The sequence below is a fragment of the Sus scrofa genome, chromosome 1 (genome assembly GCF_054392235.1).
Source record: "Sus scrofa isolate SSC_HxYL_T2T_F1_AM1 chromosome 1, Sscrofa_HxYL_maternal_Yorkshire_Landrace_v2.0, whole genome shotgun sequence".
NCBI lineage: Eukaryota > Metazoa > Chordata > Mammalia > Artiodactyla > Suidae > Sus > Sus scrofa.
The window spans coordinates 234,410,953-234,555,131 of record NC_139383.1 but is presented as its reverse complement, the minus strand read 5'-3'; the positions used below and the strand labels follow the sequence as shown (position 1 = coordinate 234,555,131).

The 144,179-nt window shown below is 36.5% G+C and overlaps 1 protein-coding gene across 9 annotated transcripts; it reads right to left on the bottom strand.

The window, feature by feature from the left end:
* Window positions 1-48,184: 48,184 nt before the first annotated feature.
* SMC5 (structural maintenance of chromosomes 5) lies at window positions 48,185-141,555 on the bottom strand. 9 transcript variants are annotated; one of them, XR_014822603.1, is made up of 25 exons: window positions 141,298-141,555; window positions 136,706-136,847; window positions 129,436-129,488; window positions 116,230-116,392; window positions 109,496-109,630; window positions 107,849-107,989; window positions 106,311-106,472; window positions 105,431-105,502; window positions 93,147-93,402; window positions 90,663-90,817; window positions 84,831-84,944; window positions 75,804-75,898; window positions 74,533-74,665; window positions 71,962-72,135; window positions 71,685-71,854; window positions 69,133-69,256; window positions 68,653-68,775; window positions 57,614-57,739; window positions 55,344-55,414; window positions 54,810-54,905; window positions 54,233-54,337; window positions 53,888-54,007; window positions 52,167-52,346; window positions 51,991-52,086; window positions 48,185-50,565 (listed from the first exon to the last, which is right to left on the bottom strand). XR_014822603.1 is itself a non-coding variant. In XM_021064741.2 (25 exons), the coding sequence occupies exons 1-25, from the start codon at window positions 141,492-141,494 to the stop codon at window positions 50,422-50,424; spliced, it is 3,321 nt and encodes a 1,106-aa protein (XP_020920400.1). In that variant the 5' UTR covers window positions 141,495-141,555; the 3' UTR covers window positions 48,185-50,421. The 9 variants fall into 9 exon arrangements, 4 of the variants coding, with proteins under 4 accessions (XP_020920400.1, XP_020920403.1, XP_084843621.1 ...); XM_021064741.2 differs by having other exon boundaries at window positions 55,344-55,388; XM_021064744.2 differs by lacking the exon at window positions 55,344-55,414.
* Between the last annotated feature and the right edge of the window lie 2,624 nt (window positions 141,556-144,179).

Below are 144,179 nucleotides of genomic sequence, written 5' to 3'. Positions count from 1 at the left end.
GTTTTGATCCCTGGCCCTGCTCAGCGTGTTAAGATCTGGCGTTGCTATGAGTTGTGGTATAGGTTGCAGACCCTACTCAAATCTGGTGTGGCTGTGGCTCTGATTGGACTCCCAGCCTGGGAACTTCCATACAGCGCTCCTACAGCCCTAAAAAACAAACAAAAAAAAAAAAACCCACAAAACAAACAGAAAAAAACAATAGATAAGGCAAAAAAAAAAAAAAAAAAAAAACCCAACAAACAGGTAAGCAAAACTTTGCAAGAAATAGCCTTCATGGTATGATTTGCTCTGGAATGAGAATCTCTTTATTAATTATCAAAGTCTCTTTTTCTCTGTTAATAGGGATGGTCAGGTTGATTTTTTTTTTAAGTTCTCAATATCTTATCAAATCAATGGTTTTAATGTTTTTAACAGCTTTGGTGAGATATGACTGACATACAAGAAACTGCATATATTTAAAGTGCACAGTTTATTTTGACATGTGTATACCCCTCATGAAAACAATCACAATCAAGGTAATGAACTTATCTACCAGCAGCCTCAAAATTTTCTCGTGCCCCTTTATAATTGCTCCATCTCATTCCTTTCTACTCACCTCTGCCACCTACCCAGGCAACCACTGATTGTTTTCTGACGCTATAAATTGGTTTATATTTTTAAGAATTTTGTATAAATAAAAGAATATAGTTCTATTTATTTTGGGGAGGGGGGGGTCTGTCTTCCCTTGCTCAGTATAATTATTTTGATCTCTATCCATATAATATTCCATTGCATGGATATACCATACCTTGTTTATCCATTCATCTATTGATGGGTACTTGGATATTACAAAGAAAGCTTCTATAAACATTTATGTAAAAATCTCTCTATGGACATAGGCTTTCAATTCTCTCGAAATACCGAGGAATAGAATAGTTGTATTTTATGGCACATGTATATTTAACTGCTTAAGAAACTGGCAAATTGTTTTCCAAAGTGGTTATATCATTCTACTTTCCCACCAGACTTGTAGGAGAGTCTCAGTTCCTCCATGTCTTTGTCACTAGTTGGTACTGAATATCTTTTTAACTTCAACCAATTCAGTGAGTGTGTAGTTGTTGAATTATGGTTTTATTTTTTGTCTTTTTGCCATTTCTTGGGCCACTCCTGTGGCATATGGAGTTCCCAGGCTAGGGGTCAAATCGGAGCTGTAGCTGCCAGCCTACGCCAGAGCCACAGCAACGCGGGATCCGAGCCACATCTGCAAGCTATGCCACATCTCACGGCAATGCCAGATCCTTAACCCACTGAGAAAGGCCAGCAATCAGACCCACAACCTCATGGTTCCTAGTTGGATTCGTTAACCACTGAGCCACGACAAGAACTCCTGAATTATGGTTTTAATTTACACTTCCCTAATGACAAATGCTGTTGAGTACTTTATAATGTGCTTTTTTATTTGCATATCTTCTTCAGTGGTTTTTCTGTTGTAACTTTTGCCCATTTAAAACTTTAGGGTATGTTCTCTCTTTTTCTTTGTTTTCTTTTTCTTTTTTTTTTTCCTTTTTGCTTTTTAGGGCCACACCAGCAGCATAAGGAAGTTCCCAGGCTAGGGGTCGAACAAGAGCTACAACTGCAAGCCTACACCACAGCCACAGCAAATCAGGACCAGAGCCATGTCTCCGACCTACACCACAGTTCACAGCAACACCAGATCCCCAATGCACTGAGTGATGCCAGGGATCAAACCTGCAACCCGCAACTAGTATCCACATCCTCGTGGACACTAGTCAGATTCATTATGGATTCATTATGAATCCTAAAAATTTAGGGTATTTTCTAATTTGAAAGTATTTTGTATACTCTGGATACAAGCTCTTTATCAGATATAAATTATTTTGTACCAGTTCGTGAGTTGTTTTCTTTTGTTTTTTATTTTGTTTGTTTGGTTGATCCCTTGGCATATGGAAATCCCCAGGCCTGGGATCATACCCGTGCCACAGTTGCAACCCAAGCTGCAGCAGTGACAATGCCAAATTTTTAACCCACTGCACTGCAAGAGAACTCCCGTGACCTGTCTTTTTGTTTTTTATTCTTTTACCGGTCCTTTCAATGAGCAAAAGTTTTAAAATTCGATGAAGTCTAATTGAACAATTTCTTATTTTATGAATTGTGCTTTTGGTGTCATGTCAGAGAAACAATTATCTAACCCAAGATCTCAAAAATTTTCCCATTTCCCTTTAGAAGTTTTACAGTTTAGGGTCTTATGTTTAATTCTATAATCATTTTGAGTTAATTTTGTGTATATTGAAACTATGGATCAAAGGTGGTTTGTTTTTTTAAATGTGACTATCCAGTTGTTCCAAATGAAAAGGATATCATTTCTCCACTAAATTGTCACAGCAGTTTTGTTGAAAAATTAGTTGTTTGTATATGTGTGTCTATTTATAAACTCTTTATTCTGTTCCATTGATCTATTTATCTATTTTTATGTCCATGGCACACTGCATTGATTAGTTTACAATACCTTTTGAAATCTTCTAGTGTTAACCATCAAACCTTGCTTTCTTTTTCAAAGTTGCTTTGAGTATTCTCAGTCTTTCAAATGTCCATACAAATTCTAGAATCAGCTTGTCAGTTTCTACAAAAGGGCCTGCTAGGGTTTCGATTGGGGTTGTGCTGAATCTAGCGATCAATTTGGGAAAAAGCTATCTTAACAGTATTGAGTTTCAGCTTCTGAACAAAGAGTATTTCTCCATTTAATAGGATCTGCTTTAGTTTCTCTCAGCAATGTTTTGTAGTTTTCAGTGTGCATCTTTCATATATTTTACTGGATTTATTACTAAGAATTCTGGGGTTTGATGACATTATAAACTTTTATTTTCAATTTCTGATTCTTCATTTCTAGAATATGGTAATACAGTGACTTATTTAATAAGTTCTTTTACATTTAAAGTAATTATTGATAGGTAGAGACTTACTGTCACTTGTTCATTGTTTTCTGGTCGTCTTAGAGTTCCTCTCTGTTGTTATCTCCTCTTCCTTTTTTCCTTTTTGGTTTGAAGCCTTTCTTTGCTGGTATATGTAAATTCATCTCTCTTTATCTTTTATGTATATATACTGTAAGATTTTACTTTTTGTTACTTACGAGGCTTACATATAACAACTTAAGTCAATAGCAACTTAAGATTGATCTCATTTTAAAGTTCTACAATTTTACTCTATCCCACCCAAATGTTGGGTTTTTGTTATTATATTTATATGTAATATATTTATATCTGTTTATCTTATGTATCACTTTGATTATTATAAGTTGTTTTTATCACTTTTGTCTTTTAACCTTCATACTAGCTTATTAGTGATTAATCTACCACTTTACCCTATATCTTTCTGGTGAAATTTAGTCTTTTGTATGTTTTCTTATTTTTATTTATATATATATATATATATATATATATATATTTTACTGTACAGCATGGTGACCCAGTTAGACTTACATGTATACATTATTTTTTCTCACATGTTCCATCATAAGTAACTAGACAGAGTTCCCAGTGCTAAACAGCAGAATCTCATTGCTAACCCATCCTGAAGGCAATATTCTGCATCTATTTACCCCAAGCTCCCAGTCCCTCTCACTTCCTCTCCTTCCGCCTTGGCAACTACAAGTCTATTTTCCAAGTCCATGATTTTCTTTTCTGTGGAAAGTTTCATTTGTGCTGGATATTAGATTCCAATTATAAGTGATATCAAATGGTATTTGTCTTTCTCTTTCTGACTCATTTCACTCAGTATGAGAGTCTCTAGTTACATCCATGTTGCTGCAAACGGCATTATGTCATTCTTTTTATGGCTGAGTAGTATTCCATTGTGTATATATACCACATCTTCCTAATCCAATCATCCGTCAATGGACATTTGGGTTGATTCCATGTCTTGGCTATTGTGAATAGCGCTGCAATGATCATGTGGGTGCATGTGTCTCTTTTAAGTAGAGTTTTGTCTGGATAGATGCCCAAGAGTGGGATTGTGGGGTCATATGGTAGTTCTATGTATAGTTTTCTAAGGTACCTCCATACTATTCTCCACAGTGGTTGTGCCAGCTTACATTCCCACCAACAGTGCAGGAGGGTTCCTTTTCTCCACACCCCCTCCAGCACTTGTTATTTGTGGACTTATTAACGATGGCCATTCTGACTGGTGTGAGGTGGTATCTCATGGTAGTTTTGATTTGCATTGCCCTAATAATCAGTGATGTTGAGCATTTTTTCATGTGTTTGTTGGCCATCTGTATATCTTCCTTGGAGAACAGTCTATTCAGGTCTTTTGCCCATTTTTCAATAGGGTTGTTGGCTTTTTTGCTGTTGAGTTGTATAAGTTGCTTACATATTCTAGAGATTAAGCCCTTGTCCATTGCATCATTTGAAACTGTTTTCTCCCATTCTGTAAGTCGTCTTTTTGTTCTCTTTTGGGTTTCCTTTGCTGTGCAAAAGCTTGCAAGTTTGATTAGGCCCCACTGGTTTATTTTTGCTGTTATTTCTGTTGCTTTGGGAGACTGACCTGAGAAAATATTCATGAGGTTGATGTCAGAGAGTGTTTTGCCTATGTTCTCTTCTAGGAGTTTGGTGGTGTCTTGTCTTATATTTAAGTCTTTCAGCCATTTTGAGTTTATTGTTGTGCATGATGTGAGGGTGTGTTCTAATTTCATTGCTTTGCATGCAGCTGTCCAGGTTTCCCAGCAATGCTTGCTGAAAAGACTTTCTTTTTCCCATTTTATGTTCTTGCCTCCCTTGTCAAAGATTAATTGAGCATAGGTGTCAGGGGTTATCTCTGGGTTCTCTATTCTGGTCCATTGGTCTGTCTGTCTGCTTTGGTACCAGTACCACACTGTCTTGATGACTGTGGCTTTGTAATATTGCTTGAAGTCTGGGAGAGTTATGCTCCCTGCTTGTTTTTTGTTTCTCAGGATTGCTTTGGCAATCCTGGGTCTTTTGTGGTTTGATATAAATTTTTGGATTGTTTGTTCTAGTTCTGTGGAAAATGTCATGGGTAATTTGATAGGGATTGCATTGAATCTGTAGATTGCTTTGGGTAACATGGCCATTTTTACAATATTAATTTTTCCAACCCAGGAACATGGAATATCTTTCCATTTCTTTACATCTTCTTTGATTTCTTTGATTAAAGTTTTATAGTTCTCAGCACATAAGTCCCTTACCTCCTTGGCCAGGTGTATTCCAAGGTATTTTATTTTGGGGGGTACAATTTTAAAAGGTATTTTCTTTTTGTATCCCTTTTCTAATATTTCACTGTTGGTATACAGAAATGCAACTGATTTCTGAATGTTAATCTTATATCCTGCTATTTTGCTGAATTTGTTGATCGGTTCAAGTAGTTTTTGGGTTGAGTCCTTAGGGTTTTCTATGTATAGTATCATGTCATCTGCATACAGTAATGGTTTTAACTCTTCTCTTCCTATTTGGATACTTTTTATTTCTTTTGTTTGTCTAATTGCTATGGCTAGGACTTCTAAAACTATGTTGAATAGCAGTGGTGAGAGTGGGCATCCCTGTCTTGTTCCAGATTTGAGTGAGAAGGCTTTCAGTTTTTCTCCTTTGAGTATTATATTTGCTGTGGGTTTGTCATAAAAGCTTTGATCATGTTCAGGTATGTCCCCTCTATACCCACTTTGGTGAGAGTTTTGATCATGAAAGGATGTTGGACCTTGTCAAATGCTTTTTCTGCATCTATTGAGATGGTCATATGGTTTTTGACTTTTCTTAGGTTAATGTGGTCTATGCCGTTAATTGATTTGCATATGTTGAACCATCCTTGTGAACCTGGGATGAACACTACCTGGTCATTGTGTATGGTCTATTTTATATGTTGTTGGATTCGGTTGGCTAAGATTTTGTTGAGAATTTTTGCATCTATATTCATCAGCAATATTGGCCTTTAGTTTTCTTTTTTGGTGGTATCTTTGTCTGGTTTTGGAATTAGGGTGATGGTGGCATCATAGAATGTCTTTGGGAGTGTTCCTTCTTCTTCAACCTTTTGAAAAAGTTTAAGGAGGATGGGCACCAAATCCTCTTTATATGTTTGGTAGAATTCACCTATGTAGCCATGTGGTCCTGGACTTTTATTTGTAGGGAGTGTTTTTATGACATCTTCAATTTCATTTCTAGTGATTGGTCTGTTCAGTCGGTCTGTTTCTTCTTGATTCAGTTTTGGCAGGCTGTGAGATTCTAGGAAATTGTCCATTTCTTCCAGATTGTCAAATTTGTTGGCATATAGTTGTTCATTGTATTCTCTTACGGTTTTTTGTATTTCTGCAGTATCTGTTGTGATTTCTCCTTTTTCATTTATAATTTTGTTTATTTGGGTTCCTTCTCTTCTGTTCTTAGTGAGTCTAGCCAGGGGTTTGTCAATTTTGTTTACCTTTTCAAAGAACCAGCTCTTGGTTTTATTAATTTTCTCTATTGTTTTTTGAATCTCTATTTTATTGATTTCTTCTTTGATCTTTATGATTTCCTTCCTTCTGCTGACTTTAGGTCTTTTTTGTTCTTCTTTTTCTAATTCATTTAGGTGGAGGGTTAAGTTGTCAATGTGAGATTTTTCTTCTTTTTTGAGGAAAGTCTGTATTGCTATGAATTTGCCTCTGAGCACTGCTTTTGTGGCCTCCCATAGATTTTGAGAGGTTGTGTCTTCATTATCGTTTGTCTCAAGGTAGTTTTTAATTTCCTTCTTGATTTCCTCATTGACCTATTGGTTTTTTAGTAGCGTGTTGTTTAGTCTCCATGTAGTAAGTTTTTTCTCATTTCTTTTCCTGTGGTTGATTTCTAGTTTCATACCATTGTGGTCAGAGAAGATACTTGAATAATTTCTATGCTCCTAAGTTTGTTAATGTTAGCTTTGTGTCCCAATATGTGTTTCATTTTTGAGAATGTTCCATGTGCACTTGAGAAGAATGTGTATTCTGATTTTTTTGCATGTAGTGTCCTGAAGATGTCAATTAAGTCTAACTTTTCTATTGTTTCCTTTAGGATCTCTGTTGCTTTATTGGTTTTCTGTCTAGAGGATCTGTCCATTAATGTGAGTGGGGTATTAAAGTCTCCTACTATGATTGTATTCCCATCAATTTCTCACTTTATGTCTGTTAATATTTGTTGTATTTATCTGGGTGCTCCTGTATTTGGGGCATATATGCTGATGATAGTAATATCCTCTTCTTGGATGGATCCCTTAACCATTAAATATTGTCCTTCTTTGTCTTTCTTTATGTCTTTTGTTTTAAAGTCTATTTTGTCTGATATGAGTATTGCAACTCCTGCTTTCCTGTCATGTCTATTGGCATGAAATATTTTTTCCCACCCTTTCACTTTCAATCTATATGTGTCCTTTGTCCTAAGGTGAGTTTCTTGTAGGCAGCAGATTGAAGGTTTTTGCTTTTTCATCCACTCAGCCACTCTGTATCTTTTGATTGGAGCATTCAGTCCATTGACATTTAAGGTGATAATTGATAGATGATTATTCATTACCATTTTAAACCTCGTGTTCCAGTTGATTTTATGGTTCTCCATTCTGCCTTTCTTTTTTTGGTTGGATGGTCTCCGATTATTTTCTGCTTGAGTGTTTTGGGTTTTTTGTTGTTTTTTTTTTCATTTTTTGCAAATGCAATGTTTGGTTTTGGTTTGTGGTTGCCCTGTTTTTAAAGTATGCTAACCTGGAGTTCCCGTCGTGGCGCAGTGGTTAACGAATCCGACTAGGAACCATGAGGTTGCGGGTTCAGTCCCTGCCCTTTGCTCAGTGGGTTAACGATCTGGCGTTGCCGTGAGCCGTGGTGTAGGTTGCAGACGAGGCTCGGATCCCGCATTGCTGTGGCTCTGGCGTAGGCCGGTGGCTACAGCTCCGATTCAACCCCTAGCCTGGGAACTTCCATATGCCGCGGGAGCGGCCCAAGAAATAGCAACAACAACAACAACAACAAAAAATAAAAATAAAAAAAAAATAAAGTATGCTAACCCCTTCCTATAATTGTGTGTTTTAGACTAATGGTCCTGTAGGTTCAAACACTTCATTACTATACTAAAATTAAGAAGAGAAACAAAAAAAATTTTTTTAAGAATCTATTAATTTCCTTACTTCTCCTGCCCACATTTTATGATTTTGATGACTCTTTTTTTCTTTTTGATTTTATTTTGTTTTAAACATGTTCATGATTAAATCTGTATGCTGGCTTATTTGAGTGACTGCTCTCTGATTGTGGTTTCCTCAATCACCCTAGTTCTTCCTCTTTTTTTTCCCTCCTTTTCCTTCCTTTCTTTTTGGTTTTGAGAAGCCCTTTCAATATTTCTTTAAGTCTGGGTTTTGTATTGCTGTATTCTTTTAGCTTTTGTTTGTTTGAAAAAAAATTCATTTCCCCTTCTGTTTTAAATGATATTCTTGCTGGATAGAGTATTCTAGGTTGCAGATTTTTTCCTTTGAGCACTTTAAATATCTCTTGCCATTCTCTCTTGGCCTGTAGAGTTTCTGTAGAGAAATCAGCTGATGACCTTATGGGGGTTCACTTACAGGTAACATTCTGCTTTTCTCTTGATGCCTTTAGGATCTTCTCTTTATCATTAACTTTTGTCATTTTTATTATAATGTGACTTGGTGTGGGTCTATTTGGGTTCAACTTGTTTGGGGCCCTCTTGGCTTCCATTATCTTGATATCAGTATCCTTTAGATTTGGGAAGTTTCCAGTGCTAATTTCTTCAAATATATTTTCCATTCCCTTATCTTTTTCTACTCCTTCTGGAATTCCTATTATGTGTAGATTGGCCTGGTTTGTATTATCTCATAGGTCTCTTATATTGCTTTTATGGTTTTTCATTTGGTTTTCTGTCTGCTGTCCTGATTGGGTGATTTCCATTATTCTATCTTCCACATCACTAATTCGTTCTTCTGCGTTATTCATTCTGGTTTTTACTGCCCTTAGTTCAGTTTGTATCTCTGCCAATGAATTTTCTAGTTTTTCTTGGCTCCTCCTTATATTTTCTAGTTCCTTTCTGAGGGTGTTTGCATTACTGTTCATATCTTCTCTTAATTCCTTCAGTATTTTCACTATTTCCCTTTTGTTTTTTTGTGTTTTTTTGTGTGTGTGTTTTTTTTTTTTTACTATTTCCCTTTTGAACTCCAAGTCTGTCAGACTGCAGAGGTCTGTTTCATTGTTGACTGTTTTAGGTGAGTTCTCCTGTTGGTTTAACTGGGGGTGGTTTCTCAGCTTCTTCATCTTGCTTGTTGTTTTCTTTTTCTTGGTGGAGTTGTACTCCCCATTGCTGGGCTGGGTTTGCCTTGGCACTGCTATGGAATGTTTCCTGAGGGCTGGCATTGTTGGTCAGTCTTCTTTGAGGCAGTGTGGCTTTTCCTGAGGGTGGGCAGGCTGACAGGGTCTCTCCGAAGCAAAGGAGGACTTCCTGAGAGCAGACAGGACTGGGAGGTTTGCACCAAGATGGAAGCAGATTTCACACAGCTGGGTAGAGCTTGCTCTGGTGTTTTGGGGGCTGTGAGGCTCTTCCAGGCAGCTGGCAGTGCTGGGCAGCTGTTCCACAGGAGTGCTGCACGCCCCAAGGGCGGGAGCAGCTCGCTGGGCCACTGAGAAACCAAGGGGCTCTTCCCCAGGGCAGCTGGATTGGCAGGACTGCCTCAGGATGGAGGCAGATATTGCAAGGCCAGGCTGAGTTTGTTCTAGCTTTTCTGGGCTGTGGTCCTTTTCCAGGGGACTGGCAGTGCTGGGTGCTGCTCCGTGGGGGTGTAGCCCTGCCAGAGGGCAGGCAGGCCAAGGCAGAGAAAGCCCTTGCAGCTTCCCGCAAATGGTGAAGTCAGCCCTCTGGGATGGCAGACAGTCTCAGGTCCTGTGCGGGAGCATGGGGTAGTGGGAGGGGGGATGCACTGGGAAGCACAGCTTTCTGATAACTGGCAGGCAAGTGAGCCCACTGTGGTGTGGGGAGTATTCTATGGTGGCCCACCCCTTCTCCTCTACCCTCCCCAACACTGGCGCCTTATTTTTCCTGCAGATCCAGCTCTTCTGCCAGGTTCCTTCTGATGTGACTTTCTGCTCCACAGCCCTTGGCGTATTGCTCCCTCCACCTGCGAGACTCTGCTTTCTAGACTACCAGGCTGTCTCTGCCCTGCCAATCCAATAGACTGCTTCCTAGACCCCCTGGGGGGTCTCTTCCCTGCCACCCCGACTGACCAGTTCCTAGTTCCCCAAGCAGTCTCCGCACCACCCTTCCCAGCCCGTTCCCGGGGACTAACCTCAGGAGCTGAGGTCTCGGTGCCCAGCCCCCACCCAAGCGTCTCCATTTTTGGTGACTGTGCTAGTAGTTCAGGTGATCTGTTCCATTCTCACTCTGTTCTTCCGAACTCAGACTTACTGCTGCCCTCTTCTCTGCATCTGGAGGTCCCTCTGATTCAGTTGATCTTTTCGTGGAGTACGTGACTCTCCAGGCTGCAGGACCCCTTTCTCCTCCACAGTTCCCTTTCCGGAGTGCTCATCCAGCCCCGATTCCCCTTCTCTCACTCTCCTCTTTTCTCTTGTTTTACCCAGTTATGTCGCGAGATTCTTGCTGTTATTGGAGTTTAGGTTCTTCTGCCAGTGATTATTGCTGTTCTGTGCGAGTCGTTTAACCTGTAAATGTGTTTTTGTTGTTGTTGTGTTTGTGGGAGAGGGCGAGTGTGTCCCCCTACTCTTCTGCCATCTCGCCTCCAGGATCACTTTCAGTCTGTAAGTGTCCTTTGCCCTAAGGTGAGTCTCTTGTAGGCAGCAGATTGAATGTTTTTGCTTTTTTATCCAATCTGCCACTCTGTGTTTTTTGATTGGAGCATTGAGTCCATTGACATTTAAGGTGATTATTGATAGACATGTATTTATTGCCATTTTAAACCTTGTTTTCCACTTGACTCTTATGTTTCTGTTTTCTTCCTTTCTTTTTTTTGGTTGGATAATTTCCATTTATTTTATGCTTGAATACTTTTCTTTTCAGTTTTTGTGAATGTAATATTTGGTTTTGGTTTGTGGTTGCCCTATTTTTTAAGTATGTTAACCCCTTCCTATATCTGCTTACTTTAGCCTGGTAGTCATATAGGCTCAAACACATTATTAAAAAAATAAAAAGAAATCTATTTTTTCTTACTTCCCTTGACCACATTGTATGGTTTTTATGCTTTTTTTTTTTTTTTTTTTTAACATCTTCATGTTTAGATCTGTATGCTGGCTTATTTAAATCACTGGTTTCCAATTGTGGTTTCCACTATCCTACATCTTCCTCTTTTTTTTTTTTTTAATTTAGAGAAGCCCTTTCAGTATTTCTTTTAGAATGTGTTTTGTATTGCTATACTCTTAAAGCTTTTGTTTATTGGAGAAATTCTTTATTTCCTCATCTATTTTAAATGATATTCTTGCTGGATAGAGTATTCTAGGTTGCAGATTTTTTCCTTTCAGCACTTTAAATATATCTTACCACTCCCTCCTGGCCTGTAGTATTTCTGTAGAGAAATCACTGATAGCCTTATTGGGGTTCCCTTATAATTAACACTTTGCTTTTCTCTTGCTGCCTTTAGAATCCTTTCTTTTACCTTTGCCATTTTTATTTTGTCTTGGTGTGGACCTGTTTGGGTTTAACTTGTTTGGGGCCTTCTGTGCTTCCATTATCTTGATATCAGTATCCTTTAGATTTGGAAAGTTTTCAGCCATAATTTCTTCAAATATATTTTCCATCCCCTTTTTCTTCTCCTTCTGGAATTCCTATTATGTATAGATTGGCCTGCTTTATATTATCCTATAGGTCTCTTATATTGCTTTCATGGTATTTCATTTGGTTTTCTGTCTGCTGTCCTGATTGGGTGATTTCCATTATTCTATCTTCCATGTCACTAATTCATTCCTCTACATAATTCATTCTGGTCTTTATTGCCTTTAGCTCAGTTTGTATCTCTGCCAATGAATTTTCTAGTTTTTCTTGGCTCCTCCTTATATTTTCTAGTTCCTTTCTGAGGGAATTTGCATTAGTGTTCATATCTTCTCTTAATTCCTTCAGTATTTTCACTGTCTCCCTTTTGAACTCAAAGTCTATCAGACTGTAGAGGTCTGTTTCATTGTTGACTGCTTTAGGTGAATTTTCCTGTTGTTTTAACTGGGAATGATTTCTGAACTTCATCTTGCTTATGTTTTCTTTTTCTGTGAACATAGGGAATCTGAACTATAGTCGTGTAAGTATTTCTATGCAAGAATACCCCTTTGTATTTTTCGGGGTGGGTACCATTTATTTTTGGTGTGGGGGTTTGGATCTTTGCTGTCTCTTTCTTTGGTATGAGCAGTATGTTATCTCCAGGATGCTCAGTGTGTTTTAAGGGAGAAAAGGGCAATGGGTAGGGCCAGCATTCAGAGCCTGGTCATTGGGCTCTCAACAGAAGCAAAGACCTGCAGGAAGGTGGCACAAATTACTCCTATTTGCAGGGCCCTGGGAAGTGGTAATGAGCTCTAGAAGGATATGAAAGGTGACCAGAGAATTTGGCTCTAGCTGCAGCAGGGTGCATGAGTTTCCAGCAGGATGAGAGCAGCAACAGCTTGTGTTTGATTGCAATGCCTTCCTCTGTGGTGATTGGAACCGCAGGTGGTGCCTGTTCAGGGACCCCTAGTGGGAGTGGGCCATGACCATCCCTGGCTTCAGTGATAACTGCTGTGGTTTGCAACCCCCCCCCCCACCTGTAAATCATGCAAGAAGCACCTGGTCCTGCTTAGCTCCCACAGGATGTGTTGAACAAGGCACTCTTATTTGCAAGTTCCTAGGAAGGGACAGTGATCAAGTATATGAGTACCTCCCAGGAGGTTTGGCAGTGGTTGCTGCAGGAAGGGTGTGCTCCCAGGGGAGTGAGAGCAACATCAAGTGGTATTCCGTTGTAGTGTCCTCTGTGATGCCCTCTGAAGTGGTTGGGGCTACAAGTGATTTTTGTTCAAATATCCCCAGCTGTGGTAGGCCACGCCTACCTCTGGAGTCAGGGATAATTGTGGTGGTTTGCTCCCACCACCTGCAGGTTTGGTTCACCATGGGCTAGAAAGCGGCTTCCCACTGCTGGAGACACCAGGTCTACGGTGTGCTAGCAAGTGACTTCTGGTCGCAAGGAGCTGCTCTTGAGATGCACAGTCTTGGGCGTGCATCTTCCCATGGGGCCAGGGCAGCCGGGGGCACCGCGGAGCAGCTTCCTGCTGGGGCAGGGCAGCCCAAGGTGTGGTGCAGTGGCGCAGGGCTTCCCACAGGGATGGGGCGGCCTGGGGCATAGAGGGCCGGGGTAGGCGCACACGCTGGGGTGCAAGGAATTTTCTATGTGGTGGCCTGCCCCTTTTCTCCCCTCCCCAACTATGATGCTTTATCTCTTCTGCGGGTCTGGAACTTCTCCTGGGATCCCTCTGCCATGGATTTCCACTCCCCAGTCCTTAGCATACCACTTCTCCTGCCAATGGCACACTGCTTAGTCCCTTAGGCTGTCTCCACACTGCCAAACCTAGCCTGCTCCTATGGACTGACCTCCTGAGCCTAAGTCTCAGCACCCAGCCACCACCCAAGCTTCTCAGTCTGTGGTGTCTGTGCCAGTGGTTCAGATGATGTGTGCTTCTCTCACTCTGCTTTTAGGTTCTTGGACCCGCTGCTGTGCTTTCCTCAGCATCTTGAAGATCCCTCTGACTTGGCTGATCTTTCTATTGGTTAGGTGGCTTCCCAGGGTGTGGGTTCCTTTTCTCTTTCACAGCTCCCTCTTGGGAATGCTGTCCTGTCCTGATTCCTTTTCTATCTCTTCTTTTGTTCTACCCAGTTATGTCAAGAGTTTCTTGCCTTTTTTGGAGGTTTAAGTTCTTCTGCCAGCATTCAGTTGATGTTCTATATGAGTCATTTTACATGTAGATGTGGTTTTTTGATGTGTTTTTGGGAGAGGGTGAGAGCATCCTCTTACTCTTCTGCCATCTTGCCTTTTCCTCCCCTGTTTTCTTATTACCTACTAATTAATAGCCTTTCTTTTCATCTTAAATAAGTTCCATTAACATTTCTTTTGAGACCAGTTTAGTGGTGATTAACTCCTTTAGCTTTAGATTATCTGTAAAACTCCTTATCTCTCTTCAATTCTGAATGATAACTTTGTCAGAATATTCTTGGATGGAAGTTTTGGGGGTTTTTTTTCCTTTAAGTATTTCAAATATATAGTGACATTCCATTCTGGCCTAAGTTTCTGCTGAAAAACCTGCTGATAGTTTTATGGGGATTCTCTTGTATGTAACAAGGGGTTTTTCACTTTTTGTTTTTAAGATTCTGTCCTTGTCTTAAGCTTTTTACATTTTAACAAAATATGTCTTGATGTAGATCTCTTTGGGTTTGGAATTTTCTGGGCTTCCTGGATCTGGATTCTGCTTCCTTTTCCACGTTAATGAAATTTTCAGCCATTATTTCTTCACATAATTTTTCCTGGGAGCATTTTAGACCACTTGACAGTTTCCCATAAGCCCCTTATGCTATCTTCTCTTTTTCATTTTTTTTTTCCTTTTGCTCCTCTGGGTGAATTCCACTGCCTGATCTGCAAGTTGATTTATCCTTTCTTCTCTTCCATTTACTCTCCTGTTGAACCTCTCTGGGTATTTTTTCAGTTCAATTGTATTCTTTAGCTCTCTGGCTTCTATTTGGTACTTTCTTAGGTTTTTCATCTCATTGTTTAAGTTCTCATTGTGTTCATTTATTCTACTCCCCTGTTTGGTGAGCATTTTTATAACCATTAATTTGAATTCTTTATGAGATAAATTACTTACCTTCATTTTATTAAGTTTTTTCTCTGAACTTTTATCTTGTTCTTTTGTTTGGAACACGTTCTTCTGTTTATTCATTCTGCCTGGTTCTGTGTTGGTTTCTATGCAGTAGATGAAATTTCCCTCAGTCTTAAGGGAATGGCCTTGCATAGGAGATTCACCCCTAACCTGGCCCCTGGTTGTCTCTCAAACCTTTGTGACCATCCAAGCACCTATTACATTTTTAATAGTTCCCAGTAGTTAAAAGTGTGCCAAGACCTATCCATATTCCAAAAAAGGATTCAGGTGATTGGAAACCAAACCCTTACATAGCAGCTTTTTCTTTTTTTTCTTTTTCTTTTTTTTTTTTTTTTTTTTTTTTTTTTTTTTGGTCTTTTCTAGGGCTGCACCTGTGGCATATGGAGATTTCCAGGCTAGGGGTCAAATTGGAGCTGCAGCTGCTGGCCTACACCACAGCCACAGCAACACAGGATCTGAGCTGCATCTGCGACCTACACCACAGCTCATGGCATGCCTGATCCTTAACCCACTGAGTGAGGCCAGGGATCGAACCTGCAACCTCATGGTTCCTAGTTGGATTTGTTAACTACTGAGCCACGATGGGAACTCCAACAGCAGCAGCTTTTAACCTATGGAAATATCTGTAGTTCTATGGGACCACAGGTATAAGTCCCACTGAACACCAGAGCCAGGTGATTTGGAAGTGTCCCCTCAGCAGAAGTCAAAGTATCTGGACTCTAGACATGTATATAAGCTCTTTTCTGGGATGTACTAGTGAGCCTTGGTGAGACAAAAGGAAAGCACAAGGATGATGTCCACTTGCCTATGTTCCCTGAAAACAGCTCCATAGACCCCTAGATGTTCATCAAACCTGAAGCCTGATCTTTAGGCCAGAGATCCAGGAGATGCAAATAGGTTTATGACACAGTAAGACCGAGGGTGTGTTTCAGTCTATTGTCTATGCAGGGCCCTGGATTTAGTAACCTGCCAATTAACTACGTCTCCAATTCTTTCTTTCTTTTGTTTTTTTATGGCTTCTTCTGTGGCATATGGAATTTCCCAGCGAGGGCTTGAATTGGAGTTCCAGCTGCTGTCCTACCCCACAGCCACAGCAATACCATATGCAAGACACATCGGCAACATACCTCATAGCTCTCGGCATTGCTGAGATCCTTAACCCACTAAGCAAGGCCAGAGATCAAACCCACATCCTTATGGACACTATATCAGGTTTTTAACCTGGTGAGCCACAACGGGAACTCCTCCAATTCCTACAGTCCTTTGGGACCCAGGAACACAAGCCCCTCTGGCCGATAGAGCCAGGAAGTCAGGTATGTCACCTGGTTGATAGCTGCAAAAACCAGAACATCGTATGTAAAAGCCCCAGGGCACCTGATACATGTAAGAGCTCCCCTCTGGGAGATGCTGGTGCTCTAGATAAAGGCAGAACCCCCACCTCTGAGGTCTGTGGAAAAGATTACAGTCTGTCTTTAGATGTGTGTTTAATTAGAAACTCGCCCCCCTCCCCAGGGTTGCATATATGATGGTTAGTTAATAGGCCTCTATCGCAGAGAGACTGAACTCCTGGGTCTGTTGCTTCTTGCTGTTTAGGATGCTAGCTATTTAAGAATTCTTCTTCTTTGGATGTAATTCCACTATCCCCCAAGCCAGACCATGTAGAAGTAAGTGTCCCTTGGATCCAGCTAAAAAAATTACGGTGCCGCACAAGTGTATAAGCTCCTTTCTGGGAGATACTTGGGGACAGATGAGGCAGAGGGAGACTGCAAAGACTGTGTCTAACAGACTTTGTTCCCTGAGAGAACTTCCTTAGGCCACTAGTTGTGTAACAAACCAGAAGCCTTTCCCTCAAGCCAAAGCTCCTGGACCAGCAATAGTCTTCCTTCACAGAAAGACTAGGAGGGTGTTTCAGTCAGCTGCCTGTGTAGTGTCTTGGGGGTGGTAGCCTGCCAAGTGTCTCTGATGGTTACAGTCCCATAGGACCCAGCAATGCATACTCTCCTGGCCTCCAGAGCCAGGTGATCAGGGGACATCCCCTGGGAAGTGGCTGTGAAAATCAGGGCATCAAACATATGTAAACACTCCGTTCTGAGAGATAATGGTATTCTGAATCATGGCAGAATGAGAGCATGAAGGTACCCACTGACTGTAGTGAATAAGATGGGGAGCAGAAAGCTGATGACTATAGGAATTTAAAAGAAAAAAAGAAAAGAAAAAATTGGTACCTGTTGGTTGAGCAAGGCAGAGTGACAGCAGATAGGTGGCACCTGCTAGTCCCTGTCTCTGGAGAGTGTTCCAAAAGGTCTCAGATGTGCATGTTAAATTATGTGCCTGTCCCTCAGGGCAATACTTTAATATATGAAAATGAACCTCTCTCACTCAAAGTCTAAATGCAATCTACTGCCTCTGAGTTGGGCCCTGGGGCAGGTAAGTATAAGTGTGCAAGCCCTTCTAGAGCCATTTCTCAGATTGCTACAATTCTGTGGATCTTGTGGATAGGAGCCAGATTGGTTTTCAAAGCAAAAATATTTTGGGGGCTCATCTCTCAGGAGCAAGTCTTAAAAGTTGGGGTGACTGATATGGGTTCATACCTTTCATCCCTCAGGGAGAGGCTCTGGATTTGAGTACCCTCCTGATTTTTGTGTGCAGTGGGATTTATGACAAGCTTGTGTCCTAGCCTCTCCTACTCATTTCAATGTGGTTTTCATTTCATTTGCTCAGCGTAGTCAGTGCTCAGCCAGCCTTTAGTCTTTTTCTGAAGAATTTGTTCATGTGCAGCTGTGTAGCATATGTTCAGTGTGTCCTTGAGGGGAGGAGAATTCAGGATCTATGTTACCATCTTGAGCCAGAAACCTAATTTTTATATATTGATCTGGTATCCTGTAAATTTGCTTAACTCACTCACTGGCTCTAGCAGAGTTTTTATAATTTCATCAGATTTTCTATATATTGGAGTATGTCATTTGTGAAAAAAGATGGTTTTAATTCTTCTCTTTGCAATGTAGGTGGTTTTTATTTCTTTTCTCTTGCCTTATTGCACTGCCTAGAATCTTTACTATTGAGGTTAGGCATTGTCTCCTTCCTGATCTTAAGTTTTTCAGTTGTTCACCATTCAGTATGATGCTAGGATTTTAAGTAAATGACCTTTTATCAGGTTGAGGAATTTTCCTCCTATTCCTACTCTTCTGCCAGTTTTTCTTTCCTCAAATGATTTTCTGCATCTATTGACACAATCACAAAATTTACATATTTATATTTTATAGATATATTTTTTAGTTTGTTAATATGAATTACATTGATGGATTTTCAAATGTCAAGACAGTCTTGCATTCTTTGGATAAACTTCACTTGGCCAAATGTATTAACCTTTTTATAAATTTTGGATTCAATTTGCTAAAGTTTGGTTCAGTGTTTTTATTATCTGTTCATGGCAATGGGATATCAGTCTGCAGTTTCCTTGTAAGATCTTTATTTGTCTGGCTTTGATAGGAGGGTAATTCTGGAATCATATCATGAGTTGGGAAATATTCCCAACTTTTCAGTTTTTTTAAAGAGTTCATGAAGAATTTGTAAATGTTTGGTGGAATTCACCTGTGCTGCCTTATGGACCAGGAGTTTTCTTTGTGGCAAAGTTTTAAACTATAAATTCAATTTCTTTAATAGATACAGGCTATTCATATTATATACTTCCTCCTGGGTAAGCTTTGGTAATTTGTTTCTTTTAAGAAGTTTGTTCATTTCATCTAAATTGTTAAATTTAGAAGCATAAATTTTTTCATAATGTTTTTCTTGATTATTCTTTTAATATCTGTGGATTCTGTAGTAATGTCATTCTTCTCACTTCTGATATTTGTGTCTGGTGTATTCTTAGCTTCTTTCCTGATCACTCTGATTTTAGTTTCATTGATTTTTATCTTTTGTTTCAGGTTTTTATTTCATTGATTTCCACTCTGATCTTTATTTTTTCCCTTCTTCTGCTTGCCATGGATTTGCTCTTCTTTTTTCAGCTTCTCAAGGTAGAAGCTGAGATCATTGGCTTGAAATATTTCTTGTTTTTAATATGGATATTTATTGCTATGAATTTCCCCTGAATTTCCCCCTAAATCTTGCTTTTTATAGGCATTGTACAAGTTTTGAATTTTTTTATTTTTATTTTTTTAATTACAAATACTTTCTAATTCCCCTTTTGATTTTTTTTTTTGCACACATGTTATTTAAAAGTGTTTTATTCAGTTTCTATTTGAAGATGCTCCATAAGTTTGGTATTAATTTCTAACTGAATTCCTTTGTAGTTAGATAAGATACTTTGTATGACTCAGATCTTTTTTTTTTTTTTTTTTCTTTTTTAGCCAAGCCATAGCATGTGGAAGTTCCAAGGCCAGGGATTGAACCCTATCACAGCAGAGACCAAAGCCACAGCAGGGACAGCACTGGATCCTTAACCCACTGAGATACTAGGGAACTCTTCACTCAGTTCTTTTAAAAATTTATTGAAACTTTTATCAACTAGAAAATGATCTATCTCAATAAATATTCCATATGCACTCATAAAAATATTCTGTTGTTGAAGTGTTCTACACAAATTAAATAGGTCTATGGGTTGACATTGTTGCTTGTCTTCTATTTTTACTGCCTTTCTGTTTAAGTGTTCTATCGACTATTGAGAGCAGGGCACTGAATTGTTTAATCATGGATTTGTCCATTTCTTGTAGAAGTTTCTATCACTTTTGCTTTATGAATTTTTAAATTATGATATTGGGGCACTGCTGTTTAGCATTGTTATGTCTGATTGAGTAATTGATCCATTTTTATTTATTTTTTTGTCTCATGATTATTTTTCCTTTTTCTGTTGATTTTAGCTGAATATTTTTAATGTCTTCATTCTCTTTGTCAGCTTATTAGCTGTAATTATTTGTTTTGTTATTTTGTTGATTGTCTTAGGGCTTTTAGTATACATCCATAGCCCACCACAGCCTACACAGGTGTCATTATACTACTTGACATACTTTATTAAACCTTACAGTAACATGCCGGCCTTTCTCATTTCCCAACCTTTGTGTACTATCCTACCTCTTACTTTTATATATTTAAACTCCACACTACATTGTTACTATTAATTTACATGGTCAATTATATTTTAATAAGTTTTAAATAATTTAAAAATCATATATTTACAGATGTAGTTACCATTTCTAGTTTTTTATTCATTTTGGACTTCTAGATTTCCATCTGATAAACATTTGCCCCTTGAACAGAGGAGGGTTAGGTGTGCCAACCCACACAGCTGAAAATCTGAGTATAGTCATCACTTGTTATCTATGGGGCATTGGTTCCAGGACCTACCATGGACACCAAAAATCTGTGAATGATGATGTCCATGAGTCAGCCCTCCATATCCATGGTTCCACATTCATGGATTCAACCAATTGCAGGTCATATAGTGTTTTCTTTATTGCAAAAAAATCCACATAGAAGTCGATCTCTGCAATTCAAACCCATGTTCAATTCTAATTTTCTTTCTGCTTAAAGAACTTATTTGAACATTTATTATGTTGTCAGTGGGCTAGTGATGAATTCTCTTGGCTTATGTATGTCTAAAAATGCCTTTATTGACTTTTGATTCAGAAAGATAGTTTTGCTTTGTATAGACTTATAGGTTGAGTTTTTTCTTTCAATACTGTAAATATGTTGTTCTGTCATCTTCTCATCTTATCATTGTTCCACTGTATGTAATGTGTCTTTTCTTCTGACTGCTTTTAAGTTTTTCTTTATTTCTGGTTTTGAGCAGTTTGATTATGATATACCCTGATATAATTTTCTTCTTGTTTCTTTTACCTGGGATTCATTAGAATTCTTGGACCTGTAGGTTTATAGATTTCATAAAATGCAGAAAATTTTCACTTTTAGTAATAGTAACAAATGTTTTCACACTCAATCATAAAATTATGTGTTTTATGGCAGTAGGTATCAATACCCTGAAAATATACCAGCAATATATTTTACATGTTTTCTAATATATATTTTTGTCTTTTTAGGGCTGCACCTGTGGCACATGGAAGTTCCCAAGCTAGGGGTTGAATCAGAGCTGTAGCTGCTGGCCTATACCACAGCCACTGTAACACAGGATCTGAGCTGTGTCTGCAATCTACATCACAGCTCATAGCAACACAGGATCCTTAACCCACTTGGTGAGGCCAGATATTGAACCTGATTCCTCATGGATACTAGTCAGATTCATTTCCACTGAGCCATGATGGGAATTCCATGTTTTCTAATATTTTTTGCCTATGTATATATTTTTTACTGTTCAAATTTTTGAATAATTTCAGTCTAGGATCTGTGGCTTTGTATCAAATTTTATGAAAAGATCACTGGAAATGAGTATATGTGTGTTATTTTTTAATATTATGCACCAGTGTACATTATCATTTTAATAAAGTGAGTCAGTGAACAACTAATTGAGAGGGAAAAGCAAGGGCTCTCCTGTTTTAAAAGATGGTTAGAAAATATAATAATCTTGGTATGTTGCCTTTCACAACAGCAACTAAAAAACCACCAAAATTGATTAAATATACTTTATAAGAAACAGGAACTATTTTCATGAAGAAAATCCTAAATATCCCTGGGATATAGGAATGTGACTAACTGAAAGGAGACATATCTTACCAATATGTCTCATATGGATAAGAAGATCCAATATCATATAAAGTCATTTTTTAAAATTTAATCTGTAAGTTAATACAGTCACAAGCAAAATCTCAATAGATGATTTTAGAATGCCAAAATGATTCTAAAGTTTACCTGGAAACATAAACCATAGGAAAATAGCTTGGGGAATTTTGTGAAGAAAAGTAGACTACTTCTACAAGGTAAGAATATGAATCAATAGTAATTTTTAAAATATGGTAAGAGACCAGTGTAATCCAGTGCAGATTGGGGTTTTATATGTGATAAATGTGGAATTTCAAACTAGTGGAGAAAAGACGGACTATTGAATATATAGTATTGGCACAACTACTTGGGTTTTTTGAGGGGTAAGCTTGGGTCTTGATCCCTGCCTTATCCGTATATTAAAATCAGTTAGGGATAAAACATAAACTTAAATGTAAAAACCAAACTACAAGAATAATTAAGAAAATACAAGTTAATTACTCATATTCTCTAATAGTAGGAAAAAGCTTTCTTAAAATGACATAAAATACCAATTAAAAAAATCTGATTAAGGAGTTCCCACTATGGTGTAGTGGGATGGGCGGCATCTTAGCAGTGCTGGGTCACAGGTTCTACCCCTGACCTGGCACAGTGGGTTGAGGATCCCGCATTGCCACAGCTGTGGCTTAGGTCATGTCTGTGGCATGGATCTGATACCTGGCCCAGGAACTCCATATGCCATGGGGCAGTCAAAAAAAAAAAAAATCTGTATAAGACAAATTGGGAAAAAAAAAAAAAACTCACAAATCCAACAAATCTTACCTAGAAAAAAACATTAAAAACACCATAAACAAAATCAAGATACATTAGGAAAACTATTTATAGCTTGTTTATAACTTATATCATGGGTAAGTGGAAATATATATCCTAAAAATCAGCATGAAAAAGTCCCTCGTAGAAAATAATGAGCATAGAACATGAACAGACAATTTAAAGAAGAAATAAAAAATGATTGAAAAATATAAATATTGGCTTAATCTCACTAATACAACAGTGGTTCAAATTAGAGCAAAAATAAAATGCCGTTAGAGTTCCTTGGTAGCCTAGCAGTTAAGAATTCAATGTTGTCACTGCTGTTGCCAGGTTTCAATCCCTGATCCAGGGAACTTCCGTGTGCCTTTGGTGTGGACAAAAATATACCATTTTTCTTGTCTGTCCCATTTAAGAAAATTTAAAAGAGTTGCAATATCTGGTAATGTCAGCCCTTTATATTCTTTAGTGCTGCATCTGCAGATTCAACAATCTGCTATCAAAATAGTCCAAAAAAATTTCCGGAAAGTTCCAAAAAGCCCAACTTGAATTTGCTATGGATTGGTAACTATTTATATAATATTTACAGTGTATTTACAATTATGTACATAGTATTTGCATTGTACTAGGTATCATAAGTAATCTAGAGATGATTTAAAGTATAAGGGAAGATGTGTATAGGTTATATGCTAATACTACACCATTCCATATAGATGTGAACATCCATGGATTTTGGTATGCACAGGGGTCCAGGAAACAATCCACTGAGGATATACAGGAACATCTGTATATGGGAGTATGTTAACTATGCTAAGTCTGCACTGCTGTAACAGAGATGAAACAATGAAGTATGAAGTAAGTGGTTTAGCAAAGATGCTCATTTCTACTTACTACCCTCTGTGTGAACAGTTCAGGTCAATTTGAACAACTTTGCAAATGGGAACCCAGCCCTGGGACCTGTGACTCAGCCTCCTTTATAGGCTCTGAACTGCATGTCAGGCTGTCCCGGGATAGCCTGTCTTCCTGATCTCAGGGCTTTGAAGACTTTTGCTTCATAATTACAACAGCCCCTTCCAATCTATGTCTTGTTTTGTGTCCAATTGATGTGGCTCCACTGTGCTCTCCCCGGCTGGTCTTAAGTCATGCCCAGCAAGGGACAGACATTTCTTGTGTGAATTGGGCTGCTATCATCACATTGCACATGGGTCCTTTATTTGTCCTCTCCTAGCAGTAGCGTGTGGAAGGCAGGGGTGTGGTCAATGGAGAGTGAAAACATGGTCTAGGAATGCAGTGATTCCAGCCTACAGAGCTCAAGAGAAGGCACTTCTGGGAAATATGTTGTTCTATTTTCATCTGTAAAATTCCGATTGGTAAATTTAACATGACTAGAAAATGGATGATGTCTCCTATTTTCCTGCATAGCCAGGGTAAGACCTGCATTTGTCCCCGTCATCAGTGAAGTACTATGATGCTCTGACAGTCACTGGGAGTCACTGGATGCTGTACTCTAGGGAGTCATAATGTAACCAGCATTAAATAAAATGACACTGGGAGCCTGCATAGGCAAGATAACCTATATCATTTCAGTAGAAACAAATGCCCAAGAGCTATGGTGTTTAAAGTAGTAACATCATTGCTCCTTCTTCTCCATGTGGAATATAATTATTAGCCAGGAAGGGTGATTTGACAATAAAGAGCAGGTTCCTGGACCCAAACAAGAAAATATGATGCACTTAGTGAAAAACAAGCAGATATTTCAGTACTTCTCTCTCCTCATTATTCTAAATATTCATCGGTAAACCACTACACCTTACATGGGCCGATATATTTTGTACTGCATTTTAAAGTTATTTACTTTGTAATTGGAAAAAAGTAAAGCTTTTGCAAAAGACTAGGAATATTTACAACAAAGTTTTTTGTTTTTGACTACTCCACGGCATATGGAGTTCCTGGGCCGGGGCTCAGATCCAAACTGCCTCTGTGACCTAAGCTGCAGCTGCAGCAATGCCAGATCCCAAACCCACTGTGCCAGGCCAGGGATGAACCTGAGTCCCAGGACTCCCAAGACACTGCTAATCTGGTTGTGCCACAGTAGGATCTTCTATATCAAAGTTTTATAGTGATTGTGTCAGAGGGTTGACTTCATAAGAAACTTTGTTTTGTTTTTTTATATGTTCTAGAATGTGGTCACAATAAACAAGATAATAATAACTTAGATATGGCCACATGGCTAGCTAAGTAGAAGAAACAAATTCTCCTTAAGTCTAAAACTCATACTCTTTTCTCTTAAAATAAAAAAAAGTTTAAAAAATAAGTAAATATAAGGTACATAATTCAAAACATACAAAAAAGCTGGCGAGAAATAAATCTTCCTCCCACTCTGCTGTTCAATTTTCTACTTCTTTTCCTCAGAGGCAGCCACTGTTGGCTGTTAGTTTCTTTGTATCCTTCAAGAGGCAGAAAATATAGCTCTGTGTGTGTTTGTATTTTTTCTTTTTAACTGCGAATAATAAATGCACACACACACAGTTTAATAATTTGCTCTTTTCATTGCCATAGCTTGGAGATCTGATCATGTCAGAACATAAAGAGCCGACAGCTGTACTGTATTCTACTACATGAGTCTTTGCATCATAATTTATTAACCCATTCTCAATCTATTGCTATTTCAAACAATATTTATTGAACATAATATTCTCACACATATGCTTAGAGATACATGTAAGAGTATATAGGTGGGATAAGTTGCTATAAGTGGATTTGCTATGTCAAAGTAGATATCTGTTTAAAATAGATCCCTAAATGACTCACTACTGAGGTTATCCCAGTTTTACACTCTCACCAAAAATGCTTATATATCTTTCACCACAAGCTTGCCTACCTCTTGAGTGTTGCCATTCCCCAGGCTCTTTTCATAACAGCATACTACCTGGCTCTGAGTCCCAATTCCAACATTTCTTAAGTCTGTGACTTTGAACACTTCAGCTTAATCTCTTTGATTCTTCTTCCTTAATGAAGATAATATGCATTATCCACAGCTACTATCAAAATCAATGGTGATGTGTGAAAGACCAACAGTACACACGGACTCAATATTTTTATATATTCTACCTATAAATAGCTCTTGGACTTTTCCTCCACTTCTTCACTTCTATTCTTAGCACGGCAACTGTTCAGGCTTTATTATTCACCTACTTGCTTTCAGTATCTTTTTCACAAGCCCTTCCTCCCTTCCCCCTAATCTAATGATCAAGTGGATCTCCCTGAATTCAAGTTCTAGCTTCTACTCTCCCGATTTAAAAAAAAACAAAAACACAGCAAAACCAAACACAAACCTGTATGAGTAAGAGAATATTCTGTACTTTATTCTCCATTACCTACCCCCACTCTACCTTCCCAAGCAATTTTTCACTATTGCCATTGTTGTATTTATAATTCCTTTTAAATATTCCTGAATAAGCAGAGTGATATTGCAGGTAGGTTAAATTATCAGTGAGGTCAGTTACCCTAATCAGTAGTTTACACATCAGCATTCTAAACAGAAAGCCTGCATTAGAGAGGCAGGTGTCACAAGTGTTTCTACTATCCATGTATCGATTAATGCCGGATAGATGCTTTGCTAATTGGTATAGTGAATGTCAGAAATGGGTTTTTATTATATTGATGGCTTGTAATTAGCATGATGAATATTAAAAATTGACTCTCACTGAAAAATTATAGGTATTCAAGATATGTATTAGTAGACTGGCTAAAATGTTCATATATTCCCCTATTATTTTGTGAATTGGGTGTAAAAATCCAGTAGATTCAATGTGCTTTACCCGTAGAAGTCATTTCCCAAAGTTTGAACCCCCAGTAGTTCCACGGCCAGACACTAGGTCTAAACATTCTTGTTATTTCATGCCCATTTAAAGGAATATTATCACATCTGGTATGAATGAACCTGTCATGTAAAGTGTGATCAAATTTACCCAAACTAATAAAGAGCTAGGACTTCATTATGCTTACAAAACAAGTTACATGGACAGTTTTGTGCTTGTTTGTTATATGCTTAACAAATACTTGAGTGGCGGAATTTGAGCTAAGAATTTCATCGCATCCTGTTAAGCAAGGATATTGGGGTGGGGGGATAATTAACTTTCATCCATACTAAATTTAGTTTTTTGCCAGTAAAATTTCTCAGAGTTGTACATGACAAGATTAGATCAGCTGGGAATAATTGGATGTATATTTTCAACAACATAAACTTCTTTCTACTTCCTATAAAACACCCTATGACAATTTGTTTTCAAGTTCTGCTTTCCCCTTTTGGAAGGTCCACTCTGACTACCCAACTTCTGTATCTTCATGAAGCCTTCCTAGTTTTCAGAAAGATCCTATCCCCTCTTAATTCCAATAGTATTAAATCTGCATATTACTTAACTGCATTACAAAATTTGTGTTCCACTTGATACTATTTGGTACATTGTTTCTTTAAAAACTTGTTTTATTTCTTGCTTTTCTTCTTCATCCATTTCTGCCACTTCTCACCTTCCCCCATCACCAGCAACCATCAATCCATTCTCTATATCTATTAGGTTGGTTGTTTTGTTTTTCAGTTTTGTCATTGTTGTTGTTTTTAAATTCAGCAAATAAGAGAGATCGTGCAGTATTTGTCTTTGTCTGGCTTATTTCCCTTGGCATAATGCCCTTGATGTCCATCATGTTGCTACACATAGCAAAATCTCATTATTTTTTATAGAAGAATAATATTCCATTATTCTACATATATATGCACATTTTATTTATCCATCCAACTATTGATGGACACACTTCAGTTGCATCCATATTTTGGATGTTGTAAATAATGCTGCAATAAATATGGGATGCATATGTCTTTTTGAGTTAGTATTTGCTTTTTCTTCGGGCAAATACCCAGAAGTGGAATTGCTGGATCATATGGCAGTCATATTTTTTATTTTTTGAGAACAATCTATATGGTTTTCCATAGTTGGCTTCAATAATACACAATCCCACCAACAGTGTACAAGTGTTCCTGATACCCTGCATCTTTCCCAACACTTATTCCTTGTTTTTTGGTGATAGGCATTCTAACAGGTTTGAGGTGATATGTTGTTGTGCTTTTGATTTGCATTGCCCAGATCATTAGTGATGTTGGGATTCTTTTCATTCACTTGGTCATCTGTATGTTGACTTTGGAAAAATACTCAGATCTGCCAATTTTTAAATAGGTATGTTTATTTTTTCCTGTTAAATTCCTTACACATTTTGGATATTAACCCCTTATCAGAAATATAATTTGCAAATATTTTTCCCATTCAGTAGGTTGTCTTTTCATTCTGTTACTGGTTTCCTTAGTTGTGCAGAAGTTTTTAGTTTGATGTAGTCCAAACTACATTTTTTATTTTTTCTTTTGTTGCTTTTGCTTTTGGAGTCAGTCAGATTAAAAACATCATTACTAAAACCTATGTCGTGGAGCTTACCGCTTACCTTTCTTCTAGGACTTTTGTGGTTTCAGGTCATATGTTTAATTTTTTAATCCATTTGAATTAATTTTTGTGTTATAAGATTAGTGGTCCAGTTTCATTCTTTTGCAGGTGGCTGCCCATTTTCCCCAACATCATTTATTTTTAAAATTTATTTTATTGAGGTATAGTCAATTTACAATGTTATGTTATTTCTGCTGTTCATCAAAGTGATCCTGTTATACATACATACGCATTTTTTCATATTCTTTTCCATTATGGTTTATCACAGGATATCGAATATGATTCCCTGTGCTATACAGTAGGACCTTGTAGTTTATCTATTCTGTAATATAATAGTTTGCATCTGCTAATCTCAAACTCCGAATCCATCCTTCCCCACCTCCCCAACATCATTTCTTAAAGAGACTGTCCCTTCTGCATTGAATATTGTTGGCTCCTTTTTCATAAATTAATTGACAGTTAATTAATTTCTGGGCCATTTTGTTCCATTCGTCTATGTGATTATATTTATGCTGGTAACATACTGGGTTAATTACTATAACTTTGTAATATACAGTTGACCCATGGACAATATGAGTTTGAATTGCATGGGTCTGCTTTTTTCTCTAAATACTCTCTACAACACTACATGATTAGCATTTGGCTGTATCTTCAGATGTGGACCTACAGATATGGGAGATGACTGTGAAGTTAAATGCACAGTTGACTGTGTGAAGGGTTGATGCCCATAACTACTCTTCTGTTGAATGGCCAACTATAGCTTGAAATCAGGGATTGTGGTGCCTCCAGCTTAGTTCTTTCTCAAGTTTGCTTTGGCTATTCAGGGCCTTTTATGGTTCCATACAATTTTTAGAATTGTCCTAAATTTGTATAAATTGTTCTACTTCTGTGAAAATGACATTGGAATTTCGATAGAAATTTCATTGAATCAGTAGACTGCTTCAGGTAGTACAGACATTTTAACAATATTCTTCCAACCCGTTAACACAAAATATCTTTTTAATTTCTTTCATTAATGTTTTGTAGTTTTGAGTATACAGGTTTTTCACTTCCTTGGCTAAATATATTTGTTTTTTTTTAAATTTATTTGTAAATAGGATTGTTTTCTTCATTTCTTTTTCAGATAGTACATTATTAGCATATACAGATGTAAGAATTTTTTTGTGTTAATTTTGTATCCTGAAGTTTTACTGAATTCTTTTATTAGTTCTGATAGTTTTTTGGTACAGTCTTTAGGATTTTCTATGTATTACATCATGTCATCTGAAAGTAGTGACAGTTTTAGTTCTTTCTAGTCTTGTTTTTTTTAGTCTCTTGTCTAGTTGCTCTAGTTATGACTTTAAGTACTATCTTGAATAAAAGTGGTGAAAGTAGACATCTTTGTCTTGTTCCTGATCTTAGAGGAAAAGCTTTCAGGTTTATACTGTTGAGCATGATTTTGGCTGTGGCTTTCTTACATATGGCCCTGGTTATGTTGAAGTACGTTCCCTCTATATCCACCTTATCGAGAGTTTTTATCATGAATAGATATTGAATTCAGTCAAGTGTTTTTCTGCACCTAATGTGATGATTGTATGTTTTTATCTGTTTTGTTAATGTGGCGTGTCACACTAATTATGGACATTGCATCATCCTTGTTTACCTGGAATAAATCCCACTTAATCTTGGTGTATAATCCTTTTAATGTATTGTTGAATTTGGTTTGCTAATATTTTGTTAACTATTTTTGTGTCTATGTTCATTAGAACATAGAACATTTCTTTCCTTGTGGCATTCTTGTCTGGTTTTAGTATTAGGGTAATGCTAACCTCATAAATTGAACCTCCTCTTCTATTTTTTGGAAGAGTTTGCTAAGGATTAATATTATTTTTTCTTAAAATATTTGGTAGAATTCATCAATGAAGCCACCTCCTGAACTTCGGGGGTGGGGGTTAATTACTAATACAATCTTCTTACTAGTAATCAGTTTGTTCAGATTTCCTATTTCTTTACAATTGTCTTAATAGGTTGTATCTTTCTAGGAATTTGTCTGTTTATTCTGAGTTGTGCAATCTGTTGGCATCTAATTGTTCGTATTGGTCTTTTATAATTCTTTGTATTTCTGTGGTATCAATTGCAATATTTCCTCTTTCATTTCTGATCTTATTTCTCTGACTCTTTCTTTCTTATGAGCCTAAATAAAGCTTGTCTATTTTGTTTATCTTTCCAAAAAGCAGTTCTTGTTTTCATGGATCTTTTCTATTGTCTTTTTAGTCTCTGTTTCATTTATTTTTGCTCTGATCTTTGTCATTTCCTTGCTTTTACTAAGTTTGGTCTTTGTTCTTCTTTTTCTATTTCCTTTAAGGTATATTGTTAGGTTGTTTGAGACTTTTGTTGTTGAGGTATGCATTTATCATTAGGAACTTCCTTCTTTAGCTGCTTTGCTGCAATCCATAAATTTCGGTATGTCATATTTCCATTTTCTTTTAATCTCAAGGTACTTTTGGATTTTTCTTTTGATTTCTTCTTTGACCCATTGATTGTTTGGTAGTATCTTAATATTCACATATTTGTGCATTTTCCAGTTTTCTTCATGTAATTCATTTCTAGTTTCAAACTGCTGTGTTCAGAAAAGATGCCTGATATAATTTCAGTCCTATTAAACTTAGTAGGACTGGTTTTACGACCTAACGTAAGATCTATCCTGGAGAATGTTACATGTGCATTTGAGAAGAGTGTCTATTCTCTTGTTTTTGGATGGAATACTTATATAGGTGTGTGTGTGTATATACATGTGTATATAATCTGTTTCATACATGTGGTCTCATGTGCTATTTAAGGCCATGATTTCTTCATTGATTTTCTGCTTAGATGATCTATCCATTGATGTAAGTGGGGTATTAAAGGCCCCTACTATTATTGTATTGCTTTATATTTCTCCTTTCAGGTCTTTAATATCTGCTTTATACATTTAGGTGCTACTATGTTTGATATATAAATATTTACAAACACTACATCCCCTAGTTGGATTAAAACCTTTGTTGATATCCCCTTTTTGTCTTTATCTAGAGTCTTTGTTTTAAAGTCTACTTGTTGTGATAAAAGTATAGCTACCCCAGCTTTTTAAACTTTCATTTGCATAGGACATCTTTTCCACTGATTCATTTTAAACCTATGTGTGCCCTTACATCCAAAGTGAGTCTCTTGTAGGCAGCGTGTAAATGGGTCTTTTTTTTTTTAATTCATTTAGCCACTCTGTATTTTGATTGGAGAATTTAGTTCATGTATGCTTAAAGTAATTATTGATAGGTAGCATCTTATTGTGACTTGTTCATTGTTTTCTGGTGGTTCTGTAGTTCCCCTCCATTCCAATTTTCTTCAATTTCTCTCTTTTTTTTTTTGTGGTTGGATGACTTCCTTTAGTGATACTTTCTTTCTCTTTGCCTCTTATTTATTTCCTACAGGTTCATGCTTTGTGGTTACCATGAAGCTTACACATAACAATTTATATCTGTAAAAGTTTTTAAAGGTGATAACAACTCATTTGATCACACTCTAAAGTCAATATTTTATCCTCCACACACATTTTTATGCTTTTAATCTCATATTCTACATACTTCTACTTGAATATACCTTAATTATTATAATCACACTTATTTCTACCATTTTTTTCTTTTAACCTTCATGCTAGCTTTAAAGTGATTAATCCACTACCTTTATATCGTTCCAGTGAGATTTATTCTTTCATATGTTTTCTTATTTTTGGATAATACTCCTTAAAGATGTCCCATTAACATTTCTTGTAAGATCAAGAATGACGGTGATAAACTCCTTTAGCTTGCTTGTCTGGAAAACTCTTTCTTTCAATTCTATGATAACTTTGTCAGGTAGGGTATTCTTGATTGGAAATTGCAGTTTTTTGTTTTCGTTTTTTCTTTGAGGACTTTAAATATATAATGTTATTCTCTTCTGGCCTGTGACACTGTTGCTGAAAAACCTGCTGATAGTCTTTGGGCATTCTCTTGTATGTAACAAGTTGCTTCTCTTTCTGCTTTTAAAATTCTCTCCTTGTTTTCAACTTTCTGTGTTTTAACAAAATACATCTTGATGTAGATTTCTTTTGGGTTCCTCTCATTTGGAATTTTCTGGGCTTCCTGGATCTGGATTCTGATTCTTTCCCCAAGTTAGTGAAATTTTCAGCCATTATTTCTTCGCATAATTTTTCCTCCCCTTTCTCTCTTCTCCTTCTGGGAGCTCTATAATGTAAATTTTAAACCATTTGATGGTTTCCCATAAATCCCTCATGCTGTCTTCTCTTTTTCATGATCATCCTCTTGCTGCTCCAACTGGGTGAATTCCACTGCCTTGTCTTCAAGTTGACTAATATTTTCTTCTCTTTCATTTAGTCTCCTGTTAAACTCTTCTGTGTATTTTTCAGTACTTTCTTATATTTTTTATCTCTTTGTCGAAGTCCTATGTTCATTTATTCTACTCCCCAGTTTGTTGATCATCTTTATGATCACTACTTTGAACTCTTTATCAGCCAAACAACTTATCTCCATTTATTAAGGTTTTTATTTTTCCTTGTACTTTATCTTGTTCTTTTGTTTGGAATATAATTCTATGTTTCTTCATTTTGATTTACTCTATGTTGGTTTTTATGCATTGAATGAAACAATACTTCTCTCAGTCTTAAAGGAATGGCCTTGTGTAGGTGGTAAAACTTGTCATTCAACACTGACCTAGCCACTAGTTGTTTCTCAAACCATTGTGACTATCCAAGCACCTATTATATTTTTAATAGCTCCCAGGAGTTAAAGGTGTGCCAAAACCCATTCACATCCCAGGGGGAGGTTCTAATTATTAGATAATACTCATTAAAGAAGTCCCATTAACATTTCTTATAAGATCAAGAATTATGGTGATAAACTCATTTAGCTTGCTTGTCTGGAAAATTCTTTCTTTATAGATTCAGGCTAATTGGAAGCCAGACCCTCAGGTAGTATCCTTTAAAAGTATGGAAATATATGTTGTCCATCAGACTCCAAGTGCAAGCCCTGTTGGCCACTAGAGCCAGTAAATCTGGAGGTATCCCCTGGGCAGCAGTCACAAAAACAGTGGCTCCAGACAAGTGTATAAGTTCTTTTCTGAGAGATACCAGTGGGCCAGAGCAAGGCAGAGGGAGAGTGCCAGGATGGCATCCATGGCGTGCATCCCCTGAGAACAACTTCATAGGCAACTTGATGTGTGCCAAACTTGAAGCCTGCTCCTCAGGCTGAAGCTCCAGGACAAGTACACCAGTGTAATTCATAGAAAAATTGGGGGACGGGCTATATTTCAGTCTGCTCTCTGTGCAGTGTTCTGCCAAGAACTATCTCTATGATTCCTACAGTCCCACGGGACCCAAGACTCACTTGGCCATCACAAGCAGGCAATCAAGGGGTGTCCCTTGGGTGGAAATTGCAGAAAGTGAGGGCCAGATGTATAAACCAGGGTATCAGACATGTATAAACTTCCCTCTGGGAGACAGTGGCACTCTGGAGCATTGAAATGGCAAAGCTTAAAGACAGTACCCACTCTCCCAGATATCTTGAAAATATTCAGACAGCACCCAGATGTGTGATTAATTGGAAGCCTGTTTCTCAGGCTGCAGCCATAATGATTTTTAATAGGCCTTCTTTAAAGACTTAAGCTCCTGGGTCTATTGGGTCTTGCTGTGCCCTGGGGATGGTAACCGTTTAAGAACTATTTCTCCATTGGTTACTGTCCTATGGGACCCACTGCCATAAACCCGATGGCTGGCAGAGCCAGGCACCATAGAGGTGTCTTCTGGCAGCAGCTGTAAAAATTGTGGCACCATATTTTTCTGGTGACACTGATTGCTATAGTCCCATAGGGCCAGGGATACAAGTTCCTCTGGCCTCCAGAGCTTGGTGGTGAAGAGGTTCTAGCCCAAAGCCAGAAAATCAGGGCACCAGATGTATGTGAAAGGTCTTGTCCAGGAGATATTTATGCTCTAGAGTATGGCAAAGGGATAGCATGAAAGCACTTGCCAGCTTCTGTTCCCACTGAGTGTTCCAGCCAGCTCCTAGATGTGTATGTCAAATTAGACATCTGCCCTCAGGCAGACTGCTTAAATTTAAGTAGACAAGCCTCCTTCGCTTTATGTTTGGGTGTGATCTGTTGTTTCTAAGCTGTCCCCTGGGGTTGGTGAATATGAGCACAGTAGCCCTTGAAGAGCCATTTTTTCAGATCACTATAGTTTGGGTCTTAGGATACAAGCCATGTTGGTTATCAAAATTAGAGGATTTGAGGGCTGTCTTTCAGATGCAGGTCTTAAATTTTAGGTGCCGTATGTGGGGTTCCAACCTTTCATTCCTCATGGTTTTGGGCCCACTGGGGGTGGCATTTATGATGAGTTTGTGTCCCAGTCTTCCTACCCTCTTTGATGTTATTTTCTTTTTTGTCTGATGTATAGTCATCATTTGGCCAGTCTTTAGGTTTTTTTTTTTTTTTTTTTTTTTTTTCTTTTTGGGGCTGCACTCATGGCCCGTAAGATCTGAGCTGCATTTGCGACCTACATCAGAGCTCACAGCAATACCAGACCCTTAACCCACTGAGAAAGGCCAGGGATTGAACCCGCATCCTCATGGGTCCTAGTTGGGTTTGTTAACCACTGAGCCATGGCAGGAACTCCTAGGGTTTGTTTTTTATTTTTAAGAGGAAATTTTCCATATGAGGCTCTAGACTCAATGTGTATATGGGAGGAGAGTTCAAGATCTTCCTTAGGAATATCTTTGATATGGGATTTGCTATCTTGAACTGAAATCCCTACCCTAGACCAAGTTTTTTGACAGTGAAATCATATTCAGATCTCCTCTTCTCCTCCTCCTCCTCCTCCTCTCCATCCCCCTCCCCCTCCTGTTGAGGTAGCAATCAACACAACAAAGTCTCCGTGTTCAGAGAACTCACATTCTAGTGGAGAAGAAAAACAGCAAACATAATGATAAGTAGTGATAAATGCTATGAAGAAAAATCAGGGTAAGAGAATAGCAGAGGGGATTAGGGACGCTGTTTTAGATGAAGGTAGAATGGGGAGATAAGTAGAAATCTTGAAGGCTGTGACAACCGGATTCTTATGAATGTGATGGAAAACCTACCAACTCCTTTCTCTGAAAACATTGCCAACAGGCCATAGAGTAATTGGTTATCTCACTGGGTCTATGGCAGAGATTCCCTAATATTCACCCTTCGCTTTTTTGAGTAACAGAGTGGCTGAAATTTAACTAGGCACATAGCGACATAGGTAAAGATGACATATTTAAGGCTCTCTTTCCATCAATGCTCTTAAAATGTCTTCCCCTTATGCCTTTCTCCCTTCTTGATTGTTGGGATAGACAAGTTGGCAAGAGCTGAACAGCCAACTTGGACCGTAAGAAGAAACCTGCAGGTCCTTGTGGTTGGCAGAGCAACAAAATATGAGTTGGGTGAGGGTCACAGACTGCTATATGCTTTGTTTAGAAAGGAAAAAAAATTGATCTTTTTCTTGGGGATAGGGTGTTAAAATGGGAGTAACTTGTACCTTTGTTCAGGGGCATATCGGAGAAGCAATATCTTACCCACAAGGAAGTTAGTTACATAACCAGGAACTGTTTATTGTCTAGATCGAGTAATTCAGAAGGCAAAGTATCTTTTTTTTTTTTAGCATTTTTTTTTATAATTTTTTTTTTTATTTTCCCACTGTACAGCAAGGGGTCAGGTTATCCTTACATGTATACATTACAATTACAGTTTTTCCCCCACCCTTTCTTCTGTTGCAACATGAGTATCTAGACAAAGTTCTCAATGCTATTCAGCAGGATCTCCTTGTAAACCTATTCTAAGTTGTGTCTGATAAGCCCAAGCTCCCGATCCCTCCTACTCCCTCCCCCTCCCATCAGACAGCCACAAGTCTCTTTTCCAAGTCCATGATTTTCTTTTCTGAGGAGATGTTCATTTATGCTGGATATTAGATTCCAGTTATAAATGATATCATATGGTATTTGTCTTTGTCTTTCTGGCTCATTTCACTCAGTATGAGATTCTCTAGTTCCATCCATGTTGCTGCAAATGGCATGATGTCATCCTTTTTTATGGCTGAGTAGTATTCCATTGTGTATATATACCACCTCTTCCGAATCCAATCATCTGTCGATGGACATTTGGGTTGTTTCCATGTCCTGGCTATTGTGAATAGTGCTGCAATGAACATGCGGGTGCATGTGTCTCTTTTAAGTAGAGTTTTGTCCGGATAGATGCCCAAGAGTGGGATTGCGGGGTCATATGGAAGTTCTATGTATAGATTTCTAAGGTATCTCCAAACTGTTCTCCATAGTGGCTGTACCAGTTTACATTCCCACCAACAGTGCAGGAGGGTTCCCTTTTCTCCACAGCCCCTCCAGCACTTGTTATTTGTGGATTTATTAATGATGGCCATTCTGACTGGTGTGAGGTGATATCTCATGGTAATTTTGGTTTGCATTTCTCTTATAATCAGTGATGTTGAGCATTTTTTCATGTGTTTGTTGGCCATCAGAAGGCAAAGTATCTTGATAAAAAGGCAGCATGGTATTCTAAAATAAAAATAAATCTCATTTTTCAGCCCCACCTCTGCCATTTACCAGTAGTAAAATCTTGAAAAGTCATAATAATACTAAATTCTGTTTTTCCATCTATAGTACAGGCATATCCCATTTTATTGTGCTTTGCAGCTATTGTGTTTTTTACAAATTGAAGGTTTGTGGCAATCCTGCATCAAATCTATCCGCACCATTTTCCCAACAGCATTTGCTCCCTTTGTCTCTCTCTGCCACATTTTGGTCATTTCTGGCAGTATTCAAACTTTTTCATTATATTTGTTATAATGATCTGTTATCAGTGATCTTTAACGTTACTATTGTAATTGTTTTGGGACATTATGAACCAGGCCCCTGTAAGACACAGAACTTAATAAACATGATTATTCTGACTGTGCCACTCACCAGCATTTCCCTCATCTCTTTCCCTTTCCTTGGACCTCCCTATTCCCTGAGATACACTATTAAAATTAGGCCAAGTAAAAACCCTACAATATTCAAGTGAAAGGAAGAGTTGCATGTCTCTCACTTTAAATCAAAAACTGGAAATGATTAAGCTTAGTGAGGAAGGCACATTGAAAGCCAAGATAAGCCAAAATCTAGGCCTCTAGCATCAAGCATCCAAACTGTAAATGCAAAGGAAAAGTTTTTGAAGGAAATTAAAAATGCTACGCCAATAACCACACAAATGATAAGAAAGCAAAACAGCTTTATTGCTGACATGGGGAATGTATGAGTGACTGGAGAGAAGATCAAACCAGCCACAACATTCCCTGAAGCCAAAGCCTAGTCTAGAACAAGGCCTTAACTGTCTTAAATTCTCTGAAGGCCAAGAAGTGAAACAGTCACAGAAGAACACTTTGAAGCTAGCCAAGTTTGGTTCATGAGGGGTAAGGAAGATGCCATCTCTATAATATCAAAGTGCAAGGTGAAGCAGCTGATGTAGAAGATGCAGCATGTTATCCAGAAGATCTTGCTGAGATAATTAAAGAAGGTTGCTACACTGACAACAGATTTTCAGTGTAGACAAAACAGCCTTCCATTGGAAGAAGCTGCTATCCAGAATTTTAATAGCTAGAGAGGAGAAGTCAATGCCTGGCTTCAAAGCTTCAAATGAAGAGATTATTCTGTTAGGAGCTAATTCAGCTTGTGTCTTAAGTTGAAGCCAATGCTAGGGCCCTTAAGAATTATGCTTGTGTTCAATAAATGAAATAATAAAGCCTGGATGACAGCACATCTGTTTACAACATTGTTTCCTGAGAATTTTAAGCCCAAAGTGGAGACCTACTTCTCGAAAAGACTCCTTTCAAAATATTATTCCTGCTCATTGACAAGGTACCTGGTCACCCAAGAGCTCTGATGGTGATGTACAGTGAGATTAGCGTTGTTTTAATGCCTGCTGACACAACATCTATTCTGTAGCTCATGGGCCAAGGAGTCATTTTGACTTTCAAGTCTTATTATCTAAGAAATATATTTTGTAAGGCTACAGCTGCCATAGTAGTTCCTTTGATGATTCAAAGTCTATTGAAATCCTTCCAGAGAGGATTCACCATTCTAGATGACAATAAGAACATTTATCATTTATAATTCATGGAAAGAAATCAACACAACATCATTAACAGGGAGTTTGGAAGAAGCTGATTCCAACCATCTTGGGTGACTTGGAGGGGTTGAAAACTTCAGTGAAGGAAACAACTGTGGATGAGATGGAAAGAGCAAGAGAACTAGAATTATAAGTGGAACTTGAAGATCTGACTGAATTGCTGCAATATCATGATGAAACTTTAATAGATGAGGACTTGCTTCTATGGATAAGCAAAGAAAGTGGATTCCTGAGATGGAATCTACTCCTGGTGAAGGTGTTGTGAAGATTGAAAGATTTAGAACATTACATAAACTTAATTGATAAAGCAGAGGCAGGTTTTGAGAGGATTGACTCCAATTTTGAAAGAAGTTCTAGAGTGGCTAAAAGGCTATCAGACAGCATTGCATGCTATAGAGAAACTGTTTGTAAAAGGAAGAGTCAATCCATGCAGCAAACTTCATTTCTGTCTTAAGAAACTGGTATAGTCACCCTAACCTTCAGCAGTCACCACCCTGAAATGTCAGCAGCCATCAGCATCAAGGCAAGACCCTTCACTAAAAAAAAGATTATGACTTGCTAAAGATTCACATGGTTAGCATTTTTTTAGTAATAAAGTATTTTTAAAGTGTTTTTTAAGACCTAATGCTATTGCACATTTAATATATTGACTACAGTACACTATATAAACTTTTGATATGCACTGGGAAACAAAGAACTTCATGTAACTCACTTTATTGTGATTGCTTTTTATGGCAGTCTGGAACCAAACTTATACAATAGCTCTAGGTGTGCCTGTGCAGGGTTGTATTTTAATATATATTAAAATACATCAAAAGTATATCTTATAAACAAATTACTATAGCATCTAGTTTAAAAAATAACTTATTTAGGCTGATCAGTGCTAGCCTTAGTCACTCAAATGATGCCTTTTCATGATTTAGAACTGAAGAAGATGACGTAAGCTAACTGGAAGGTCCTTTCCCAAGTCCAACAACCTAATATGTGAAGGTAAAGAATACGGTATGTCACAGAGATCACTGGGATGAAACTGAGATTTCAAATACATGAAAGAAACTAAATTTTATTATTCTATCACAGCATTCATTGGAAGTTTGTCCTAAATCTTCCCTCACGCTGGAATGATTTGTTTCAACCCATTCCTTATTGAATATTTGTCAGGAATGACCATGTGACCCCCTGGCATCCTTGTCCCCTCAACCTCCACTCTAAACACATGGACCTGAATGCCAAGAGGGTGAGTAAGCATGCTCCTCAGAGGCATTTCAGTTCAAAATGAAATGAAAGTTTACTAACCAAAGGGCTATCAGAAAGACAAAGTAATAGTATTTGTGGAAGGAGAACATCCTGCATCCATTTCTGACCTGCCTAAAAACAGCCAACTTATATCCCAGTTTCTCAGATGACCCAGGGGCCCACAGTGCCAGAGCAGTTTTTAGATTGCTCTTGGTTTCACCAAGTCCTCTTAAGGGCAGTTCTTGAGGCTAAGTAGAGTAACACTGCTATTGCTTTTTTTTTTTTTAATTATAGTTTACTTACAATGTTGTGCCAATTTCTGCTGTAGAGCAAGTGTGTGTACACACACACACACACACACACACACACACACACACACACACACACACACACATCCCCTTTCTTATCATTCAGAATGGCTTATCCCAAGAGATTGGATATAGGTCCTCATTTTTAGCCATTACAAATTTATTTATTTATTTATTTTCTTTTTTCTATTACTCAAATGAATTTATCACATCTATATCCATTACAAATTTAATAGTTTGTATCTACTAACCCCAAACTTTCAGTCCACCCCGCTTCCTCCCCTCTCCCCCTTGGCAACCATAAGTGTTTTTTCCATGTCTGTGAGGCTGTTTCTCTTTTGTAGATAGGTTCATTGGTGTCATATTTTATATTCCACATGTAAGTGATATCATATGGTATTTGTCTTTCTCTTTCTAACTTGTTCCACTTAGTACGAGAATATCTAATTGTATCCATATTGCTCCAAATGGCATTATTTTGTTCTTTTTATAGCTGAGTAGTATTCCATTGTGTATATATATCATATCTTCTTAATGCATTTGTCTGTTGATGGACATTTAAGTTGTTTCCATGTCTTGGCTATTGTGAGTAGTGCTGCTATCAACATATGGGTGCATGTATCTTTTGAATGAAAGTTTTGTCCATATGTATGCCCAGGAGGGGGACTGCTGGATCATATGGTAGTTACATTTTTAGTTTCCTGAGGAACCTCCATACTATTTCCATAGTGGTAGTATCAACAGTGTACAAGTGTTCTCTTTTCTCCAAACCCTCTCCAACACTTGTTTTTGTAGACTTATTAATGATGGCCATTCTGACTGGTGTGAGGTGGTACCTCATTATAATTTTGATATTGAACATTTTGTATGTATTCTTTGGAGAAATATCTATATAGATCTTTCCCCCATTTTTTATTGTGTTGTTGGGTTTTTTGTTGTTGTTGTTGAATTGTGGGAGCTGTTTGTTCTTGCTTTTTTAAACAAAACTGGCTTTTAAAAAATACCCAAACCTTCCATCTAGTCATCAATAACTTATTTTGGAGCAATTAGTGAATAGTTATTATCAACACTTAAAAAAAAAAATTCCACTACATTCGTCTTTTCCTTTGGGAATAAAAAATAAGCCCAAATTATCAATAGAGTCTAATCTCTCAAATGTACAAACTAAAAGGGGATTGAAAATTCATCTGAATAAATTATGTCTGAAAACTTTCCAAATCTAAAGGAAACATACCAAGATACAGGAAACACAGAGAGCCCCAGACAAGTTGAACACAAACACACACACTAAGACATATTATAATAATAAAAATGGCAAAAGCTAAAGAGAGGATTCTAAAAGCTGCAAGAGAAACACAAAGACTTAATTATAAGGAAATCCCCATAAGGCTATCAGCTGGTTTCTCTATAGAAACACTACAGGACAGAAGAGAGTAGCCAGATATATTCAAAGTTCTAAAAGGGAAAAATTTGCAGCCTTGAATACTATATCCAGCAAGAATATAATTTAAAATAGAAGGAGAAACAAAGAATTTCTCCAACAAACAAAAACTAAGAGTGCAGCAATACAAAACCCATTCTAAAAGAAATACTGAAAGGCCTTCTCTAAATAAAAAAGAAGTAAGAAGAAATAGGATGGAAGAAATCACAATTGGAAAGCAATCACTGAAATAAGCCAGTACACAAATGTAAAAGGAAAAAAAAAAAAACCCTATTGTAAAAGATAAACAGAAAGCAAAACAAAAGGACAAACATGAATATGTTAAAAAGGACTTTGAAAATCATAGAAAGTGGAGTTCCCATTGTGGTGCAGTGGAAAAAAATCTGACTAGGAACCATGAGATTGTGGGTTTGATCCCTGGCCTTGCTCAGTGGGTTAAGGATCTGGTGTTGCCATGAGCTGTGGTGTAGGTCACAGACACGGCTCAGATCTGGCATTGCTGTGGCTCTGGTGTAGGCTGGTGGCTACAGCTCCGACTGGACCCCTAGCCTCAGAACCTCCATATGCTGTGGGTGTGGCCATAAAAAGGACAAAAAGACCAAAAAAAAAAAAAAAATCATAGAATGTGGAGAAGTAAGAAAATATGTGTTTTTGTTTGTTTGTTTTTTAGAATGTGTTTCAGTTTATATGACTATCAGGCTACAGCAAGCAGATATAGTAAGGTGTTACCGTACTTGAAAAACATTGCATGCACAAAAACTAAAAAGTATACAAGAACAAAATAAGTGGAAATCGTCCAACCAAAGAAAGAAAGGAACAAAGGAGAAACAAAGAATCAACTGGAAAACAAGGTTAAAATGGTTATAAAAATGTATTTATCAGTAATTGACTTAAATGTCAATGGACTGAATGCTCCCATCAAAAGACAAAGAAAGGCAAATTGGATAAAAAAACAAGAGTCTACAATATGCAGTCTAAAAGAGACTCATCTTAGGGCAAAGGACACATATGAATTGAAAGTGAGGGGATGTGAAAAGATATTTCATGTCAAAGGAAAGACAGAAAAGCAGGAGTTGCAGTACTCATACCAGACAAAATAGACTTTAAAATGAAGACCATAAAGAAAAGACAAAGAAGGACACTACCTAATGCCAAAAGAATCCACCCAAGAAGAGGATATTACAATCATCAATATATATGCCCCTAATATAGGAGCACCCAGATACATACAACAAATACAGACATAAAAGGAGAAATGGATAGGAATACAATCATACTAGGAGATTTTAACACCCCACTCACATCAATGGACAGATTCTCTAAACAGAAACTCTGTAAGGCAACAGAGATCCTAAATGAAACAATAGAAAACTTATACTTAATTGAAATTTTCAGGACATTACATCCAAAAAAACCAGAATATATATTCTTCTCAAGTACACATGGAACATTCTCAAGGACTTATTACTTATTGGGACACAAAGCTAACCTCAACAAATTAAGAGCACAGAAATCATTTTAAGTATCTTCTCTGACCACAATGGCACGAAACTAGAAATCAGCCACAGGAAAAGAAATGAGAAAAAACTAACTACATGGAGACAAAACAACATGCTAGTAAAAATCCAATGGAAGAATCTCAAATTGAAAACTTAACCCACCACCTAAATGAATTATAAAAAGAAGAACAAACAAAAATTAAATCAGCAGGAGGAAGGGAATCATAAAGATCAGAGAGGAAATCAATTAAATAGAGGTTCAAAAAATAAGAGAAAAAAATCAATAAAACCAAGAGCTGCTTCTTTGAAAAGGTAAACAAAATTGACAAATCTCGGGCCAGACTCACCAATAAGGGGAGAGAAAAAACCCAAATAAACAAAATAAGAAATGAAATCTCAAAAGATATTGCATAAATACAAAAAAACATAAGAGAATACTATGAACAATTATATGCCAACAAACTTGACAACCTAGAAGAAATGGACAACTTTCTAGAGACATACAGACTGCCAAACTGAATCAAGAAGAAATAGATCAACTGAAGGGACTGATAATTACAAATGAAATTGAACATGTAATAAAAACACTCCCTACAAACAAAGGTCCAGGACCAGATGGCTTTACAGACAAATTCTACCAGACATACAAAGAAGATCTTATACTCATCCTTCTCAAACTTTTCCAAAAGGTTGAAGAAGGAACACTCCCTAAGACTTTCTATGAAACCACCATCACCTTAATACCAAAACCAGGCAAAGATACTACCGAAAAAGAAAATTATAGGCCAATGCCTTTGATGAATATAGATGCAAAAATTCTCAAAAAAATTTTAGCCAACTGAATCCAACAACATATAAAAGAGATCATACACCATGACCAAGTGGGATTCATTACAGGTTCGCAAGAATGGCTTGACATACGCAAATCAATCAACATCATACACCATATTAACAAAAGTCAAAAACCACATGATCATCTCAATAGATGCAGAAAAAGCATTTGACAAAATCCAACATCCATTCATGATAAAAAGTCTTACCAAAGTGGGTATAAAAGAAACATATCTCAGTATAATAAAAGCTATGTATAACAAACCCACAGCCAATATAACACTCAGTGGAGAAAAGGTGAAAGCCTTCCCACTAAAATCTAGAACAAGAAAAGATGTCCACTCTTACCACTTTTATTCAACACAGTATTGGAAGTCATAGCCACAGCAATCAGACAAACAAAAGAAATTAAAGGCATCCAAATTGGCAGAGAAGAGGTAAAACTGTCACTTTATGCAGATGACAAGATATTGTATACAGATATCTCTACGGACTCCACACAAAAACTACTCGAACTGATAAATTCAGCAAAGTAGCTGGACATAAGATTAACATTCAGAAATCGGTTTCATTTCTGTATACTAAAAATCAAATACTAGAAAAGGAATATAAAAATACAATACCTTTTAAAATTGCACCCCAAAGATCAAATTCCTAGGAATAAACCTGTCCAAGGGAGTGAAGGAGTTATATGCTGAGAACTATAAAACATTAATCAAGAAAATTAAAGAGGATTCAAAGACATGGAAAGATATTCCATGCTCTTGGGTTGGAAAAATTAATATAATAAAAATGGCCATGTTACTCAAAGCAATCTACAGATTCAATGCAATCCCTATCAAATTACCCATGACATTTTTCACAGAACTAGAACAAACAATCCAAACATTTAGATGGAACCATAAAACACCCAGAATTGCCAAAGCAATCCTGAGGAACAAAAACCAAGCAGGAGGCATAACTCTGCCAGACTTCAGGCAATATTTCAAAGCTACGGTAATCAAGACAGTGTGGTACTGGTACCAAAACAGACATACAGACCAATAGAACAGAATATAGAACCCAGAAATAAACCCTGACACCTATGGTCAATTAATACTTGATGAAGGAGGCAAGAATATAAAATGGGAAAAAGACAGTCTTTTTAGCAAATATTGCTTGGAAACCTGGACAGCTACATGCAAATAAAAAATGAAACCAGAACATACCCTCACACCATGCACCAAAACAAACTCAGAATAGCTGAAAGACTTAAATGTAAGAGAAGACACCATCAAACTCCTAGAAGAGAACATAGGCAAAACATTCTCTGACCTCAACCTTCACAAATGTTTTCTCAGGTCATTCTCCCAAGGCAACAGAAATAAAAGCAAAAATAAACCAATGGGACCTAATCACACTGACAAGGTTTTGCATAGCAAAGGAAACCATAAAAAAAAAAAAAAAAAAAAAAAACCTACGGAACGGAGGAAAATAGTTTCAAACAATGCAACTGACAAGGGCTTAATCTCTAAAATATACAAACAGCTTATACAATTAACAGCAAAAAAGCCAATACCCCAATGGAAAAATGGGCAAAAGATCTGAATAGACATTTCTCTAAAGAAGATATACAGATGGCCAACAAGCACATGAAAAAATGCTCAACATCACTGATTATTAGAGAAATGCAAATCAAATCTACTGTGAGGTACCACATCACACCTATCAGAATAGCCATCATTAACAAATCCACAAATAGCAAATTCTGAAGAGGGTGTGGAGAAAAGGGAAACTTCCTACACTGTTGGTGGGAATGTAAGTTGATAGAGCCACATAGGTACCACTATGGAGGTACCTCAGAAAAGTAAATGTAGAACTACCATATGACCCAGCAACCTCACTCTTGGGCATATATCCGGACAAAACTTTCCTTGAAAAAGACACATGCACCCATATGTTCATTGGAGTACTATTCACAATAGCCAAGAAATGGAAACAACCTAAATGTCCATAGACAGAAAAATGGTTAAGAAGATTTAATATATATACACAACAGAATACTACTCAGCCATAAAAACAACAAAATAATGCCTTCTGCAGCAATATGGATGCAACTAGAGATTCTTGTACTAAGTGGAATAAGTTAGAAAGACAAATACCATATGTTATCACTTATATCTGAAATCTTATAGGACACAAATGAACCTTTCTACAGAAAAGAAACTCATGGACTTGGAGAACAGACTTGTGATTGCCAAGGAGGAGGGGGAGGGAGTGGGATGGACTGAGAATTTGGGGTTAATAGATGCAAACTATTGCACTTGGAGTGGATAAGCAATGAGATCCTGCTGTATAGCACAGAGAACTATATCCAGTCACTTGTGATGCAGCATGATGGAAGATAATGTGAGAAAAAGAATGTATGGGTCAATTTGCTGTACAGTAGAAATTGACAGAACACTGAAAACTACAATGGAAAAAATTAAAATCATAAAAAAATAAAGTCCATGATGGTAACAAGGTATATTAAAATTAATATATTTGTACTGTCCAAGTATCACTTAGTATATAGATGTCTACAACTTTTAAACATTTGTCATTATCAATAAAATATATTAAAAATCTCTACACTAATTTTAGAATACTCAGACTTTGATGTATAAAATACAGAGTACACTATACTTTTCAAGATTTAAAATATGAGATTTCAATAAAGCTGGAGAAAAAAAAAATGACAAGAGAAGGAAATTACAAAGGGCCAATCATGATGCTAGATGCCCTACTATGCCCCTGATGTCATTTGCATCTTTTTTTCCCCCTCTTTAAAATTTTATTGGAGTGTGGTTGATTTACAATGTTGTATTGGTTTTAGGTATACAGAAAATGAATCAATTATACACGTATCCATTCTTTTTTCCAAGATAGGTTTTAACAGACTATTAAGTAGAGTTCCCTGTGCTATACAGTAGGTCTTGTTAATTACCTACTTTATACACAGTAGTGTGTGTATGTTATTCCCATCCTCCTAATTTATCCCTCCCCACCAAGGTTCCTCTATGGTAACTGTAAGTTTGATTTCAAAATCTTTGCTTCTGCTTTGTGAATAAGTTGTTTTGTGTGATTTATTAGATTCCTCATGTAAGTGATGTCATGTATTTGTCTGTCTTCACTTAGTATGATAATCTCTAGATCCATCCATTATGCTGCAAATGGCATTTTTTTTTTTTAATGGCTGAGCAATAATATTCCATTGTATATATGTACCACATCTTTATCCATTCCTGTTGGTGGACATTTGCTTCCATGTCTTGGCTATTGTACATAGTGCTGCAATGAACACTGCAGTGCATATATCTTTTCGAATTATGGTTTTCTCTGGATAGATGCCCAGGAGTGCTGGATCATGTAATAGTTCTATATCTAGTTTACGGAATCTCTTTCTGTTAGTATCATACTGTTTTGATTACTGTAGCTTTGTACTATAGTCTAAAGCCAGGGAGCCTGATTCCTCCAGCTCCATTTTTCTTTCTGAAGATTGCTCTGGCTTCTCAGAGTTTTTTGTGTTTCCATACAAACTACAGTTTTGTTATTGTTGTTCTAGTTCTGTGAAGGATGCCATTGGAAATTTGATAGGGATTGTATTGAATCTATAGATTGCTTTGGGCAGTATAGTCATTTTGGCAATATTGACTCTTCCAATCCAAGAGTATGGTATATCCTTCCATCTATTTGTGTCATCTGTGATTTCTTTCATCAGCATCTTTTAGTTTTCAGAGTACTCTTTCATCTCTTTAAGTAGGTTTATTCCCAGGTATTTTATTCTTTTTGATGTGATGGTTAATGAGATTGTTTCCTTAATTCCTCTCTGTGATCTTTCATTGTTAGTGTATAGGAATGAGAGATTTTGCGTTAATTTTTTCCTGCAACTTTACTGAATTCACTGACTACAGATGTCTACATCTTTTGAACTGACATTATCAATAAAACAGAATAAAAATCTCTACAAAACTTTAGAATTCTCAGAACTTGATGTATAAAATATGTAGTACATTATATTTTTCAAGATTTAAAATATGAGATTTCAATAAAGTTGGAGAAAAAAATATGATGAGAAGGAAATTACAAAAGATCAACTATAATGCCTGGTGCTCTACTATGACCCTGATCTCTTCAGCTTTTCAAAGAATGTGTGAATTACTTATTTTCCTCAATGGTGAAATGAGGTTAATACTTAATTTACAGAGAATAAGTAATTTGTCTGCAAGTAAAATCTACCTTAAAAAATAGGCTTTAAAAAGTTACTTCAGATAGTGGTTTAAGACAAAATGGGCTATTGGGAATTTTTTTTTCCAGCAAAGATAGGGTTTCAATCTAAAAATATTTCATACTTGCCTGTAACTAGTTTTCTTAGATGGTTTAAACCTTTTTTTTTTTTTCATGTATTTATTGTTTCATTTAGACTGTAATTTACTTGCAGGCAGGCAAAGGACTAAATGTCCTATCCTTCTGGAAATGGACTGCCAAATTCTGTTCTATAAATGGTAGGCATTCGATAGACTTTTCAGCAAATCTGAAAACCAAAATGACTATTATAAAGGTTCAATGTATATAAAAACAGTTCTTATTTAAAATAACAGTTTCCACTGTGGCTCAGTGGTAATGAACCCGACTAATATCCATGAGGACTCGGTATGATCTCTGGCCCTGCTCACAAGGTTAAGGATCCAGTGTGGCCATGAGCTGTGGCTTAGGTTGTGGGTATGACTTGGATCCATGGTTGCTGTGGCTGTGGTGTAGGCTGGCAGCCTCAGCTCCAATTTGATCCCTAGCCTGGGAATTTCCATATGCCACTGGTGTGGCCCTAAAAGGACAAAAAAACCCCAAAAAAACAAAAAACAAAAACACCAAAAGAATAGGAAAATATGTATTTATTACCAACAAAGCATTTCCCACAAAGAGTTTTTTTCAATTACACATCAGCGGTCACACAATAGCAGGACAAAAATTACATTTTTTTTTTTTTTACATACTTAAGATTCATATTCTGAAGGAAAAAGCACATATTCAAAAGACAATTAGAAAGCAGCAAGAATGCTAAAATCTTATTAGAGATTCTCTTCTTAGCCAAATTGACGAAGATTTCATTATTAAAAATATGTGCTTGTCACCTTAGGATTTTAAATATTTTATTCATCAAATCGAACTGTTACTTGGAGTTTTTACAATTTGCATGTAATTAAAAAAAACTTTTGCAGAAACTACGTGAAGTTTCAAGTGGCTGAGACTAATGTGCTAGATTAGACTAATGTGCTAGATTATTCTTTTATTAATATGTTACAATGATACATAATTTATCCTTCACAGCTCAACATTCAATGTAAAACCAAGTATTTGTCCATTAGAGAGATACAAATGCTTTTAAAAAAGTGTGGAATAATTATTGGCATATGTAAACTGAAATGTAATTAACCATTTTATTTTCAAACACACCTAATCTTCAAAGTTCTTTTTCACATTGATATTCATTTTGAAGAAATAAGATGACTGGAACTAACTTAGACAATAAACTACACCAAGCACATATTAGTAAAGATACTTTGGAGCAAAACAAAATATTAAACAACAAAAACATCTGGTAACAGCATCCATTTACTAATATGTTACTAGTTTTTTCAATGTTTACATGAGTTTTTCACACCAGTAAAAATGTTATTTTAAAATATTTTCATAGTACATGTCTTAGACTTAGTTTAAGAGGGGATTCTTTTCTTTCAAAAATTTTATGAAGGAAAAAATAGCTTTTTAAACAGAAAATGTCCAAGCAAGAGGACATAAACTTATGGTTCATTATTTTTTGAACTAACAAGAATATAAATTTAAGTGGCTATTTTAGAACATACAAAACCCAAACTGAATGCAATTCTTAAATTTAGTCAAGCTACTAATTCAAAAAAAAATTTTTGTCACTACTGGCACAGATCCAATCCACTGTTCAAAGGTTATGTCCTTGGTCTAGTCCATTATTTTACAAGATTTAAAAGAATAGAATTTGTTTTGGCACTGTTAATTAGTGTAACTCAGAGATAAATGATTTTTTCATCTAATTGTTTCATGCTGAAAGAGTAATAGACTAGATACTCTAAGATAATGGGGTAGGATCAACACTGTAAGTTTAGAAGGACCTATAAACTTAGGTTCTAAAAACATTAGGGTTTTAAACAAATCAATGCTTTCCCTTACTCTTTACATAACACTGAGAAATTTCAAATATAAATCGTTAGAAACCAGTATATGAAATCTTAAGAAAAATCTTACTAAAAAATAATTATAAAAATGCTTTAGAAATTTAAGATGTAAAATACAATTGACTTTAAATTAAAAAAAAAAAACAAAACAAAACCCCATCCACATTTTTATAGGGTAATTCTTTAAAAAACCCTTGTCACTTGATTTTATTCTCTATCAATCTTCTGGTTGCATTTTGCATCATCTAGTGGCCACCTTGTGGCAGTTTCAAAGAAGTCCTGCTACCATTTTTGAACTCCAGTACTATTTCTTCCTTTGAGCTCCCAATACAGTTATAGTATCAAGTTTCATAAAACTTTTTTTAAAGTCCCATAAAATTCCATTTCCTAGTGGAGATAAGGTAATCTTTTTAATAGGAAGAAATGAATAGATTTGTCATAAATAATTACTATACATTAGACTAGCTAGACATTTCCATATCAAATTTTAAAAATTAAATATAACACTGGGAGAAAACTATGACTTAAGCTGTAGTCACCATTAGAATCTAAAAGTAGTTAAAGTTACTTTGAATTAAAAGCTCAGGGTTACCATGTCAAACTTCTTGTAACTGATAACCCTTTCCAATTTGATAAGAGTAGCAAAGAGTTTGAAAAGTGGGGACCCCATGACTTAAGGTCAGAGTGCTAAGGACTCAAGAAGACTTAATTTTTACTACCAGATGCTATTTCACAGAAAGAAGTTATTTTGGTCTCCATTCATCAACCCATTTGTATCTAAAAGTGGGTTTCCAAAAATAACTGATGTTTTAGCCTTAATGAATCTCCTAACTTCTATTCAGTTGACCCGTCCTTATAAACAGGATTTAAAAGAAAAATCCTAAAGTTCTTGCCCTTTACTTTTATTGAGAAGGCTGAGTGAATGTAATACGGCGCCGCCGCCTCTGGAAAGCCTTTAAATTCCATCTGTTTGGTTCCAGCATATGAGGACCATTGTAGACAAACAATATAGTCATCTTATCAGAGTAAGGAAGATTTTGCAGGAGCTGTAAATGTTTAAACAAACTGTCACATAATGCTACACATTAAGAAGCACAAACTTTGTAACCCTACATGTGTACAAATATTTTATTTGTACAATTAATGAAACTCTTAATGAAGCTCTCAACTCAATATACACCTGCCAGACTGTGATCCTTACCTGCACTAGCATACCGGAAACTGCGCCTAAGGAAACATCAATGTATCTGGGAGCCCTCTCTATTCACAGGCCAAATGATATCATAAAACTTTCTAGGTTGACTCTGGAAAAGTGTGTCCTCCAGAATTTTCCTAGGATACTTTCACTCTTTTATCCATAAACACTTCTCAAGTAACTTCTATTGTCAGGTACTGTGGCAGATTGGTAGCCTGAAAAGTGTGTGACAGGACAGTTCAGTTTATAGGCCAGCATGTTTGGTAAACGGTTTTAGTGATTTGGCTATTCTAGAGTATCTGCTGGAACAAGAAGATAGATTATATGAGTCATTAAAAATTTGAATTTAAGGAGTTCCCATTGTAGCTCAGCGGTTAACGAGTCTGACTAGCATCCATGAGAACGAAGGTTCAATCCCTGTGCTCACTCAGTGGATTAAGGATCTGGCTTGCCATGAGCTGTGGTGTAGGTTGCAGATGCGGCTTGGATCCTGCGTGGTTCTGGCTGTGGCGTAGGCCAGCAGCCCAGCTCCGATTTGACCCCTAGCCTGGGAACTTCCATACGCTGCGAGTGTGGCCTTAAAAAGCCAAAAAAAAAAAAAAAAAAAAAAAAAAAAAAAATTGAATTTAAGATAGGATCTCCAGTGAAATTTTTCATAAAGAGTTAAAAAAGAAAAAAAATCTGACTACATTAATAAATACATCTTTGAATACTGTACATCAGTTTTATAACTGAGCCATAGTCCAAGATGTCACAAAAGAAAATTTTGCACTGCACTGGCTCTAGCTTATGGAAAATTTTACATACTGATAATGCTATTTTTTTCAAAGTTAATATGTGAATAGAAGATGTTGGGGTACTTAGATTTCTTCTGGGCCACCACTTTATTTAGTGGTGAATAAAGGGCAAAGTAAACCAAGACAGGCCTTTTTGGGGAAATGAGGAGGACCAGCATTCCAGGGTTTGTATTCTGTCATCTTGTAGTGCTAAAAGAAGAATTTCTCTAAAGGAGGATTAAATGCCAAAAGCAGAGAGGAAATCTTGGTTCTAGAACGTAATGCTATGCCTCCTATGTTTTTTCCTCTGATAATAAGGTTTCTGATTAAGTATGTCACTGGAACTTGTCCCCTTTAATAAAATAAATATTAGTGTAATCCTTTTGGTCCCTTTTCTGGGAGTGTTCCTGCTTATATTTACCTATTGGGCCAAATCTGCTGTATGATTTAGCCTCAGAGGACCTCTGCTTGCGTGAATTTTTAGGTTACTTATTACCTACCTTTGGTGTAATAAAGAAGTACTGAGATGTGTTTTCTTTACAAGCAGTATTTACAACCAATTCAAACACTCTCCGTTCATTGATAGGGTCCATTCCCTAAATAATGACAATAACAATGATTAGATTTAAATCTATTACGAGATATAGTGAAACCCAAGTCAAAGAATAAGCTATACCTGATTGATTTCATCAACTACTCTGAATGGACATCTATTAAGCTCCTGAAGTGCCATCAAATATAACATGGTAGAAACACTTCTTTCACCTCCACTTTGATGATGAGGAGTTAACTCTTGCAGTTGAGTATTTGTGCGAAATTTGACTCTAATTCGAATTCCATATTTATCATAGTCTTCCTAAAAAACATTAAAAAAGTTTATGAAAGGTGAATTTTCTCTGATAACTTCTGTTATTGAAGACAGAACGAATAAATCAATTTTAAAAATCAAGAACTTGGGAGTTCCCATAGTGGCGCAGCAGAAACAAATCCGACTAGGAACCATGAGGTTGCAGGTTTGATCCCTGGCCTCGCTCAGTGGGTTAAGGATCCAGCGTTGCCCATGAGCTGTGGTGTAGGTTGCAGATGTGGCTCGGATCTGGCATTGCTGTGGTGTAGGCCAGCCGCTATAGCTCCGATTCAACCCCTAGCCTGTGAACCTCCATATGCTGTGGGTATGGTCCTAAAAAACCAAAAAACAAACCAAAAGAAAGGCAAGAACTTAATGATATTAGTTTTACCTAAATAGATCCTTGGAGACCCCTAGAGCTTGAAGCCAGCAAGTGGTTCTAATATTTTATTGTTTCACTTTACAAAAGTGGGTTGATTAAAAAGTACAAGTTTATAGAATGGTTCTGAGAATTCATTAAGATAAAACTTGGAAGTGCCTAGAACAGTGTCTTGCACACAGAACACATAAAAAGTATATTATAAATTGTATTTGTTACTTTAATATATCCCTTACTTTTAACAAGCCCAAAGACTATATAGATGACAATTCTCATGACAGGTCTAATATAATATTAAACCTTAAAAGCGAAATGACATTTGCTAACCTTCTATCTTACATTAAGCAGATGAAGGAGTCATGGGGCAAAGTTCTTAAGGGGAAATAAAGGCACTACTCACTTTCTATTTATGTATGTAATACATATGCCATAAAATAGTTGAGCTATGAAGGAAAGGGATTTTTTTTATTACCTTCATTTCTCTCTTAAAAAATGCTTTATTAGGGGAAAATTTCAACACATACAAAATTAGAACCCTAAGAGAAGCTCAATTATCGACCATCAACTAGTCTCAACTATGATTAATAAGTAATCAATCTTGTTTCATGTATAATTCCACCCATCTCTCTCTTTCCCTATTATTCTGAAATACATCTTAGTTCATATCTTTATACATTTATTTCTTAATGGAAATCTTATTTTACCCAAAATTACAATGCATGAACATATATATAGCTTAAGAAATTAGTGCCAAACTTATGTTAGCTTTTATTCTTGTGAACTGTTAAAATTCTTGATCAAAAGAAAAAAAAAATGCCACCGATATTATACTTATTTCAGTTATGTTTGCCAATTTGTTTATGACTCTTCAGATGTGAGGAGGGATAGATTAAAAAAACAATGCATTTGTTCATTACAGCTGAATAACCATTACTTAGACTGGATACAAAAAGTTAGTAAGATTTTAGTCACTAATCCCAAATGTCACCAAAAAGGGGGGGAGGGGAGTGAGCCCAATGTAATCCCATATATGGTCTTTTCCTTCCTTTGAACAATTTTTTGGTAAGTAAAATTTTCCCAGATAAAACTCTAGAGTAAATTAAAAATTTACATGTACTTTTAGCATATAGTTAGAATTACTTGCCAAGAAACACTTTAAATGCAATTTTACCTCGTTTTCTGTATGGAGATCCACTTCACCAGCACACTGCATGGAACTAAAAAAATGGCTGAATTTTTCATTAATTTTTTCTACCAGCTCTTTTAAAGGATTAAGCCACCTTTCTTTTACCTACATGTAAAGGCAGTATAAAAACACAATTTAAAAGAAATGTTATTACATCGATATAATCTTTACATAGGACAAATTTAATATCATTATCAATCTGGTCACAAGAACATACATTGCATTTTTTTTTCTTAAAAGTTTATTATTTTATTTTGCATCATTCTACATTCCCATATGATGGAATGGTAAGCACATGACAAAAAGAAAAGATAAAGGCTGAATAATTACCTGTGAAATGTTTTCCCTATATTTATCCAGTTCAACTTTCTTTATCTTTAATTCCTCAGTTAATTGCTCTATTTCTTCTTCTCTTTTTGTGTACTCCTGAACAACCTGGCAGGAAAAAAATAATTCTTTAAAATAAATCTACAAGAGAATAAAATCATATGAAATTTTGCATCAATTAAAACATTACGTGAAAATGCCAACTGTGTTGAATTGTTTGTATGTAGTTAATTCATGTTCTTATACTAAAAATGCCATTTTTAATCCTTTAAAAAGAATAGACACTGCAGTATTTCAGGTTAGCCCAAGTATTCTTTTTATAAAGAAAAAGCACAGAACACTGTGTTCCTTAGGAAGAATCTATTTAAAATTCTAATAGATTCAGAATCTGGCATTTAAAAGCACATTGTTCCTGCTGTCTAGCTTATTATTACCAAGAGCTCTAGTACAGAGTGGGAGGGAAGTACTGGAGGGAACTGTGTGTGTGTGTGTGTGCGCGCGCGCGCGCATGCAGGCACGGGTGTTTAGGGGAGGGTGGTGGTGGTGGTGGCTGCAATAGGAAGTAGGGAAAGAAGCATACTGTAGGATTCAGTCCTGTGAAGCAAGAAGCTCTTGATCTTTCTTCAGTTAATAAAGCATCAATTTCATCCAATGTATTTGGAAGATCTTGGAACGCCTAAAGAAGAAAAAAATTGTCCCCATTATAGATAATATAGTGAAAACAGTTCAATTTAAATAGTTAAAAGAAAAATATTCTGAGGGAGCATCTACTGTGTTCAACAGCATGCTAGCACACAAGGACTCAAATGAATTATAAATACAGCTTTTTGCTTTCAAAAAGCTTATACTTCAAAAGAAAACAAAACACATACACGTAGTAACACTGGATAATACCTTAAGGCAATGTATGGATGTTGAGTATTAAAATAGGCAGCACATATCATACAGATTATGGAATTTAGAGAAAGGAAGAACCAGTTCATGCTACAGGAGCTACAAGAGAGTAAGAGAGTTCAGAGGCCTAGAATTCATTTCTGGGTCTCAAGGCAAATGGCAGGGGAAAGCAAGGCAGAGGGGAGACAGGAGCTTGGAAAAAAGAATGAGCACTGCATACCATGGGGGGTGAGGAGTTGTGTCCATTTGGAATGGTGGGTACTTGCTGAATTGGTAGAATGGGTCCAGAATATGTGGGGCATTGAAAGAGAGCAAGAAGTTAGAACTTTATACTGTACTTATGAAGAACTATAAAAGCATCCTAAGAATGCAAATACTCTTGACAGTAGAATTTCACCACAATACTATGCATCTTTTGAGACCATGTCACAGAGACACATTAGAACAGATACTTTCCTGTGAGGGGAGGCAAGCAAAAAAAGGAAAATGTGCAAAAGTTTAAGTAATAAAATGACTCCTGAAACTTTAAAAAAAGATCCTAAAGGAGTTCCCATTGCAGCTCACTGGTTAACGAATCTGTCTAGGAACCATGAGGTTGCGGGTTCAATCCCTGGCCTCGCTCAGTGGGTTAAGGATCTGGTGTTGCTGTGAGCTCTGGTGTAGGTCGCAGATGTGGCTCGGATCCCACGTTGCTGTGGCGTAGGCTGGCAGCAACAGCTCCAATTAGACCCCTAGCCTGGGAATCTCCATGTGCTGCGGGTGCGGCCCTAGAAAAGACAAAAAAGACAAAAACAACAACAAAAAGATCCTAAACACTACATCTAATATCTTATATTTTCTTCCCCCCCTATCCTTTTAGAAAGGAGTTCAACTTCCATAGGACTTCAGATGACTGATAAGTAAATATACTGCTGAATCTGACTGGGCTACTGAGCTTTGAACTTATATGCCAAATATTTACTTGACTCCTCAATTTAAGACAGTCAAAGCGAAATCTTCAACTTAGCCACCTTCCCTACCACTTTAAGCAAACCTATCTGTCCTTCAATCTCTTCCATCTTAGTAAATGCCAAAATCTAGGGGTTCTCTCTCTCTCTTACCCTTCAACTCCTATCCATCAGCAAGTCCTGCTGGTTCCGTCATTAAAAGATACCTCAAATCTGTAAACTGCTCTGTCTCTAGTGTTTCCACCCTAATCCCCGCCATGACAAACTCTTGCCTGGCCCAAATCAATAATCTTATATGTGGTCTTCTAGCTTCCATTGTTGCAGCCCTACTTTATTCTCCATGGAACAATTAGAGTGCTCTTTCACAAACTGAAGTCATGCTACTTCTATCACGTCTCTGTTTAATGTTCTCCAGTGGATTCCGTCTCAAAATAAAACCTAAAGTCCTTCTATGGTCTGTAGGACCCTACAGGATCAGACTTCTGCCCTCCCTTCTGCTTGGATTATAACCTTTAGCCCCACTGAGATTCTTTCTATCCTGAAACTGGCCAAAAAACCCTTCTGTCTCAGGGGCTTTGTATGTGCTGTTTTCTCTGCCTGGAATGCTTTCCCCTCAAATCTTCACTTGACTTATTTCTTCTCTTTATTCAGGTCTCATCTAAAATAGCTATCTTCTCTTGGAGTTCCCGTCGTGGCTCAGGGGTTAACAAATCCGACTAGGAACCATGAGGTTCCGAGTTCGATCCCTGGCCTTGCTCAGTGGGTTAAGGATCCGGCGTTGCCGTGAGCTGTGGTGTAGGTTGCAGATGTGGCTTGGATCCCATGTTGCTGTGGCTCTGGCGTAGGCCGGTGGCTACAGCTCCGATTCGACCCCTAGCCTGGGAACCTCCATATGCCGCAGAAGCGGCCCTAGAAATGGCAAAAAGACAAAAAAAAAAAAAATAAATAATAAAATAGTTATCTTCTTGAAAGAGCCTTCCCTAACACTCTAGCCTCTTACCTTGTTACATTTTCCTTCTTAGCACCTTTTGCTATTGGATATTACCTATTTGCTTTTTGATTTGTCTTCCCAACTCTCCAGACTAGAATATAAATTTCAGGAGAGAAGGAAGTATATCTGTCTTATTCAATGGCTGATATACAGAAGGTAATCAACACATTTTTAATGAAGATTCAACTATCTTCTTATTTCGTTCCTTTTAAAAATAGTAGTGTGTCAAGGATAGCTTTTTGGGGAAAAAAGCTTTTTATTGGAAGAATGAATGTTACGGTACTAATAATTTTGCAAGATGATAACCATGTTTTAGTAACTTTAGTACTAAGCAATAAGATTGACTGGTGTCCAGTGTGAATATAATGACAATCTGTTGAGCAAAATTACTTTATATACATAGTTTAAAAATGGGGTGGGGGGGAGTTTGTCCCATATTTTTTATGGCATGTCATGTTTTCTGTGGCCCAGTACAATGCTTAATACACTTTAAGCTTAAAAATATTATGCTAAATATGTTAAATTGTAGCATTATATACTTTTTATACTTACTGTCTGATACTCTTGAGGAACGGTCTGTTCTGCACCCAGGTTACATACTTGCCTGGCTCTCTTCATAAGTTCCTTGCATTTCTGCAATAATCTCTGTCTATTTTCATCCAACTCAATGAAATGTTGCTATTACAAGAAAAACATTTTGAAAATTTGTATGTTACTGTTAAATCAGAGGGGTACTTTATTACAGCACATTATATCAAATATATTATTGAATTTTATTCCGATAAGCAAATCATCTGAAAACTGTATCTCAAATTGAGACTGATTTTACTGTAAAGGTTAAATTTGAACTTAAACTATAAGTTATATTAGGACATTAAAAACATAGTATTTCTCTCATCCATAAGAACTCTGAAATTTAAATTTAATTGCCTTTTTCTGAAACAGTTTAACTTAGTTATATATAATTATACTCTAATAAAATTTCATATATACAGTATGAGGCTTAGAAAACTCAGCATTCAAATGTAAGTAAAACCTTTAGTGTTTGATAGTCTTCCAAGCAGTTATCATTTATTCATGGACCCCCTCCACCAAATAATTACTGATAACCTATTAAATGCCAATATTTTATTATGCATTTAACATAAAAAGGTGATAAGAAAGATACAAAAAAATCATTATCATGAAAGAAACAGCTACTATTTACAGAAAGTTTATGTGCTAGGTGACTCACACACATTATTCCCTTACTTCTCACAACATGTACAGTATTATCTCCATTTTGCACAATAAAAAAGAGGATTTAAAGCAACTTGTCCAAGCTCTCACATTTAATTGGAGGCTGTCAGGATGCAAATCCATGCTCTTTTCTTATAGCACCCTGCCTCTCAGTGGGAGAGAAATGGACAAAGTAAAGCAAAGAAAGTATGTATGTCGTGGGGGCAGGGGATCCAGGAAGCTAAGAGCGGCTAGAAAGGCAATGATAAATGAATGACCTTAAAGAACAAATAAGAAATTGCTAAAAAGCAGCAGAAGACGTTCCCAGGATAGATGATTACAAATGTAAAGGCGTTGAAGCCTCAAGAGCCTGCTTATCTAGGCAACAAGAAATCCAGTGTGGATGGAACAGAGGTAAGGATGTAAAAGATTAGAGTGGCAAGGTGGGCAAGAGCCAGACGGCAAGTTTATATGAACAAGGACGGCATCACAGAAGGCCTTCTGTGGGCAACCATAGTTATAACCACCATCCTATATGTTAATTAATCTAATCCTCATTATCTTCTTAAAGAAATGTATTATCTCCCTTTTTACATGTGGCTCAAAGACATTAAGAAACTTCTCAAAGTTATGGAAACCGCAGGTGATTAGGTTCCTGAGAAAAAGAAAACAGGTCTAGTTTGCTTGTTCCATTAAACCTCAAACTTTGGTCTGCACAAAAAGTAGGAGGGCAGAGGTGGCAGGTAGGAGGAAGACTGGTAAAAGAGTACTGATGCCTAAGCCACATCCCTGATAAATTCAGTTAAGATCTCTGAGGCCAAGGCCTGGACATTTGTATTATTAACAAGATCTTCAGGTAATTTTTAGGCACACAAGTTTGACCGCAAAGAAAATAAACTAAGGAGTTCCTATCGTGGCGCAGTGGTTGGCGAATCTGACTAGGAACCATGAGGTTGCAGGTTCGATCCCTGGCCTTGCTAAGTGGATTAATGATCCGGCGTTGCTGTGAGCTGTGGTATAGGTTGCAGACATGGCTCAAATCCTGCGTTGCTGTGGCCCTGGCGTAGGCCGGCGGCTACAGCTCCGATTAGACCGCTAGCCTGGGAACCTCCATATGCTGCAGGAGCGGCCCTAGAAAAGGCAAAAAGACCAAAAAAAAAAAAAAAAAAAAAAGAAAAGTAACTAAGACAAAAGTTATAAAAAGTCAAAGGAGGTATACTGGATTTATCTGAAAATGCAAGCAAGCCTTTATACTAATCACTTAGCATAGAGTTTCCTTGAATGGATTCCTTAGCCCCTATACCCAAAAGAAATAAAACGGTAAAGACTCCCAGTTACCCCAACTCTTGTCTAGAGCCTGTAATACTCAGACAAATGTAAAACAAGAGACAGCTAGACAGAAACTAAACACTCCCAATGTCTCCTATTCCTGCTTCCTATTCGTCTGGACCTTGCTCAAATGGAGTATTACAACATTATAGGAAATAAATATTCCTGAATTGAATATTTGGGGCTCTGGGCTTAGGAGAACAAAAGCTCATCAAATAGTTTCCTTCTGTTAAGTGGTATGTGTCTAACAAAATCTTTATTGGAGAAAACCTTCTTTTTATACATACATGTTTGTGATACTTCACATAGCACCTGTTCTCCCCCACCACCCTGTAGTTCTTACTGAGTTGTGTGTATGGGGGGGGTATTTTTTTTTTTTAAGGAATACAAGTAAATAAGATAACGCTATAAATTCAGGCTAGTAAAAATGGCTTTATTTAAATTTCTGCATAGAGTCTAGCCTTTAACAGTTAAAAAACCATAGAAACATTTCATCTAAGGCACATGCGTAAAAAAATTACAAATTTACAAAATATTCCTCACCAACATCTCAGAAAAGATTACTGTGTAGGGACATACCCTGAAATTAATAAGTATTATCTTTTCTCTGAACTACATTTTGATAAAGTCCAATTGTTATGAAAGGTATACAGAAATACCACCTTGACATTGAACAAGAAAAAGCTTCTCTAAGAGGGCCCTCTAGTGGAAGAAATCTTATTGTTCACAGAATTTCTTACCAAAAGCTATGTTGCACATTAACACAGTTAAGTATTCTACTTAACAATTTATTAAAATAAGAGTGAAACAAAATGAAAGCCACTTTTGGTATAAAAGGAATTAAGGTCTAGGTAGCATAAACTTTTAAACATAAGTTGGAGATTAAAACATTTCTTTCACAATTTCCTTTCATACCAATACAAGAATCAAACTTCACTCCCATTTCTTTAAAAAAAAATTTATTATAGGAGTTCCCATCATGGCTCAGTGGTTAATGAATCCGACTAGGAACCATGAGGTTGTGGGTTCAATCCCTGGCCTTGCTCAGTGGGTTAAGGATCTGGCATTGCCGTGAGCTGGGGTGCAGATTGCAGACGCGGCTCGGATCCGGCATTGCTGTGGCTGTGGTGTAGGCTGGCAGCTGCAGCTCCGATTAGACCCCTAGCTTGGGAACCTCCATATGCCGCGGGAGCGGCCCAAGAAATGGCAAAAAGCCAAAAACAAACAAACAAACAAACAAAAAACCAACAAAAAAACCCCAAAAACAAACAAAAAATTTATTACAGTTGATTTACATTGTTCTGTCAATTTCTGCTGTACAGCAAAGTGACCCAGTCATACATATATATACACTCTTTTTCTCATATTGTCTTCCATCATGGTCTATCCCAGGAGACCGAATATATAGTTCCCTATGCTATACAGCAGGAACACACTGCCTATCCATTCTAAATGTAATAGTTTGCATCTATTAACCCCAAACTCCCAGGCCATTCCACTCCCCCTCCCTTGCTTGGTAACCACAAGTCTCTCTGTGTCTGTGAGTCTGTTTCTGTTCTGCAGGTTCATCTGCGCCACATTTTTATTCCACATATAAGTGATAATAATCATATGGTATTTGTCTTCTTCTTTCTGACTTCACTTAGTATGAGAATCTCTAGTTCCATCCATGTTGCTGCAAATGGCATTATTTTGTTCTTTTTTATGGCTGAGAGGTATAACTTCATTCAGGGCTGGCTATTGTAAATAGTGCTGTGATGAACACTGGGGTGCATGTATCCTTTGAATTACGGTTTTCTCGAGATAGGTGCCCAAGAGTGGGACTGCTGGGTAACATAGTAGTTCTATATTTAGTTTTAAGGAATCTCCATACTATTCTCCCTAATGCTTGTACTAATTTATGTCTCCACCAACTGTGTCGGAGGGTCCTCTCTTCTCCACATCCTCTCTAGCATTTATTGTTTGTAGACTTTTTGATGATGGCTATTCTGACTGATGTGAGATGATACCTCACTGCAGTTTTGCTTTGGATTTCTCTACTAAGTTGAGAATGTTGTCATGCACTTTTTGGCTATCTGTATGCCTATTTTAGAGAAATGTCTACTTAGATCTGGGCATTTTTTTGATGGGATTTTTTTGGTTTTTGATGTTGAGCTGCATGAACTGTCTATACATTTTGGAGATTAATCCCTTGTCGGTCACTTCATTTGCAAATATTTTCTCTCGTTCTTTGGGTTGTCTTTTTTGCTTTGTTTATGGTTTCCTTTGCTGTGCATAAGCTTTTAAGTTTAATTAGGTCCCATTTGTTTATTTTCATTTTTATTTTCTTTACTCTAGGGGATGGATCCAAAAAGACTGCTGTGATTTATATCAAAGAATGTTCTGCCTATATTTTCCCAACAGTTTTATAGCAACTGGTTTTAAATTTAGGTCTTTAATCCATTTTGAGTTTATTTTTGTGTATGGTGTTTAAAAATGTTCTAATTTCATCCTTTTACATACAGCTGTCCAGTTTTCCCAGTATCACTTATTGAAGGGACTATCTTTCTTCTATTGTATATTCTTGCCTTCTTTGTCATAGATTAGTTGACCGAAGGTGTGTGGGTTTATTTCTGGGCTTTCTATACTATTCCACAGATCTATATTTGTTTTTATACCAGGATCATATTGTTTTGACTGTAGCTTTGTACCATAGCCTGAAGTTAGGGAGCCTGATTCTTCTCAGGATTGCTTTGGCTATTTGCAATCTTTTTTGTTTCCATACAAATTTTTAAAAATTTTATTCTAGTTCTGTAAGGAATGCCATTGGAAATTTGATAGGGACTGCACTGAATTTGTAGATTGCTTTGGATAGTACAGTCATTTTGACAAAACTGATTCTTCTAACCTAAGAACATGGTTTATTTCTCCATCTCTGTCATCTTCTATTTCTTTCAACAATGTCTTATAGTTTTTGGAGTACAGGTCTTTTGCCTCTTTGGGTTGGTTTATTCTTGGGTAATTTATTCTTTTTAATGCAATGGTAAATGGAATTGTTTCCTTACTTTCTCTGTCTGATCTTTCACTGTTAGTGTATAGAAATGCAACAGATTGCTGTGCATTAATTTTGTATCTTGCAACTTTACCAGATTCATTGAGGAGCTCTAGTTTTCTGGTAGTAAATTTAAGATTTCCTGTGTACAGTACCATGTCATTTGCAAACAGTACAGTTCTACTCATCCTTTTCCAATTTGGATTCCTCCTGTGTCTTCTCTGTTGTGGCCAGGACTTCCAAAACTATGTTTAAATAAAAGTGGTCAGAGTGAACATCTTTGTCTTGTTCCTGATTTCATCACATCAGGGCATATAAATGCTTGTAGTACTCTCTTATGATCCTTTGTATTTCAATGGTGTCAGGTGTAACTTCTTTTTCATCTCTAACTTCATTGATTTGAGCCCTCTCCCTTTTTTTCTTGATTAGTCTGGCTAGAAGTTTATCAATTTTGTTAATCCTTTCAAAGAACTACTTTCAGTGGTTCCTATTGTTTTCTTTGTCTCTATTTCATTTATTTCTGCTCTGATATTGATTTCTTTCTACTCACTTGGATTTTGTTTTTCTCTTTCTAGCTGCTTTAGGTGTAAAGTCAGGTTGAGATTTTTCTTGTTTACTGAGGTAAGATTGTACTGCTATAAACTTTCCTCTTAGAACTGCTTTTGCTGCATATCAAGGTTTGGATCATTATATTTTCATTGTCATTTGTCTCTAGGTATTTCCTGATTTCCTTTTTGATTTCATCAGTGATCCACTGGTTGTTTAGCAGCATAATGTTTAGCCTCTACATGTTATTTTATTTTTTTTACAGTTTTTTCTTGTATTGGCTTCTAATCTCATAATGCTGTGGTCAGAAAAGTCTCCTAACACCCTTTTAATGTCTGCAGGATCTGTACTGTTATGTTCTCCTTACTATTAAATTCCTCTTTACTACACTGTAGCGTGGAAACTCTCCAGGCAATAAGCTAAGGCAACTGTAAGGCTCACCTGGTTTTTTTTTCCCTTCTGTTAGGGATCACTGTCCTGTGCTGCCTGTTAGCCATGTCTGAAAATCATTGTTTTATATATTTTGTACCATATTTTAGTGGTTTAAAGTGAGAGGGTAAATTGGGACCCTGTTATTTCATCATGGCCAAAAATGAAAGCTTTTTACTCTATGGAAAATGTCAAACATATGAAAGTAGAGAGAAGAGTGTACAATAAACATTCATGTACCTTTCATCCAGCTTCAACAATTCTCAACTTATGACCATTAGAGTTTCAGCTATACTCCATCCCCAGATGGCCCCCACCCTGAATTATGTGGAAGTAATTCCAGATATTTTATTATCTCCTTTGTAAATATTACAGCAATGTATTTCTAAAAGATAAATATCCATAACCACATTATCAAATTAAAAATACTACCAACTGTAATATTATCAAATATTGAGTTAATACTCAAATTACTATTTCTTAGAATTCTTCTTTAACAGATACTTTTAACAGATACTTTATTCAGATCAGTCATGCCCATGCATTGCATTTGGTTAGTATGTTTTTAAGTCTCTTTTAGCTTGGATGCTTTCTTTCTTCTTTTTGTCTCAGATACTGCACTGCCCAATCAAGTAGGCACAAGTCATATGTGAGTACTAAGCACTTAAAATGTGGCTAGAGTTACTGAAAAACAAAATTTTTAATTTAAAATTAAAAATCATATGGAATGACTGGCCAACAGGGACTTGCTATATAGCACAGGAAACTCTACCCAATATTCTGTGATAATCTATATGTGAAAAGAATCTGAAAAAGAACGGATATGTGTACATGTATAACTGAACCACTTTGTTGTACAGCAGAAACTATCACAACCTTTTAAAACAAGTATACTTCAATAAAACTTTAAAAAATGGAAAAAAAAAGTACTTCAGCCACTGGAAAATATTTAGAATAATTTGAGTATATAAATTTACTTTTTTAATTCTAAGTTTTATAAAATCAAATACTGATCAAATATTTCTGATGAAAATTTATCATCTGAATTCAAATGTAACTATATAAGTGTGTATTTTAAGGACTTAGAATCAAAAAAGATATAGCTTCCTAATACTGATTACAGGTTGAAATAACTTAATATATTGAGTCGAAATACTATTATTATAGATCATTTTACCTATTTAGCTCACATTATATTTCTATTTAACAGTGCTAAAGTAAATGATTTGTCCTATATAGTCTCTCATATTCTAGATTTTGCTGACTGTATTCCTATGGAGTCATTTAGCATATTTTTTGCTTTCTTGTATTTTTCGTAAACTAGTTTTAGAACAGTGGTTCTAAAATGGGCCAATTTTGCTCCTCAAGGCAGTGTCTAGAAATACTTTTGGTTGTCACAACTGGGGGAAGGGTGTACTACTAGCTTCTAGCAAATACAGGCCAGAGATACTGGTAAAGAGAGCCCCTCACAAAAAGAATTACATAGTGCAAAATGCTGATAGTGCAGAGGTTCAGAAACCTTGTCTAGAGGCTTAATCAGACTGAAATTTGATTTTTTTTTGTAAGATTATTCACAGGTGGTATTCCATCAGGATACACATAGATATCTAGCTATCTTTTTTGTGATGTTAGCAGCTAATGTAATCCACTGATCCCTGTTTCATTTATTTGTTTATCCTAAATAACAATTTACATTAAAGAAGTCAGTGTAATGCTAGATTCTCTTTGCCATTTTTCAAAATCATGATCTTATTCCCTAATATCTTCCAAAAATGACCATTATTATTATTTCAGGTGCATTATGAATCATAGGTTTATATTTTTGAGTCTTTAGACCCAAAATGATCTCTTGTGCTCATTGTCCTTTTATTTTAAACCTTTCTAAATCTTTCTTTTAGATGTTAATCTCATATTATGCATAGTACTAGAATTTGAAAAAAGAAATTTTTTTCTTTTTATGGCCACTCCTGGCATATGGAAGTTCCTGGGTCAGAGACTGAATCTGAGTCACAGCTGTGACCCGAGCCACAGTGGCAGCAATACTGGATCCTTTAACCCACTGCACTGGGCCAGGGATCAAACTTGCACCTTTGCAGCAATCCAAACTGCTATCATCAAATTCTTAACCCACTGTGCCACAGCAGGAACTCCCAAAAAATATTTTTGAAAAAATGAATTATACCCTTTCACATTTAATGACATGATTAATGTTTGGCCTTAGTTCTGCCATTGTTTTATGGCATATTTATTTTTGCATCATATATATATACATTAAATACCTCATCTTTAGTGATGTGACCTGTTTTATACTATTTCCTTCCCTCTTTATTGTACATTTTTTTGGCATTTAGGGAAGCTTCTGTTTTTATTTGAAAGATTATTTTTGTGCAAAGACATTATATAACATCCTTAGGGTCTTAATATCTTTTTTTGAGATACGGTGTCAGTTCCCACTATAAACAATATTGAAATTCTCTCACATCTCCCACTCCCAAAGAACCTAATTTGTATTAACATCCTTTCATTTCCTGATAGTACCTATAGGACAATCAGCAAATATATTCGATTTTACATATACTGCCTCCCTTCTCCTCTGTTTATAATGCTGTGCCTTTAGCTATTGCCTTCAAAACCTTCATAACCTTATAACCTCATACTTGCTTTACTGTCTCCTTAGTCTATCATGTAGTTGTATTTCTCCTCAGGAATCAGCTTTGTTCTGCAAAGTAGTATCAGTTGGTTTGAGAGTTCAAATGGCTTTCACCACCTGACCCTTCCAAACCAAATGAGGCCTCTTTCTTTTAGAGATGAGTACCTGCTGACTTGATTTTTGGATTGAGACTTGCCTCTGCTTCTTCTTTTTTTTTTTTTCATTTATTTTATTTTATTTTTTATAATTTATTTTTTTTCCCACTGTACAGCAAGGGGATCAAGTTATCCTTACATGTATACATTTTTCCCCCACCCTTTGTTCTGTTGCAATATGAGTATCTAAACATAGTTCTCAATGCTACTCAGCAGGATCTCCTTGTAAATCTATTCTAAGTTGTGTCTGATAAGCCCAAGCTCCCGATCCCTCCCACTCCCTCCCTCTCCCATTAGGCAGCCACAAGTCTATTCTCCAAGTCCATGATTTTCTTTTCTGTGGAGATGTTCATTTGTGCTGAATATTAGATGCCAGTTATAAGTGATATCATATGGTATTTGCCTTTGTCTTTCTGACTCATTTCACTCAGTATAAGATTCTCTAGTTCCATCCATGTTGCTGCAAATGGCATTATGCCATTCTTTTTTATGGCTGAGTAGTATTCCATTGTGTATATACACCACTTCTTCTTCTTACCACAAACTTTCTGATACCATGCCAAACGTGATGCTGCTACTTTGATCTTACCCACTTACATTCTGGAGTTTGCAGATGTTGTATAAAAAAATTTGACATTTGTCTCTGGTTCTTTGGATTGAGACTCTAAAATGCTAAGGATTTTCTTTTTTTTGTCTTTTGTTTCTTCAGGCCTGCACCCACAGCACATGGAGGTTCCCAGGCTGGGAGGTCTAATCGGAGCCACAGGTGCCAGCCTATGCCAGATCCAAGCCGCTTCCGAGGCCTATATCACAGCAACACTGGATCCCCAGCTGTGGGAGGGGCGGGGGGCAGGGATCGAACTGAGCGAGGCCAAGGATCAAATCTACAACCTCATGGTTCCTAGTTGGATTTGTTTCTGATGTGCCATGATGAGAACTCTGAAAATGCTAAGGATTTTCTGAGTGATAGGAATGTCTTTGTTGTTTATGAGGTCCTAGGATCGATCACACCTGGGCTTAAGCTAAGGAGATGACTAAGAATGAGGGCTGGCAATGCCAGAAAGACAAATTATGTGATTAGAGGGTTGGGGCTTTGAGTCTTACTACTACACATCTAATCTCTTGACTTCCAGGAGGAGACCTCCAGAGCTAGAGACTGAGTTCAGCCACATGGCCAGTGATCCAGTCAGTCATGCCTAGGCAATGCAACCCCTATAAAAACCATTACCGTGAAGCTCCCTAGAGCTTCTTTGTTGGTGATCACACTGATTTCACCAAAAAAGGGTACAGAAACTGTTAGGTACCCTCACCCCATACGCCTCTTCATTTGACCAGTAGTGATTTGTATCCTTTACAGTAAGACTACAATGGTTAAGTACAGCCTCTTCTTGAATTCTGTGAGTCATTCTAGTGAATTACTGAATCTGAGGGAGTCACAGGAGAACCTCTGAATTTGTAGCCAGTTGGTCAGAAGTGCAGGTAGCCTGGAGATCCCTGAACTTGGAGCTGGCATCTGAAGTAAGGGCAGTTTTATTGGGGGCTAAGCCCTTAACTTACACAGCCTGATGCTAACCCTGAGTGGTCAGTATGAGAATATACTGCAGTACACCAGTAGGGACACTTTAAAGCTTAGTTTGTGGTTGTTATGTTATCCTAGTTGCTCTTCTATTTTTGGGAAAGAAATGTGCAAGACTCAAAACTGCCACAGTCACTACTCTTTTGTTACTAGTTCTTTGGAATTTATCTTAACCTAGTATACCACCACCCTGCCCCCTCCCAGTTTCAATATCTCATTTCAAAGATACTAACAGAAGACTAAATCACCAAGATTACACACTAAGGCCACTCTTAGTGTTGATTACAACTCATCTGCAATTTACTTTATAAGATACAAATTGCAAAAAAACCTACTAGTTGCTGTTTGATAATAGTAATGACGATAACTTACATGGATTAAGAAAGCAGACATGAGACACTCGTTTCCAAGGGACTAAATCAGATACTCTGATTTCTTTTTTTTTTTTTTGATAATTACTACCCCTCCCCCCACCAAATAACATAACATGCAGCATACATACAAGTATTCCAAATATTGCTTCCTTGTCAGCAGGATGCATTAAATTCATAAATTAAAGAGCACATAACAAACTGCATATTGAAAGGGATGATATAAGTATGTATGTTTTCAAAGTGGTCTAAATCCCCAAATAAAAAATAAAACCAAAAATTTTACCTCTGTGAGACGTAGTTGTGATGAAGCAGCCATATAATCTGACTCCAATTTGTTCTTCTTAGAGATCACTGTAGTATTTTGAAGAATTAAATCTACTTTTTGTATATGCAAAGAAGTACAAATCTAGGAATAAAAAACCCCTAAGAGTTTAATTTGTTTTAAAACTAAGAAAAATAAGTTTCTTTTAAAAAACAAAATTATAAAATATGGAAAAAATAACATTTTTCTAATATGACTGATACCTCTCTCAATTCTTCTTATAATTTTCTTCTAAGAGAATTTTTAAGTTTTCCTGTATATTTGTATCATCTAGAATAAAATAGTTAGCTTAATGAGTGCTTTTGACCAATTTAACTAATGTATACCAAGAAACGTCAAACAGAAAACTGAAATTATTGATATTGATAAAAATCTATTGCTAAGATTTTACTATCTACTTGCACTCAAAAAAATATGACTCATATCAAGAAAATGCCTTACCTTTAATAGGTTTGTTAATTCTGTAACAAGTTTTGCTTTTTGAACATTTATTTCTTTGATTTTTGTATTAGCTTTTCTCTCCTCCTCTTCAAGGTTGCAAGTATCCTGTTCCATCAGCTTTAAACTGTATGAAGTGCATAATGATACAGTAATCAGAAAAAACACAAGAATGGAGGCCAAAGCCTTAGGTTCCCTGCTATTTTATGGGCTGTTTAGCAATGCTACTCAGATGTGTTAACTGCTAGCATTTAGATTAAACAATCATTTTATACAACCAGTCAGGATTGAAAAAAAGTATTTTTTGAGATACGTTATGTGCCCAGCATAATCTAGCTACATAATGCTAGTGCTAATGGTATAGGATCTGGAGTCAGAAAGATGATTTGAATTTCCTCTTTGTCACTAATGAGCTGTCTAACTGAACAAGATACTCTTCTGAGCTTCGGTTTTTCCATCTATAAATTGGATATAATAATAGTACCTTTCCTATAGGGCTTTGGTGAAAATTTTAAAAAAGGCCAATGACGCAGTATAATTAGCGTGTAGCCTATAACTGATAAACACTGTTTACAAATACAGTCCCTTCTGTTAAGGAGCTAAACTAGACACTTTATTCATGGCATACTACTTTTTCTTTGAAGAATGATGGATAAACTATGGTTATTCTGACTTTGGTATTAAGCAAATTTCCTTTTCCACCAAAAGTGAATGAAGCGTAAGCCTATCTTAAGTGATTAAAAAAAAATTACTGATAATATTTGTTGCCAGGAGTTCCCATTGTGGCTCAGTGGTTAACGAATCAAACTAGGAACCATGAGGTTGCAGGTTCAATCCCTGGCCTTGCTCAGTGGGTTACAGATCCGGTGTTGCCGTGAGCTGTGGTATAGGTTGCAGACGTGGCTTGGATCTGGCGTTGCTGTGGCTGTGGTGTAGGCCGGCAACTTCAGCTCCGATTAGACCCGTAGCCTGGGAACCTCCATATGCCACAGATGCAGCCCTAGAAAAAGACCAAAAAAAAAAACCCCAAAACTTGTTGCCAATGATAGGATTCAAGCTGTCAAGTAAAAATCAGAATTTTGGAAACTTTTTATCCACCACTGTGTGCTTCACAGCTTCCCAATTCTAAAGGCTCTTCTGATTAGACTGGAGATAATGTGATTCTTAAAAATATTACACGATAAGGAGTTCCCGTCGTGGCGCAGTGGTTAACGAATCCGACTAGGAACCATGAGGTTGCGGGTTCGGTCCCTGCCCTTGCTCAGTGGGTTAACGATCCGGCGTTGCCGTGAGCTGTGGTGTAGGTTGCAGACGCGGCTCGGATCCCGTGTTGCTGTGGCTCTGGCGTAGGCCGGTGGCTACAGCTCCTATTTGACCCCTAGCCTGGGAACCTCCATATGCTGCGGGAGCGGCCCAAGAAATAGCAACAATAGCAACAACAACAACAACAAAAAAAAGATAAAAGACAAAAAAAAAAAAAAAAAAAAAAAAAAAAAAATATTACACGATAAAATGTTATCTGAAGATCTACATGACTTGGTGAGCCAATATTTTCCAAATGATCACTGCATAATATAATAAAGTCATTTATGGGTAAAAGAAGCACTTAAAGTAATGTAAGAGTATACAACTTCACTGATGATTTCAGATTCCATTTGCAATTAAACTTTAACTTGGCAAGCTGTGATGTAACATTAAAGAGTATACGTAACACTTGGAGTTCTCGTTGTGGCACAGTAGAAACAAATCCAACTAGGAACCATGAGGTTGTGGGTTCAATTTCTGGCCTCACTCAGCAGGTTAAGGAGCTGTGGTGCAAATCACAGACACGGTTCGGATCCCGCGTTGCTGTGGCTGTGGTGTAGGCTGGCAGTTGTAGCTCTGATTTGATTCCTAGCCTGGGAACTTCCATATGCCACAGGTGCTGCCCTAAAAAGGAAAAAAAAAAAAAAAAAAAATGCACACACACACACACACACACACCACTGAAAAGTCTATTAAAGCACTCCTCCCTTTTCCAGCTGCTTATCTATGTGAGGTCAGATTTTTTTTTCTTCAACGCAAACATCTTAGAACCGAATGACTGCAGAAGCACATATGAAAAAACTGATTTCACCTAAAGAGATTTACAAAAAGGTAAAAAAAAAAAATGCTACTCTTCTTGCTAAATGTATTTTGTTTGGACAAACAGTTGTTTTTCATAAATATTTTATGTTAACATATAATGAATTATTTTTAATGAATTAATTTCTAATGTGGTAAATATCAATGGATGCAATCCATATAAACAAAACTTCCTTAAGGTCCTCAATAATTTATAATAGAAAGGGGTTCCAGGGATGAGAACAGCTAATGAGGGAACAGGAAAACAACATTTAAGATTCACCTACCTTGTCCTGTGTTTTGGTGGTAGAATTAAAATCTGAGAGAGAAGTGATTACAGAACTTCCCTGTGGGAATTGTGTCATCATTCCAGGGTATAACTAATAATATCCTCACAGTGCTTTTGTACCAGCCCCTGACAGCCCTTACCCCAGAACAGGCTGAAAAGATACCTTCCCAGTTTGGAATTGATTTTTTGTTCCAGTTGTCTTTTCTTGGTTTTCCTTTCAAGAAGCTCCTTCTTCTTTTGTCTAAGTTCATTATCTTTGTGTTCCAGATGTTTGTTTGTCTCACGTAAGGTAATCATCCCTGATTCTACTGCTTGCAATTTTCTATTAATTTCCTATGGAATATGCAAAATTGTTAGTATATTGAAAAAACTGTCTAGTTGAAAAAATATCAATTGGACTTCTACTAGTTTAATAATCACACTAAATTAAAATGACCAACCTTTAGCTGTTCCTCTAAGTGTCGTCTTTGCTCTAGATCCACAGTGACTGTGAGAAATTGGGCTACTTTTAGGGATGTGTTACTAGAAATAACTTTGTTTGAATAAAAAGAAGCTTTCACCACATACTTTTCTTCTGCTGTATAAATTTGTTTTAATCGGGTTTCTTGTATTACCTATAATGTAAAATAAACATTCAGTGCACATTTCAGAATGATTATATTTTTAAAAGACTAAATAAAGCACTAAAAATATGATCAAAGTGAATTTTAAAAGATCAAAACATATATTTTCATTTATGTTTTTTGAAAAATGTATCCAACATTTCAGGTGATATATTTCAGGTTATATTGTGGAAAGCAACACTAAGGAAGAGAGAATTGAGAGAAAAACCAAGACACTGAGCAAAGTCAGCTATACTTCTACTTGAGTATACAATCTCTCCCCAGTAAGTATACTTTTGGATTTCTGTTTTATCTATAGAAGAGATGCCAAGAGTCAGTAGCCCAGTTGAGTGAACTGTGATATCTCAAGTCATTTACTCTCTCCTCCCCTCAGTTATATCGTTCAAAGATACATAATCTTATATACTTAATTCCTGTATATTTAGGGAATACTTAATACAAGCAACTTTCCAAGGACTTCAAAGACTTTTTTGCATTCTGGAGATCTTTTCTTTCAAGAACTTATACGAGGAATTTCATACATTAATGCATATTCCAAACACCATAACATTATTGCATCTGCTTCTATGTATTTATAAAAAGGCTATTGTACTGCAGGCTTTTCCAATGTCTAAAGGTTGTTCTTGTGGCTTGTTTCTGCCCAGAAATCTATAGTCTAAATGAAGAGATAATACTTAGTTTAACGGGATATAAGCTGGCATCCACAAATGCTTAATAATTTTAAATGAAGGAAAAACCTAACTGAGATTAGCCTACCCAAATTTCATGCACATTGAAACTGGTAAGAGTGGTAAGTGCATTCTCAGCAAAAAGAACATTATAAGCTAAGGAGGTCATCAGACAATTTAAACACAGAGTCTCAGAAATTAACCAGAGAATAATTCTATAAACAATATAATCATTTAGAGAATCTAAAATGTTAAGACCTGATAATAAAGCAAAACATTCACTAAAGAATGCATTTTTATATTAAGGAAGAAATATTATTCAGTAGACATGAAACATTAAAACAGTAAATGTCCTCAATGAAGGTTTGCATCTTCTGAAAGATGGCCAAGACAAAGTCAAGGACTTTACTAGGTGTCTGACTTTGCTTTATTGTACACAATGTTATTTTTCTACAGTTGAAGTTCTCTAGGTGACTTAAAATGTTAAAAAGTACAAAGTACATAGTAATTCAACTTGAAGTACTACTCAAAAAGTGAAAGGATTTTCCAAGTGCAATACTATCCTTCTGCCCAAAGTAAAGCTATGAAAGCCCCTACCAAAGTTTCTATAGTTTTTCTACAATAGTAAAGAATTTCTACTACCTTAATCTTCGGAGACAGTGCCTTACCTAAGCCTGAAGTTATGACAAAAATTGGTTTGGTCTATGGATATAGTCTTGTCCTCTTTTTTAAAACGCTATCCATTAGGACAGAACAGAGGTACACCCACATGGAGAGTGCTATTTTTGGTTTCCCCAATATGATATAATTTTTAATCCAAGACACAGGTAATTTACCATAATAATAATTTGCTGGTCTTTGCAAAATGGGTTGATAATGAGCCTCCATTTCTATCTTCTGTTAATGAAGTATACAGAGGTCCCAAATTACAAATGACTATCCTAAGGATACTTGAAGACTAGTTGTTAAAAATTTAAAACGCATAGACATTCAGTATTTTAAATAGCAGTTAGGTCTGCAAATGGGTCCTAGACGCATACAGCACTTTTAAAATGGCAATTTTTGGTGTTATGGAAAAATCTGTTCTAGGAGTGACTTCTTCCCTCTTTCTGCCTATGATAAAAGCAATGAACGTGGTTTGGAGTCTTGGAGATTACTTTCAAGGAGAAAACTCCGAGCAGCATTAACAGAATGTAGGTACCTAGAGCTTATGTAGCTCTATTAGCCAGGAAAATGAGATCCTATTAAGGGTGGTCTTTCATCTATGAGATAATCTTAAGTGGAAGCTTTAAGGGGAGGGCTTATCAAAATAGTTCTTTATCTCAGCCTACTATCCTTAAGTATAATCTTTCTGAAAAATAATCTAAATGATTAAACTTAATAATTTAAATGATTAAATTACTACTGTTTGAACAAAGGTTTGTTAAGCAAGGCAGAATCAGATAAGAAAGCCAAGTGCCTCTTTTCAGGTTTTAACCTTATTTACCATACAAATATCAAGTATCTAGTTACTCTTGGTAGCTCCACATCACTCCCATCATTAAATGTTAGTCAACTTTCACTGTCCTGTGTCATATTAAAAATGTAAAACACCAAGATAATTTCTGTATGGTTAAAAACCATGATATGTTTATTAAATTTTTCACAATTTTTCCTAGACTTTAAGCTAGGAAGTTTTAACAAAATGACATTTTTTATACTGATTCAGTAATTTTTTTACCTGTTCAATTATTTCTCTAGTTCTTTCAGTTCCTACAGGAACTTCATGAATGTGATACTGGCGACAAAGGTAACTCATGACAGGATCAGGTGCATCAAATAACTCTCGCAAATAAGAGAAAAATCCATATTGTCTGAAAGGAAAAAAATCTCTTAGGTTTCTCAAAATATCATCTTAAAAACTCTGCTAGTTTACAAATGACACATAAATAATAAGGAAAATTATAAATTATTTAAAGATGGTACAGGAAGTCTTTTTTCTTTGTGGTTTTTTTTTTTTTTTTGTCTTTTTAGGGCTGCACTCATGGCATATGGAAGTTCCCAGGCTAGGGGCTGAGTCACAGCTGCAGCTGCCAGCCACAGCCACAGCATACCCACACCAGATCCGAGCCACATCTGCGGCCTATACCACAGCTCATGGCAATGCCAGATCCTTAACCCACTGAGTGAAGCCAGGGATTGAAACTGCATCCTCATGGATACTAGTCAGATTTTTTACCACTGAGCAAAAATGGGAACTCCTTCATTTGTATATTTTGAAGTTACTTAACATTAAGTGATTAGTATTCAGATTTATTTCATCAGAAAAATTTAATATTTTTGTATTTATGATTACAAAGTATTAATCTCTTTGTTCTGTCATTGCTTTTCCACAGAGTTAAGACTATTTACTTATAGCGGTTTATAACTGCAGTTTTTCTATTTAATTCTTTTGGAAATTATTTTTGCATTATGAAGTGATGATTTATTTTACTTTCTTTTTTTTTTTTTTTTGTCTTTTTGCTATTTCTTGGGCCGCTCCCGCAGCATATGAAAGTTCCCAGGCTAGGGGTCTAATCGGAGCTGTAGTCACCAGCCTACGCCAGAGCCACAGCAACGCCAGATCCGAGCCACGTCTGCAACTTACACCACAGCTCACGGCAACGCCAGATCGTTAACCCACTGAGCAAGGGCAGGGACCGAACCCGCAACCTCATGGTTCCTAGTCGGATTCGTTAACCACTGCGCCACAACGGGAACTCCTATTTTACTTTCTTAACTAACCAACTATTTTAGTATCTTTTATTAGATAGTCCATTATTGTTCCAGTGATTTGAAAAATCACCGTCATATACTAACAATACTATGATCTATTACTGGGCCTAGATTTTTCCTTATTTTAGACTTAAGTAGAGGTCCTAAAAGAAAATAATATGGCCTATAACAAATAGGTAAATGATGATTTAATATTCAAAGGAACAGCTTAGTTGTAATAATATTTTCAAGACTTACTTTAGTTCATTCAAAGATCTTGAGGGTACTTTGTCTGCATATGAACTCTCAGGAGCAATAACAGCATTTACTCTTAATTTTTTATTGTCACGAACCTGAGTATAAGGAAAATACTACTTTAATTATCATATATATCAATCAAAATGACTTTTAAAGTTACCATATTTCTAGTGGCATTCATGGAATGATCAAAAATTTGAACACTGACTGGATATTTAGTGATACTTATAAGAAAATTTTTTAGTCTGATAATGATATTGTAGCTATGGGTTTTTACACAAAGAGTACAATACACTTCTTTGATTCTTTTCACTGATAAATTCTGTCAAATAGATAAGGAAACAGTAATACCAAAACTCTTTCAGAACAGAGGAAGGGACATTTCCCAAGTCATTTTATGATTCCAATATAATCTTAATAACAAATCCTGACAAAAATATTACAATATCTCTTATGAACACATATGCAAAAATTCTTACCAAAATATTAGTAAACAGAATCCAGCAATATATAAACAGTATACACAACCAACTAGAGTTTATCCCAGGAATGTGAGATTGGTTGAATTTTAAATGCTACATCAATCTAATTTATTGTATTATTAAAATAAAGTACAAAAGCCAGATTATCATCTCAAAATTCTCAGCAAACTAAATTTACAAGAAAACTTCCTCAATCTGGTAAAGTGTTGGTAAGTGTAGAGCAGACATAATACTTAACTGTGGAATACTGAGTGCTTTTCCCCTAAGCCTGGGAAAAAGTAGGGATACCCTAATCCAACCACTTCTCTTCAACACTGTCCTTATAGCTACTAGAAAATGAAGTGAAACACAAAATACAGAGGTTAAAGATTGAAAAGGAACAAAGAAGGCCTTCCTCAAAAAAGAAAAATCTCAAATCAAGAACTTAAACTATCTGCTAAAAGGATTTAAAAAATAAACAAAACCTAAAGTTAGCAGAAGGAAGGAAATCATAAAGATCAGAGAGGAAGTCCATAAAAAAAGAGTCAAAAAACAATAGGAAAAAAAAAAATCAATAAAACTAAGAGCTGGTTCTTTGAAAGGATAAACAAAACTGACAAACCTCTGGCCAGACTAACCAAGAAGAAAGAATGCAAGTAAACAAAAAAAGAAGTGAAAAAGGAGAAATCTCAACAGATACTGCAGAAATACAAAAAACCCTAAGGAATACTATGAACAATTATATGCCAACAAATCTGACAAACCAGAAGAAATAGACAACTTTCTAGAGACGTACAGCCTACCAAAACTGAATCAAGAAAAAAAAACAGATCAATTGAACAGACTGATCACTAGAAATTAAACTGAATATGTAGTAAAAACATTCCCTACAAATAAAAGTCCAGGACCAGATGGCTTTACAGGCGAATTCTACCAAACATACAAAAACTTGTAGTCATTCTTCCTCCTTGAAATTTCCAAAAGGGTGAAGAAGGAATAATCCCAAAGATATTCTAGGAAGCCTAATACCAAAACCAGACAAATATACTACCAAAAAAGAAAACTATAGGCCAGTATCTTTGATGAATGGGGACATAAAAATTCTCAACAAAATTTTAGCCAACCAAATCCAGCAACACATAAAAAAGATACACCATGACCAAGTGGGATTCATCCTAAGGATGGTTAAACATAAGCAAATCAATCAACATCATACACTACATGAACAAAAGAAAAGTCAAAAACCACATGATTATTTCAATTGATGCAGGAAAAAGCATTTGACAAAATCCAACATCCATTCATGACAAAAACTCTTACCTAAGTGGGTATACAGGGAAAATACTTTAACATAATCAAAGCCATTTTATGACAAACCCACAGCCAATATAATATTCAATGGGAAAAAGCTGAAACCCTTCCTGCTAAAATCTAGAACAAGACAAGGATGCCTACTCTCACCACTTTTATTCAACAGACCACTGAAAGTCCTAGCCACAACAATCAGACAAAAAAATAAGTATCCAAATTGGAAGAGGCAAAATTGTTACTCTAGGCAGATGACATGATACTATATATAGAAAACCCTAAGGACTCCACATGAACTACTTGAACTGATCAACAAATTCAGCAAAGTAGCAGGATATAAGATTAACATTCCGAAATTTGGTTGCATTTCTGTATACTTAAAATGAAATATTAGAAAGGGAATATAAAAATGTAATACCTTTTAAAATGGTATTCCCCAAAATTAAATAACTAGGAATAAACCTGACCAAGAAGGTGAAAGATTTATATGCTGAGAACTATAAAACATTAATCAAGGAAATTAAAGAGGATTCAAAGAAATGGAAAGATACTCCATGCTCCTGGGTTGGAAGAATTTATATAGTTACAATGGTCATACTACCCAAAGCAATGTGTAGATTTAATGCAATCCCTATATTACACATGACATTTTTTTTTTCTTTTTAGGGCCACACTTGCAGCATATGGAGGTTCCCAGGCTAGGGGTCCAATCAGAACTATAGCTGCTGGCCTATGCCACAGCCACAGCAATGCCAGATCTAAGCCATGTCTGCAACCTACACCACAGCTCACAGCAACATCAAATACTTAATGCAGTGAGTGAGGCCAGGGATTGAATCTGCAACCTCATGGTCCCTAGTGGGGTTCATTTCTGCCACGCCACAACAAGGAACTCCCGCCTGTGACAGTCTTCACAGAACTAGGACAAACAATCCAAAAATCTATACGGAACCATAAAAGACCCAGAATTTCCAAACCAATCCTGAGGAACAAAAACCAAGCAGGAGGCATAACTCTTCCAGACTTCAAGCAGTATTACAAAGCCACAGTCATCAAAACAGTGTGATACTGGTACCAAAACAGACATACAGACCAATGGAACAGAGAATAGAGAACCCAGAAATAAACCCTGATGCCTATGCTCAATTAATATTCAACAGAGGAGGCAAGAATATAAAATGGTGAAAAAGTCTCTTCAGCAAGTGGTGTTAGGAAAACTGGATAGATGCATGTAAATCCATGAAGCAAGAACACACCCTCACACAATGCACAAAAATAAACTCAAAATGGCTTAAAGATTTAAACATAACATACAACTCCTGGAAAAGAACACAGGCAAAACATTCTCTCTGACATGAACTGTACAAATGTTTTATTAGATCAATCTTCCAAAGCAATAGAAATAAAAATAAACCAATGGGACCTAATCACTCAAAAGTTTTTGCACGGCCAAGGAAACCTTACGAATATCCCAAAAGACAACCTACGGAATGTAGAATATAGTTGCAAATAATGCAAATGACAAGGACTTAATCTCCAGAATATACAAACAACCCACACAACTCATCAACAAAAGAGCAAACAACCCACTTGAAAAATGGGCAGAAGACCTGAATAGACATTTCTCCAAAGAAGACATACAGATGGCCAATAGGCACATGAAAAAATGCTCAGCATCAATAATTATTAGAGAAATGCAAATACAAACTACACTGAGGTACCACTTCACATTGGTTAGAATGGCTATCATTAATAAGTCTGCAAATAACAAATGCTGGAGAGAGTGTGGAGAAAAGGGAACCTTCCCACACTGTTGGTAAGAATGGAAATTGGTACAACCACTATGGAAAACAGTATGGCAGTTCCTCAGAAAACTAAAAATAGACCTACCTTATGATCTAGCAATCCCACTCCTGGGCATATATCCAGACAAAACTTTCATCGAAAAAGACACATGCACCCCTATGTTCACTGCAGCACTGTTCACAACAGCAAAGACATGGAAACAACCTAAATCCATTGACAGATGAATGGATTAAGAAGATTACATATACCAAATGAATACAACTCAGCCACGAAAAAGAACAAAATAATGCCATTTGCAGCAACATGGATGGAACTAGAGATTCTCATACTAAGTGAAATCAGTAAGAGAAAGCCAAATACCATATGACATATGACATCTAAAATATGGTACAATTGTGGAGTTCCCGTCATGGCGCAGGATTTGCCCGTCATGGCGCAGAATCGAATCCGACTAGGAACCATAAGGTTGCAGATTCGATCCCCAGCCTTGCTCAGTGGGTTGAGGATCTGGCGTTCCTGTGAGCTGTGGTGTAGGTCACAGATGTGGCTCAGATCTCGTGTTGCTGTGGCTGTGGTGTAGGCTGGCGGCTACAGCTCCGATTAGACCCCTAACCTGGGAACCTCCATATGCCACAGCTGCAGCCCTAAAAAGACAAAAGACAAAAATAAATAAATAAATAAAATATGGCACAAATGAACCTATCTATAGAACAGAAACAAAGTCATGGACATGGAGAACAGACTTGTGATTGCCAAGGGGGAAGAGGAGGGAGTGGGATGGACTAGGAGTTTGGGGTTAGTAGATGCAAACTACTGCATTTGGACATTTGGAGTGGGTAAGCAATGAGATCCTGCTGTATAGCACAGGGAACTATATCTGATTATTTGTGATGGAACATGATAGAGGATAATGTGAGGAAAGGCATGTACACATATGTGTAACTAACTAGGTCACTGCTGTACAACAGAAACTGACAGAACACTGTAAACCAATTATCATAAAACAATTTTCAAAAACATGAAGAAAAGAAAAGGAACAAGTAAAAAGATCTATCTGTAAAGATAAAGATTTTTTACATAGAAAATCCTATGAAAACTAGGTAGTTTCATGAGCAACAGTATTTTCAAAGTCTCAATGTACCTCCACACACAATTACAAAGAGAAAAAGTTATTTTCACTAAAATGCTTGTTTTGAAGATACATTTATTTCAAGAAATTGATATATTTGGGGATACTTTAAGCATTATGTACATCTCACATTTGTTGACGTGCAATTACATCCATGAGAAACATAGGTGAATGCAAAAAATTTCATGTAAATAAATGGAGCTGAATAGAAATATGACTAATTTGTGTACAAATACACAGACACAGTCACTTATGATGGAGCACGATAATGTGAGAAGCAAGAATATATATATGTATGTGTGCTGGTTCACCTTGCTGTACAGTAGAAAATTGACAGCACTGTAAACCAGCTATAATGGAAAAAAAAAAATTAAAAAAAACCCAAATATACACACATCCTCTTTTCAAATATTTCAAATATTTACCAGCTACTTCAGTTCACACATAAGTTATAAGCCATACTCAACCACCTCTGGTGTTACAACTTTCCATACAGTATCGAACACATGCTTTACAATTGCTTTACCTACCATATGATTCACAAACAGAACCTTCTGTGGGGAGAAATCTTCCTGATGTATTTTCTAAACCCTAAGGAAACTGTAAGTAAGGGGCTAGAGGGAACTGGCTCAGCAAGTCATGCATTAACTGAGAGGACAAGGTGTCGACTTTGGAAAACCGGGTCAGCTCAAGTCAGAAAACTGTTTGAAACAAGCACTGATTATTCCTCAAGATGATATGCATAGATAGCTGACACCAGCCTTATCAATGACCTTTAGATACAGAATGTTAGAGTAAAGGTCAGGGTTAAAATACATTGTGACTGGAGGCAGAGGGCCTTGGGGTTTCTATTTTTTCACATTCCTGAGAGCACAATATATACTATGAGGCATTGACTTTCGAGGTTCTTGTCTCATGAGGTCTTGAGTCTCCTGGTCCCATTTTTAACTTTACTCTGTCTATATGTCTTTCTGTGTCGCCATGTAACATTTCTTTTTTTTTTTTTTTTTTTGTCTTTTTGTCTTGTTGTTGCTATTTCTTGGGCCGCTCCTGCGGCATATGGAGGTTCCCAGGCTAGGGGTAGAATCGGAGCTGTAGCCACCGGCCTACGCCAGAGCCACAGCAATGCGGGATCCGAGCCGCGTCTGCAACCTACACCACAGCTCACGGCAACGCTGGATCCTTAACCCACTGAGCAAGGGCAGGGACCGAACCCGCAACCTCATGGTTCCTAGTCGGATTCGTTAACCACTGCGCCACGACGGGAACTCCCATGTAACATTTCTTACGCTTTGCAGTGCCCGCCCTTTGCTCCGGCTCACTGAGCTGGTCTCAGCACCCTTACAATGCCTACTTCCACAAGCCAACTTCAGATCTTTCAATAAGGCACAGGGTTGTATGTTACAGTACAGGGAATATAGTCAATACTTTATGCAAACTTTGTATGGTGTGTAATCTATAAAAATACCTTATTATATTGTACTCCTGAAACTAAGTCAACTATACTTTAAAAATGAAAAAGCATCACATTTATTATATTTATGTATTTCTTAATAATGCGTAAAACTGTGCTCCCCCCATAGGCCCTGTGGGGTCTCTATTGCACAATTTTGTATAGTACAGTTATTTTTAGGAATGTACATACTGGTTATAGCAAAACTGACTATACTTTGCAATTGAGAAATAACAAACAAGGAAAAATGTAAATAATTACTAAATCTGGGTAAAAGATATATGAGTCACATGTATGACTCTGTAACTTTTCGGTAAGTTTAAAGTTATATCAAAATAAGTTTTTTAAGAAAACACTAGAAGAGTAGAGGTACAGATGAAACAATATTGGCCATGGGTCAGTATACCGATAATACTAGTGTATAGGGTTCAATAAGTTTAAAAAAAATCTATTGTTTTACAAATGTTGGAAGTGGTGTAGGAAAAAGGGAACCCTCCTACAGTTATGGTGGGAATGAAAACTGGTGCAGCTTCTATGGAATATATAACAGCAGTTCCTCAAAAAACAAAACAGGAGTTCTCATTGTGGCACAGTAGAAACGAATCCGACTAGTAACCATGAGGTTGCAGGTTTGATCCCTGGCCTCACTCAGTGGGTTAAGGATCTGGCATTGCAGTGTAGGTCACAGACATAGTTTGGATCCCATGTTGTTGTGGCTATGGTATAGGCCAGAACCTGTAGCTCGGATTTGACCCCTAGCCTAAGAACCTCCATATGCTGTGGGTGGGGCCCTAAAAAGCAAACAAACCAAAACAAAACAACAAACAAAAAAAACAAAAGCAAAACCATATAATCCAGAGTTGCCATATAATCCAGTAATCCCACTCCTGGGCACATATCCAGAAAAAAATATAATTCAAAGGGACACATACATGCACAGCAGTACTATTCAAAATAGACAAGACTGGAAAACAGTCTAAATGTCCACTGACAGATAAGTGGATAAAGAAAATGTGGTGTGTATGTATGCATGTGTATATATGTATATACACACTCAACATAATGCAGTATTACTCAGCCATGAAAAAGAATGAAATAATGCAATCTAAAGCAACATGGATGGATCTAGGGATTATCATACTAATCAAACCAAGTCAGAAAGAGAAAGACAAATATATGCTATCACTTATATGTGGAATCTAAAATATGGTACAAATGAACCTATCTACAGAACAGAAACAGACTCATAAACAAAAACAGACTTGCGGTTACCAAGGAGTGGGGAATATGAGAGGGATATAGTGGGAAGTTGGGGTTAGCAGATATAAGGTACTATACATGGAGGAGATAAACAACAAGATTCCACTCTAAAGAACAGAGAACTATATTCAATGTCCTATGATAAACCAAAATGGAAAAGAGTATTTTTTTTTAAAGTTATATGTGCATGTAACTGAATCACTTTGGTGGAAAGCAGAAATTAACACAACACTGCTAAGTCAACAATACTTCAATTAAGAAAAAAACAACTCACTGTCTAGGCTTAAGTAGTTTTAAATAAATGTTTAACTTTTTTCGAGTCCATTTATTTTATAATTCTATAGATTCAAACCTTTGTATCCTGTCACCTTATACACCATTCCCTGCCAACTCCCAAATCAGATGGAAGGCAATACAATAAAAGTCAAAGCAAGTAATGAACACTCTTTCAGATCACTTCGTGTGCCAGAGAAACAGAGGACCACAAGTTAATTCAGGTTCCAGTCCTCACTTAGACTTATTAGAAAAGGTTTAAACAAAACAAATTCTAAACCTCATCCTTTTGGGGCCTTTTAAGAAGTAGAGGGACATGCAAAGGGAAAACAGAAATCTTACTGACAACAATACCAAGATATACAGCTACTAATATATATGATATACATACATAAGAATACATAATAATAAACACTTCTAAATATTTTCATTTATTAAATGATTTAATCTCCACAACCATCTTTTGAAGTAGATAATATTATCTCCATTTTATAGGTGAAGAAATAAATAAAACATTTAGTCAACTTGCCTGAATGGTCAGAAAAGCCAGAATTCATGGAGTTCCCGTCGTGGCGCAGTGGTTAACGAATCCGACTAGGAACCATGAGGTGGCGGGTTCGGTCCCTGCCCTTGCTCAGTGGGTTAACGATCCGGCGTTGCCGTGAGCTGTGGTGTAGGTTGCAGACGCGGCTCGGATCCCGCGTTGCTGTGGCCCTGGCGTAGGCTGGCGGCTACAGCTCCGATTTGACCCCTAGCCTGGGAACCTTCATATGCCACGGGAGCGGCCCAAGAAATAGCAAAAAAGACAAAAAAAAAAAAAAAAGAAAGAAAAGCCAGAATTCAAATCCTGGTAGCCTATCTAGAGTCTATGCTCATAACTAAGCCATGCTGGCTTCCAGCTTCTTATTCAATGGTGTTTTTCTAGTCTTGTTCTTTTTAAAGATTTTTTTATTATTTTAATAGGCAACATTATATTGATTTTTGCTCCAAAGGACAAAAATGAGTTCATCCCAATATATTTCCAAAAAGAATGTCCAGAACCAAAGACCCATCATTATGTTTCTTTCTCTTAAAACAAGGTGACAAAACTACTCTTCATATTAATTCTAGATGATAATTTCAAATTGTTACAGATGGAATTATGGGCTATTCTTTCTCTTATAAGACAAATTCAATTCCCAATAAAGGCAAAGACACAAAAGAAATTAGCAAATTTGACCTGATTTTAAACGAGTTACTGATGGCAAAATTAATCATTATCATTTTTTGCTCTAGTTTAAAGTTAAAAATTTACTGGAAGATAAGTGAGTTAAAGTATTATATCAGTTAGTACTTGCCTCTTTGAGGAAAACCTCCATATCTTCTTGACTTTCAAATACAAAAGCTCTCAAGTCATTCGATGAAATATGATTTTCAATGTATTTGGCATTTTTATTATCTTTCATATTAATCTAAAAAAACAAAAATATATGCTGATTTTCCTGAAACCCAAAATGATTACTAGAACATAATTATACTCAACTTAGATTTATTTAGATTAATCCTCAAGAAAAAAGAAGACCAAAAGTTATGTCTGGTATTGGAATCAACATTTTAAAACATCTAATTAATTTACTGCCCCAAACATCCGAAACAGTAAAACAAAAGCCAAGACTTCAATAGCACCTAATGTATTTGATTTTGACATTATCTCAGAAGTAAGTTCCTTTCTGGTCAACTTACTGAAAACATCTGAAATAAGCTTAGATTGTAACCTGAGTATTAACGGTTCTCATCTGTCCCTAAACTTTTTTTTTTGGCTGTGGTATATGGAAGTTTCTAGGCTAGGAGTTGAATCAGAGCTGCAGCTGGGCCTAAACCACAGCAATGCTGGATGTGAGCCTCATCTGTGACCTACGCCACAGTCTGTGGCAACCCTGGATCCTTAGCCCACTGACTAAGGCCAGGGATAGAACCTGAACCCTCACAGAGACAATGTTTGGTCCATAACCCATAGAGCCACGACGGGAACTCCTGTCCCTAAACTTTTAATATTTTTCTTCTTAATCTTTAAGAGGAATTCATACTATCCATGGCAATATCTGGTTAGTACAAAAACACAAAGACCTGAACAAAACTTTATGAAACCAATGAAAAAAACTTGCTATGGATTAATTATAATTATTAGTGTTTTCAAGAGAAACCCTAGGTTTGTACCACTAGAGTATAAAGTAAAATTATATATTAAAAAATACTAATAATTAGACATTTCTGCATATGAGGCTCAATCTATGGAAGATACTAAATAAGTTAAAGAAAATAAATGATTTCAAGAATATAATGTGTTTATTGTTGAAGAGATGTATGCTGAATATCAAACTATGCTAAAGCTCCATAAGAGAAGTCTATCAAATATTATTTATGCAATTTTAGAGAGATAGATTAAATCTCTGAAAGCTTTATTAGTTATTTCATCTATAAAATGGGTATAGTAAAACAGTCGATATCTCATAGGACTAAATGTGGATTAAAATAAGTAACAGAACAAAAAATTAGTATAGTGATTGTCACAAATATTGGTCAATATTATTTTCAAGTGCAGGATATCAATCAGTGCAGAAAAATGGGAAAACTGATATGCAAACAAAACAAAAAAGCCATGTAAAATACCATCACCCAGACATAAACACTACAGATATTTAGTGTCTATTGTTGCGCATTTTTTTTGGTATGAAAGTACTTTGTTGGAAGTAATAGTACAAATGAAAAAAAATATAGTGGGTGTTGGCTACCACTTATAGAAAGGGTAAAGTAACCCAATATCAACATAGGGAGTCACTTTTTTTTTTTTTTTAAATAGCTATGGAAAAGCCAACTAGGACTTAGGTCTCATTATCACTCTCCATCAGGCACACTTATCAGACATATTCTGTCCTTTCAGATCCTAGCGTCCCCATCTTGTGTAAGTTGGTTATACAGTCATCTAATTCTTTGATGAATTTCACCTGCTTATTTAGGTAATGAATCTCAAAGCCTTCACACAAGTTGGGGCCATTTTTGTTATTGGTCAGCTTGTGCATTTCCAGTGGTGTCTGATTCAAAATTTTTTGCAACTCTAATACACACTCCATTGCATTCATTGTCTGGTTTCCTGATATCCTGAAGGAAGATTTGGTCACCTTATTGGTTCTGCACCTTCATTAGCTTCTTAGCATGCTCTTTCTCCTCATGAGGCTGGTGATGAAAATACTAGGGAAAATTCTTCAAAGCCACAACTTCATAAAGTAATCAGACAGACAGGTAGACATAGAAGGTACAGCACTCCAAGATGGTGGTTGGTTGATGGCAGACTCTTGTTTCACAGTTTCTTTAAATGAAATCTTTCTATACATCCTATCTTTAATCTATTTAATAATTCATTAACATATTGTAAGTGTCCCTTTATATTAGTAAATAGAGACCTATGGCAACATTTCAAATGCCTGTGCAGTATTCCATTACAAGGACATGGAGTAATTTAAATAACCAATGAATGTCTTTGGAAATTCTCTTCTTCGCTTCATCATTCTGCTATTATATACACTATTGTGAGGGGAAGCTGTAAAATAAATCTTTGCAATTCTCGATTAGAACTGTTAGACATAACTCATGGGAAGAGACTGCTAATTGACAACGTGATTAAAATTTTAAGTTTATATATTGTTAATTTGCCTACGGAGATGGCAGCATTTCAGCTAGATCTTGAAGGGCTAGTTAAGTGACCTTAGAGAGTCAGGTAAGTGTATGGGTCGGATTCAGTTGGAAGGAGGTGGCAGGAAAGATGGGATATTCTAGGAAGGGTAAAATAACAGAGTATCTCCTTTTATCTTAAAGATTCAAATGTAATTTAAAAGGTAAATATATGCCAGCTAGTTATCTGACTTGGTGATAAGCTATTAACAGGAAATCAAGTGACAATAGGAAGACAAATCTAATAAAGCTTAGAAGTATTATTTTGAAGTAGGCATTTTAATAAAAATCTGTTGATATTTACACTTGCATTATAATTTATTACACTAAGAGTCACAATATTTTTTTTCTTATATTTTCTTTCAATCCTTAGTAGATAAATCAAAACAATAACATCTGCATCCAAAATAGGTATTCCCTTCTTGGTCTGGCAAAAATGTTCTAATAATACATACCTGAGCAAGAAGAGAATACAGTATTATGCATACTAATATTGCTAACATAAGATATAATAAAAAAACAAATAACTATATGAAATGATTTTGAATAAAGCATAACATAAACAGGAGTTACAGAAAATAACCTTTTCGTGAAACCTCCAAGGGTCTATGGTGAATTCTTCTCTAAAGTTAAAAAAAATTAGCTAAGAAAAACAATTCTTATATCATTTTTGAGTAGGTTTTAAGTTTATGTTATACACACACACACATATACACATATATAAATAACATATTAGTGGCAAAGAAGAAATAACATATTAGTGGCATGGCCCAACTTATCATTTTAAGTATTTTATTTATTTATTTTTTTATTTTCCCACTGTACAGCAAGGGGGTCAGGTTATCCTTAGATGTATACATTGCAGTTACAGTTTTTTCCCCCACCCTTTCTCCTGTTGCGACATGAGTATCTAGACACAGTTCTCAGTGCTATTCAGCAGGATCTCCTTGTAAATCTATTCTAGGTTGTGTCTGATAAGCCCAAGCTCCCGATCCCTCCCACTCCCTCCCCCTCCCATCAGGCAACCACAAGTCTCTTCTCCAAGTCCATGATTTTCTTTTCTGAGGAGATGTTCATTTGTGCTGGATATTAGATTCCAGTTATAAGTGATATCATATGGTATTTGTCTTTGTCTTTCTGGCTCATTTCACTCAGTATGAGATTCTCTAGTTCCATCCATGTTGCTGCAAATGGCATGATGTCATCCTTTTTTATGGCTGAGTAGTATTCCATTGTGTATATATACCACCTCTTCCGAATCCAGTCATCTGTCGATGGACATTTGGGTTGTTTCCATGTCCTGGCTATTGTGAACAGTGCTGCAATGAACATGCGGGTGCATGTGTCTCTTTTAAGTAGAGCTTTGTCTGGATAGATGCCCAAGAGTGGGATTGCGGGGTCATATGGAAGTTCTATGTATAGATTTCTAAGGTATCTCCAAACTGTTCTCCATAGTGGCTGTACCAGTTTACATTCCCACCAGCAGTGCAGGAGGGTTCCCTTTTCTCCACACCCCCTCCAGCACTTGTTATTTGTGGATTTATTAATGATGGCCATTCTGACTGGTGTGAGGTGGTATCTCATGGTAGTTTTGATTTGCATTTCTCTTATAATCAGCGATGTTGAGCATTTTTTCATGTGTTTGTTGGCCATCTGTATATCTTCTTTGGAGAAATGTCTATTCAGGTCTTTTGCCCATTTTTCCATTGATTGATTGGTTTTTTTGCTGTTGGGTTGTATAAGTTGCTTATACATTCTAGAGATTAAGCCCTTGTCAGTTGCATCATTTGAAACTGTTTTCTCCCATTCTGTAAGTTGTCTTTTTGTTTTCTTTTGGGTTTCCTTTGCTGTGCAAAAGCTTTTCAGTTTGATGAGGTCCCATGGGTTTATTTTTGCTCTCATTTCTATTGCTTTGGGAGACTGACCTGAGAAAATATTCATGAGGTTGATGTCAGAGAGTGTTTTGCCTACGTTTTCTTCTAGGAGTTTGAAGGTGTCCTGTCGTATATTTAAGTCTTTCAGCCATTTGGAGTTTATTTTTGTGCATGGTGTGAGGGTGTGTTCTAGTTTCATTGCTTTGCATGCAGCTGTCCAGGTTTCCCAGCAATGCTTGCTGAATAGACTTTCCTTTTCCCATTTTATGTTCTTGCCTCCCTTGTCAAAGATGAATTGACCATAGGTGTCAGGGTTTATTTCCGGATTCTCTATTATGTTCCATTGGTCTGTCTGTCTGTTTTGATACCAGTACCACACTGTTTTGATGACTGTGGCTTTGTAATATTGCTTGAAGTCTGGGAGAGTTATGCCTCCTGCTTGGTTTTTGTTTCTCAGGATTGCTCTGGCGATTCTGGGTCTTTTGTGGTTCCATATAAATGTTTGGATTGTTTGTTCTAGTTCTGTGAAAAATGTCATGGGTAATTTGATAGGGATTGCATTGAATCTGTAGATTGCTTTGGGTAGGATGGCCATTTTCACAATATTGATTTTTCCAATCCAGGAACATGGAATATCTTTCCATTTCTTTACATCTTCTTTGATTTCTTTGATTAAAGTTTTATAGTTCTCGGCATATAGGTCCTTTACCTCTTTGGTCAGGTGTATTCCAAGGTATTTGATTTTGTGAGGTACAATTTTAAAAGGTATCGTATTTTTGTATTCCTTTTCTAATGTTTCATTGCTGGTATACAGAAATGCAACTGACTTCTGAATGTTAATCTTATATCCTGCCACTTTGCTGAATTTATTAATCAGTTCAAGGAGTTTTGGAGTTGAGTCCTTAGGGTTTTCTATGTATAGTATCATGTCATCTGCATACAGTGACAGTTTGATCGCTTCTCTTCCTATATGGATGCCTTTGATTTCTTTTGTTTGTCTAATTGCTGTGGCTACATTTTAAGTATTTTAGATGGAAATCTTCCTAGTCAATCTATGCTCACATTTCATTAAATGATTTACTGCATACAACTTGCTCTATTCGTGATGATCAATGTTCATCAATAAGATCTAGCAAATGTTTACGAGATCAATGAACTGTTGGTTTCATTCTCAGAATCCTGAGAATGCTTATTTTTATAGCAGATGCTTATTTATCCTGTTAACCATTCCATATCAACTATATTTATAAATAATTTATAGTAGTTTTCTACTCCTTCAGCAGCATTTAATATATTGTCTGTTATAACCTAAGAATAGCAATTGCCAGAAGGAACCAGCTAATCAAGTTTATACATGATTCTTGGTCAATAAGCTATCAGTTTCATACTTCTATCAAGAAAAGTTCACAGGTTTATTGATCAAGGGCCCTTTAAAAAGCTCATGTGTGGATTCAGCAGTACACCAGATGCCTCTAGTCTAATAATGGAAAACCAGGGTGTTAATAAGGCTAAGATTCTTAAAACAACAAAAACCTACAATGGTTAAAATAATCAAACAGACACTACCAAGATGAACAAATTTCTTACCGTGAGCATTATAGGCTCACAGACTCTTTGCTTAAATTTGTCTCTGTTACTTCTTAGCCATAAAACAGCATCATATGTATCACGGTATCTCTGTCTCAGCTTATCTTCCTTTTGATTCATAAGATTGTCAAAACGTACAATATGATCATCCACACCTGAATTTGGAAAATAAAACAAAGCATTATTTCTCTGAAAACTTTAATTAGTGAAATAATTTATTAATAATACAAAAGATTATCTTGGATCTAAGTTACAAACACCACCCACAAGAACCCAACACAGTGAAAAAGATTTACCCTAGACAAATCATCCTTAAATTTCTAAACACCTGGGATAAAAGATGATCTTTAAGCCATCAAAAACAAAGAGGTCACATACAAAATAATGAGGAAAAATTATTTTCAAGTTAGATTTTTATATACAACAAAATCAAAAACAGATAATAAAGATGTCTCAGGGATGCAAAGACTCAAATTAATCCCCAAATACCTTTTTTTAGGATACCTGAAGATGTACTCTTACAAAACAAGGGAGTAATATAAGAAAAAAACAAAGACAAATGATTCAGAAATAGCTTTATCCAACACAGAAAAAGTGTGAGACAAATCCCAGATGAAGCCATATAGGAGACCTTGGGAACAACCAGTTCAGATGGAGGAGGAGGATGGAAAGCTCCAGAACTCAGGAGAACGGCTGATAATTTTTTTCCTAATTTAAGGAAATGCTAAAGCAAATGGTGATTCTAAACAAAAGCATATTAAAGTCTTTTAATAAAAGTTATCAATGAAAGGAAATTAGATCATAATGCACTATTTGCTTCTGCTGTGAGCAAGTTTTACTGCTATAATAACATAAATAATACTTAATATTTCTAGCTGTTAGAATCAAACCAAAACAGAACATATAAAACCTAATTATGGTTCTCAATAAAATGTTTTCAGCCTTGAAACTCTAAAAACCAGAGTAGATTAAAGAATTTAGAATGTAAGGGAGGAAAGTAAAAAGAAAGGCTAGGAGTACTAGTATTTTTAGCTTAGATGTAAGAATATTACTTACAATAAATCAACACTAATGAATGTTGATGATTATTAATATTAATAAAATAATCCCATGAGGAAATATAACAATAGGTAGAGGAGATGTTATGAGTTGAAATCCACATCTAAAGTAGCAAAATATTAAAAGATAATATCTAAAGTTGATTAATCAAGCCATGGTAAAACAAAAATATTTTATGTTTTTATAAAAATATTTTAATAAAAATATCATGAAGATATATTAAATAGTATTTAAAAAATCATTGATATTAAGAAGTGTTAATCTTTTTTATTTCCAGCTGTGCCTATGGCATGTAGAAATTCCCACGCCAGCAACTGAACCTATGCCACAGCAGTGGCCTAAGCCAAGGCAGTGACAATGCTAGGTTCTTAACCTACTGTGCCACCAGGGAACTCCAAGTATACTTACTCTTTTTTTTTTTTTTTAAGGGCCACACCCAAGGCATATGGAGGTTCCCAGGCTAGGGATCAAATTGGAGCTGTAGCTGCCAGCTTATGTCATAGCCACAGCAACATAGGATCCAAGTCACGTCTGTGACCTACACCACAGCTCATGGCAATGCCGGATCCTTAACCCACTGAGTGAGGCCAGGGATTGAACCTCATCCTCATGGATACTAGTCAGATTCATTAACCACTGAGCCACAACAGGAACTCCCAAGTATACTTACTCTTGAGAGTGGGTCTGAAGTTGGAAAGGTGTTGGGCTATCCTTTTTGTCTTTTTTTTTTTTTTTTCTTTTTTCCCTTTTAAACCATACACCTAGTATTTTGCTAAACATAATGTAAGATCTCCTCTATCTGGGAGTTCCCATTGTGGTTCAGCAAGTAAAGAACCTGATGTAGTCTCATAACAATGCGGGTTCGATCCCTGGCCTTGCTCAGTGTGTTAAGGATCTGGTGTTGCTATGAGCTGAGAGCTGCGGTGTAGGTCGCTGATGCAGCTCCAATTTGACTCATAGCCTGAGAACTTCAATATGCTATAGGTACAGTCCTAAAAAGAAAAAAAGATCTCTATCTGAATAATGTTACAGACCTATCCATCCACACGGTCTATAGGAAATAAAAACAAAGATGAAATTAGACAGGCTTCAAGGAGCAAAGCTAATGGAAGGTTATGAAGGCTAGAATGAAGAGCTTGTTTGACCTGAGAAATAAGAGAATATGAGTGAATCTATAAAGACAATAAAGCAAAGCATTTTGAAAGAATTGAATCAACTGCCATAATCTGATATGAGACAATGGTCACCTCGTGGCAAATAATCACAATAGACACAGGTTAATAAAATACTAAAATGAAGAACTGAACTGAGCTTCCTTAACAAGGAAATCTGAACATTTAGAGACATGATTCCAAGAAGGCCCATCAACAGAGACATATCTCCAACTTACATACATGCCTTCACTATAAATTTAGTAACACTTACTCTTCTTCTCCTTCTCTAGAGTTTCCTTCTCTCTTCGCTTATCAATTATCTCGCCTTCACATAATGCCTTTTCATCTTGAACTCGTCTCAGATCATTTGTAATTGCATCAATCTGCGGCTGAAGATTCTCACAGTTTTCTGCTGTCTTCAGTTCATTTTGCAGATCTTCTATCATTTTGCGGGTATTACTTATTCTCCTCTGTCGGTCATGCTCTTCATTTTGTTTTACTGTTAAAGCCTGCTGAAGCTCCTCAATCTAATAAAACAAAAGTAGGTTAGTACTGGAGATTGTTTTTTCTCCTAGTTTGTAATGTTTTTACAGTAAAATAGTTTTAAAAATGCAAACAAATCTAAGAACATGGGTGCTTTCCTGACTAAAAGATATCCTGCTAGAAGAAGACTGTTACTCCTACCAGACTACCCATACCTTTATTTGTTCAGTAACACAACCCAGGCACCTAAAGTAGTGCTTAGATGACTTAGCATTTATTAAATATGTCCCAAATAAACAAAATATTTATAAAGCAAATCATCAGATTTCTAAATATATATAGAAAAATTTCATATACTATATATCATAAAACTGAAAATAGTCACATGGTATATGACAGACTTTCAGTAAAGCAGTAATAACAGAAATGATGATTACGTCACTATTAATTTTAAACCACAATAAATTATTTTTTTTCAATAAAATTATTTTCTACTAGTACTTCAAATTAATAGTTTATATTTTAATCCTCATTCTGTATGTTTACATTCAGGGTAAATCATTAAAAAAAAAACCAAAAAAACCCAGATCATGTTAAGTTGCCAGTGGAATTTTTATCAAAACCATATATAGTCATAGTCTACCTAAGTCAGAGTTACGATTTTCCTTAAGACACACACACATACACCCAATTTATTTTACAAAAATAGGATTTTGGGTTAAATTAGGTAAGTTTAATATATCACATAATTTTCTAATTAGCTCCCTTTCAAGTCACATTTATTCCTTCCTCCTCCCCATTATAAAAGTAACAATATATTCATTATAGAAAATATGAAAAATACAGAAATTTACAACAAAGAAAAATCACCTATAATCTTAAACATTTATATTTTTAATGGCAACATGTATCAACAGAGCATATATGTTTTAGTAAGTGGAATCACTAAAAATCTATTGAGAGCAGTTTCTCATTACCCCTGATGTCCTTGTAAAATAAAAATTTAATATCTACATAATGTCCTTTTATACGGATATGCCATATACTATCCCATTCCCTATTGTTGGCAATTAGGGTTGGTATCAATTTTCCTTTCTAAAAGTTTAGCTTTGCCAGCGTCAAGATAATGAACTGAACATATGCCAAAATCCCCTCTCCTGTAATACACAGAAGCGAAAGAAAAACTTTGAAAAAAATTAAGATACATATATATGTGACTGAAAATTAACAATGTTCAATGGGCCTTAAAGAAGAAAGTAGACAAGAAGCCACAGTGTTCAGCCAGGAAACCCATCAAGTCCAAATCTTTTAGGAGAATAAATTGGCTTGTCATAGGAGACAGGGATAGAATTATGAATCACCAAAGGCATGGGGAAGCCCCAGTACCTCAGAAAGGGAAAGAAATTTAACAAATATAATTTTTACATCCCAGTAAAATAGAGATCACTAAGCTACCAAAAATCACTGGACTGATGAAGAAATTTTGTACCAAGAGTAGATCTTTGTCTCACATTGATCTGAAAAACAAAAGCAGCCCAATGGTCCCTGTCCTTCCAGCTAAGTTTCCTAGGTTCCGACTTTAACTCATTTGCCACCTTCATCCAAGGAACTAACATAACTAACTCTATCACTCTCATGTTTAGCTCAGGCACAGTAAGTCCAAGCCTCCAAGATCATCCATGATCACTAGTATACCATCCCCATACTTCTCTATACCTTCAATTTCTCTGTATGTTCTCTCTTCTTGTTCTAACCATAACTTGGAATCCATAATCCTGGAAGCCACTTCTTCCTAGAGCCCTTTCAAGTGGTGACCTTTTCCTGCCATAATCATTCAGAGTACTTTAGTATTCAGAGGTGGAAAGGGTATCCTAATTAATCTCCACTGTACTACCTCCTCCATTAACTCAGCCCCACTTCAGATCCTTGAAGACCATGGTAATCAGACTACCACCCTTTATCTTTGTTCTATGTTAACTACTTGCTCAAAATCCTTCCTCAACCCCTTCATTCACTGATGACTTAAGCACTTGATTCACTGTCTTTCCATCATGCTAGCCATCATGAAACTTCAACAAACACACACACAAAAAAATCAGTCCAACTCTACGGACTCTGTGTTCCTTGACTTCAACTTCAACCATCTTTTCCTAAACGCCTCCTAGTCTATCTTCTTATGGTTATTTTATGCTATACCTATGCTTGTATCTCCTACTAGGATCATGTAAATCACCAATAATCATACCACCTCTGATAAGTGTTATTTCCACAATCCTACTCTTTGATCACTTCCTTTCCTTCCATTTTACTTATTATCACGTTCCTATTGTGACTACTCTTTGACTGCAGAGGGTCCTGCAATCCACTGACCCTACTGTCTTTTCCCAATCCACCATCCCCCTCATTTTTTTCCTCTTAATCTAGAAACACGCCCTTTCAAGGACTTCTTCGCCCTTCCCCACTCCTATGTCACACTAGCAAGGAAAGAGCTTAGTCTTTCTTAAACCTAAATATATACCTTCTATTTCTCTGTTTCTGAACAAGTGAACTAATTCGAGAAACTGTTGAAAATAGGTCTTACTTCAAATTTATGGCCACAAAACTTAAACAGGCACTCAGAACTACCACAAAAGCCTATAATACTTTTCTTTTTTCGCTACAACCATGTTTTGTGGAATTTCCTGAGCCAGGGATTGAACCCGTGCCACAGTTGCAGTCTGTGTCACAGTTGAGGCAACACTGGATCCTTAACCTGCTGCACAGTTTGTGACTTCCATAAGCTTAATTTCTTTTTTGGCCGCACCTGCAGCACGTGGAAGTTCCTGAGCCAGGGATCAAACCCATGCCACAGCAGCAATCAAAGCCATACCAAGCGAGATTCTTGACCTGCTGAGTCACAGAGGAACTCCAAGTCTACTACATTTTTTTTTATATAAATGTATGCACTCATTCTGAGATGAGTTCACATCTTTTCCTCCTTCCTCAATTCTTTATTGCAAAAGGCTATCTACTCATTCAGCTAATGACTCTGTCACATATTTCATTAATGCCAGAGTTAAAATCAGAGTACTATGGTCAGAGTACTCTTCCTCCCTTCAAAACCATCACCCTACCTCCATCTATACTCACTCTGCTTTATATTATACAATGTAAGGAGAATTCTTGTAGCTACCTAAACCTATCCCTCCAAGGCTACTCTAAGCAGTGTTTCTCAAATTATTTGTGATGAAAGAACATTAAAAAAAATTCTAAGCAATTATAAGTCAACTTTTATCAACTATAACTACAAAAAATAGTTAATAATCATTTTGAAAAGTTTGGCAATTCCTTCAAAAGTTATATATACATCTATGACAGTCTACTCCCAGTAAATTATACAAAATAAATGAAAGTATATGTTATATAAGAACTTGTAAAAGAATACTAATGGCAGCTTTTTTGGTAATAGCCCCAAACCAGAAACAACTTAAATGTCCATCAGCAGATGAATAAACAAATTGTGATCTTAAGTGAACAAATAACCAAACTGAGTAAAAATAAAATTACAACATACTAAAATTTGTGGGGCATAGCTAAAGCAGTGATGAGAGGAAAACATATAGCATTAACTGCATACATAAGAAAAGAGGAAAAGTCTCAAATCAATAATCTGAGCTTCCACTTCCACTTCAAGAACCCAGAAAAAGAGCACTACAAAACCAAGCAAAAGAAAGGAAGTAATAAAAATATGAACAGACATCAATGAAATTAGAAAAATAACAGATAAAAGCCACTGAAACAGTTAGTTTTCTGTAAAAAACAAAAAAATTAACAGACCTCTAGCAAGATGGATCCCCACCCGCCACTGCCAAAAACAAAACAAGACAAACAAAAACCCCAAAACCAAGAGTATTCACAAATAACCAATATCAAGAATGAAATAGGGTAGCAGTATCACTACAGAAGCTACAGATATCCGAATGATAATAAGAGAATTTATGCATAAATTTAAGAACTTAGACAAAATGAACCTATTCCTCAAAGAACCACTACGACCTAACTACCACAATTTATCCAAAATAAAACTGATTATTTGAATAGCCCTGTAACTATTAGTAATTTGAATTCATAATTTTAAAACTCCCAAAACAGAAGTGTTAACTGAGAATTATTAAGAATATTTATTCTACACAATCTCATAAAAAAATGATGAAAACACTTCCAATTTTAAAAAGTTACTATTCTATCCTGATACCAAAAGCAGACAAATATAAAAAGAAAACTAGAGAACAAGATTCCTCATGAATATGGACACAAAAATCCTTTAAATATTGTTAATAAAATTCATCAATATGTAAAGGGAACTATAAGTTTATATACCATAAGTAAGAAGGCTTTACTTCAGAAATACAAGGTTGATGTGATATTAAAAAATTGATATAATCCATCATTTTAACAAGCTAACAATAAATATGTGCATGGCCATATCAACATAGAGAAAAAACACTTGACAAAATCCAACACTTACTCATGATATTCTCAGAAGCACAGGAATAAAGCAGAACTTCCTGATCTATAACAAAAAAAACTTATCGGCTAACAATATACTTCATAGTGAAAAACTGAATGCTTTCCTCCTAAGATCAATGATGCAAGAGTGTCCACTCTTACCATTCTTATTTAACACAGTACTGGAACTTCCAGCCAGTGCAATAAGGCAAGAAAGGAAATAAAAGAGATAAAATCAGAAAATAAGAAATAAAGTTGTCTCCATTTGTAGATGACAAGACTGCCCATGTAGAAAATCCTAAGGAAATGATTTTTTTTAAAAAAAAAGGGGGACAGAGGGGAGAGAAAGAGAAAAGGCATCATCTAACAAAAATACATAGAGAACTTGTATCCTGAAAACTATGCAACGCTAATGAAAAAAAATCAAAGATCTGGAGTTCCCAGTGTGGCACAGAGGGTCAATGATCCTCCGGCATGTCACTGTGAAGGCGTAGGTTTGATCCCCAGCCTGATGCAGTGGGTTAGGGATCTGGCATTGTTGCAATTGCAGTGGAGGTTGCAGCTCCAGCTTGGATTTGATACCTGGACCAGGAACTTTCATATACCATTGGTGTAGCTGAAAAAAATAAATAAATGGAGACATACCACATTCATAGATCGCAAGATTCAAAATAGTAAAGATTTCAATTCTCCTCAAATTCATATACATGTTTAATGCAAGTCCTATTAAAATCCTAGCAACGTTCTTTGGTAGATATAGAAAAGATTTGGATGTCAACAGGAACGGCAAAGTAAGGAACTTGGAAAATCCTTTCTTGCAAACAAGCAATAAAAAAATTGACAAAAAAAGTGTCAAAATTAACTCTTTCTGAAAACAACCTACAGGGCATTTATTGAAGAAAAATGCCCGAATCCTGGTAAAAACAACAAGCCTTGGGCATTGTGAACATACCCTATTCTGATTACCCTCTTCTCAGCTCCATGGCAGCCTTGAAAACCAATGGCCCATGATTAGAGTGAAATTAGTGTAGCCTAGCAGCCACTGATGAGGTCAAAACAGAGTCAGAGCTTTATCAAATTCTAATTCTCAGAGAAGTGTCATTATCTGATCTGTCTGGAAGTTTCCAGGAAAACCTTACTTGCAAGGTTTATCTTCATCTGACGAGACTCCACAGCCTATACACAGCAAAATACCCTTTTCTTGGAGGCAGCTGCCAAAAACAATCAGTGGAAACTGTTTAGCAATACAGCTGCTTGGCATGGGATAATAGTGTTGCAAATAATAAGCCAAACAAAGCACTTCAATGAGATGTCCATAGGAGGCTTTGGAAACTCCTGAGAATCCAGAAGGCCATGTGTGTGCCTGGATAGGCCTGTGTGTATGCCCAGGGCTGTGTGCATGTTCCAGAAATGACCTGAGGGAGGCCCTAGGTCTCAAAACATTCTGTGCAAACAGGAAGTGAAGGCAGAAACACAGCTGTAAACTAGCACTGGAAATTAACCAAAGCTTGCAACAATTCAGGGAGGCATACAACAACAGAAACTTGGTGGAAAGTGAAAACACTACCTGGATGAGCACTGAAGGTGTGACCCAACATGCACTCAGAGACCCTCAAGAAAGACTGGGAAATATATTAGTTTTAGCCGTTGGAGGAAATACCTTTCCAATAATTAGCTGACTACTAACTGAGCAGAAACATCAACAGTCACATAGAACAAAGAACACAGAATTCACAGAATTAGGGAATTAACTAAAAAGGCAAATAGCAACAACAACTACACAAAATACAAATGGCAATAACACAAATCTGGGGGAAGGGAGGAAGAGTTTGTGTCAGAGAACACATCCATATGCTAGGAAGGTGGTGCACCCAGAAAGGGAATAGAAGTTCTGCATCACTCTACCCCATACCTGGTGCTATACACCTCTTTTGTTTGGCTGATCCTGAGCTATATCCTTTATAATAAACTGGTTTGTTAAGTATAATGTTTTCCTGAGTTGTGTGAGTTGTTCTAGTGAATACTGAACCTGAAGGGGGTGGGTTGTAGGAAGCTCTGAATTTGTAGCCAAGTCAGACAGAAGGGCAGGAAACCTGAGGTCTGGGGACTTGAGATTGGCATCTGAAGCAAGAGCTCTCTCATGGGACTGAGTCGTGAATCTGTAAACTCTGCTTTAATTCCAGGTAGTTATTATGGGAACTGAACTGAACTGTAAAAGACTCAGGTGGTGTCAGATAATCAAATAATTATTGCCACAAAAACTATATAAAGAAATAATCAGGGAGTTCCTGCTGTGGCCCAGCAAAAACAAATCCGACTAGTACCCATGAGGATTGGGGTTTGTTCCCTGGCCTCACTCAGTGGATCAGGATCTGGCATTGCCATGAGCTGTGGTGTAGGTCACAGACATGGCTCAGATCCCACGTTGCTGTGGTTGTGGTGTAGCTATGGGTGTAGCCCTAAAAAAGCAAAAAAAAAAGGAAATAATCATAAAACTGTGTTGATGGGCTTATAGTCATTAAAAATATAACTTGTATGACAGTAACAACATGAAGGAGAAGGGAAAGGAGCTATACAGAAGCAAAGTTTGTTTTCAAGTTCATATTAATATAAACTGGACTATTATAAATTATAAATTAAGATGTTAATTCTAATTCTAAAGGCAATCACTAAGAAAACAGCTTAAAAATACAGAGCAAAAGAACAAGGGAATAAAACTGTATAAAAATGTTTAACATAAAAGAAAGCAATAATGAGGAAGAAAAGAACAAAAAGGTCCTAGGACAGATGAAAACATAGCACAAAATGGCACATGTAAATCTTACTTGTCAATAATTACATCAAATGAAAATGGATTAAACACTCCAGTTAAAAGGCAAACATAGGCAGAGAGGATTAAAAAAAAAAACCAAGACCCAATCAAATGCTACTTTTTTAAAAAACACATTTAGATCTGAAGACACAAATAGGTTTAAAGACACAAATAGGCTGGAACTCTTCTATATAGTCAAATAGAACCATTTATTTTCCCTCTCCTACCAATCCTCATTTCAGTAAAGTACACCACTATCTATCAACTTTTTGATAGTTAGATTTGACCCTTGATTCTTCCACAATTTATCCTTATATCTGAGCAAATTTTGTTGGTTGAATTCTGTAAATTTTTTAGCAACTGCTATCATCCTTTGTGAAACAACTGTTATCTCTCACCTAGACTTCTTCAACAGCCTGATTGCTTTTGGTTTTGCCCCATATGGAGCAAAAAAAGACTACAGTCTATCTTCCATAAGGCAGTCCTGAGTGCTTTAAAAAATATATGAAACATTATTTCTCTCTGGCTTAAAAACTAAATACCTTCAAAGCCTTCTCACATTCACACCTTGCATTTAGAATCAAGTTCAAATTGCTTTTTTTTTTTTTTTAAATTTCAAGAGTCTAACTACTACAGTCTCTGCTTACCTCTCCTATCTGCTACTTTTCAGGAACAATAATACACTCATCCTCTGCTATCTTCAGAGGATTCATTCCAGCACCCCATTTCCCCAAAATACAAGATACCAATACAAGATATAAATATACACAGATGTTCAAGTTCTGTATATAAAATAGCATAGTGTGTGTGTATAACCTACACGCATCATTACTGTAGGATGCAAAGGTACATCATAATTGTAGTTTAACAGCTGTACATAACACATACTTTATTTTTATTGAAAAATTTATTTCCCATCCCAAAGAAAACATGAGTAAAATTAGGTTAAATGTAAAAAGAATTTACTTTTTAAAAATCATCTCTGATACAATGCAAATTAAATGCTATGTAAATATTTGCTGGTGTATGACAAATTCAAGTTATGCTTTTTGGAACTTTCTAGAATATTTTTCCCCCAAATATTTTTTGAGTTGAATCCACAAATGCAGACCCCATGGGACATGGAGGGTCAACTCTATTAGACCCAGGAAGACAATGACACAGACTGACATAGTGTTAAGGAAAAAAAAATTGTAATTTAGATTTCAATATCCAGTCACATTAATACTCAACAGTAACTGCAAAAAAATACTTTCAAACATACAGGGACTCAAAGTTTATCAAAGAATCTCTAAAACACCTACAGGAGATAGCCAGTAAGAAAAAAAACAAAAAAACAAAATCCCTACCTCTTCAAAAGGAGAAGCGATAATAACTGTGATATAAGCAGTAACATGACCAAATATGTCAATGAAACATATCATTAAGTCTAAATAAATAGACAGTAAAAAGTTACATCTTAAACAACTGACAAGTGAAATTTATGATGACACTGACAATGGAGTGGAAGAAGTAAAAGCTTGCTAAGATTCTGATTTTAATTAAATGGAAGAAAAAAAATACCAATTAACATTTTTATTAAGAAAAATACAGAACAGGCTTAAAATATACAACTTTAGAAAAAATGGAATAAGAAAACTTTGATCAACAGCATCAGAAAGTAGAAAGGAGAACAGGAAGAACCAAACAAAAAGCGTTGACGTTGAAAACAATGGTAAATGTGAACTGGTTAAACTCCTAAGTGTTTCACACCAAACTAAAAAAATTATAAAGCAAACACCAGTTTATATTGTTTATAGCAGATAAAAACATGATGCAGAAAGAAGAAACAATAAAGCTTAAAATCTACAAAGCAAGAACTAATACAATTACAAGGAAAAATAGACAAACCTACACTCACAGAAGGAAGCATTAATTTTTTGGTTTTCATAGCTGTACCTGCATCATGTGGAAATTCCTCTCCCAGGAACTTAACCAAAGCCACAACAGTGACAACACCGAGTCTTTAGCCACTAGGCCACCTGGGAACTCCGAGGTATTGACATCTTTTATTTTATTTTTGCTTTCTAGGGCCACACCTGTAGCACATGGAAGCCCAGGTTGGGGGCTGAATCACAGCTGCAGCTGCTGGCCTTCACCACTGACACAGCAACGTGAGATTCAAGCTGTGTCTGCGAACTACACCACAGCTCACAGCAATGCTAATAAATCCTTAACCCACTGAGTGAGGCTAGGGATTGAACCTGCATCCTCATGGATACCAGTCGGATTTGTTACCACTGAACTCCAGAACGGAAACTCCTTGATATTTTAACATGGGTAAATCAGGTGGGTGAAAAAATAAGTAGAATATTTGCATAATGTAATTACAGTAAACATGATAGAACATGTACAAAACCAAGCATAAAAGTCCAGAAGAGGTCTCCAAAAAATCTAAAAATAAAGTCATAAAGGCCACATTTATTAACTATAGAGCAATATAATGATAACTATACATTTTCTAAAAAGTTTAAAAATTCTATATCTACAGAAAAAGCAGTAAGTACTCCTATCTAAGCTTAAACGAAAATTATTAGAATGAGCATTATAAAATCTTACACCAAAAAACAATAAAAGCACATATCAACTCATGAGAGGTAGTCAGAAAAAAATTTACACCCTAAAATGTATTTATTAAAAATTAAGAAAAGCTAAAAATTCAATAACTTATAAAAGTGACAAACCATGGCAAACTCTGAAAAAGGAAAAAAAGAAAACACTGGTTCTAAGAGTATTAAACTACTTAAAAGGTTGGCATAATACACTGAAAGAAAAAATAAAAAAAACAAAAGAAAAAAACACAGCTAAGGATGGAACAAAATAAAACTTTAGTCAATCTCAGCTGGTTCAAAAATCCTAAACAAGATTTTCTATTTGAATCCAGTAATCCAAGGATAGTTCAACATTAGACAACCCCTCTGGGGTTTTAAAGATGAATGAACCTTTACGCCATTAACTTTAACTATCAACTTTAACTAAATAATAGAAATAATGGAAATAATAGAGTAAAAAGGGCTCAATACCACAAGGACAAAAGGAATAGGGAGAGACATCAACAAATGGAGATTTAAATAAATATTTAGAGGAGTAAAAATAGTAGAGGGAAAACTAATTTAGTAGCCTATTGTTAAGAACCTATTGAGTGAAAGAGAAAGGAATACGAAAAGAGCTGCTTTATTTTAAAAAAATAAAAAATCCTAGCAATGCCCAAAACCAGAAAATGTCAAGTATAAAGACATCACATATTAAGTGAGATTTCTGACAGAAAATTCATTTTATATTGGGGATGCAGAGTGTAGCACTGGGAACTACTTTTGAGTTCTGTAAGTTGTTTAATTTTATAGAACCACTATTTCTCCACCAGCTGCTTGGATATAATGACGATTGCCCTGTACATACTGCAGAGGGACTTAGAGAAAGAACACGTATCTGGAGTTCCCATCATGACTCTGGTAATGAACCTGACTAATATCCAATGAGGACAGAGGTTCCATCCCTGGCCTCACTCAGTGGGTTAAGGATCTGGCACTGCTGTGGCTGTGGTGTAGGCTGGCGGCTACAGCTCCAATTTGACCCCTAGCCTGGGAACTTCCATATGCCGTGGGTGTGGCCCTAAGAAGCAAAAAAAAAAAAAAAAAGTAATGACTTAGCTATAAATACATTAAAGTATTGTTGAGCCTTCCAAAAAAAGTGACACATCTCATAAAAGAGAATTACCTCAACCCACCTGACTCTACTTCTGTCTCAATGCCTCCCCACCCTCCCTACATACACTTTGAGCACTAACACTGGTAAGCGAGCATCTGTCATGAAAATTTGAGGTTTATTTTCTGGAGAAATTAAAGAGAGAGGACTGGGACTTGAAGATAAAGGTATAGGAAAATTGGTGAGACTGAAAACAGAGATTAACATAATGCCTGAAATAATAGAAATGCTTCATGATACCTATTTACTCCTAATTCAAACTTTAGTTTCTGAATGGTCCTAGAGAACAGAACCCCAAATACATCTGGGGAATCCATTAGCTTAAAAGCCCACTTTCTTGCCTCATCACCCTAAAATGATTTTTGCCACCAAGTCCCACTCATGCATAAAGAATTTATAATCAGTTTTTTAATACCCCAACCTTAAGATAAGCAAACAGAATAAACGCCTTATAATTTCTGGGAATTCCCACTGTGGCTCAGGTGTGGCTCAGTGGTAAAGAACCCGACTAGTACCCATGACTACATGGGTTTGATCCCTGGTCCCACTCAGTGGGTTAAGGATCCAGCGTTGCAGTGAGCTGTGGTGCAGGCTGCAGATGCAGCTTGGATCTGGAGTTGCTGTGGCTGTGGTGTAGGCCGGCAGCTGCAGCTCTGATTCAACCCCAAGCCTGGGAACTTCCATATGCTGCAGGTGTGGCCCTTAAAAAAAAATAATAATAATTTTTGCTATTAAGATAACAAATTCCAATTTTACCAAATCCAATTTTATCACCTTATTGAAAATCTATAGCCACCCAGCTACAAAGATTATAATGCATATCTATTAGTAGTTTTGAGCAATCTTCCCTAATTATCTGCTGTGCAACTACTATACTTCCAAATTTTAATTCCTCTCACAGATTAAGGTAAGAAATAGAGAAGGAGGGGTCTTAGATAATTCCCAAATGAGAAGCTGTTTTATAACTCACACCCAAGAGAGAAGTTAGGGCAAATAAGCATAAAAAAATTTTCAATACAAGATCTTACGTGTTTATCTTTCCTTTCTATAACATCTTGCTTTTGTTTGCATTTTTGAGATGTCTCCTTAATATTTGTTGCCTGTAAGATTGAACCAGTAAAGAGGAAGTTAGTTAAAGACTTAAGCAATTTAACTACGTGGCCCACTCATCCCAATATTCAGTTGCTCTATAAGTTAACTGACAATGCTTTTCCCTGATTTCCTTCAAACCATTCATAATTAGCACCCAAAATAGCAACATTCATCTGCAAATCTATGAAGGGTTATTCCTATAAATATTAAAAATAGCTGTAGCAATATGTGCAGGTCTGTTTCTATATCTCTTCACATTTATTTCCTTATGCTATTTTATCTTAGAAACAATCCTACAGAATAGCAGGGTCCATAGTTTTAAACAATTCTTAAAATATCTGATTCCAAAATCTCCCCAAAAGGTTAAAAGCCATGATCACAAAAGCTGTAAAGTTAAGTTTTCAAAATATAGGGGACTATTCCATATGCCATTATACTATTGATTCCAACAAACATGAGATTTTTTTATAGAACACTCTTCCAAAAGGGTATATAATGACCAAGCAGGTTATTATAAATTCAAAACAGGAGTTCAATGTTTCTAGGGATACTACTCTGAATACTCTCGTAATTAAAACAATCACAATTCAGTTTTCTCTTTTTATATCTTGGAATTTCTACAAAGTTCCAAGCCTCTAACAGTGATGACTAGTACCTTAAAAGCCCTGTGAGAGTAGAATTCCTCCTAGTAAAAGAACTTAAGGAATTGGAGTTACAAGTAAATCTATAAAATATTTTAAAAGACTTGCCAAATAAATATTTTTTGTATTTCTTAAAATAAAATACAGGAAATCCAAAACTGAGACTTAAAAGTACCTTCTCTTTGATTAGAGCCTCCAAATTATGACGCTGCCTTTCAATTTCTTCAATTTGACGTGTCATAGGAATCTGCCCTTCTTTAAGTTTTCTGACCTCTTCCTTCGCTCTGTCACGAGCTAGTTTTACTTCTTCATATTCTTGACGAACATTTTCATATTCCTTGCAATAGATTCAAGAAAGAGAACTTAATACACTTCTAGCTTAAAGTAACATACATACTAAAATCAAGGTAGAGATAGAAACCAATTCTATGAAAAGACAATATTGACATCCCTTTGGTAGGTCTATAAATAAAAATTTTGTCCTCTGAAACTACTTCAGAAATAGTAAATACCAACATAATGATTAACTCAGTGATACCCACTGAGCATTCATCTCTATCACTAGACTCTCTGACTTACATCCTTTCCTGTTTCTGAAATTTATATCCTAATACCTACTAAAGTAAGAATCTCCTCTAGACTCATAAAGAAGGGACTTAAAAACGTGTAACGAAGAAAAAGAAACTCAGTCATGAAAAAACAAAAGGAAAATGTCTTTCAAAAGAAAAACAAAAATGAAGCATCTAAGTAAAAACAATGCCTATCATATCACAGGAATTAATAAATATTTGCTAAAAAAATAAGTGGAGTGCCAAAAGAACATACAGTAAGAATGAATGGGATGAAGAAAGGTAATTAGAGAAAAGAATACACATATACATTACAGAGTAAATAAAGAAATAGGAAAAAAGGAATAAAGACTGAAATCAATTTTGAAAGAAAAAGAGAAACTAAAAGACTTCAAAAGACAAATACCAAAGTAGGTACAAAAGTAGTATGAACATAGGCAAAATGTAATCAAAACAAGCTGAAGAAAGGAAAAAGTTTAAGAATAATGGAATTACAGAAAAAGGTAAGGTGAAGCATGGGTGGGGGGATGGGAGAAGGTCACAAATAAATCCACATATTTTTCCAATGTAATAATTATTTCCATTCTAGCCTTTAAAATGTTATTAAGCTTTCTTATCTTGTTCTACCCACTGTAAAGTAATGCAGAGGGGAATGAATCAGGACCAAACTGTGGTTTTAAATAATATATATCACACAGTGATTAACACCTTTAAGCCTCAGTAAACTTATGAAGCATGAGTAGAAGTTTACAATTAATATCCTTCAGCTCTGTCTGCAGCTGAAGTTGATACTAATAACATACTCCAAGTAAACTCCCAGTGACCTGAGGACACTCAAAGACTTAATTTTTACATATGTGAACATTTTTAGCTCATTTACATTTTATAAAACAAAACTATCTGCTGAGGACTCATATCTGGAGGAATGAATTCAGGGCACAGACAATCAACTGTTACCTGTTACAGAATAACAATAACATAGCACAGCTATATAACAGAGACAGATAAATTTTACTAGGTATGATACATAAAGTAAAAATGAACCAAAGCACCTAATTTGAATACATAGTAATTAGTGCCTTCTTTATAACTTTTTTGCTACTCTAAGAATCACTATTTTCACCTTTAATAACTTAAGACTTACCACCCATGGCCTTTTTGCTTCAAGCATCTCAATCAAATCTAAATGTCGCTTTCGTTCATAGAACCTCTCCACATCTTGTTTATATCTTTCATTCCTCTGAATCATTTTCTCTAGATATTCAGTTTTCTCTTTGCAGGAGGTCTAAAATAAATATTTATTTAACAATTAGCTTAACTGAAAGAAAGTGAAATCTTTTAATAATAAAAAATGTACACTGCTAGCAAAATCTCACAGTAAAAGATTCCATAGAAGTTCTTAAGAACTGTGTAAAACAAACATGCACTACTCAGTTCTAGTCTAGGCTCTACAGTTATACAACTGTGCGGAAGCCTTGCCATATCTCTAAGCCTGGACTCTTCTTGCCTAAAAAGAAGTGAGGTATCTGTCCCATTCACCTCAAGAGCAGAAGCAACTTGAACACTCAACGAAAGTTCAAAAACTGTAATGTGACATAGAAATGAAAACTGGTATTATTATGAACAGTATGTTATGAAAACCCAGGACTGAAGGACTTAGAAATGAGATCAAGCAAGGGTAGAACTCAGCCTTTACTTACGAATTAACAAATGCAAAGATGTACTCAAAACATAGTAGAAGAGATGCTTGTTTTCTTTCAGAGGATGATAGGCCATTTCAGTGAGTATTTCAGAGGAGAGTATTAGATTGTTTTATGTTGGAAAGGGTAAAAAGACTGACAGAGTATCTGAAGTATGTTAAAATAATTATAATTCCTTTGGCCACTCACTTTGAGCACACATAAAAATCACCTGCAGCATACAGAAGTTCACAGGCCAGGGATCGAATCCGAGTTGCAGCTGTGACCTACAGTGCAGCTATGGCAATGCTGGATCCTTAACCCACTGCACAGGGCTTGGGATTGAACGTCTCCTGCCACAGAGGCAACACTAGATCCTTAACCTGCTGTGCCACAGCGGGAACTACCTAAAAGGACTTTTTTTTTTTTTTTTTTTTTTTAGGGCTGCAAGTGTGTCATATGGAAGTTCCCGGGCTAGGGGTTGAATCAGAGCTATAGCCGCTGGTCTGTGCCACAGCAATGCCAGACCTGAACTGTGTCTGCAATCTACACCCCAGCTCAAGGCAATGTTGGATCCTTAACCCAGAGCGGGGCCAGGGATCAAATCCACATCCTCATGGGTAATAGTCAGGTTTCTTCCCACTGAGGCATGACAGGAACTCCTAAAGGAACATTTTAATTTTCTTTATTAAAGGTGAAAATAAAAATTGAACACTGCAACTAAATGCATGGTTCTTTCACAAAGTTTGTCATCATGCAACTGAAAAAACTATGTAAGAACTGGCACAACAGAGACACTAAATTAAAATCTGTATGATATCTGCTATATTATCCAAAGCCAAAAAAAAAAAAACCCTTTATGATTACTGATTATTTAGAAATTCAATTAATCACATATTTAATGAAATGATGGCCAAAATTTTCAAACTTTATGTCAAATCCATACTCACTTTTTGTCACCTACTTTAATTGTTAGCAACAAATCCCGGGTGAAAAAACATCACAAATGTATGAATTCACTCAATGAATCAGAACTACTATTCTCTTTCCCACATTCAGAGACACAGAAATAAAGGAGAGACAATAAAAATGAGTTGTCTATTTATAAATACCTCTAGTTGTTTTTCTTTCTCCCTGAAGTTTTTGAGTTCACAGTGGTATCTGTGCATTTCTGGAGGACCAATCGACTTCTCAGTAGCTTCAAGGAGTTCAATTTTACTGAGTTTAGCAAATTCTCCAACTTTATCCTAGAGCACAAAACTTAAATATCAGCTAATACTACCATTTATAAACATCTCCAAAACATAATTTACTCATTGACACTTGTCAAAAGAAACTCATTTAAGGGAAAAAAATCTTTATCATGAAATGTCTTAATATAAATTCTGTCATTTCATATATTATTCTTTAAACTAATAAAGATAAACAAGGTATATAAACTGTCATCTTTTTGAGAATCTTTAAAACTTTCAATGTCAGTATTTCCAGGTTGAAATGTTTATATACATAGAATAATTTGGAAATAAAAGAAAAAAAAAAAAAAAAACTCCCCTGGAATGAAATGATAATTATCTACCACATATTAGTTTGGAACAGAATATCAAAAAAATGTTTAAAAGGCAATTTTAAACATCTATTTCTGGAGATAGTCTTAGATCAACTGATAAATGCTTTTTAAAATTTAACTTCTATTTAACGTGGATACAATAATCAAGCCATCATTGTTTCTGAAGAAAACAATGAACTATAATTCAGTTGCTAGAAAGCATTCAAATATAAATTTAAAAGTTATTTGACTTTAAATTTGAGACAAGATGGAGGAATAGAAGGACTTGAGATCACCTCTCATGAAAACACAACAATCACAACTAATTGCTGAACAGCCACTGACAAAAGAGAATGGAAACTACCAACAAAGTTATTCTACACCCAAAGACAAAGAAGCCACAACAAGACAGTAGGAGGGGTACTTTGGAGATTTAAGTAAATCCCATACCCACCAGGCAGGTGACCCACAAACTGGAAAATAACTATATATCAAAGAGGTTCTGCCACAGGAGTGAAAGCTCCAAACTTCACATCTGGTTCCTTTTTTTTTTTTTAATTTTCCCACTGTACAGCAAGGGGATCAAGTTATCCTTACATGTATACATTACAATTACATTTTTTCCCCACCCTTTGTTCTGTTGCAACATGAGTTATCTAGACAAAGTTCTCAATGCTACTCAGCAGGATCTCCTTGTAAATCTATTCTAAGTTGTGTCTGATAAGCCCAAGCTCCCGATCACTCCCACTCCGTCCCCCTCCCATCAGGCAGCCACAAGTCTTTTCTCCTGCCCTGGAGGTCCGGCATTGGGAAGAGAAGCCCCCAGAGAATTCGGTGTTGAAGGCCAGTGGGGCTTCAGCACAGAACTCCACAGGACTGGGGGAAAGATAAACCATCTACTTGGACTGGAAATAAATATACTGACAAACAACTATACTAAAAAAGAAAAAAAGATTTCCCCCAGGTGGCAGAGCAGGTTAAAGATCTAGCATTGTCACTGCTGTAGTGTGGGTTCGCTCCTTAGCCCCAGAACTTCAGTGTGCCATGTGTGTGGTCAAAAAGAAAGAAAAAAAAAGAAAAAAAAAAGACCATACTACCTACCCAAGGCATTCTACAGATTTAAAGCAATCCCTATCAAATTATCAATGGTATTTTTCACAGAACTAGAACAAAATTTTTATAATGTGTATAGAAATACAAATGACCCTGAATAGCCAAAGCAATCTTGAGAAAGAAAAATGAAGCTGGAGGTATCAGGATCCCTGACTTGACTATATACTACAGTCATGTACTACAGTCATCAAAACCATATGGTACTGCAACAACAACAGAAATATACATCAGCGGAACAGGATAGAAAGCCCAGAATTAAATCCATGCACCAATGGAACCTTATCTATTACAAAGGAGGCAAGAATATACAATGGAGAAAAGACAGCCCCTTCAGTAAGTGGTGCTGGGAAAACTGGACAGCTACACGTAAAAGAATGAAATCACAACGCTTCCTAACACCACGCACAAAAATAAACTCAAAATGGATTAAATACCTAAATATAAGACCAGATACTATAAAACTCTTAGAGGAAAACAGACCAAACACTCTCTGACATAAACCACAGCAATATCTTCTCAGATCCACCTCCTAGAGTAATGACAATAAATACAGAAATAAACAAATGGGACCTAAATAAACTTAAAAAGTTTCTGCATAGCAAAGGAAACCCTAAGCAAAACAAAAAGACAACCCACAGAATGGGAGAAAATCTTTGCAAATGAAGTGACTAACAGGGGATTAATCTCTAAAATTTAAAAACACCTTCTGCAGCTCAATACCAGAAAAAAAAAAAAATCGAAAAATAGGCAGAAGATCTAAACAGACAATTCTCCAAAGAAGACATAGAGATGGCAAAAAAAAAAAAAAAAAAAAAAAACACATAAAAAGATGTTCCACATCACTCATTATTAGAGAAATGCAAATCAAAACCATTATGAGGTACCACCTTACACCAGCCAGAATGGCCATCATCAAGAAGTCTACAAACAACAAATGATGGAGATAGAGAGGGTGGGGAGAAAAGGAACCTCCTACACTGTTCATGGAAATGTAAACTGGTGCAACCACTGTGGAAAACAGTATGCAGATTCCTCAGAAAACTAAAAATAGAATTACCATTTGATCCAGTAATCCCGCTCCTGGGTATCTATTTAGAGAAAACCATGACTCCAAAAGATACATGTGCTCCAAGACATGGAAACAACCTAAATGTCCATCGACAGAGGAGTGGATAAAGAAGATGTGGTACATATACACAATGAACTATTACTCAGCCATTAAAAGGAAAGAAATAACGTCATTTGCAGCAACATGGAAGGACCTAGACATTATAATGCTAAGTGAAGTCAGTCAGACAGTGAGATACCAACATCAAATGCTATCACTTACTTGTGGAATCTAAAAAAGGACACAATGAATTTCTTTACAGAACAGATACTGACTCACGGACTTTGAAAAACTTATGGTTTCCAAATGAGACAGGTTGGGGCATGGGGGGATGCACTGGGGGTCTGGGATGGAAATGCTATAAAATTTGGTTGTAATGATCATTGTATGACTATAAACATATAAAATTCACTGAGTAATAAAAAAGAAAAAATTTAAAAAATTAAAAATAAAGCACATGTTCAATGAGCTGATTAGACATGAACTGTATACAACTAAAAGTAAATAATTGAGTAATTGTGTGTTCTATTCTTTTTTTTTTTTTTTTTTTTGATTTTTTTGCTTTTTAGGGCCACACCTGAGACACATGGAAGTTCCCAGGCTAGGGGTTGAATCAGAGATACATCTGCTTAGCTTATGCTCCAGCTGCAGCAACACCAGATTCGAGCTGTGACTGTGACCTACACCACAGCTCATGGCAAGGCCAGACCCCCAACCCACTGAGTGAGGCCAGGGATCGAACCCGCGTCCTCATGGATCCTGGTCAGATCCATTGACCACTGAAACATGACAAGAACTCCAAATACAGGAGTTTCTAATCCTCCCCCCCACCCCCCCCCTTGACACATAATCCTTTCACAATCTGTGAAGCTTTTCTTTCTCGAAACAATATTATTAAGTACATGAATTAAATATGTAGGATTACAAAGGAAATCGATCATATTGAGTTATAGTTTTCAAAGTATTTTGAAATATGATATAGAAATATGTACCCTTTTAATTTACCACATTAAATAACAATGGTTTATAAAAATTTCAAAGTAGTGGTGAGACTAAATACTATTTTGTGAAATCTGCAATAACTGTCACATGATATGAAATATTTGTGATTTCTAAGGACTTAGTATTGAGTTTTATTATCTAAGTACAAAAATTTTTAAATGCTGAATTTCAGTGAGATGTTAGTGAAAATAAAGATGTAATCTTGTTGCTGTCTTAAAAAAAAATGGTGTTTATTTGGGAATAAAATTTCGGGATAGGCATCATTTAATTCTCTCAAATGGATAAAGACCTATCTGTGTAAAATAGTGTTAAGACTTGAATCAATATCTAGATGATTCAGATTCTCGAACATCACTGCTTGACTTAGCTGCTCACTTTCCATAGATGCCGCAGACATGTACTCTTGCTCTGCTGCTTGAGGAGAAACATGGGGAAACTGGAAGTTCAACAACAACAACAACAAAAACAATCTTGAAAAAAACTGACTCATTATGGAATATTTCCAATATTTCTTTTTCAAAATGGTAATTATACTTTCATAAAAATGCAATAGTTTAATGATAAGAAATGTCAATATTCTTTATTTTTTTTCCTAATTTTTCAAGGGACTCTAAGCAACCAACCTGTGCATTACACATTATTATGTCAATCTGGGCTATACATGAGTATGTGAATCACTTGGTAAAATAAAGCTATCACTTATGGGCATTTTATTGGAGTGATAACTTGATGAATATTTGAAATTTTCTATAAATTGGATATCTAGGGATTCCTTAATGTACAAATTAATAAATGACATTTATTACTGTTTAAAAATACTATCAATTGTATTTTTCACAGAACTAGAACAAAATTTTCTTAATCTGTATAGAAACACAAAAGACCCTGAACAGCCAAAGCAATCTTGAGAAAAAACAATGAAGCTGGAGGAATCAGGCTCCCTGACTTAAGACTATACCACAAAGCCACAGTCATTAAAACAGTTTGGTCCTGGCAGAAAAACAGAAATATAGATCAGTAGAACAGGATAGAAAGCCCAAAAATAAACCCACACGCCTATAGTCATTCCATGATAAAGGAGGCAAGAAATCACAATGTTCAACATCACTGATTATTAGAGAAATGCAAATTAAAACTACCATGAGATACCACCTCACACTGGTCAGAATGGCCATCATTAATAAGACCACAAATAACAAATGCTGGAGAGGGTGTGGAGAAAAGGGAACCCTCCTGCACTGTTGGTGGGAATGTTAAGTTGGTACAACCACTATGGAAAACAGTATGGAAGCAGCTTAGAAAACTATACACAGAACTACCATATGACCCAGCAATCCCACTCCTAGGCATATACCTGGACAAAACTTTTCCTTAAAAAAGACACATGCACCCGCATGTTCACTGCAGCACTATTCACAATAGCCAAGATATGGAAACAACCCAAATGTCCATCAACAGATGACTGGATTAAGACGATGTGGTATATATACACAATGGACTACTACTCAGCTATAAAAAGAAACAAAACAATGCCATTTGCAGCAACATGGATGGAACTAGAGACTCTCATACTAACTGAAGTAAGTGAGAAAGAGAAAAACAAATACCATATGATTTCACTTATATTTGGAATCTAATATATGGCACAAATGAACCTTTCCACAGAAAAGAAACTCATGGACTTGGAGGACAGACTTGTGGTTGCCAAGGGGGAGGGGAGGAAGTGGGATGGACTGGGAATTTGGGGTTAATACATGCCAACTATTGCCTTTGGAATGGCTAAGCAATGAGACCCTGATGAACAGCCCTGGGAACTATATCTAATCACTTTTGATGGAGCTTGATGGAGGATAATGACAGAAAAAGAATGTATATGTGTATGTGTCACTGGGTCACTTTGCTGTATAGTAGAAAATTGATGACAATGCAAACCAGATATAAAGGAAAAAATAAAAATCATTTTAAAAATGATGCAAAAGAACTTATTCACAAAACAGAAGCAGGCTCATAGACTTTGCTAACAAACTTATGGTTTACCAAAGGGGAAAGGTGAGAGATGTACTGCGGGTTTGGGACTGGCATATGCATACTATTGTACATGGAATGGATGAACAGTGGAGACCTGAAGTATAGCCCGGAAACTCTACTCAATATTCTGTGATAACTTACATAGGAAAAAGAATCTAAAAAAAAAAAAAAAAAAAAAAAAAGAATATATGTGTATGTATACATATACACTTTGCTATAAAACAGAAGTTATTATAACACTATAAATCAACTATATAGTTCAATTAAATTTCAAAAAAAGAGAAAAGCAAAAGTTACAAATCATTTAAAAAAAGTATTTAATGTTAACATTCAACATCTGTTATCAGGTTTTTTTCAGTTAAGCCTAAAATATAAATGGTTTCTAGAAAATAAACGTGTAGATTTAAGGGTCTTAATATATAAAATATTTTATACAAATACGCTGATTAAGAAGTTATTAACAAAATTTTAAATGAATTTAAATGAATGGGAGCACATGGATATTCACGCTACTCGCTATACTTTAACATAATACCTTTATTTCCTTGATAATACTTTTTTTCTTTTTATGGCCACACTTATGACACGTAGAAGTTTCCAGGCTAGAGGTCAAATTGGAGCAGCAGCTACAGGCCTATACCACCACCAAAGCAACACCAGATCCTAGCTGCATCTGCAGCCTACATTGTAGCTTGTGGCAATGCCAGCCAGATCCTTAACCCTATGAGCAAGGCCAGTGTTTGAACCCTCATCCTCATGGATATTAGTAGAACTCTTAACCCATGGAGCCACAAGAACTCCTCCTTTATAATACTTTAACAGATGTTTTATTAGTTGAACATTTCTTAAGTTATACTAAAAGTTATTAAGATTATACTGTAAGAGAGCAGATGCTATCTTTCACAAAGAATTGTTTGTATTAAGACCACTATGCTCATTTTAAACAGTAAACATTATAATAAACCTCAAAAAGTACTTGCATTCTTATATGACACAAAGAAAACATTACATAGAAATATTTCCCACCTTTACATGTAATTCTCTCATACCTGAGGTAGAAACTGGCAAAGATTGCCCACTTGAATATTTAAGGCTGCAACTTGCTCTTCTACAACTTTCTGGGTTGTAGGTTTTTTGTTGATGAACCAAAAGGACTGATTTTTTGCCACGTCAATCTCACGAGTGATTACAAGATTTCCAGAAGTCCTGAACCTAGTTAAAAACAATTTAAAAATATCTATATTCACAATACATAATTTTGTTTTATTTATTTATTTATTTATTTATTTACTTATTTTGTCTTTTTGCCATTTCTTGGGCCACTCCTGCAGCATATGGAGGTTCCCAGGCTAGGGGTCCAATAGGAGCTGTAGCCACCGGCCTACGCCAGAGCCACAGCAATGCAGGATCCGAGCCACGTCTGCAACCTACACCACAGCTCACGGCAATGCCAGATCCTTAATCCACTGAGCAAGGCCAGGGACTGAACCCGCAACCTCATGGTTCCTAGTCGGATTCGTTAACCACTGAGCCACGATGGGAACTCCAATACATACATTATTTTAGAAATAAAACTTCCAAAAGTCTCTTGTACCAAAGGTTGCCAGATAGGATTATTATTACTTTTATTCCTTTTGCTATTTTGGTCTCTCCAAAGACGCAAAGTTTGCCATTTCATCAGTGATAATACATAAATGACTGCATGTAAATCACTACTCTTTTCAATATTTAAAATTATTAAAACTATTGAAATAAAATTTTTTAAAAATGTCAATATTAATTCCCAAACATTGCCAGAGGATACGCGTATCTGGAGTTACTCATCACACTATGCTACCCTCCAATCACATTTGTCGACTGCAATTCAAAATAGGTTGGTATACATAAAAGCCTAACAGTTAAACCTTGAAACTCTACTAGGAAACAGTATGAATGAAAACCAACACTTGCATATGCATTTCCTGTTATCAAAACTAGCCTGCCCTTACAGGTGGCCCACGGCCACTCATCATGTACACCACCACTCTGAATTCAGAGGGGCGATTGTATCACATGACTATAAAGGAACACTAAACAATAAAAAATCTGAAAGAAGAGTATTTACTTATTTCTTGCTTTTAGAAGTACTACTGCTCCACATCTCCCATCTATTCATCCATCTTCTTCACTGGCAATCAGCAGCATGTGGTAGAAAGATAAATTATTGGTATTCTGGTGGCTAAACAATGTAAATGTTGTACATATCTAGATTACACTATAATCAGAACACTCCAACAATAAGATTTTAGTACTTAAAAAAAAGTAGTCTTCAACTTTCACTTCAAGAACAACAACTATAAGGAAGTATTCTTTTTTATTCTCTTGCTGTAAACAACTAAAAACAATAGATAAAATATCTTTATAAATGTCTTTATAAGTTATCATAAAAATAAGGAATTCTAGCCAAATCCCAGTCCAAGAGGGTACCCAGATGTGGAAAAATGAAACTGCCTTTCACCCTGAGGGCATTTGGCCAACTAGGTAACCTTATATATTCATTTTTGTGATCTCCTGAGAGATAGATGTTGTAGACAAAGCTGAGAGTTCTCCCAAGTGGGAAGTCTAATAGGAATCATCCTCAAAGGCTATATTCTTACTGTAAGGGTAAACTATCAATACTCCATTACTTCCACTACCCCTACTACCACAAGCAACAGCAAGGTAAACTGCTTGTCTGAAACTATGACTTGAACTATATAACGAACAAAAAATTTACCCTGAGAGTTGCTACTAACCACAAATTAGTCTCAAAGATTTGTATCCTAAAGCTACCTGCCTAGACCTAAGAAGTGTAAAAACCCTCAAACTGACAATTCTAAACATTGAGATCTTGATTTAGAAGTATACAATGGAGTTCCCGTTGTGGCTCAGTGGTAATGAACCCAATTAGTAGCCAGGAGGATGCAGGTTCGATCGCTGGCCCCACTCAGCAGGTTAAGAATCTGGTGTTGGAGTTCCCGTCGTGGCTCAGTGGTTAACAAATCCGACTAGGACCCATAAGGGTTTGGGTTCGATCCCTGGCCTCGCTCAGTCGGTTAAGGATCTGGTGTTGCCATGAGCTGTGGTGTAGGTCGCAGATGACACTCAGATCCCACATTGCTGTGGCTGTGGCGTAGGCCAGCAGCTACAGCTCCGATTAGATCTCTAGCCTGGGACCTCCATACGCCATGGGAACAACCCTAGAAAAGCCAAAAAAAAAAAAAAAAAAAAAAAAAAAAGAATCTGGTGTTGCTGTGAGCTGCAGTGTAGATGGCAGACCTGGTCATAACGTTGCTATGACTGTGGTGTAGGCCAGCTGCTGCAGCTCCAATCTGACCCCTAGCGTGGGAAGTTACATATGCTGTGACTGCAGCCCTACAAAGACAAAGCAAACAAACAAACAGAGGTATACAATCTTTTAACAGAAGTTAAAAAATTTCCTTCTGCAGGAATCTAAATTTATCATCAAAGAGTTTAATGCAGAAAAAGTTCCAAGAGAAAAAAGCAGCTCCCTGGAAAAATACACACACAAGAAAAAAAAGTATCAAGACTAAGAACTAATAGAAATAGTAGAATCATGCTGGAATTAAAGGACTCAAGTATAAAATAAGTATGTTTACTATATTTTAAGAAATAAAAGATGGAAAATATAAACAAACAAGTAGATCTAAAAATAACCAAAGAGAAATGGATCTAGAATGCAGCACAGAGACATTAAAAGATGAAAAAGATGAAATATGTTAAGAGACATGGATGACTGCATAAGAAAGCCTAATATCACTTTTAATAAGATTTCTAGAAGGAAGGGAGACAGTGGCAATATGTGGACAGAAAACAGGAAAGAATTTTCCAAACTACACATTTAAGAAGCTCATTAAATCCCAAGCAAAATAAATAAGTGCAGATTCACAAAAGAAGACAATAGAATTATATTATGCATGTGGAGAAAAAAAATCCATCTGTGTAGAATTTTATATACATCAAATACATCTTTTAAGACTTAGAGCAAACTATTTATAGAAAGAACCCAAGTGTTAGAAGACCCTCATTAAAGGAAACTTTACAGAATGCCATCAAAAAGTGATCCCAGAGGGAAAAAAAGAAATCCAAGAAAGAATAAAAAGCAAGGAAAATAGAAAATATGTGGGGTGATTCTAAACAAATATTCACAGTTTAACTTAATAGCAGTTATGTCTTGAGTTTTTAAAAAGAGAATTAAAGTAGCACATAAGTTCAGAGAAAAAGTTATTAAAATAAAAGTACTCTAAGGTCTTTATGCAATAGGAAGATAAAAATTTAAATAAGTCTAGACTCTAAAGTATCTGTTAAAAATTCTAATAAAAGTAAGACAAGAATGCATAATTTCTAAAATAATAAAAAAGGAAAAAGTAAACAAAAAAAAAAATCAACTGAAGGGAAGAGAGGAAAAGCGAGACAAATTAAAAGCACAAGATGGTAAAAGAAAAAAATAAGTCCAAACAAACAATAAGCTCAGTACAAGTAAGCCAAGTAAGATTAAATAAGGAACACTCCCAATGACATTCTATGGAGACGGTGTCACCCTAATACCAAAACCAGCCAAAGACAGTGCCAATAAAGAAAATTATAGGCCAACATCCTTGAATAGAGATGCAAAAATTCTCAAAGTTTTAGCAAAATGAATTCAACAACATATAAAAAAAGAACATTACACCCTGACCAAGTAGGATTCATCCCAAGTTCACAAGGATGGTTCCACATAGGCAAATCAATGTAATACACCACATTAACAAAAGAAAAGTCAAAAACCACATGATCACCTCAATAGATGCAGGGTAAATATTTGACAAAATAAAACATCCATTCATGATAAAAACTCTTACAAAGTGGGTACCAGAGGGAACATATCTGAATATAATAAAAGCTATTTATGACAAACCTACAGCCAATATAATACTCAATGGAGAAAAGCTGAAACCCTTTAAGCTAAAATCTAGAACAAGACAAGGATGCCCACACTCACCCCCTTTACTCAACAAAGTACAGGAAGTCCTAGCCACAGCAATCAGACAATCAAAAGAAATAAAAGGTATACAAGTTGGAAGAGAAGAGGACAATTGTCACTATGTGCAGAGGACATGATACCATATATAGAAAACCCTAAGGACTCCACACAAAAACTACTCAAACTAATCAATGAATTCAACAAAGTAGTAGAACACAAGATTAACATTCAGAAATTGGTTGCATTTCTGTATACTAAAAATGAAGTATCAGTAAAGGATTAAAAAAAAAAACTTTGGAGTTCCCAACGTAGCTCAGCGGAAACGAATCTAACTAGCATCCATAAGGACGAAGGTTCGATCCCTGGCCTCGCTCAGTTGGTTAAGGATCTGGTATTGCCATGAGCTGTGGTGTAGGTCACAGAGGCACGGATCCCACATTGCCATGAGCTGTGGTGTAGGCCGGCAGCAGCAGCTCTGATTAGACCCCTAGCCTGGGAACCTCCATATGCCATGGGTGAAGTCCCAAAAAAGACAAAAAAAAAAAAAGAAAAAAAAAACACTTTAAAAATCACACCAAAAAACCCTAGGAATAAACCTAACCAAGGAAGTGAAAGATTTATATGCTGAGAACTGTAAAATATTAATCAAGGAAATTAAAAAGGATCCGGGGAGGGGATCAAGATGGCGGAGGAGTAAGATGTTGTGCTCACCTTCTCCCACAAACACATCAAAAAAACACATCTACATGTAAAACGACTCACACGGAACATCTACTGGATGCTGGCAGAAGAACTTAAACCTCCAAAAAGGACAAGAAACTCTTGACATAACTGTGTAGAACAAGGGAGAGAGAGAAAAGGAATCAGGACAAGACTAGCATTCCTGAGAGGAGCTGTGAGAGAGAAAACAAAACCACATGCTGGGAAGCCACCTAACTGATGGGGAGATCAGCCAAGACGGAGGGACCTCAAAGTTCTGAGAAAAGGGCAGCAGCTGGACTGAAGAGGGCAAAGTAGAGTGACAGCCTCACAGGTCATCAGAACCACCAGCCCGGAACCACAGCCTGAGACACTCCGGCGGGAGCTGGGTGCAGAGACTTAACACTCCAGAGGTCAGTCCTGGGGAGAGGACTGGGGCTGGCAGTGTGGGAACAGCCTGAGGGACTAAGGAGCGGTGTGCTATGGGCTGGGGAGTGGAACACCATGGCAGAGGGAACCTGGGAGAAGGTCTGGGCCTGCAGAAGCAAGGTGCCATTGTTGCGGAGGGCGAGAGGAGTAGGGGTGGACCATCATAGGAATCTCCCTGCACACTCACAGGGGCTCTCAGAGGGCAGGGTGCCTCTGATGCAGGCTACGGGTGGCAAGAAGCCACTTGCTGGGGCGAAGGGAGACCAGGAGCTTCTTGTGCAGGCTACAGGTGGCCAGGCACCTCTTGTGTGGGCTAAGGGCAGCATGGGGCTAAGTGCAACGTGGTGCCTCTTGCATGATCTACAGGCGGCAAGGACAGACAGTGGCAGTCATCTCATCTAGGAGGCCAGAGGGAGGCATGGCCTACCACCACTGGAGGCCTGTGAGTGGGCTCCACTTGTGGTTCCAGTCACCTCAGGGGTCGGCAAAAAAAAAAAAAAAAAAAGAGGGCACTGCAACCAAGCACCACACTCTGTTGCTCTCATTCCTCTGGGAACACACCTGCCCTGCAGTTGCCACTGCCAAACACTCTGGGCAGCACCCAGACGCTTGGTGACTGTCCCTTCCCAAGACCCTACAACTAGGAGCAGCTGGTGCAGCACCTCCTGCATGGGCTAAGTGGGACGGGGTGCTTCTTGTATGGTCTGCAGGTGGTGAGGGCAAACCACCACAGTTATCTCTGACTCCAGAGGTAGGTGTGACCCACTGCAACTGGGGATCCCTGAAGAGGAACCACTTGCAGCCCCAACCACCTCAGAGTGCACCACAGAGGAGGACACTGCAATAGAACACCACCTGTTGTTGCTCTCGCTCCCCTGGAAGCACACCGGCCCTGCTGCTGCCACTGTTGATTGCTCCAGGCCGGACCCACACGACTGATCTCTGTCACTTGCCAGGATCGTGCAACTAGGATCAGCCTGTGCAGGACCTCCTGTGTAGGCTAAGTGAGATGGGGCATTTCTTATGTGGTCTGCAGGTGGCAGGGGCAAACCACCACAATTATCACTGACTCCAGAGGTGGGCATGGCCTGCTACCACTAGGGGTCTCTGAACAGGCACCACTTGTGGCTCCAATCACCTCAGAGGAGGGAACTGCAATTGAATACTAGCTGTTGTTGCTCCCACCCCCTGGGAACTCACATACCCTGCTGCTGCCACTGCCAAATGCTCTGGGCACCTTGTAAATCTGGTTAGAGCTCATTACCACTTTCCAGGGCCCTGCAACTAGGAATGGCCTGCAACACCTTCCTGCAGGTCCTTGCTGCTCTTAAGAGCCCAGCAACAAGGCACTGACTACTAACCCTACCCACTGCCTCCTTCTCCCTGGAAACAACACTTGGCACCATGGGGATAATAGCTTCTCACATTCAAGAAAAAGACAACAAATATTCAAACATCCATGCCAAAAATAAATAGTGACTGCCCACGAAATACAAAGGGGTGCTCTTGCATGGAAGTAGCCCTCCAAGACTTCAGTTTGGCTTCCCTTAACTCACAGAAAAAGAAAAACATGAGCAAGATGAAGAAGCTCAGAAACCATTCCCAGTTAAAGGAACAGGAAAATTCACATGAAGCAGCAAACAATGAAACAGATGTCTGCAGTGTGACAGACATTGAGTTCGAAAGGGAGACAGTGAAAATACTGAAGGAATTAAGGCTGAACATCAAGGAATTAAGAGCAGATATGAACAGTAACGCAGATTCCTTTAGAAAGGAACTAGAAAATATAAGGAGGAACACAGAAAAATTAAAAAAAATAATTTGCAGAGACACAAACTGAGCTAAAGGCACTAAAGAGCAGTATGAATAATGCAGAGGAATGAATTAGTGACTCCGAAGACAGAAAATGGAAATCAGCCCATCAGGAGAGCAGACAGAAAATGAAATGAAAAAACATGAAACCAATATAAGAGATCTATGGGATAATATAAACCAGGCCAATCTACGAATAACAGGAATTCCAGAAGGAGAAGAAAAAGAAAAGGGGTCTGAAAATATATTTGAAGAAGTTATGTCTGAAAACTTTCCAAATCTAAAGGAAACTGATATCAAGATACAGGAAGCACAGAGGGCCCCAAACAAGTTCAACCCAAATAGGCCCATACCAAGATATATTATAATAAAAATGGCAAAAGTTACAGAGAGGATTCTAAAGGCAGCAAGAGAAAAGCAAAGCACTAATTATAAAGGAACACCCATAAGGCTATCAGCTGATTTCTCTACCGAAATACTACAGGCCAGAAGGGAGTGGCAAGATACATTTAAAATACTGAAAGGAAAAATCTGCAACCTAGAAGACTGGAAGCAAGAATATCATTTAAAACAGAAAGGGAAATAAAGAATTTCTCCAACAAACAAAAGCTAAAAGAGTACAGCAATACTAAACCCATTCTAAAAGAAATACTGAAAGAACTTCTCTAAATTAAAAAAGAAGTAAGAAGAAATAGGATGGAGGAAACCACAATTGGAAAGCAAACACTTAAATAAGCCAGCACACAAATCTAAAGGGGAGGGGGGGAACTACTGTAAAAAGCGATGATAAACACAAGGAACAGCACAAAGACAAACATGAAGATGTTAAAAAAAAGTATGTCAAAATCATAGAATGTGGGGAAGGAATGTAAAATCTAGACTCTTTTTTATTTTAATGTGTTTGAGCCTAAATGACTATCAGGCTAAAGAAAGAAGACACAGGAAGGGGTTAATTAAAAAACAGGGCAATCACAAATCAAAACCAAACTAAACTAAAAAGAAAGTACCCAAGCATTAAATAAATGGAAATCATCCAACCAAAAGAAGAAAGGAATGAAGGAGAAACATATAATCAACTGGAAAACAAGGTTTAAGACGGCAATAAATACATGTCAATGGACTGAATGCACCATCAAAAGACATAGAGTGGCAGATTGGATAAAAAAGCAAAAACCTGCAATCTGCAGTCTACAAGAGACTTACCTTAGGGCAAAGGGCACTTATAGATTGAAAGTGAGGGGATGGGAAAACATATTTCATGCCAATGGAAAGACAGAAAAGCAGGAGTTGTAATACTCATATCAGACAAAAGAGACTTTAAAATGAAGGCCATAAAGAAAGACAAAGGACACTATTTAATGGTAAAAGGATCCATTCAAGAAGAGGATACAACAATTGTCAATATATATACCCCTAATATAGGAGCACCCAAATACCTACAATAAATACTAATATATATAAAAGGAGAAAGGGATGGGAATATACTCATACTAGGAGACTTTAACCCCCATTCACATAAATGGACAGATCCTCTAAACAGAAAATCCATAAGGCAACGGAGATCCTAAATGAAACAACAGAAAACTTAGACCTATTTGATATTTCAGGACATTACATCCAAAAAAATCAGAATATACATTCTTCTCAAGTGCACACATGGACCATTTTCAAGTTCTGATCACATCCTGGGGCACAAAGCTAACCTCAACAAATTTAAGAGTATAGAAATTATTTCAAGTATCTTCTCTGACCTCAATGGTGTGAAACTAGACATCAGCCACAGGAAAAGCAACGAGAAAAAACTAACTACATGAAAACTAAACAACAGGCTACTAAAAAAACAAATGAGTCAATGAGGAAATCAAGAAGGAAATTTTAAAAAATCTCAAGACAAATGATAATGAGGACATTACAACTCAAAATCTATGGAATGCCATAAAAAGTACTACTCAGAGGGAAATTCATAGCAATACAAGCCTTCCTCAAAAAAAAGAAGAAAAATCTCAAATCGACAACTTAACCCACCACCTAAATGAATTAGAAAAAGAAGAAACGAAAGCTAAAGTCAGCAGAAGGAAGGAAATCATAAAGATCAGAGGAAACCAATAAAATAGATTCAAAAAATAATAGAAAAAAAATCAATAAAACTAAGAGCTGCTTCTTTGAAAGGGTAAACAAAACTGACAAACCTCTGGCTAGCCTCACCAAGAGGAGAGAAAAAACCCAAATAAACAAAATAAGAAATGAAAAAGGAGAAACCACAATGAATACTGCAGAAATACAAAAAACTATGAGAGAATACTATGAACAATTATACGCCAACAAATTTGACAAACTAGAAGAAATGGACAACTTTCTAGAGACTTACAGCCTGCCAAAACTGAATCAAGAAGAAACATATCAACTGAACAGGTGGATCACTAGAAATGAAATTGAGTATGTATTAAAAACACTCCCTACAAATAAAGTCCAGGACCACATGGCTTCACAGGCGAATTCTACTAAACATACAGAGGACCTTATACCCATCCTCCTTAAATTTTTCAAAAGGCTGAAGAAGAAGGAACATGCCTAAAGACATTCTATGATGCTGCCATCACCCTAATACCAAAAGCAGATAAAGATACCACCAAAAAAGAAAACTACAGACCAATATTGCTGATGAATACAGACAGACACAAATATTCTCAACAAAATTTTAGCTAACCGAATCCAACAACATATAAAAAAGATCATACACCATGACCAGGTAGGATTCATCCCAGGTACACAAGGATGTTTCAACATACGCAAATCAATCATCGTCACACACCACATTCACAAAAGGTCAAAAACCACATGATCATCTCAATAGGTGCAGAAAAAGCGTTTGACAAAGTCCAACATCCATTCATTATCAAAACTCTTATCAAAGTGGGTATAGAGGGAACATAATATAATAAAAGCCATTTATGACAAACACACATCAAGTATAATATTCAATGGAGAAAAGCTGAAACCCTTCCCACTACAATGTGGAACATGACAAGGATGCCCACTCTCTGTTTACTAACAACGAAACATTAGAAAAGGAATACAAAAATACAATACCTTTTATTTATTTATTTATTTATTTAATTTTTATTTATTTATTTATTTTATTTATTTATTTATTTATTTAATTTTTTAAATTAAATATTTATTTATTTATTTAATTTAAAAAAACTTTTTTTGTCCTTTTGCCATTTCTTGAGCCACTCCCACAGCATATGGAGGTTCCCAGGATAGGAGTCGAATCAGAGCTGTAGCTGCTGGCCTATGCAAGAGCCACAGCAACGTGGGATCTGAGCCACATCTGTGACCTACACCACAGCTCACGGCAACACCAGATCCTTAGCCCACTGAGCAAGGCCAGGGATTGAACCCGTAACCTCATGGTTCCTAGTCAGATTCATTAACCACTGAGCCACAACGGGAACCCCCCAAAATACAATACCTTTTAAAATTGCACCCCAAAAAAATCAAATACCTGGGAATACACCTGACCAACGAGGTAAAGGACTTATATGCTGAGAACTATAAAACATTAATCAAGGAAGTTAAAGAGGATTCAAAAAAATGTAAAGATATTTCATGCTCCTGGATAGGAAGAATGAATACTGCTAAAATGACCATACTACCCAAAGCAATCTACAGATTCAATGCAATCCCTATCAAATTGCACAGAACTAGAACAAACAATCCAAAAATTTATATGGAACCACAAAAGACAGAATTACCAAAGCAATCCTGAGGAACAAAAACCAAGTAGGAGACATAACTCTCCCAGACTTCAGGCAATATTACAAAGCCACAGTCATTAAGACAGTGTGGTACTGGTACCAAAACAGACATACAGTCCAATGGAACAGAATAGAGAATGCAGAAATAAACCCAGACACCTTTAGTCAAATAATCTTTGACAAAGGAGGCAAGAATATAAAATGGGAAAAAGACACTCTTTTCAGCAAGCATTGCTGGGAAACCTGGACAGCTGCACGTAAATCAATGAAACTGGAACACACCCTCATAGTTAATACTTTCTCCATATTTTATAACTATACCTGACTTAGTAAATTTTTTAGTTTCGATATCTAAGAAACCACTGTGACCAATCAATATCAAGGCTAACCCAGGAGATGTTGTAGGTTAAGTTCTAGACCACTGCGATAAAAAGAATATTGTAATTAAGCAAGTCACTTTAATAAAACGTTATCTTTGCTGAAAAAAGTTTCCTCCCATTATAGCCCCATTCTTTTTTACATGGATTATTATGGAGCCTAAATTTCTATCTTCCTTTTTATGGTTATTGGCTATCCTGCTACTTAGAAGAGTCTTTTCCCTTCCTGAATTTTAAAAAATATTTTATATTTTTCTATTATTTTCAAAGTTACCTATTTTTTCACTCAGCCATTAACACACTGAAATTTTACTTATGTACAGTGTGTCTCAGAAGTCTCTAAATTGATGTTTTAAAAAATTAATATCCAATTATTTCACTCAAATTGAGTGATTTATACCCCATGCTTAAACAGCCACCTTTAAAATAAATTAGATTCTCATATTCATTTAGAACTGTTCCTATTTTCTCCGTTCTGTTCTAGTTTCCTATACCAATACCATACTATCAAAAGCTTTATAATACACTTTAACATCTGTTACACAAATGTCTTATTCATGATTCTGTTTCTTCAAAATCTCTTGGGTTTTCTGGCACATTTATTCTTCCAGATGAACTTTACAGCCAACTTATATAAACTCGTTGAGTGTCACTGGAACTGTATCAAACATGTACATTAGTTTGGAAAGGACTGGCATATTAACAGTGATTACAACTTTATAGTTTTAGAACATAACACTTTTCCATTTATTCAGGTCTTAGTTTTGTATTCTTCAGTAAAATACTATTATTATATTTTAACCTCTTATTTTCTTCCATGTGTGCCTATTTCTCATTTCTACATAAATTTTAAAATTTCCAACAAGTTTTGAATAAAAAAATCATTTTTTTTTCAAATTCTAAAAAATGACAGGGCTATTAGATAACCTTTAAGAACTACTTCAGCTAAGAAAATTCCATGACTGTCTATAACACTCCAAATAACAGCACTCTAAAAATCATCTGAAGGATATGCATATTTGCATATAAAAGACAAGGTATATACACCAAGGATGCTTAATTGCTTTCATCTTCAAGAGTAACTCTCGTCCATCAGAAATGGCTACAAAGAGTATGGAAAATTGACAACAACTAGGCTTGAAGGAAAAGGATACCATAATTAACAATTTCTATGAGGGAGGGAATGGAAAATGGTGACATAAATTTACCATACATGAAATTCACCAAACCATTAGCAGTGTTATTTGTAGTAGAATTATGGCAAGAAGGCCTTAATTTTTATCTTTTTACACTTCTATATTGTTTGCATTTTTTTAAACAAGCAAGTATTCTGCTTTCAAAATCAGAAAAAAAAAGATGGCTTAAATTTGTAAATAATACTGTAACTTCTTGATCAACATTTAACAGCGCTATATTTCTATTTCATCCTCATAAATTTAATAATTTTTCCAGGAATTCCTATTGTGGCACAGCAGAAACAAATCCAACTGGGAACCATGAGGTTGCAGGTTCAACTCCTGGCCTCGCTCAGTGGGTTAAGGATCTGGCGTTGCCATGAGCTGTGGTGTAGGTTGTAGATGTGATCTGATGTTGCTGTGGCTGTGGCACAGGCTGGAAGCTGTAGCTCCAACTGGACCCCTAGCCTGGGAACCTCCATAGGCCATGGGTGCAGCCCTAAAAACCCAAAGAATTTTTCCAAAAGAAAATTCTTACAATTCAGGATTTAAAAGCTCCATTTGAAAAAAAAAAAAAATTTTGGAGTTCCCATTGTTCCTTGCAGTAAATAACCTGACTAATATCCATGAGGACACGGGTTTGACCCCTGGCTTCACTCAGTGGGTTAAAGATCTGGCACAGCCATGAAAGGTGGTATAGGTCCAAGACGCCACTCAGATCTGGCATGGCTGTGACTGTGGCACCGGCCAGCAAGCTCCTAGCCTGGGAACTTCCATGTGTCACAAGCGCCGCCCTAAAAAGACAAAAACATTTTTTTCTTTTAATTTTTAAAAAATAAAAAAAACCCTAACTTGTCTGGACAAAGTATTCCTTAAATATTATTTTCACTATTTAGGCCATAATTCTGAATTATAGCTCTTTACTAAAGTCATGAAGAAAATGTGAACATAAACTAAGAAATTATGCAGGAAAACTGGTTTCAGCACTTTTAACACTTACAATTCAATTTCAACCATGCCTTTGGAACATCCTCTCTTCACAAAAAAGCCAACCTAAGACATAAAAAGACAAAGTGAGCCGTGTGATAACATTCCCAGATTAACAATCACAGATTCTGTCAGATCGAGATTCTTTTTTTTTGGTTTTTAGGGCTGCACTCCCAGCACATGGAAGTTCCAGGCTAGGGGTCGAATCTGAGCTACAGCTGCCAGCCAGGGCCACAGCCACATGGGATCCCATGTACAATCCAGCAGATCATTACATAAAGATAAGGATTTAATAAATGATTTCCGACAATTAAAAAACTACTTATCAAAACTTAGGAAAAGTCTGAGTTGGTTCTTGGAAGTTATCTACTCCAACCCCTGTTTTTTGAAATAAAGAAAAACTGAGTTCTAGACAATTGACTAAGGTTACAAAAGCCAATTATTAATAAAGCAGTATCTTGTCTACCTCATAAATGCCTCCCATATAGCATTTTTAAAAAACATACTTTGAATAGATTTATCATCTTAAGGGGTTTATAACTCAATATTGTAACCTACATTAAATTTTAAGCCTGGCTAAGAACCCTGTAATAGCATTTTGATAATACTGCAATATTTACAATTTTAGAAAAAAGAAAAGAATCATTTCAAGTTTTAAAAGTATTTTACAGTGGAGTAACAATTCAACTTTTAGACTTTCTTTTTAAAATGTGTTTTTATATGAAATACATTTATATAAACAGTATGTATAGGAGTTCCCGTCGTGGCTTAGTAATTAACGAATCCGACTAGGAACCATGAGGTTGCAGGTTCAGTCCCTGGCCTTGCTCAGTGGGTTAAGGATCTGGCGTTGACATGAGCTGTGGTGTAGGTCGCAGACGAAGCTCGGATCCCACAGTGCTGTGGCTCTGGCGCAGGCCTGTGGCTACAGCTCTGATTCTATCCCTAGCCTGGGAACCTCCATATGCCAGGGGAGTGGCCCAAGAAATAGCAAAAAGACAAAACAAACAAACAAAAAAACAGTATGTATAAACTTCATGCACTGATTAAGGAATAATAAAACCAGTTATCTATCAATTTAAGGAACTGATCATAATCAGTGTATCTGACATTCTGTGTGTAACTCTCCCCAATTGCATCCTTCTCTCTCAACAAATGTAAACTCTAAACTGATTTACTGATCATTCTTTTGCTTTTATTTTTATTATATACATCTCTATACATTAAATGTGTTTTTAACCATTCCATAAACAAATTCACATTATTTTTTTCAAGACAGCATTTTTCCTTAAAATTATGTTTTTGAGATTTAACCACTGAACTAAAGTTTTTACTGTCATATAATATTCAATTTATTTGACTATACTAGAATTTATTGCAAACAAAACTGCCATAAATATTTCTATAATTTCACCTAGTATAAATGTACACGTTTACTAGGGTACCTAGGAGTATAATTTTTGAGTGACTGAATATAGGCATTTACAGATTTACTAGGTAATGCCATATCATTTTCCAAGGTTTTACAAACTCATATTCCAATAAGAATGCAAAGTTACCATTACTTTATGTCCTTATAAACACATGGCACTGCTAGAATTTTTCCAGATCTGATGGAGACACCGTGCCAGGGTTAATTTGCTTTTATCTGATACTTCATGAAGCTGAAGATCTTTTCATGTATTTACTGGCTGTCCGGCTTGCCTCTTCTGTGAGACGTTTGAGCTTATCTTTTGCTCATTTTCCTTCTGAGTTGCTATTTTTTGCTTATCATATAATCTAGATACAATTTTGTTATATATACCTTCTTCCAATTTGCAGCTAGTGTTATCTCTATAAGGTGTCTTTTGATGAACAAAAGTTTCTTAATTTTATTATAGCTGAATTTACCAACTGTTTCTTTGCAGTCTATACTTTTATTTAAGATTTTTTTTCTTTAACCTAAAGTCAAAAGATATTCTCATTTATTACCAATATCTTCTAAAAACTTTCTGGTCAATCACATTTAGATCTTTAATCCACCTATAACTGATTTTACTAAAGAGTGAGGAAAGGACTCAATTTCACTTTTTTCCTATACCATGGATAGACAGTTTGTTATAGAGTTGGTTATACAGTTTGATAACCAACTGCCTCAGCACTATTTATCCATCTTTTCCCCATTCATCTACAATGTCAGTTCTAATAAATAGTTTTTACTAAATATGGCTTTGTATCTGGGCTCTTTATTGTCACATTGCACATGTTTATTCTACACCAGTATCACAATGGATTAGTTTATTGTAGTTTTGCATTGTCTTGACATCAGATAGGTGAGTTTTTCCATTTTGTCCTGTTTCTTTAGAAATATCTTGGCTATTTTTGGCCCTCTGCTCTTCCATCTAAATTTTAGAACCAGCTTACAGTTTGTATCGACAGTACTGGGATTTTAACTGGAATGACACTCAACATGCAGTTCAAGACATTTGAGAAGAATGACATTTTTATATTAGGTCTCCTTGTCCATTAATATAGTGTATCTCTCCACTTAAACTTTAATGTTTTTAAATAAAATCTGTAATTCTTCCACATAGGGCTTACATTCTTTATTAATTTACTGCTATGAACTGTACTTCTGTTATTACAATACCCATTTTTAACTGCATTTTCTGTTCACTGTTAGTGTTAGAAATGCAACTGATATTTATCATACAACTTTTTTGAGGGGGGTTCTCAGTTTTTATTTCTAATTGGCTAATTATTTCTAAGTTTATTATTAACTCTAATCGAAGAGAACTCTGACGTAGGCTAGTGGCTACAGCTCCAATTAGACTCCTAGCCTGGGAATCTCCATATGCCACGAGTGCAGCCCTAGAAAAGACAAATAAAAAAGAAAAAGATATAACCCACAGAAACAAGCGGTTTTGGAGTCCTCAGTAAGTTAAAGAATGTAAAAAGGTCTTTACTTTAGTCTGGGCTTCTATAACAAAAAAAAACCATAGACTAGGTGGCTTAAACATTTATTTCTCACAATTCTGAGGTTAGGAAGTCCAAGATCAAGGTGCCCACAGATTCAGTGTCTGTGTTACACAACCTTATACCTAGCAATCCTAATAAATGTGCATATTAAGCCATCAGGAGGCTTAACTGGAGTATGGAGATACTCATAATTGTGAATGACCATTTTCTTTCTTTCTAACATATATCTTTTCTGTCCTACCTAGAACTTCCAGTACAATGTTCAACAGTAATGATAGCAGGTGATCTCAACTTGTTCCTGAACTTGCTATACATTTTCATAGGTATCTTTTATAAAATTAAGAAAGGTCCTTCCTATTCCTAGTTTGCTAAGAGTAAATTATTGTGGAATTTAATTGAATGCTTTTTCTCTACTGAGCTGATCATGCAGTTCTTCTTTAAAATGTGGTGCATTTTGTGAATTTTTTTTCTAATATTCAATCAACTTCTCATTCTCTGAATAAATCCAATTTGGTCATGATGTATTCTTTATTCTTAAATTCAACATATTAAAGCTTCTTTTTTTCTGTGATTTTTGCTTCTAGATTCAAGAGTGAAACTGGCTTGTAATTTTCTCACTCTATCCTTGACTGATTTGGGTACCTAGAGTCACATTCTCTATTTAAAAGAGGAACTTACTGCTGCCAGAACTAATCCATAATTGTTTTTGTCTAGTGTTCTCTATGAGAAAAAAATTTACCAGTTAATTTATTTTTCTACTTAATCAGTTTTGATAATTTAAGTAGTTGTAGAAACATATATATTCACAACTTTTTAAAAATGTAAACTCCAGTGACATGTTCCTTGTAATATTCTTACATAATTTTTTAAACCTCTGTTGCATTCTTGTAACACCCTGGTGGTAGTCATCAGGGCAGTTCATGAATATTCTGATTCTCCTTTTAAGCCAATGGTATGACTGCACTTGCTCTTTCCCTCTGACCCAAGTTACATCCTTATGACTTGCTCCGTCCAATGAAATATGAGTAGAATATATATATATATACTACTAAAAAATATTCATATACAAGTTGACCTGCATAGTTCAAACCTGCACTGTTAAAGGATCAACTGTATATACTGAAAAGAAGATTCCATCTGCCTAAGTACCTAAGTGATCATAAACAGCTTACAATGGATAAACAGTAAGAATTGATCTTTTGTAAAAAAAATAAAATAAAAATAAATTTAAAAAGAAAAAAAAAGAATTAATCTTTTGTATGTTTAAACCACTTAAATTTGAGTGTTTTCTGGATCACAATATAACATATCGTAACTATTACTTTTTGCCACTCTTTATATTATTTTTCTCTTCTTTTCTTTTCTAGCCCCCCTCTATCTTCTCAGAAGTTTCTGATTTCATTAGTCTTATTGAAAAGCAATTTTTGGTTTTGTGGTCCCTATCATATCCTTGATTACTATTTTATTAATTTCTGCTCTTAACTTTTCAGTTTCCATTAAGATTTATTCTTTGACCTGTGTATAAGAAGTATACATTTCATTCTGAAAAAATGGGAAAATTTTAGTTATCTTTGTTATTATTTCTATCTTAGTAGCACTGTGATCAGAGAACATGGTCTATGTGGTAGTAATTCTTTGATATTTTTGATACTTGCTCTATGGCTCAGTATACAGTTAATTCTAAGAAATATTTCCATTTGCGCTTAAAAAGAATGTGTGCTCTCCAACTGTTCAGTGCAGTGTTTACAACATGTCCATTAGTTCAACCTGTTGCTCATATCTTCTATACTCTAATTTTTTATCTGACCAATCTATTGAGTACTTAGAGCTCTTTTACTATGATTACGGATCTGATAATGTGGCTTTAAGAATTCTGTGATTTTGCTTACATATTTTAGAGCTGGATTAGGTGAATTTGAGAACTGAATTATCAGCTTGCTGAACTGAACCTTTCATCAATATTTAATGACCATCTTTATCTCTAAAAGTTGTTTTTCTTTTAAATTATATTTTGCCTGGTATTAAATCAGCTACACCTACTTTCTTTTGTATATTTGCTTGGTATGTATTTTTTCATCCTTTTACTTCCAAGTTCTCTGTAGCTTTTTATTTTAGATATTCTAACTATAAACAAAATGAAATTGAACTTTATCTATCTATTCTAATAGACTTTCTCATTTAATAAGAATTTAGACCATTTATAATTATTGTGATTGTATTGTACATGTATTTCTACTATCTTATGTTTCTTAATGATGTCCTTTTCTGTATTTCTGTTTCTTTTCTCTTCCTCCTCCTTTCTCAAGATTCCTTTCAGGTTGTTTGGGCAGTGGCTATTTTTTTCTCTACTTTTTTAACCTCTCTTGTTTGAAAGTTTTATATTTCAATTTTTTCACTGGTTTACCCTAGAAATATTTTTTTAATTTTTTTGCTTTTTAGGGCCATACCTGCAGCATATGGAAGTTGCCAGGCTAGGGGTTGAATCGGAGCTATGGCTGCTGGCCTACACCATAGCCACAGCAATGTGGGATCCAAGCCATGTGCGCAACCAACCCCCACTGAGAGGGGCCAGGGATCAAACCTGTATCCTCATGGATCCTAGTCAGATTCGTTTCTGCTGAGCCACAATGGGAACTTCTACCCTAGAAATTTTAACATGCATATTTAACTTAATAAAATCTAAAGTTAACTAATTATCTTAACTCCCTCTCAATAATACAAATTCATAGGCTACTTTAACGCTGATCACTTCCTTCCTGTTGTCCAAGGACAACAATTTATTTCTATCTTCCTTAATTTACAAACTTGACAAATGAGCCATTAGTATTATTTTATACAGTTTACATATAACTTCCCTACATGCTTACCATTTTCTTGCTCACCATTTCTTCTTACCTCTCAGATGTTCCTTCTGGAATCATTTTCCTTCTTCCTAAATCACATAATTTCAAAGTTCCTTTATGAGGATCTCGGGCTTTATTTTTTTCCCCTCTGTTCCGATTTTGAGACCATATTATGACTGTGTTCGATATTCTGGAATTCCCTACAATTTGTGTCTATTTGTGTATTTCATTTATCTCATCAGAGATATATTAGGTGTCTTGAATCTGGGAATTCAAGTTTTTCAATATTGCTGAAAAATTCTGAGTCATTCTTTCTTTGAATATTGCCTCTTCCTTGGTCCACTATATCCCTATGGAGATACTTAGATATATACTGGACTATCTTCCTTTAACTATCAGATCTCAACCTTGCTTTCATTTCCCCCCCTCACTTTAGCTTTATATTACATTTTTAGAAAAACAGTCAAGTATTTTGGTTCACAAATTCTCAAATGTGTCTGCTTTGTTGTTTTACCGGTCCACCAAGTTTCTCTCCCATGTATTTTTATTTCTTTATATTCTATTTGATTCTTTTTTCAAATTTACCTGATCTTTTTGTTACTTATTCTTTTGTTACACTTGCAACCTTCTTTAAGTTTCTTAAATAAATTAAGTACTCCTAGTTTACATTCTACAGCTACAAGCTTTGTAGGTCTGACTGTAAAGTCTGTTGTTTTTGTTAGCTTTTATTTTGGTGATTTATTTCTTTCTATGCTTTGTGATTATTTTTAAGGTATGATTTATGAATTTCTTGAAACTTTATGTTAGAATTCTTTCGAGGACAGCAATGAAGGTATTTTCCTTTAGAGGATTTGCATTTGCTTCTGCCAGGTACCTAGAGATATCAGTAACTGGGACCACTTTACACTACAATTACAATGTGTGTGTTAAGGACTGTTTGGAAGATTTTCTTTTTCTTTTTTTCCCTACTGTATTCAGAGCTAACAATGAGATAAGTAATTCCCTGGTCACATTTTGTGATTTTTTTTTTTCTGCTACACGCTGTGCTTAGCTTCTAGTTTTATCTTCTAACTCCCCACTTTCAGGACCCCTCCAATCCTATGCAACCAATTCAAAGCCACCAGGTTTTAGGGTGTAAGATAAGCAAATATCCCTGGGGAAACAATTCCAGGGGCTGCTGAAATCTTCAGATTCAAACTACTTTGTGCCCTTTGTAAACTTACTTCACCTTTCCACAAGCCAAGCAATATCTTTCAAAAGATATATTTTATGCTATTTCTAAGGTTGCAGCTGTTACATACTTGGAGAATTCTCTAGGTATAGAGTGCAAAATACTTCTGAAAATGACAACCCACCAACTTTATTATTTATATTCAAGCACAACACATTTGCTATACCCAAGGACCTCAGACAGAAACTGCTTTGTTACTAAAAGCAATTCATGGCTTTGAATTTTGTTAAAAAGAACATACGTTAACTCACCTTATCTGCCCGTCCCATGAAAGCAGGTTTGCCCGCTAATCCAAGGCAAATGGCACACACGATGCTGGACTTCCCTGTTCCATTAGCTCCAATAATCATATTCAAGTGGGGCCCAGGAGATACTTCACAGATATCATATGTTCTAAATTATAAAGAGGTAATATTACTAAGCAGAGATAATAAGTGAAGGATAGTTTCTTACCAAAGCACATTTTCTTACATTACAGGCTTCCTCAAATTCCTTTGAAAACCACCTAACCTTATTAATTTAATGTAAGGTTAATTTACAGATTATTAATCAACTAGAGGGAAAAATCTGTTAGTGGGAGAAATGAAAAAGTGATAATGCATATCTAAAATAAGAACATTCAAAAATAAAAATTAAAAAAAAGAACATTCATGGAGAAGTAAGACTTCATGTGCTTTTCTTCAAATATAAAGTTTGCTGAATAAAGCGAAGTTTGATATTATTCTTTAACACATGAGAGTGTATTAAAGCTAATGTACAAATAAAATAACTTTAAAACAAATTATACTTATAAAAATGAAGCCATAGCTCATCCTAAATCTGTGGATCTTATATTTATATTTCTCTCACTCTGTTTTGTTTTTTTTGGGGGGGGGGTCAGTATAACCTAAAGGTTAACTGATTATTTATTTCTCTTGAATTAAAATGCTTACTAGCAACTTCTCATGGTTTAATACTTGAAAACAATCCAAATTATCTTTATTCTAGTTAGAATACTGAAAATATATCAATTCAATAATTTCATTTTATTATTAATTTTAAAAATAATATCCATTTCCTTTAATATACTGTCAGACATTCACCAAAGGATCTACTTTTAGCATATATTCAAATAAATTTTATTCCTATGGGAGGAAAGAGGAGTGTATCATCTCCAAGCACTTCTGTAATATTCCTTCATATCAGGAAGCAGCATGCTCTCTAGCACTCTACCTGCAATAGCGGCATCTAATCCTTATCAGTCCTCAGGGACAACTAGGGCAAAATGTGAAGCAAACTCTGACTCAGATATCTTTCCAACTTGTCTTTGAATATCTTTTTTTTTTTTTTTTTTTTTTGTCTTTTTGGTATTTCTTGGGCCGCTCCCGCGGCATACGGAGGTTCCCAGGCTAGGGTCATATCGGAGCTGTAGCCACCGGCCTACGCCAGAGCCACAGCAACGCGAGATCCGAGCCGCGTCTGCAACCTACACCACAGCTCAGGGCAATGCCGGATCCTTAACCCACTGAGGAAGGCCAGGGACCGAACCTGCAACCTCATGGTTCCTAGTCGGATTCATTAACCACTGCGCCAAGACGGGAACTCCTATCTTTGAATATCTTGAATTAGAACCCATAAGTAATGTTCTGTTCCCATAGAGTTTAAGTCAGCTGCCAACTAATTCCCCAAGAATAAAAGCTTAGCCCGCTACTAACCTGCCAAATATTTTAACCAAGTACACTTCAACTTTAATACTCAAAGAAATTAATAATTCTGAAATGCCAGGTGGTAATAAAATAAATACAGGTGAGTAGCATTTTCTGGCTGGTTTCCAACTCCATAACTCTGCACAGCACCTACCTATCTTTTCAGATGCTTTATTCTGTTAACAGCTGAGTCTTAAAGCAACTCTTTACAATGGTTAAAATAAAACTAGTTTGGGAATTTCAGACATCTGGAAAATTAACTGACTTGGAACTTCTTAATCCCAACACATGAAGCCCCATTTTTTAATACTTGCATTTCCTACCATTAAATTTCTGAGCTACTGCTGTTATCTCATGTATTCTTCACAGTCTTAGGTAGCATCTATAAGTCAGGTGACCTATAAATGCAATTACCACCTCGAGAATGCTATTTGGATGGCTCATAACAGACTTCAAAATTGAGAACTAAACCCACCATCTTTTCCATCTAAAGCCACTCTTGCGGTCTCTTAGTGAATGACATCAAGGCATTAGTTTTGCATCATCTTTGATTCTTACCTTCTCCTTCACCTCTATCCACACTACCACTCCTTCATCCAATCACCAAATCATGTTGGTAGAGAAACAAATCTGACATTACTTGTTTAAAAAAAAGAGAAAGAAAAATAGGACCCTTCATAATTTAGCTCTAACTCATCTTTTTCTACTATCTTCTTCCTCTATGCTCTAATAAGACCTCTAAATTCAATCCGTAAAGAATTTCCTTCAGTTTCTCGACTATCCCTTATGCTTCCTTCTTTTTCTAAGCCTTGTGCACACTATTCCTTCTGCCTAGCACTCTCTCTCTCCACTCTCAATCCCATTTGACTTGGGAAATCCTTTCCTAGACTACTCTCTCTGGCCATTTTGGTTTTCTATGCCTCAAAGACCTCTCCACTGTGAACATAAAACAAAACTTCACCTAGCTTTGCACTTTCCAACTACCTTTTCTTGCTCCTCTTCACATTCAAGCTATATTTCCCCACGTTCATTCACACTTCTATTACTTAGTTTTCTGCCTACACGACTTCATCAAAGAGTCAAAGATTTCCTAACTGCTAAATGCATGGGTTCTTTTCTCTCCTGTAATCTGAATTCAAAGTAGCAAATGATGTTTTTGGATCTTTTTCCTTGGCTTCTTTGATAATACTCTCCCACAGTTCTCCTCTTACTTCTCTGAACAGTTCCTTCTCAATCTGTGAGATATGCCTGGCCTTAAATACAGGGATTTCTCCAGGACTCTGTACTTGGTCTTCTATTCCCAATCATATTTCCTTTTGGGCAATTTCAACCATTTCTGCAATTTCAACAACCACTTATATGCATGATTTCCAATTCTCTCTCCTGTTCACATTTTCCAGTAAGCTCCAAACACTTAGAAATATTGCCTATAGGAGTTCCCTTGTGGTACAGTGGGTTAAGGATCTGGTGTTGCCATGGGAGTGGCTTGGGTTGCTGTTGTGGCATGGGTTTGATCCCCGGCCTGGGAACTTTTGCATGCTGTGGGTGCAGCAAAAAACCAAAAACCCTCCCTACAGAAGATCTTTTAGATGTCCCACAGGAAACTTCAAGTCACAGGTTCCAAAAGGCATTTATTATCTTCCCCAAACTGTTCCTTCTACTGAATACCACTATAAATGTCCAATTCTCCAAGGCAGAGACTTAAGAAAAATGCTGCATCCCTCCCTTACTATCATGCCTCACAAATAATCTGCAGCCGGACCCTGTCAAATCTCTTCTTTCTGCTCCCACTTTCCAGCGTTAGGGTCAAACTCTGAATCATCTCTGCCCTTGTATTGTAAAAGCCTTGTTGCCTTCACTTTTGCACCTTTTCTAAATGATCCTTCACAATGCTGCTGAAGTAATATGTCACATGTCATGCATGCACTTAACCTGGCAACCTACAGCATAGAACTGGAATTCCTCAGCATAGGAAACACAGACCCCCAAGAGTTGTCTTCAGTATAAACCCTGTTCACATATTCACATCCTGTGCTCTAACCATATTAAAATACTGGAAACTTCTTAATCATAACCATTTCAGGTAATTCCTTCTGTCAGCAATGCTCTTCCTTTTTAAGAATGTCATAATCTCCAGTACAAAGCCCTTCTCACAGTTGTGGACAAAATTAACCATTTTAGCCATTGCTCCCCCCTTGCATCCTGATGCACATATGTTATTAAGGCAAATACTTCGTTTGATTATATTTATCTTTCCTGATTTGGATTCAAACAACAATTCCGCTACTTATTAGCTGTGTAAACGTGGGCAAATTAACCTCTGAGCTTATCAATGGAAATAATATAAAGAGTTGTTACCAGGAAAGAATGAGAGCATTGTGTAAATAAAGCACCTACTTCTATAGCACATGACAGATGTTTGAAAAATAATGTTAGTAATGTTACTGCAATTCTGTTTTCCCTATGTTACTCTGCGCAAGCTTAAAAAAAAATAAATCTTAAATGAACTTTAAGGTGCTAAACAGATACACGGTATTTGTGTTAAAACATATTTAAAAATTCTACAGTGAGTATTATGGTTAGTTGTCTGAAGGGATAAAAAAGGAACCAGAAAGCCAGATTTGAAAGGGTCAAGGGTCTTCTGGGAGCGCAATAACTGAGAGTAAGGCTTAATTTTCAGGTACATTTCAACCTCCATTAGGAAACCTTCACCATCTTTGTCCACCTAGCAACTGCCTACTCTTCACGAATCTGTCACGGCATCACTGCCGTTCTGATTTAACTGTTGCTTCCTCTGAGTTCCCAAGAACCACAGTTTTGCCAATTACAGATTACGTCCTACCTCTACAGGCTGTGACTCCCAGGGGGCAGAGATCGAATCCCTACTACGTCCACTGCCCGCCATATGACGTCTTCAAACAACATTGGCGTTAAGAATTAAAAAAAAACATATCACCCAAGACACACTCCTACCACATCGACACACACGTCAATCTTCATGGCCGACGAATAAAACTCCTGACGGCAATCTCAGCACGAATTTACTGTTAAACCCACAAGCCAGGCACACATCCACCCACCTACCCCTGCACGCATGCAGCCTGCGCCCCCAGCCCGAGGGCCCGCTCGCCTCCCCAGCCCGGCCTCTGGCCACTCACAGGAAGTTCTCCATCGCGATGCGGACGATAGAGCCTTCTACGAAAGGCCCTGAAGACTGCAGCGGCAGTGGAGGCGGCGCCGCCGGCGGGGCCGAACTCTTTTTCTTGCTCGGGACCTCCGACGAGGGATCTCTGGGGAGAGCTCTCTTGGAGGCCAGGGGGATTGGTGTAGACGTTTTCTTGCTCGGTGTCGCCATTCTGGCTTCCTTTCCTTCTTGAGCTGGCTTCCGTTCCCACCGACCTGCAGCCCCTGCGCTCCAGCGCCCGGCTCCCGCGCGAACTGCCCTGGCGCGCGACTCCCCCACCCCCTGCCGGGAGCCCGCCCTCGCGCCTGCGTAGTTGAGATCGCTGGCGTCAGCGGTCACGCACCGCCCAGTGCTGGGCCTGGAAGGCCGAAACCCTTGCGAAAGCGGGGGTGGAGCTGGGGGAAGCTGCTTCCGGTCACTTTTCTCTATGTCTGTATACTTTGAGAAGTTTTGTTTTGGTTTTGTTTTTTAACTCAAAAAAAGACATCAGTTGCATTTAGTATTTTGAAAGCCTTTTCAGTGCTCTGAGGAAACATCCGGGAGAGAAAGGAGGACGGTGTTTGTGATGGCACCTCGTGTGGGCAACGTCAGACCCCACTGGTGATGCTCGGAGTCTGCCCTCGGTTCGGGCCTCTTCGTCTTCTTTCTTTGTTTTCAAGCAGGTTCCCATGTCCAAAAAGAAAGAAAAGAAAGGAAACTCTTCCAAATGGCTCTATGCCTTCCTCTCTCTTAAAGCATGGCGCTATGGTCTCCTGCACTCTCCAACTGGTAGAAAGACTGCACCACACAGATTCTCCTCATTGACTGTCCATCCCCTCGTTAATTCCCTTTTAAGACTCCCTCCCTCGAAGTTTCCGGAAACCCCGGAGCTCCCTGGCATGGTGTAGAGGGTGCTTCCACTTAAACTGGCTCACATTTGTCTAATTAACCTCCCTTTTAAGATGAGCTTCCTGCGACCTACTTATGTGTCATTCCTTCAACTGATAATGTCTAATCTACCAGAGGCTGGGTTGTGGCCTTGAGGGAGTGAGTGGAGAGATAGAAAAAGAACAAGTTAACCTAATTTCTGGCGGAGATAGATGCTCAGAAGAGAAAAACAGAATGAATGTGATGGAGAGGCAGGGAAGGCCTGTCAGAGGGAGTGATATTTGGGCTAAACCCTGAAGGCGAAGAAAGAGCCAGGTGTGGAAATAAGAAAAGAGCATTCTGGGCAAAGACAAAGGCTGTGGTTGGGGGAGTAAACCATGGAAGGAGTTAACAAAGGGAAGGCTGGCAGTAGAACCCTGATTTCTGACTCCTGGACCAATGCTCCTTTTCCAGGTTTCTGATTCTTTCTCTCACAGGAGTGAAATCCACGCTCTCAAAGTTATAATCAACGAAAAAATGAGTTGGAAAAACATGTAAAATTTTCATGGTTATTAGGAAAAAAATATATATTTATAAAATTTTGACTTTGCTTGCAGCATGAAGTTCCCAGGCCAAGGATGTAACCTGCACTATAGCTGTAACCACGGCAGTGACAATTCTGGATCCTTAAGCTGCTGAGCCACCAAGGAGCTCCACAAAAAAATTTTAAATAGAAATTAAAGAAGAATTTTGAAACTTCTGAACAGGAAATAATAAAGATAGTGTTTAGGAGGGCACTATACCGTTATATGCTACACTGCTAGTAGAAATTGTTTGAAAAGTAACTTGGTACTCTGCTTCAAGAGCCTTTGATGAGTCAATTTCTTTGGAGAAATAGTTGTATTTGGGAAAATCTACCCTAATAGTAAAATAATACAGGCAGCAGTAATAGGAGTTAAGAGTGGGGAACCAATATAACCATCTTTATACCATCAACAGTTCTTCAGTGAATTAATCAAATTATGCTTATAAACTTGAAAGTTGGGAAAGGGCCTCTGAACTTGTGATGACCCCACAAATGTGCACACACTATGCGTTCTTGCCTGAGCACCGGCCAGTCATGCTCTACCACCATCTTTTGAAAAGGAAAATGTTACTGGTTTTGCTTCTAACCACAAAAGCAATAAGTGTTAAATGCAGAAATTTGGGGGACACAGAAAAAAACATACACAAAGGGAAAACTTATAATTCCTCTACCCAGACTAATCACTGTTAAGATTTTGATGTGTTTTAACATCCTCTTTCCATATGTATATACTATGGTCCTTCTGTGTTAAAAAAAAAAAATACTGCACAAATTATGTATCCTGTTATTTAACCTTTTTCTCAATATATTATGAATATCTTTCCATGCCATTAAGTATTTTTCTGTGACATAGTTTCAACTATATAGTATTCTATCAAACAAATATACTGTAATTGATTTAAATACTTCTCTTTTGTTGGACTCTGTGTGACTGAAGTTAGCATGAACCAGGGATATGCTGGCATGTTACACTAGCTCAGTGCTTCCTACTATTGCTTAACAATTTCATGAACTCATAAAGGTAGACACATCTATCTTGCCACCTCTGGTTTCTTTAATTCTGCTGGTAAAAAATTGTCTTGAAAGGAGTAGTGTCATATAGGCAAAAGGAGAAGGTCTTTGGAAATAGAATATCTATTAATCAGAATCTGATGTTAATGAATGAATGAGTGAGCCACAATGGTTAATTCTACACACCCAGATCTTAAGACATCAGCTGAAGTCATCATGCCATCCTTGCTAGCTAACAGATGTGGCAAAGCAATTCTACTTAACTTTTTATTGACGAAGAAATAAGCGACCAGAAACCACTTTAAGCCATGGCCTTCCAATGCTATAGAAACTTTTAAAATTAACACAAACAAAAAGCTGGCAGAAAGGGGCAGGGTCAAAGTTATAAATATATTTCACCTAACCATCAGAGG

Coding starts and splice junctions, on each gene's coding strand:
- SMC5 (XM_021064741.2), bottom strand. CDS start 141,494: ATGGCGACACCGAGCAAGAAAACGTCTACACCAATCCCCCTGGCCTCC. Junction 93,403..105,430: donor TAGAAAGGAAAGATAAACAC/GTAAGATCTTGT, acceptor TTGTTTTATTAG/ATTGAGGAGCTTCAGCAGGC. Junction 57,740..68,652: donor CACAACTACGTCTCACAGAG/GTAAAATTTTTG, acceptor TTCTTGTAATAG/CAACATTTCATTGAGTTGGA.